This window comes from Lontra canadensis, unplaced genomic scaffold (genome assembly GCF_010015895.1).
Source record: "Lontra canadensis isolate GAN:19392208 unplaced genomic scaffold, GSC_riverotter_1.0 scaffold64, whole genome shotgun sequence".
NCBI lineage: Eukaryota > Metazoa > Chordata > Mammalia > Carnivora > Mustelidae > Lontra > Lontra canadensis.
The window spans coordinates 10,155,084-10,298,775 of record NW_022631058.1 but is presented as its reverse complement, the minus strand read 5'-3'; the positions used below and the strand labels follow the sequence as shown (position 1 = coordinate 10,298,775).

Genomic DNA, 143,692 nt, shown 5'->3' with positions numbered 1-143,692 from the left:
TGTCTCTCTGCCTAATTGTGATCTCTGTCTGTCAAATAAATAAATAAAATCTTTTTTTTTTAAAGAAATACTTCTGTTTTTGAAGATTTTATTTATTTATTTATGAGAGAGGGGGAGATCGAGGGAGGCAGAGGGAAAGTGAGTGAGAAGCTGCCTCTCTGCTGAGCAGAGAGCCTGACATGGGACTCAATCCCTGGGATCATGACCTGAGCCAAAGGCAGATGTTCAACCAACTGAGCCACCTGGGGGCCCTTAAATAAGTACTTCTTACCCAAGGATTTGAAAGTAAAATAAGTTCATAGGAATGTAGTAATAGCTACATCTCCTACATAAGGAGCAGGGTATTTGTGAAAGAAAACTCAAAGCAAAACATTTACTTTGTAGGATGTGGTAAATGTATATGCAGTGGAATATTACTCAGCCATCAAAAAATGAAATTGTGTCATTTGCAACAACATGGATTTAGCTAGAGTGTATTATGCTAAATGAAGTAAGTCAGTCAAAGACAAATACCATATGATTTCAATCATATTTGGAGTTTTTTTGTTTGTTTTTAATTTTTTATTTTTTATAAACATATAATACATTTTTATCTCCAGGAGTACAGGTCTGTGAATCACCAGGGTTACACACTTCACAGCACTCACCATAGCACATACCCTCCCCAATGTCCATAACCTCCCCCCCAACCCCCCTCCCCCCAGCAACCCTCAGTTTGTTTTGTGAGATTAAGAGTCATTTATGGTTTGTCTCCCTCCCAATCCCATCTTGTTTCATTTATTCTTCTCCTACCCCCTTAACCCCCCATGTTGCATCTCCACTTCCTCCTATCAGGGAGATCATATGATAGTTGTCTTTCTTCGATTGACTTATTTCTCTTCATATGTGGAATTTAAGAAAGAAAACAGATGAACATATGGGAAGGGGGAAAAGAAAAAAAGGAGACAGGGAAACAAGCCATACAAGACTCTTAACTATAGAGAACAAGCTGAGGGTTGATGGAGGGACGTGGATGGGGGATGGGCTAGATGGGTGATGGGGATTAAGGAAGGTATTTGTTGGGACGGGCACTGGAGATTGTATGTAAGTGATGAATCACTGAATTCTTTTTTTTTTTTTCCTTTTTTAAAGATTCCATTTGTTTACTTAAGAGAAACAGAGAGAGAGCACAAGCAGGAGAGGGGGGAGGAGAGGCAAAGGGAGAAGCAGATTCCCTTCTGATGAGGGAACCTGATTGCTGGGATCAAAGCCCACGCTGGGCTCCCTGCTCACCCAGGAGTCTGCTTCTCCCTCTCGCTCTGCCTTTGTCTGGGATCGTGATCTCAGGGTCCTGGGATCAAGTCCCACATCAGGCTCTCTGCTCAGCAGGGAGTGTGTTTCTCCCTCTCCCTTTGCCTCTTTCTCTGCCTCTCTATTTGATTATTTCTTATACTCACACCCTTCTAGGCATCAGAAATACAGCAGATGATAATAAATAGCTCTTGCCTTCATGAAGCTTACACTCTTGAGAAAATGACTCTTGGTGCGGGAGTTGGGGGTGGGGGGAAGAAAGAATAAGAGTGTTGGTTTGATGATTTTTACAAAGTATCCAGTCTAAATTCATTCACTGCATGTACCTATAGTCAGTGCTGCCTTCATGGATGGATTATTCAGTTAGAAGATTTTCCTCAAGAAATTTGTAATGCCAGACTGAAGCCCCCTGAGCTATCTCACAGGAAAGAAGTCTTGTCCTTCCCTCTTCACTGTCCCCAGCTCCCTCCTTCTCCACCCCATAATACTTTAATGATTATCTACTATTTGGGATTCTCTGCCTCACTAATCATCTCCCTGAGCAGGAACAGATTATTGCTGTTTGTGTGTGGATTTACATTTCATTAAATGTCATACGGGATTACTGTTATAAAATGTTTACTATCGCTACCAACAAACAAAATACCTCCTTATTTTTCCATTTTAAACTTTGCCATTATGGCATTTGGGGGGTATGATCTTTCATGACTGGCTCTTAAGATAAAGAATAAAGGGAGAATTCTAGCATTACACTGAAATTTTAAAACATGTGACCATCAGAACACAATAAGCAGGTGTTAGACCAAACCCTTGTACCAGGAGAAAAACATGATCGATTTTAGCACGTGTTGATTTTGTGTCCCATAATTTTGAGTGAATCATAACTAGACTAAATGCCCTGTGGTATGTTCCAGCCTGCAGTGTTCACCAGTATATTTAGTTAATGGTCTAAAGTGCAATATTTCCAAGCAACACCATCCACCTTGCATGTTTGCCCCCTTTTTTTTTTTTTTTTTTAAAGGCTTTCCTTTGTAGAGGAGAGGACATCTTGCCCTCCTTGCACAGGGCTGGTGCTTGTTTTGCTAGTAGCTGTGGTGATGGATTTGCACTCTTCCCTCTCTGGCCTGTTCCACCCTTGTGACCAAGGTCATGAATATGCAACACAGCAAGTTGGGGTCAGGGATAGAGAACAGAGCAAAATAATTGGCCATTAATAAGTCTGGACCCATGACTTGGGCTTCATTAGCTCTGTGCTTTCCCCCACTGAGCTCTTAAGTCACAGGCAGCCAATGGTTGTACAGACTTAGGGAACAAGTATGTGAATTCAGATTCTAAAATGCCCAATGGGATAAGATCACAGCATTTTGTGCTTTAGTTGTTTACACCAAATTCAACCAGGTTTTGCTTTTTTGGGTTTTGTTTTTTGTTTGTTTGTTTTGTTTTTTTGGTAAATGCAGCTGACCCACTAAGAAGCATATTCTTTACGTCATTTTATTTTGGAAATTCTTAAGTCACCATTTTCCCTATTAATCCCAAAGGCAAGTGCACAAGTCACTTTAATCAACGTCCAAACATCCAACAACTTCTCATTACTCCTATGTGTGCGAGAGTGGGGGACGAACCAGAGAACTGGTCTAAGACATCCTTACAAAAATAGACATTTAGCAGCTTTTAAATGACAACTATTCAGCTGACGGATATGTGGTCACACCACGGTAAGCCGGAATAGCATGTTTTGGGGTGACTTAGTTTGCCTGAAGAGCAGAGCCAGTGATTGGCACAAATGGGTACTTTAATTACGGTCTTGATATGGAGAAAACTGACCACAGTGATTAATCAGATAAATTGACGCTGATTGTGGATTATAGCAAAGAATGGGCCTCACCAAGTCCATCAGAGGGAAGGTCTAGTCTGGCAACTATGTGGTTTGGTTTTGAATCATAACAGATTGTCTTGGTCCTGTGTTCTGGAGCCATACTCTCCAACACAGTGGCCACTAGCCATATGTGCTATATATCAAAATTATATATCAAAATTAATTGAAATAAAAAATTCAGTTCCTCAGTGTCGTTGGCCACATTTCAACTACTCAATAGGCCCATATGCTGGTGGTTGTCATATTACACAGCATAGGACATTTCTGGCCTCACAAAAATTCTATTTGGACAGCATCATTCTAAAGATTTTTTTTTTAAGGGAAGAAACATCCACATTTGTCTGGATCAAGAATGTTGAGGACCCCCAAATTTTTGATACCCTAGCCATGATTCTTTGTTCATCTCAGTGAGCTTGTCTCTTTCTGAATGAGGCAGTGTGTGGCTACCAGGTTAGTTTCATTGTGTCACTTCTCTACTCCAGAACCTTCAGTGGCTCCTTAATGCCCACAGGAGAGAAAATGCTAAGTCCTCAGGCCTAGCATTCAAAGCCCATCAACAGTTTGTTGATCTACTTTTTCAGAGTTACTTTTGTTATTCTATAAAAACAAATTCTCTGCTTCAGACAAATTGGTTTATTCTCTGTTCCCTGAATAAACATTGTGCCCTCCCAACTCAATGCCCTTTCCATGCCATTCCCAGGGTCAGATGTCTGTCCATATCCTCACCACCTGTCTGAACCCTCTGGGTTCTTCATGCTCAGTTTAAATCCCACACCTTTCCAACTTTGTTGATTCTTATAGCTCCAAATGAACTTCTTCTCTCCCAAATTCCATATCTCTTACCCATTTCTACCTGATATTATCTTTTCATTATCTTATCTCCTCATTCAGATAATAGCAAAAGCTCCAAGTTATCCTCTTTGATTTTGTTTTTGTTCTTTGTTCTTTTTTTTTTTTTTAAGATTTTATTTATTTATTTGACAGACAGAGATCACAAGTAGGCAAAGAGTCAAGCAGAGAGAGAGAGAGAGGGAGGAGGAAGCAGGTTCCCTGCTGAGCAGAGAGCCCAATGTGGGACTTGATCCCAGGACCCTGAGATCATGACCTGAGCTGAAGCCAGAGGCTTTAACCCACTGAGCCACCCAGGTGCCCCGTGTTTTTTTTCTTTTAAAGATTTCACCTATTCATTTGTCAGAGAGAATGGAAGAGCACAAGGAGGGGGAGTGGCAGGCAGAAGGAGAAGCAGTCTCCCTGCTGAGCAAGGAGCCCAATGCGGGACTCCATCCCAGGACCCCAGGACCCATCCCCGCAAAAGGCAAGATGGCCAACTGACTGAGCCACCCAGGAGTCCCCATGCTACACTCTTTGAACTCAACATAGTACCTCAGTCAATAAATATCAATACATTATTTAATTGGTTAGTGTTGACCTTAGTTCACTCCTAGAACTAGGGAAGATATTAGACATGAATTTTCCAAGGTAGAGAGAAAAGGAAAAGGAAATCTTTGCTTTAACACTGAAATACCGCCTGAAACCAGTCTTCCTAGATTTGGTAGCAGGCCACATCTCCTCAGGGACGTGCTGCACTGTTCCTACCTTGCTCCCGACCTGTACAAGCACATCCATCCCGTCTTCTGCAATTCTCTCCCCGATTTCACATAACTGGATCCATTCCCGGCTTCCTGTGGTGGAGAAAATATGGCCCAAGGCAAGTTGTACTTGAATGGGAAAACTGAACTACCTATGCCCAAGCCCAGTGAAGATGCTTCTTGAGTCTTATTCATTCTAAGTAGAGACTCTGAGTCATTGGCTAATAAACCAACTCTCAGCATCACAACAAGATGAGTGGACCATTCGGTCACTGAAAAGATTTTGCCTTCAAGAAAGTTTGCAAGTTGTATCAATAAATGAGTATTGGTATTGGTACTCACCCCTCCCGGCCCCTTCTCCCAACACTCCTCCATAAAACAAGATGACAGAAATAAATTTTGTCATACTTCAGTGAAAGTTTATTCCAGGTTTTATTTCCATTAACCTTGACCAAGCAAACAGCTGTTTCCCGGAAGAGGACAGCATTGTGAAATACCATTTGCTAGGTTAAACAGCTGCTTCCTTGGCTCCTCAGCCACACCGACTCAGCTATCTCACCTGTAAAATGGCTACATAATCATAACATACCTCAAGGGCTCTTGTGAGGGGGAGAAAAAAATGAGAAAACGAAAGAAAAAAATGTCAGATTAGTTTGTACACAATAAAACCCTAGACAAATGTAAGGTGTAGTCATCTATAATAGCTAAAATACGTGTCAGCTAAATGCGGCAAAGGTCAGGTCAGAAGTCAGTTCAGGACCAGTCAGGGAATCTGAAGCAGTCATTCTAAGGCTCGGCAGTGGGAAGATCCGAAAGGTCTCCCATCGCCCCCAACAGGCTGCTTCCCCGGGGCAACAAGCCCTCTGGCCTCCCTCCCTCCACCAGGCCAGTGGAATGCTGCTGAGTCATCACCGTCTTACAGAGCAGCCCGAGAGATTTGTGACTCAGAAAACTGATGGATCGTGTCATGTTTCACTGCCCCAGCGCTTCCCTGCCACACAGATTTTCATAGTTGCACCTGTTTCACATCGAGTTGGAAACCAAAGAAGTGACCACCCAAATCGGGTAGCAGCAAAATAGATAAGCCATATTTTGAGCGGCCCACCAACAAATGATTCAGAGGGAGGTATTTCTGGTTTTCAAATCCCAGAGGAAGGTGAGAACCCATTAAAGCTGTTTGGTGCTTTGTACCTGTGGGAGCTTTGTATTTTGGGATACTTTGAGGTTTGAGCACCATTTCAGCCTGTATTTTGTGCAGAGGCTCACACCGGGCTATTCTTTCTCAACTCTTTTTTGCTTGTGAGCATTGGCCAGACAGCGAGCTAGATGAGGGGGTTAGGTGTTTCAGGAGCCAAGAAACGAGTCTCTTTTTCTGTGAAAGAGTGCCATGCTCAAAACAAGTCCAGTTATACCTGTTTTCATCAGCTGAAGGGGAGAACCAGATTTTAGGAAGCAACCTAAAAGTTGCATCGTGATGGGGCACCTGGGTGGCTCAGTCATTAAGTGTCTGCCTTCAGCTTAGGTCACGATCCTGGGGACCTGGGATCGAGCCCTGCGTTGGGGTTCCCTGCTCAGTGCAGAGTCTGTTTCTCCCTCTCACACTCCTCCTGCTCATGCTCGTGTTCCCTCTCTCGCTGTGTCCTTCTCTGTCAAATAATCAAAAAAATCTAAAAATAAATAAGTAAAAAATGAAAGTTGCATAATGAGAAATGAAGATAAAACCACAATGATGATTCTTTATTAGCACTTTGCAATCCCTCCCCAAATACTTCAGAACCTCATGAAAGAATTGCAATTGTATAGCTACATTCCTTTTCACTTGTTGGTGAGCTTCTCTGAACTCTTCTGGGAAGAAGAAAGGGAAACACTGCTAGCCTGAAGAAGACAAAAGTAAAGAATTGATACAGCTTAACAACGTGGAAAGTCTCAGCAATTTAAACGAAGGTCAAAGATTTTAAACCAGCTGTATAGATAAGACCAAACACAGAGAACAATTCAGGACAGCCAATCCCTAAATGGAATAACAAAGTCCAAAGCAAAGTCATCTCAAGATTTTCCAGTTGCTGGGAGGCCTTGTGGATGATAACATTCCTCTGCTCCCCTTATTACAATTAATCTTTGATTAAAGTGTTTTCAAAGGTCAAAGGAAAGATCAGCCTAGTAAGGATCCTAAAGCCCACGCTGGCCCTAACTATTCACTTCTCAGAACTTAGTTTTCTTTTCTGTAAAATGGGAAAGGGGGACCAGATGGCCTTTCTGTGATTCCTCCCAGATTTAGAATTTAATGATTCTAAATATTTTGCTCGTGAATTTTGTGAAAGATTTGTGCAGAATTCCATTAGTAACTGGGAGACCCCTGGAGATGTGGATATAAATAAAACTAAGGTCATAAGGGACTTGACTCAAGAGTTACATCTTTTTATAAACAGTAAAAATTAAGATCATGATAGATTTCCTACTTTGTTGAATGATAGTAGTTGATGAGAATACTCAGAACAGACTAGGCTATGCCTATTCAAACTGATTCATTGGGGCCCCTGAGTGGCTCAGGTGGTTAAGCATCTGCCTTTGGCTCAGGTCATGATTTTGGAGTCCTGAGATTGAGCCCCATATCAGGCTCCCCACTTAGAGAGGAGTCTGCTTCTCCCTTTCCCTCTGCCTCTCCCCCTGCTCTCTCTCAAGTAAATAAATAAAATCTTAAAGAAAAACAAAGCAAAACAACTGACTGATCAGTTGTGACACAATTGATTGTGTCACAATCAATTACAAAATTACAAATTACCAAAAAAAATCAAAAGCTGGAAAAAGGACATTATCTCCTTTTTTTTTTTTAAAGGTTTTTATTTATTTATTTGACAGACAGAGATCACAAGTAGGCAGAGAGAGACGGGGAAGCAGGCAGAGAGGCTGATGCAGGGCTCAATCCCAGGACCCTGGGATCATGACCTGAGCCGAAGGCAGAGGACTTAACCCACTGAGCCACCCAGGCACCCCAGGACATTATCTCCTTATAAAGACCAGAAGAATAACAGTAGAAAGGAAAAGTGAGTGATTTTGTTTGAGTGAATCTGATTTTTTAAATTATCTTCTTATAAATCTGTGTATTGTTCAAAGAATCTAATAGAATACACACAAAGGAAAGTTTGGAAGTAAACCTTGATATCTAAGAAGACATTAATAATTTCCCACAATGATAATATTTCCTTAATTTAAATATAAAAAGTGGAAACAAATGGAGAAAAAAAATTGCGGTGTTAAAAAAAAAAAAGCAGCCTACCATCTACATTATAGACTATAAGTAAGTACTGGTTGATTGATTTTCTTGGAACTCAAAATACACATTTACATCTGGATTCTTCTACCACTGTCCCAATTCTTTTAATCTTTATTGAGCTCCTGTAAAGTGAAATTTGCTAAGCACAGAGATTATAAAGATGAATTAGAAAGGCCCTATCCTTAGAGAGCTCATGATTAGCAAGCTAATTGCTGACCACCAAGAAGCAGCAGGTTTGGTATGTACTAGGATTGAAGTAATAGGCCCAGAGGAATATTTTGTAGCACACTGATTCACATTTACACAATCTTGGGACCAACTTTATAGTAAACCCAACTTCTTACGCAATGGGGACTCTCCTTCCAGAAGTATTGCAAAGATTAAATGTGAAAATAAATGTAAAAGTAACTTTAAAAGCCTAAAGCACTGTACATAGAAGCAGATAAGCCTAAATATGACATAATAAGTTGTGGTCTAACTTCTTCACAGCAGAATAAAATAACAGAGCTGTAAGAAAACCTGGAGATCATCTAATCCTATCCTCTCATTCTATAGAACAGAAAACTGAGGTCCCAAGATCAGAGGGCCTTATGCAGGAATTCCCAATTTGTTAGTGGCACAGTCCAATCTCTTTTCTGGCATCATGATCTGACTTAACACAAAGAAGTCATGGTATATATTTCCTATAACATATATATTGCAAAAGAAATGTGACGTATTGTTTCTTTGGGAAGGTATCTTTATGATGAGCTGCTCATTTGGAAGTTCAGAGGTTTGCTCACTTGGCAAGCATCTTTGGGGATGACTACTACCCGCCTACAGAAAGAAAACCACAGCTTTTCTCCTTTTTGAACAATGCTTTGAATAAAGGTTTGAGAAGCAGCAATAAACTGTTACTGGCAACTATAGCCTTAGATCAAAGAACAACCTTTACATGGGTACAGCAGAAACCCCACTACTGGTTGTAAAACCTCAGGAAACACCATTAACAGCATAACCTTAGAAACAGGATGTGAGTAGAGAATAGTTCAATCACACACAAAAAAATCATTAGATCACCAAAGCCATATTGCATCAAAGTCACAGATAGAGGATGTTAAAGGAAATGGCAGTTCTAAGAAATCTTTATTTCAACAAGGCTTTCTCAGCTAGATTAAGAGTACTGAAAATAAGCATGTAACAGTTCTTCTCTGTAGGACACTGAAAATTATGTTCAGAGAAACGCCTTCCCTTAGTCCCCACACCTTCTGCCCGTTGCACAGTCAAGTTCCCCAAATGCTCGAACCATCTCACACCTACAGCGTCAGCTCTAGAAAGTGGGGTATTTACGGGAGCAAAAAACCCCAGGCTTGGGAGACAGACAACTTAGGCTGTGTTCCATGCTTTGCTACTCAATTGCTCTGTGACTGTAGGCGTGTCGACTGACCTTCCTGGGTCTTAGATTTTTCACTTGCACAACCAGTGCTTAGAGGTTCCACCAGCGCTAGACAGACTGTGGTACCAGATCTGGCCCAGCTGTTCCACTGAACCCGGTCCTCCGTCTAGGAGGGCCTTTCCACCAGAAGTCACAGGGGGCTTTCCGTGGGGGAGGTCGCTAGAAGCTTCCCCCTCGGTCTCCCGAGGAGCTCAGCAGCGGCCAGCCCCGCGGCTCCGCGGCCGCCGCCTGTTCCTCTAAGCCCGATGGTCGGCCCGCGGCCTCCAGCCGGGTCCTGGCCGCGTCCCCGGCTGTCCCTTTCGGCTCAGACCGGGCTCAAAACCCGGCCGGCGGGAGGAGATAAGAAACCACAGAGGGGAAATGGAAACGGGCCCTTCTGAAACAAAAGAGCCCACGAGGGTGCTTCTCGGGCGCCCGGGCCGCCCTGTAAACAGGAAGGGTCGGCTCCGCGGCAGTTTGAGTCGAGGTTTCGAGATAAAGGCAGCTTTTCTTATTTCTCCGGAGGCACTGTGTTCACAAAGCGTGCCGGTAAACGGCAACGCGCTCGGCCTCCCTGAGCAAGGGGTCAGGGCGGCAGTGGTTGGAGATCGCCCCTCGCAAGGCCACCGGCCACGGCCATGGCATTTAGCATCTTTTTTAACGCAGCTATTAGTCTCGAGTCTCTCCGAGGGGGAACGAAAAACCAAGCATCGCGCCTAAGCCTTTCAAGAGCGCGCGGGCGGGCGGGGCGGGGCGGGGCGCGGGCGAGGGCACTATATCTCCCGGCGGAGGAGCACACGACAGGCGGACAACACACGCTCTAAAATGCGCTCTGTTGCCGGTTGCTTAGTTGGCGCTGCTGAGCCTTCTTTCCTCGTTCAGTTTGACAAGGACGCTGTGATAGGCCAGCGCGACCCTGCAGTGGTTGGCCGGAAAGAGTCGAGCCGCCTGATTGGCCGCGCCGCACCTGCAATGCGTCAAGAGGCGGCGGGCGTGGAGGGCTCCGCGTGAATGGTCGTGGCTGGCGGGGCAGCTGGCGGCTTTCGGGAGGGAGCGGCTCCGCCTATGGCCGCCATCTTTACTAGTGGCAGCGCGGACGGCCCCGGAGTCTGGCCGGTAGAGAAAGGCTCTGTGACCGAAGTTTCCTTTAGGGTTTCTTTTTCCCTTTTTACTTTACGGAGGGTGGTTTTGTGTTGGCTCCGGTCCCGGGGATGTGGTGGGGGTAGAGTTCGAGGGGGGGGCTCCGGCGAGAGTTTTCGCCGCCGCCTCAGGAAAACCGCTTGCTTTTGCGTTCTCTCGGCGTGCGCGGTTCCTCTCGTTTTCTAGAAGCGAAAAGGAGATTTGCTTTCTGGGCCTGTTGCTCGAGCTGGAAAGCCGTTCTGGAAAGCTCTCCCGAATACGTCATGGTTCTCGCTCATGCTGCGCGCGGTCCCGCCCGCACGGTCTGCGTTTGTTTTTTTGGAACTGTAAATCAGACAGCCGTCTTGGGAACAGTGTCCCGGCTCCAGAGACAGTGCCCTGCAGGGGCAAAACGGAGCTTGCCTGACAGGGCACGAGACGTCGGCTGAAAATTACTTTGATCATATCAGTTTGCCTTTTTAGGCAGCTGCTGTGTTTGTGTGTGCATCCGGTTCTGATCCGTCTCTGATGTCCACCCCCGCACAAAGGGAAAAGGAAGAAAAGCCCTCTTTGCGTCCAAAGTGGTCGTTGTTTGGGACTCATCCCCCATTCCGTGGATGTGGGTGAAAAGAAGGAATATGTTCCCTGGATGAGTTAGAGAGATGGGGAGACGGAAAAGGCCAGGGTTGTGCTGTTTAGCGGGAGGGGATGTCTTTGTTGGTTTTATTTGAGCTGCGCAGGTGCAAATTCGGTGGAGTGTGGCTATCCAAAGGTGAACCCTGGAGCTGCCTGGGTGTGGGTGTTGCCATGGCTACGGGGAGAGGTGGCTGGGGAATTGCGGGGCCAATAAACCCAGCACGGCCAGGCCTCTTCCATGTATGAAGTCCTCCATTCCCGTCTCTGTCCACGATTCCCGAATTGATCTATACAGGCACACCTGGGCGTGTCAGTCTGTGTATCGGCTGATACAGGTGCGTTCACTGCCTTCTGTGGATTTTCTGATTAGATGCTGCATATAGCAGAGTGGTTTGGGTACCGTTTGCGACACGTTTTGATTTGCAGGTTGTTGCCACTCCTACCTAGTAGCTATAACCAATTCGGAACATTTAATTATCGGCTTTTATGCCTTTTTCCATAGGTAAACCATCACTTTACCTTAGGGTGCCTTCCCTCTAAAGAGAACACCCCCCTTTGCCGTGTCTCAGTATACTGCCAGAGCACTGAGTTCATGGACATTGCAAAAGAAAGAAAATTGCAGCTTTGCATAATCTCCATATAGCAACAACCACTTGGGCCTCTGTGGAACACTCAGTAATTCAGTGTTCTTTGGCAGCTGCAGTGTGAGGAGCAGCCACTTTGCTTGCTGTGTGAAGTACAGCAAAGGACTAAATCTTCCAGAACGGTGGCTTCTGCTGTAGTATGAAGAGAATCGAGTCTATCTCACAGAGTCCTTGTGAGTTTTGCATGAGATGTGACTGTGCCAGCACTGTAAATTACAGAACTACTGATAATGATATGCTGTTACTAAAGCATTTATTGAAGACCCATAACTGTCTGACCTTATGAGAGAGAGATTTTCCTTCAAGATTTTCTACTTTGTGGGAAGAACAACAGATGGAGAAACTCAGATCCAAAATCTTAAATGGCATAATTTTTTTCCTTAATTGAAGGCATAGTATTAATATAGCCTTATTAGCATACACTGCCAGATTTGAGGACTCTTGGGGTGACTGGCTTACCGGTTTGCCTAGGACTTTCTTGGCTTTAGCATCAAAGGCCCATGTCCTAGAGAGCCCCTCTTGTCCCAGGCAAACCAGGACATTTGGGCACCGCTGGACTGTCTGCAGTGTACAAGATGGGAGGATGAACAGAATGGGAAATGAAGATTCCTGCCGTATAGAGGCGATTAGGTGTCCCTGCAGCTGAAGGCCACTGGTTACAAGAAATAAGATAAGCGTGTGCTGACACCCGAAGCTCATCCAAAGTCAAACTGATACTCCCATCGATCTTTATTCTTCCTTCTCTCTGTCCCCACACATGTTTTTGTTGTCATTGTATTTAATTCAAATCTTTATCTCTGGTAAAGTCTTTATTGAGCTTTTAGTCACTTCAGAGTGATTGAGTTGTTTTTTATGCCATGGAGCCCTTTGCCAGCCCAGTGAAGCCTACTGGCTGCTATGGTTTGTTGCCCATATTCATAATTGGAGACAAACTACATTTCACTTTGAGGTTGGTGAAAATAAAGATGTTCTGCTTTTCCACCCAAGTTCATGTACCCTGTGAATTGCCTGCATGGAGAGTCCTTGCTCCTGCATTGCCCCATTGCAGCTTTCTCTCTACTCTGTCCCCTTTTACGTTCTTTCACCTTGACATTCCTGCTGCCACCACCATAGGTCAAGGCACTGCTGCTGTTCCCTAACTCTCACAAATACCTTCATTGGTTTCCCACGCTTAGTTCCATCTTCTGCCCAGCCGATGGAGTGGTTTTACTAAAGCACACATCTGATTATGTAATTTCCTCCTCAGACTTGCTTTGGCTTCCTGTGGCCTCGAGGATTAAGTCCAGATTCCTTAGGAGTTCCTTCAGGGTCCTTCGTAAGCTGGCCTTTTCATTCCTGATAACCTACTACCCTTTGCGTCTCCTAGATTTGAGCCATGTGAATTGTTATTCAATATTTGTGCTTTCCCCCTCCATCCTTTATTCACATGTTTCTCTTGGCCTAGAATTCTGATTTCCATCATCTCTACCTCACAAAGAAGGCTTACTTCAAATGCAGAGTTAATGGAAATAACCTCTTCCTCCCCTGAGCTCCCTTAGCACTTTATTTCACCCTCTTCTGTACCACATTCTACTTTTATTGAGTATTTGATTATTCATTCCATAAATATTTATCAAGTACCTGTTGTTAATTTTGGACCTGTACTAGAGGCAATGGGGATATGAAGTGAAACTGATTTGTACCTTCGTTTTGTTTTTGTTTTGGTTTTCATTTGCAGAACAGATTTATTTTAATGTTAATTTTGGTTGAATTTAGGGTACCTGGTGATTATGTGGGGCTTCCTAAAACCACCCCAAGTCACCAATCTCACAGCTGCTTTCCTTTTATTTCTCCCTCTCACCTTTTAAAACTGATCTTCATGGACTACCTTATCATACTTCTAGACTGTCCTCCAGTGTCCACTCTGTGTGGCATTAAATATTTATTTCTGAAACTTGCCTCTCTAAGCTGGTTTTCCTTAGACAATTGTATTTCTTCTTTTTAAAATTCCAGTGTCATTAACGTACAGTGTTATATTAGCTTCAGGTGTACAATAGAGTGATTCAACAATTCCATATATTACTTAGTGCTGCCCAAGATAAGTGTACTCTTAATCCCCTTCATCTATTTCACCAGACCCCCTCCCTGCTCCCCTTTGTTTGTTCTCCATAGTTGAGAGTCAGGTTTTTGGTTTGTCTCTTTTTCTTTTCCCTTTGTTCATTTGTTTTATTTCTTAAATTCCACCTGTGAGTGAGATGATATGAAATTTGTCTTTCTCTGACTGGCATATTTCACATAGCATTGTACTCTCTAGATCCATCGATGTCATTGCAAAAGACAGCATTTTACTCTTTTTTTTTTTTTTCTTAAAGATCCTGTTTATTTATTTGACGACAGAGATCACAAGCAGGCTCCCCGCTGAGCAGAGAGCCCGATGTGGGGCTCCATCCCAGGACCCTGAGATCATGACCTGAACCGAAAGCAGAGGCTTTAACCCACTGAGCCACCCAGGCGCCCCCATTTTACTCTTTTTTATGACTGAGTAATGTTCTGTTGTATATATATGCCACATCTTCTCCATCCATTCCTCAGTCGTTGGACACTTGGGCCGCTCACATAGTTTGGCTGTTGTAAACAGTGCTGTAATAAATACAGGGGTGCATATATCCTTTTGAATTAGTGTTTTCATATTCTTTGGATAAATATCCAATAGTGCAATTACTGGATCATAGAGTAGTTCTATTTTTAATTTTTTGATACTGTCTTCTGGAGTGGCTGCACCAGTTTGCTTTCCCACTAATAGCGCACCAGGGTTTTTTTTCTCCACATGCGTGCCAGCACTTGTTTCTTGTGTTTTTGATTTTAGCCATTCTGACAGATGTGACATGATAGTTCATTGTGGTTTCAATTTGCATTTCCCTGATGATGAGTGATGTGGAGTGTCTGTTAGCCATCTGTATGTCTTCTTTGGAGAAATGTATGTTCATGTCTTCTGCCCATTTTTTACATTGGATTATTATTATTATTTTTTAGTGTTGAGTTGTAGAAGTTCTTTATATGTTTTGGATACTAACCCTTTATCAAATATGTCATTTGCATGCATCTTCTCCCATTCCGTAGGCTGTCTTTTAGTTTTGTTGGTTGTTTCTTTTGGTGTGCAGAAGCTTTTTATTTTGATGTAGACCCAACAGTTTATTTGTCCACTAGTTTTAAAGGACTTACATTTCAGTTTGGGAGATAATGCAAATCTAAGAAATGTGTTTTCAAGGTAGAAGAAAACAACCAAGTATTTCAGAAGTGCAAAGGGAAAACTCATTTTACTAAACAGATCACAAAAAAACTTTGTGGAGGAAGTGGCCTTCAAGCCTATATGGGAAGGCATTCCATGCAGAGGGAATACCAGGAACAAAGCAAGGAGGCGGAAAAGAGCAGCCTGTGTTGGGGAAGGGGAAGTTTAATCTGTTATTAAGGGGCCTCAGGAGAGATCAGGCTGGTGTCAGGTTGGTTAAGGGTTGACGGAGAATAGCAACATGCCCCAGGCAAGAAGATAAGACTATCCTGTATGCATGGAATCCTTTGAAGAGTTTTGACAAGAGACTGACAAAAATCAAAGGTGATTCAAGAATAATTAGGTGGGGGCACCTGGGTGGCTCAGTGGGTTAAGCCGCTGCCTTCGGCTCAGGTCATGATCTTAGGGTCCTGGGATCGAGCCCCGCATTGGGCTCTCTGCCCAGCAGGGAGCCTGCTTCCCTTCCTCTCTCTCTGCCTGCCTCTCTGCCTGCTTGTGATCTCTGTCTGTCAAATAAATAAATAAAATCTTTAAAAAAAAAAAAAAGAATAATTAGGTGGCACCATAGTGGGAGGTGAATTTTATAGAGAGTGACTGAAGAGGGGAGACTTATAAAGGCAATAGCAATGAGAATAATGGCAAATATTTATTGAGCACTTAAAAAAATGCTGTGCAGTATCTTTATTTGTAGTATCTTGTCTATTGCTCACAAAAACCCCATTATTCACTCCTTTTCACAAATAAGGAAGTCTAAGCTTAGAATAAATAACTTGTCCAGGTTCACCCATGGTGACAGAGCTGGAAGTTGAACCATAACTGCCTGCAGTAGTTGGTCCATGAGTTAACTATAATATGAAAATGTTAGCAGTAGAATTAGAGATGATCCAAGAAATGATGCTCTTTTCAAGTAGTAGTATTTTTTTACTTTATGTTTGAAGTGAAAAATGAAAAAGCAACAAATATCACCAAGGTTGGGCTAAATTCCTGGACTGTCTTCTTCTTTTTTTTTTTTTTTTTTAAGGATTTTATTTCTTTGTCAGAGAGAGAGAGACAGTGAGAGTGCGCGCTCTAAGCAGGGGAAGCAGCAGGCAGAGCAGGCAAGGGAGAAACAGGCTCCCGGCTGAGCAAGGAGTACCATGAGGGACTCGATCCCAGAATCCTGGGATCATGACCTGAGCCAAAGGCAGACATCCAACCACTGAGCCACCCGGGCATCCCCCAAGACTGTCTTCTTAAATATTGATCTCACTATGTATCTCCTGCATATTTTCCTATAGTGAAGAAATAAGACACCAGTAAGCAAAATACAGTTGCTGCAGTTTTGCCTCAGTTTATAAAAACTCATAATACCAAAATGGGGAAAGGGTTTAGATGCTAGTTGGCCTTGGCCTTCTACTTGGACTCCTCAGAAACCTCACAGAAGAAAGGAGCAAAAGCACTGTCTTGGAGGTTTACCAAGTTATGCTACCAAATAGACCTAGTGGGGATGTCTCCTGAATGTGAACTAGAACTTTTCAAAGTATTTGCCTTGGGTGAAAGATTTCTTGGGCTAGCATCTGTTTAAAGATGTTTAATGGATTCAGGGCACTGGAGGAATGGTTTTTCCTATGCTCTTGGTCAAGTCTGCGACCCCCACCCACTTTGCCTTCCTAAGAAAAAAAGCGGTAAGGAGAAAGAGCTAGTGACTGTGCCTTGAGGAACCACTGGATTGTTTGCTTCCCCTTGGTACTATCTTCCCAATCATTGAAGATTATAAAAAGAGGAGCGGGAGTGGCAAGCAGGGGGAGTGGCAGGCAAAGGGAGAGGGAGAAGCAGACTCCCCACTGAGCAAAGAGCCTACAAACAGCCTGATGTAGGACTCAATCCCAGGACCCCAGGATCATGACCTGAGCTGAATGCAGACGCTTAACCAACTGAGCCATCCAGGCATCCATGCTTGGTTGTTTTTTTAATCTTAAGACGGTCTAAAGCAAAAATGGTCATCTTTCTACTACTAGAATTTGGAAGATGAAACATCATAGCACCATTATTCATTAAGGTAAACATTCTAATTCATCACTGATAAAAACATTTTTCAAATAATAATAGTCATGTTGGTAGACCTAATCTTTGAAACTTTGAGGTTCTAGTCTCTTTTATTTTAAATTTTGTGCCACCCGAAATGTGTATGATTCAACTGAAAAACAAGATACGTGAGATTTTTCATAGCACATTTTCCCATAATATTTAGTACAATTGATGTTTTCAATCAATGTTCATTTATTATCTTGAAGAGTAGTGACTGCATGAGTTATTTTCAGAATGGTTTCCCAGTGGGTTTTTTGTATTCTCTTGTGTTCCTCTTCCTAATTAATGTCAGTATTTGCTAAATTTATTACAGAAAGGCTGATAAAGAGGAAACCTGTCATAATCTATAAATTTGTGTAGAACTTGTATGTTTAAAAGGTGCAGAGAGGGAACAAAACCTGCCATTTGAGAATTTCTTCTCTGTGAATAATTTATGATGGGATAATTGGACACTGAACAAAATTTACAAACATCTACAACTCTTTATCTCCGCCTGGAAACTTGTTGCAGTGATAGTTATTTCAGTAAGACAAGGCTGCTGAGATTCCCAAAAAGGATGAGATTCTAACTGGCTTTTAGGAATCCAGTATTATGGATTTCCTTGGAACTGAATGAAGTCTATTTTACTCATTTATTACAGTTTAATTAACCCTACACTCAATGTGGGGCTCAAACACACGCCCTGCTAGAAGATTCTTTATGCTGTATGCAGATCATCTTGCCACTTAAAATGGACTTCACCGGGGCGCCTGGCTGGCTTAGTTGGAAGAGCATATGACTCTTGATCTCAGGGTTGTGAGTTCAAGTCCCACAATGGGTATAAAGATTACTTAAAAATAAAATCTTTAAGGAGTGCCTGAGTGGCTCAGTTGGTTGAGTGTCTGGTTCTTGATTTCAGCTCAGGTCGTGATCTTGGGGTCCTGGGATCAAGCCCTGCCTTGGGTTCCATACTCCGTGGGGAGACTGCTTCTCTCCTTCTCCCTCTCCCTCTGCACCCCCCACCCCGCTCTCTCTCTCTCTAAAAATAATAAGATCTTTAAAAATAATAAGATCTTAAAAATCTATCAATGAAAAGATCTGTAAATGTTGCAAACAACATCATCAGTGAACCGTATTGAAGGTCTCACATGGGCAAGGCTCTATGGGAGGTACCAGGCTTGCAAAGAATTACACATAGCTCTGCCCTTTAGGTGCTCACAACTAGACTATCATCTGCCTGCAGGCAAAGACCATGTTTTTATTAATGTTGGTTTTGTAATGTTTATATATTGGCTTATACCCTCAGTATACAACCATGTCTGACATGTGGTAGTTGTTAAATATATGTTGAACATTTGAATCAACAGCTATTAAAATAGTTGGAGAGAGAGAGTTAAATAAAAGGAAAGCTGCTATTCTGTAATATAGCTTTTAAAAAGGAAAATATTACATTATGTTCTTTTAAAACACCTTTAGAAATATTGAACATACACAAAATAATATATATAGTAAATGTAAATTAGTAAGTTTAACCCACCACCTATTCAAATAACTAGAAAGTTACCAATACTATGGGAACTAACTTCCAAATGTCATCCTCACACCTCCCCACCAGCCCAAACTGCACTCTTGATTCAGGAGTGTTGTTTTTTTTGTTTTTAAAGATTTTATTTATTTGTCAGAGAGAGAGAGAGTACACGCAAGCAGGCAGAGAGGCAGGCAGAGAGAGAGGAGGAAGCAGGCTCCCTGCCAAGCAAGGAGCCCGATGTGGGACTAGATCCCAGGACCCCGGGACCCCGGGACCCCAGGACCAAGACCTGAGCTGAAGGCAGCGGCTTAACCCACTGAGCCACCCAGGCATCCCGATTGAGGAGTGTTTTAACTTTGAAATGTATAAATCAGAAACGAGGATTTACAGAAGGCAAATCTATGTAATTCTTTATCAGGAATTACACATTTGTGGGACGCCTGGGTGGCTTAGTTGGTTAAGCGTCAGACTTTTGATTTTGATTTCGGCTCAGGTCATGATCTCAGGGTTGTGAGATTGAGCCCCGAGTCGGGCTCCACAAGTGGGGAGTCTGCTTCTCTCCCTCCCTTTCCCTCTGACCCTTCCTCCTCTCAGGTGTGCTCTTTCTGTAAAATGAATAAATCTTTTTTTTTTTTAATTGTAATGTGTGAAAGATTCCTTAAAGAAAAAATTACACATTCAGGAAGCAATTGAAAAACAAATACATTTAATAATAGTCATGTGGAAGGTCATTTATTACAGGCCCTTTGAATATCATCAGAAAATAGTAAGCAAGGTTACTTCTATGTGCGAAATCCTGGGGGACATCAGCACAATCTGCCACAAACACAGAGAAGGCAGATACTAGAGTTCATTTTCTAGTGTCTTGTTTTGCCTTGCCTTCCCTCTTGTAAAATGATTTTTTTTTAAGATTTTATTCATTTATTTGACAGAGATCACAAGTAGGCAGAGAGAGAGAGAGAGAGAGAGAGAGATAGAGAGAGAGGAGGAAGCAGGCTCCCCGCCGAGCAGGGAGCCTGATGCGGGGCTAGATTCCGGGACCCTGAGATCACGGCCTGAGCCAAAGGCAGAGGCTTTAACTCACCGAGCCACCCAGGCACCCCGTAAAATGATTTTTGAAACGTCATTTTTTTTTTTTGAGATTTGCTTTAAGTGGCTTTTTAATTTGTCTTAACGTGTTTTCTATTTCACAGTCTCAACACTGTCTTTCATGATTTGGGGTATGTTTTTACATGGATGCTGAGGGCAACTCTTTGAGTTGTCGGTGAAGAGATTTTAAGTTCTAATACTAGTTATAAGTCAAGATTTACTGAAGCAGAGCATAAAAATAAAGACAAGACTAACAGAATGGCATTATAGCAACATTTATCGTCTCAAACAAGAGTTGTTACACCAGTGTTGACTAGGAGCATGCCTTCGGACGATATGCAGTATAGCATATCATGTCTAGTAGCATAAACTTGAATTCCAAAGAATTATTATAAATGAAGAGGGTTCCTTTCCAGGACAGTTTTACCCTTCCTGTTAATCTTTGTACATCTAGTTTCCATTGCTGTTCTATATGCAGCCATTCAAACAAACTGTCTTCCTTGTTTCTTTCAGTTTTTTATTTTTTGACATAATTTCAGAGTTACAGAAAAGTTACAAGAATGGGGCGCCTGGGTGTCTCAGTTAGTTAAGCTTCTGGCTTTGGTTCAGGTCATGGTCCCAGAATCCTGGGATTGAGCACCGCGTCTGGCTCCCTGCTCAGTGGGGAGTCTGCTTCTCTGTCTCCCTCTGCCCTTCCCCCTGCTCATGCTCACTCTCTCTCTCTCTCAAAAAAAAAAAAAGTTACAAGAGTAGTACAAAGGATTCTCGTGTACCCTTCCCGTTTTTCCTAAGTGTTAACATTTACACATTGGCACATTTGCACATGTTTTCTTGTGCTCGCTGTCTTGTGGCAGACATATGCCTCTTTGTCCCTAAGTAGATCAATGTATAACTCAGACGGCCATTGTCTCACATAACTATAGTACAGTTACCAAAATCAGGAAAAGGACGTAATACCATTGTTTATTATTGTCTAATCTATAGTCAAAATTTGTTGTCCTAATACTGTTCTTTACAGCAAAAGAAAATTCCACATCATGCATTGCATTCAGGTGTCATATCTCTAGTCTCATTTAATGTGGAATCCTTCATTTTGTCTTTGTTTTTCACAGCATTGACTAATTTACTGATTTTTAACCAAGCAATATGCTGAGAATTTTTAGGGAACTAAGTATATTCCAAGAAACTGAATTAATCACTGTCAAGACCTACAGGAAAAGGTTTAGGTGCTGATTATCTTATCTTACATTCATTAAAAAATAACACCCAAAGAAATGGTAGAGCAAAGGATGAGAAAAAGCAATTTAGAATTCTAGACATTTCCACCCCCATAGCGACACAATCCACTGTTAAGAGAAAATAGAAAACAGACTAAGACAGGTTAGATAATTAATTGATCAGAAGCCCTCCAGATCTCCTGCTTCCTGGATCCCTGTACTTTGGTTTTTAGCATATATGCCTAATGGAAAAAGTCATTATAAAAACCTGAAAGTAGTACATTGGTTTATTTTTATTAATTTCATCTACTGTGTTTGCTTTGCCCATAGAATTCTGCCTACTGGTGATCTCTATCTGGTGGTGTTCGGCCATCTATAATAGCTATATAATAGTTGATATTTGATTTATATTATAATGTTTTTAATGTAATGTTTGTCTTATATAGACTTTGATTTTATCTTGGGATCATGTACACAGGGTTTAGACAGCCGTGTGAAAATTTGTCTAGGACACAAGTGTAACGTGACCAAATTGATGTGCTTTACAGTAGACAAGGTGGGCTCCAATGGAGAGGAAACTTATAACCAGGTGCTGTTCTGACCTTTCCACTAAAGTATCCCAACAGGATAGGGGTCCGAGGGTGTGTCCTACTGCGGGCTTGAGGGTCTAGACTGAGCTGGTCTACCCAAAGCAACACACCTCTTTGAAACTTCATGTATTTCGTATTTAAAATTCATACACATTTTATGTTTCTTTTAATTAAAAAGATGTTGTCGTCCTCCCTGAGCCCCGATCATCTAGGAGGATTTATTCTTCTTACAGCTTCAAATACCACTGTACATCAGCACACCCCAGTTTGAGAAACATGGACAGACCCGGGAGGAGAGTTGCAGAATTCCAGGCTCAGGGTAACTCATGAGTGATGGCCTGACAGGTGAAAGGCAGTGAAATGCAAAGTGGGGCTCCGTGAAGAGTAGTCATGTGGACTTTGATGCCACCATGAGGAGTTGGAGAAATACAGTGAACAAGAGCACTGCTGCGGATTTAGAAGGAAGGAAACCAGGATCCTGGGTGTCTCTCTGCTACCCCCTTTGTCTTGGGCAAAGCACTTCTGAAATCTGGACTCAGGTTTCCTTATCCGGAGAAAGGCAATACCAGAATAAGCGACCGTAAGTTTCCTTTTGGCTGTAGTGTTTTGTGATTCATATTGAACTAATGAAGGCATTAGCTTGTTAATGGTCCCCATGTTTCATAATTTACAAATTTAATCTGGAAGGTGCTCTTAATATGTTATTACTAGCCACCTGCTGCTGATAATACACAGTATCTATTTCAAGGCATTGAGTATATTTATGCTTGTAAGAATATCATGGGGGCGGGGGCGGGGGGAAGGAAAAGAATAACACTGTGAAATCTAGGCCTGTCATCTTATGGATCCTGAATGGTACTACCGAAATACAGGGTCTGTTGGGAGATGATTTTTGCACACATCAAGTGAATACTTGCTTACGTGTGTGTAGCTCATTTCCAAAGGAGTTTGTACAGTATCTTGAAATCAATTTTCTTTGATAATTCTTAGTTTTAACCCTCTAGTAAAGAATTGAAGTAAATCTAAGAAAGCTACCTCCAATTTTAGTTCTTTATCGATCCCAATAATTATTTTCCAGGGAACCTTTCATTTTCTAAATGGCTATCTTTTGCTTTTGAAATTGCTTGGGACAAAAGAATGTTCTTTGAAATGATGGTGCAGAAGCGCTGGTGTACATATTTTGTGAAAGCTGTGATCAGCCATGATTGTGAAATGTAACAGTCTTCTTTTTTTCTTTCATATGGCTGAGAAATGAGAATAGATGGTTTTCCACTGCAACTAGGATGAGCATTTGTGGAACTTACTCCTTCCATCGCCTGCTGACACACCATAGCATTTGTCTTTTGTCATGTAAAAAAATTCACAACACGCAACTTTTGTTCACAGTGAACATGGGGTAGTTAGACAGTAGCATACATTTTTCAACTCTTTCGAAACTGTGACTCTAAAATATTGCAAAGAAAAGACCAAGGATAGAAAGACTCCATCCCAAGTAAATGATGGAATTTGTCTCTGGTTACACTTTGCTTTGTCCAAAACAGATCCAAATAAAATCGTTCATCCGCCCTTCCCAATAATATAATTTGAGACACTGAAATATCCTGAAGGTCACTTCTAACGGGTATTCTAAAATTTTCTCTGGGGCAAAAACAGTAATGTACCTCTTTAAGGTTGCTGATTTCACGAAGCTTTTTAAACTGTGTTCTACTTCCCACCAGTTTTCAATTTATTTTCAGTATGCTTCAGTATTTGTGGTGGTTTTAGTCCCTTTCAAGTTGAAACGCGATTATTATAGTACAGTAGAAGGCAGCTCTTGGACGTGGCTGACAGTGCAGGTACCACTTGCTGCAACTAATTTTCACCAGTATGGATCCTTCTATCTGAATCCGACATCAGCAGCTGGTATCATTCATGGAGAACTGTAGCAGAGCATCCATTTCAGCTTCTCAGGGCTCCCATTTTGTTAACTACGGACGTTGGCTGAGATTACATTCTTCCTACTGCCTCCTGAAAGGTGAATGCTTTTCTAATCATCTCATGATTTAATTAATCAGATCCCCTTTCTTTAGATTCTTTTCTCTTCTTGGTTTGACTGTCCCTGTTGACTTTCAGGAAACAATGCAAAGTGTTATGTCCACGTTCAGCCCAATCAAAGTCTGTGACATCCACGTTTTCTCATTTATTTTGGTTATGTATTTTAAGATTTTTACAAATATTTAGAATATTTTAAAACCCTATTCCAAGTTAAAAGTATTCTTTTGTAGTCTGGCTCTAATAGTTTACTTAAAACATTTGAGGAAGCGTTTGGTTTTACTTCCAGTTGCTCAGTTGAGGTTTCAAAATTTCTAAATCTACATTTGTTTTTACTATTAAAATATGCTGTCATAGGGGCACCTGGGTGGCTCAGTGGGTTAAAGCCTCTGCCTTTGGCTCATGTCATGATCTCAGGGTCCTGGGATCGAGCCCCCGAGTCGGGCTCTCTGCTCAGCGGGGAGCCTGCTTCCTCCTCCTTCTCTGCCTGCCTCTCTGCCTACTTGTGATCTCTGTCTGTCAAATAAATAAAATCTTTTTAAAAAAATATGCTGTCATATAATAAAATCAAACGACTATACCAAGTGCCAACAATAGGTCTTATAGAAATAAAATTATTCACAAAAATACATTACTGTAGGAAGGATACCTCACAAGTAAATGTTTTGTGAGATTCAAGTTTCACTAAAGAATGTAAAACTTGAGGGAGCAGCTGGGTGGCTCAGTTGGTTGAGTGTCTGCCTTCGGCTCAGGTTGTGATCCCCGGATCCTGGGATCAAGCCCCACATCAGGATCCCTGCTTGGTGGGAAGCCTGCTTCTTCCCCTCCCCCTGCTTGTGTTCCCTCTCTCTCTCTGTGCCTCTCTGTCAAATAAATAAAATCTTTAAAAAAAAAAAAAAAGGTAAAACTTGAAACAGTTCTACTGCTTAAACCTAGTTTTGGTAAGGAATGCACATGTGTAATTTACATGTTGAAACAGGTGTATGGCTATCTGTTAAATTTTAAAATTTAGTTTACTTTCTCTCCTGCCACAGGAATATTCCTGTGTCCATAAATCTAAAGATAAAATTATTGCTAAGCCTTTCACTTAAATATGCAATTACTATTTTTTATTTGGGGGATACCTGGGCAGTTCAGTCGTTAAGGGTCTGCCTTAGGCTCAGGTCATAATATCAGGGTTCTGGGATCGAGCCCTGCCACAAGCTCCCTGCTCGGTGGGAAGCCTGCTTCTCCTTCTTCCACTCCCCCTGCTTGTGTTCCCTCTCTCGCTGTGTCTCTCTCTGTCAAATAGATAAAATCTTTTTTAAAAAAATATTTTTATTTGGGCAATTATTTTTGGAAGAATAAGATACCAGTGTAAAATTTAAATTGAGCCACCCGGTTTTATAGAGTTCCGTGTCGTAAGATAATATTTGAAAAGCTTAAGTGGTATTGCTTTATAATGGAATAAGTTGGCTAAAACGGAAGTAAACTAGATCATTGTTTATGAAAGCTCAAGCCTAAGTGTGGGGGTCATTGCTGGAGACTTTATAGAACATATTTTTTCACTGGAGGGGGGTTGGGCCAGATTTTCTCAGCGATTCCTTCTAACTCTGAAAGTCTAAGATTTTGGTAAACTTTAGACTAATACTTTATGGAATTTACCATAACAATATCAGAATGGGAGGTATTTTGGGGGTGTTTAATCATTATTCTGGAACAATATCCTGAGTTGGAGCAATGGAGGAAAAATCCCTTTTCATTATCATTAAAGGCGTGTTGACAGTAGAGGGGAAGAAATGAGCTCCTGTAGCTCTGGTAGTGCTTTAATAAAGCAGTTATGGATAAAAACAGTTATCCATTTCCATTTTCTCTTCTGTGTCTGCTGATCTTCAAGTCCTTTTTGAATAGAATGTGAGGACCACTTCTGTCATTACTGGGTCATGGAGTTTGACCTTCCCCCCAAAATGACTGTCCTGTGATAAGTGGCCACATGTGGTGGCCAGTACCCTGTAGGCTCTGGATCAGGATCAATGGTGAAGCTTTTTCCATATTAATTCCAGAAGAAAAACCTTGTGATCAGAACCCTTTGGGTGGGAGCCAGCCGCACAGCTTCCCACTGTCCCCCAACATCCATCTGGCTGAAGAGGACATCATTGCTTCCCTGGCTGCCGGTGTCTGCCAAAGGTCCATGAAGCAAGTTAGATGTCCAGAAAGGGGTCTCGTTGACCCTAGATAGGTTGTGATCTGATGGATTGTTCCTGATCAGCGAAAGGTGACCCTCAGTAAAGCTATGACGTAAGAAAGGTTATTTTTTTTATACCGTTCACCCTGGTTCCCACATTTTTTCGTCCCTGGTCACTGAGGGACAGCTTCCATCTCTAGACTTTCAGAGTCTTGATTTAGTATTCTTCACAACACACCCTCTCCTCCAGCTTGCTCTCTGGAAAAGATGTGTTATTAATATGCTAATGCAAATTTAGGTTAATGTCTAATCTCTCCCAGGGCTATATGCATTTCAGAGCTTTCTTCTGGTGCAATGACAGCATCAGCGGACAGCAGAGGTATTCGGGGGTCCTTGTGGAAAGTTTGTCACATTAAACTATCTCCCGGCCTGCCTTCTCTTAAGGTCTTCACCACCTGTAGTCTCCTCTCCAGCATGCCCCTCATACCTCTTTTTCTCATTCATTTATTCAATATATTTGCTACATTTACTCAGTATAGCAAATATCTGTGGAGCGCCAGTGTGTGTCCTGTACTAGGCCAGGCCCAGGGCATACCACAGTGAGCTAAAGAAGGCACAGTCCCTATGGTAAGGGACTTTGAGTCTACTGAGAGGGTGGGACACTCAAATAATTGCATAAATAAATGTCAAGTCATAACTGTGGTAAATGCTACGAAGGAGACGGGGGAACAGAGTGCTGTGTATATATAATAGGGGATTCGACCGGGCCGGGAGATCCTGGACACCCTCCCTGAGAAAGTTTGGCTGAGGGGGAGTTAATGAGACAAAAAGAATGGCAGGATATCTTGGTTGCCCAGGATAGCCATAATAACATACCAAACTTTGGGTTGCTGAAAACTTCACAAATGTATGGTCTCACAGTTCTGGGCCTAGAAGTCCAAAATCAAGATGTCAGGAAGGCCATGCTCTCTGATGGTTCCAGGAGAGAATCCTTCCTTGCCTCTTCTTCCTTCTGGTATTTGCTGGCCATTCTCAGTGTCCCTTGGCCTGTAGACGTGCCACTCAAGGTTGTCTTCTCCCTTTGTGCCTTCACATCATCTTCCCTCTTCATGTGTCTATCTTTGTGCCAAACCGCTGCTTTTGAAAAAGAACATGAGTCATGTGGGATCAGGACCCACCCTAATGACCTCATTTCAATTTGATTACTTCTGCCGAGACCCTGTCTTCAATGAGGTCACATCCTGGGGTACTGGGGGTTGAACTTTAGCCTCTCTGGGAGCCCCAGTTCAACCCATAACCGGGTAAAGAGTAGAGAGTAGAGTATTCTAGGCAAGGGAGACAGAACACATTAAGGTCCTTTGGCGGGAGGGAGCATGGCCTGCATGGTGTGGAGAATGGGTGGGAAGTGTGGTATGAGAAGAAGCTGGAAAGGACGTGAGATGAGTTGTTAGGCCTACATTAGGGATCTTGGTCATAATGTAAAAGCATCAGTCCATAATGTTACTGGGGGATTTCAGCAGGAATAGGCATGATCAGATTTGCGGTTTGCAAAAATTCACTCTGGCTACAATGTGCAGAATGGGTTAGTGAAGCAGGAACGGATGCAGACGTAGCAGTGAAGAAGCTATGCAGTAGGGCGGGCGAGAGGAAGAGGTGTGAAGGGCAGTGGTCATAGAAAGTCAAATCAGTGAGCCTTCATGCTAGATCAGACGTGGCATGGAAGGGGAAATGGTCAGGGACGATTCATTCCTAGATTTCCAACTCCTTTGCTGGATGCATATTGGGGGACACTGAGGAAGAGCGTGGTTAGGGGGCAAAATTGCAAGATGTTTGTGGACATGCTGGGCTTAGAGTATACTGAGTACAGCTGTGAAATAGGCATCTTAGGTCTGCAGCTTAGAGGAAAGGTCCTAGCTGAAGATGAAAGTCCAAGTCATTGGCATGTAGGTGATATTGAAGGTTTTTTTTTTTTCTTTTTTTCTTTTTTAATGGAGCGCCTTCAGCTGCTGAGAGTGGCAGCTGAGGGGGAAAGTTCGAACATTTGAGCCAGAGAAAGGTCATCGGATGCTTACAGCAGGAGAAGACAGAAAAGGTGGCCCTAGGTGGAAGAGGAGATATTTCCTTACTTAGACTCTCTAGGATTTTCCCCTCCCTGGCTTTCCTGTGTGACAAAGCTAAGTGGACTTTCCCTCCTGTCACAGATAGTCCTCAGCCCCGGGCTGATGCTACAGGCTGGGACAGGTGTTCTCTACTCATGTGTTTGATAGAGTCTAATCTGACAGCTGCTATAAATACAAGAGGAACTGAAGGCCACGTCTTGAGTAATTCAGTTTTGGTCATCTACCAGTAAATCACAAGATATGTCATGGTATCAAAATAGATGATCATTTCCACTTTTAAAACTAGAACTTTGGATTTTTGGTCACTTCAAAGCACACCTTTTCTATTTTTCTTCTGGGGTTGTAAAACAAAGTTATATAACTTTTTTTTAATGCCATGGTATAGCCAAGTCCAACCCAGAACAAAGTCCATCTAGTCCTCTCTCTCTCCATCTGGGTGATGTTTCATTTTGTTCTATTCATCCTTCCTAGCTCCTTTTTTTTTTTTTTTTAATTCTGTACTCTCTTGGTCCTTAATATAAAGCTTTCTGGGCTGCCTCTATGCTTTCTTGTTCTTATGTATCCCATTCTGCATTTCCTGTATGAAACGCCATGTCCCAGGTATGCATTCGTGGGCTGGCCTTCAGCTGCACCTGCCTGGGCGTGTTGAAATTACTGATAAGAAAGACTGAGCCATTTGGCAACTCTGGAACACTCTAGTTCATACTGGTGTAAGTGGGCTTAGGATTTCCATGAAAATCTTCCTTTTTTGTATTTTTACTTTTATCTCAAAAAAATGGCATAAACGTTTCCTGAAGATATTCTTGTTGTAAAGGATTTTTTAAAGTACAGAAGTATTTAAAGCAAGCTGTAAAAAAATTATCTGCTATCCCTTTTCCCAACATTCTCCCTATTAATTCCATTTGCTACTTCCCAAGTGGGATTTGCATCTCTAATATGTTTTTTTGCCATCTTTCTCCTGCCCCTCTTCCCTCCCTCTTATTCTTTTTAATCACTGCAGAGGACGCCATAATATAGGTTTATCATTATGTAATCAATTTTGTACTCTTTTTTTTTTTTCTGTAATTTATAATGTTATAGCAGACAGTGTTACCCATAGATTTTTCTCCATATGTGAATGTACTTCTTTAGGTTAGATTCAGAGAAGCAGTATCCTGGGCAAATGCATTTAAATTTTTGGAAAATGTCTTCCGGCGCCCTTTCTCCCCACCCCCACCCACCTCTAACCATGTTGCTCTAGAACTCCCTGTTCTGGTTTGACTAGTCTTCCTAGCTTCAGGAATGAGGTGCCCAGGGTGCTGGGGGTTGGGTGGGCAATTTGGCAACCACTGCTGATATATTCCCGTTCCCTCTGAGAACCAAGAAACCTCGAAAATGTGGCAAAAGCAAAGGATCTCAGGAAAAGCACCAACACCTGTGTTCTAGAGAGCAGAAATCTAAAATTCTGGTCTTTGAAGGAGGACACAACACCTGCTGTACCCGCTCAGTTTCTTTAAATGGAAATTAACTTATAAGGCTTTACCCAAGTGATTTAAATTTTATATATTCTAGAGTTGGCCTTGATTTTTCTAAACCTGACACCAAAACTAGAAACAACAAAACATAATGAACTGATTTGACTAAAAGGAAATTTATAAAAACTTTCTAAAAACTTTCTGAAGGCAAGAGAAACCAACATAAACAAAAATTTAAGGTTAAAAAAGAAAAACCTGAGACAATATATTTAATATATTTATGTAATATACAATAGGCCTATGTAAGATCCCATATATGTACATATAAAGAATTCTTACAATCAGAAAAAGACAAACACTCCAATAAGAACATGGGCAAGAGGTCATGGTTAAGCAATTTACCAAAGAGGAAAATACGAAGAACTCTAAGTATTTAAATAATAAATTGGTATAATATTTCTGGAGCTCATCAGCTTTAGGTAATAAACCACGTATATTAAAAATGTTTTTACTCCCTTATGATGTAGGAAAACGTTGGAGTTTCAAGCTGATGGCCAAGAAAGAATTCTTGAAGTGTTTTTGGTGCAAACATGTGGTTTTATTAAACCCCGGGGACAGAACCGGTGGGCAGACAGAGCTGCACTGCGGTCATGAGGAGTGGCCCATTATATACTTTCAAGTTGGCAGTGGTTAGGGGGTAGCCTGAGTCTCTAAGGAATTTTGGAAGCAAGGTTTCCAGGACCTTGAGGGGGCTAGCTATTGTTGGGAAAAGGTCATTTAGTACTGCCTAATAAAACCTGAGTCATGAGACCCTTCAGATGTGTATCGGTGGGTCATATGCTTGGGGGATGATTGCCAATACGTACCTTGGGTTTAGAGATGAAGTTTCCAAAGGAATTAAAAAAAAATTTTTTTTTTATAAACATATAATGTATTATTAGCCCCAGGGGTCCAAAGGAATTTTTATATGTTAAATTAGACTTAAAGGATCCTGGGAGGCAGGGAGGGAGGTTTCTGGGCTAGGATTGCCTTTTGCCCTTAACAAAGTGTCAACATCTTGGCAGTTGAATCCAGAGAGGAATGTCCCTCTGCCTGTTTCAAGGACTTGTCAATGGACTGTAGGTAGTAAGGAAATTTAATAATTTTTCTTCTGCCTTTGTTTCCCACATCACCTTTGACCCAGAAATTCTACTTCTTAGAATTTATCCTAAGGAAATACTGATGGATTTGCACAATGGTTTAATTTATAGATATTAATTTCAGGCTTATTTATAATATTTTAAAAGTGGGATAAATTCTTTTTTTTTTTATTTTTAAGATTTTATTTATTTATTTGACAGACAGAGATCACAAGTAGGCAGAGAAAGATAGGAGGAAACAGACTCTCTGATGAGCAGAGAGCCTGATGCGGGGCTCGATCCCAGGACCTGGGATCATGACCTGAGCTGAAGGCAGAGGCTTTAACCCACTGAGCCACCCAGGCGCCCCAAAGTGGGATAAATTCTACCAGAGAGAAGTGATCCATGAATCATGGTACAAGAAGATCATTGTAATGTCATTGTCAATGTAATGTAATGTCATTGATGTTGTAGAAAGGATAAGCAGGCAAAGATCTCATGCTATACTGTTAAATGAAAAAAAAAAAATCAAATTCTGAAGCATCACACATGTTGTGATGCCCCCTACTTTTTTGCTTATTTGTGGTGGAAAAGGCCAAAACCTTAATAGCAGTTATCTGGTTTGGGGGGATTATGACTGATTTTATTATTTTTGCTTGTCTTTAGTTTTTAAATATTTCATGTATTATGAAAATTTATTTTTGAGTAATTTCATATTTTTTCATGTACCATTCTTTTTTTTTTTTTAAGATTTTTAAAATTTATTTGAGAGAGAGCACAAGCAGGGGGAGGGGCAGAGGGAGAGTGAGAAGCAGACTCCTTGCTGAGCAGGGAGCCTGAAGCAGGACTTGATCCCAGGACCCCGGGATTATGACTCAAGCTGAAGACAGATGGTTAACTCACTGAGCTACCCAAGTGCCTCTCATGCAGTGTATTTTTAATTCATTTGATTTTTAGTTCACCTTATTTTACTCAAAATTTTTTCTGCCAATTAAAGTGGAATGCTCCTTTGGTAACAGTATTACTCAGATACACTGAACATGATGATTTGCTTCATGCCTGATTCTCATCTTTGATCACAGCTGCAGAACATGGTTTCCAGTGAAGAAACCATGGATTTGCCTAATCATGTCTTCCAAAGAAGAAGTGCTGTACCCATGTAGATGAACAGTCTGTTTAAATTAGTTTATCACCTTGAGCTTGGTGAAACTAGTGGATATTTCAGCTAACTAAGCACAGGTTGGATATTGACTTATTCCTTCATTCAACAAGATTTTACTTATTATTTTTTAGATTTTTATTTTTATTTTAGAGGATGCTTGAGCATGCGGGGTGGGGTGTGATGGGGAGGGACGGAGGGAGAGGGAGAGAGAGTCTTAAGCAGACTCCATGCTGACCATGGAGCCCCATGTGCGACTCAGTCCCATGACCCTGCTATCATGATCTGGGCATAAACCAAGAGTGAGAGTCTTAACTGACTGGGCCACCCAGGTACCCCCAACAAGCTTCTATATTGTGCCTACCGTGTGCCAGGCTCCATGCGGCTGCCCGTCCCCATTCCTTTCTTTCTTCATGCCTACCGTGTGCTGAGCACCGTGTAGACTGACAAGATAACCTGGAGAGAGGCAAACTTGTCGGCCCCACAGGCCTTGCAGCAGGCAGAGACAAAGATGTGCGTATAGCTGCATGGGAGAAGTTATGCTGGAGAACAGTGGAGGGGAAAAGAATATAATCAGAAGCGGCTTAGAGAGGGGAGGAGTCTCGCTGAGTCATGAAAGGTCAGGAAGTGCATCGTATAAGGGAATTCATCGCTCTGGCAGCAACATGGGAGACAGAAGCTCTGGACTGCGGTGGGGGGACCATGGGAGTGACAGATGATAGGGCCCTAGACGAAGGGAATAGCAGTGAAGGAAGAGAGACAAGAACAGACATAATATGTAAGAAAGAGAGAAATACACTCTTGATGCCTGGCTCTGAGATCCAAAAGAAAAGGGGCAAGGGAGACTCCTGAGTCAGGAGGCCTTGAAAGTCACGTGGAAGGGTGGGTACAGGCACTGTCCCTGGCCACAGGACAGGCTTGGGAGGGATGAACAAACAGCCGAAGGCACCTGCAAGCCCCTGGCTGAGTGTATACAGGGCTGAGGGCTGGAGAGGGGTAGGGGGTTGTCAACCAGAAATCAGTGTGAGAGTCAACTGCATCTAAGAGGCACACTTAAATGACAGCCAGAAAAAAAGCCCGTTTTAGACCCTTAGATGCTCATTTTAATAAATTAGCATATTGACAGAGCTACTTTCTTTCCCATTATTTCAGATTATTTATCCCATAAAGGGACATCGCCCACAGCAGATAATCACAGTGCTGCAACTTTGAGTTCTATCTCTGGGGGAGTTTGAAAGTGTAGAGTCCTGGTTCCCACCCCTGGGGGGGCTGATTCAATAGGTAGGTGAGCCAGAGACTTGTAATGCTCTCCAGATAGCCACTTCTTAGCCCTTGGCGGTAGCAGGGGAGGGCTATCTTGTGACAGCTTCTGGGCAATAGCACTGTGAATAGATGGGCTAGGCGTCACCTTGACTGTCTTCTCCACCTGCCACATCACCAGTGAGAGGCCTCGTCTCCCCGGTGGAGACACAGGAGAGAAACAGGCTGCCTTCCTGAACCCCTGCTTCGCATGTGTTTCCCTGGAGGACACTCAGAACCACAGTGGACTTGGCATGAGTGAGAAGTAAACCTTTCAAGGTTAAATCATTGAGCTTTTTGGGTGTGTCTGTTACCATAGCCTAGCCAATCCTGACCAATACAGCCTGCCCTTCCGTGGGACCCAGAAGCCAGTTTTATAAACATATACCATCGCTGATCTTGCTGCCATGGGTGACCACATTTTGTGATCAGTGACCAGAAGGACCTTTTGTGATAGCCTAGGTCTGGTAGATACCTTAGAATTTTAACGTTAGCCCTTCCCTGAAGGCTGCTTGGCAAGCAAATGGTGTGCCCTGTGTTCAGAAATGTTAACAGCCTATGTCACTGAAGGAGGCATGATTCATCGGTATAATTAATGTGTTGATAATGGTTCGTTGAGCATTTCCTATGTGCCAGGCACAGTATTCATTGTTTCACCCTTGCAGGGTAGATAACGATTATGCACAGGTAGGAAGTGGTAGCACTTTGATTCCTATACTTTCATTTGCAAATTTTACTCCCCTAATCTTTTAGAGCTGGGGTCCTACAGCTAAGGGTGACCTTAGTGTCCCCACCAGAATGACTTGCAAAGGTGGTGGTCATACTGAAGGTTGTGTGATATTAAACAGTAAAAAATTTCTTGAACTTACTCTACAATTTTCAGCTAAGTATTTTCAGGCTTCGAGGACAGCTATCTAGCATACTTCCAATTATCCTAGCAATAAGTAAAGATTTTCACTTTCTAAGGGCCGTGAAGGAAGTTTGGTTTAGAGTTATGATTCCGTCTCTGGGGATCCTAGACTCTAATGCATTTGCATATCAATACACCAAACTGATAGCACAAATTACGTGTAATAAAATCCTTTGCAAACTTCTGTGCATTGACCATATGTCAAAAACTCTACAAAATAATCTCTACAGAGAAAAACAAATATCGTATGATCTTACATCTATGTGGTTTCTAAAAATGCCACAGTCCTGCAAATGGAAAGTAGATAGTACAGGTTGCTGAGAGTTGGGAGGGTGAGGGTGGGGGAAAGGAGATGTAGGTCAAAGGGTACAAACTTTCGGTTGTAAGATGAATAGATCCTGGGTATCTATTGTATAGCGAGGTGACTGTAGTTTATAGTTACAGTAGCGTATTGTATACTCAAAAGTTGCTAAGAGAGTGGATCTTAAATGTTCTCACCACACACCTCTAAAAAAGGTAATTATGTGGGGTGATAAACCCTGGTGCGGTAAACATTTCACAGTATGTACATGTATCAAGTCATCTCGCTCTACACCTTAAATGTAATACCGTGTTATGTGTCAGTTACCTTTCAGTAAAGCAAAAAAAAAAAAGGAAAAAGTCTGCAGATCCACAGTCTGAGTAGTACATCCTCTCTTGATTCTCAGCATCTCAGTGTTCTTGGACAGGTCGGACGCAGAGAGAACAGGTGTGACCCGCTCAAGACCAGAGCTCAGCTAATCAGTGGATGGCAACGCAGGGCACGGGAATGTTTAACAACAGAGCCACTGATAACAGTAACAAAAATGCTTCAAACTTCTCAGTAAAACAAACTGTTGTCCCAGCAGACCATGGATGGGTTGGGGTTTTTTGTTGTTGTTTTAAATATTTTATTTATTTATTTTTGAGAGAGAGTTAGAGAGACTGTGAGCACGAGTGGGGGGGAGGCAGAGGGAGACGCAGACTCCCTGCTGAGCAGGGAGCCCGATGAGCAGAGGCTCGATCCCAGGACCCCGTGATGATGACCTGAGCAGCAGGCAGACGCTCAACCAGCTGACCCGCCCAGGTGCCGCCTCGGTGTGCTTCTGTTAAATGTCTAACCGTGAGGTAGAGTCAGATGTTGACATGCATTCAAAAAGGCTTTTTCTTACCAAATAGAAAACCTTGTTGCAAAACCTTATCTACAGTCTACAACAGTTAGTAATCTTGTTAGAAACCTTAACGAAAACGTTGTCTGGGCCGATTTTCCCCTTTCACTTCCCTTCAGAAATGGGTAGCATGGAGGGAGACGTTACCCTGGGATCCCATGACTGGGAAAGTGATCTGTCCCACTATGGCCAAAAAGGTTGGTTGGTTGGCTGATAGAATTTAGTGGCAAGTCTCAGACACTTGAAAATTAGAGTGATTACAGGCAAGCTCACGAGATCTCTCCAAGCGTGATTTGCTCAGGTCCCATTTTCAAAGGAGCCTGGAAGAAAAATGTCCCTGCGGTTCCAAAGTCCCCCCCCATCCAAGAACTCAATGCCTTGCCTGCCGTGGGGAGCCACAGAGGAAGGAATTTACCCTGGGTGGAAAGTTCACTGAACATACTGCGCTATTTGAAAATTCCTTGTTCCAAAAGCCCTTCAGAAACCAGTAATCCTATTAGTTTGGCTTCTCGAACAGTTACCTACCTGCAGCAAAAAGTAATTACAACTGGCAGCCAGCAAATAATTGCTCCAGTGTCTAAATGAATGGGGAATCTTCTCTGGAAGGAATGATTGTTCCTAAATGAGTCAGCTCAGCCTTCGTCTCTGCTTTGGTTGCTGACAAACTGGGCCATCTGCCTATACCAGGAAGGAAAGGTGAAGGGGGTGAGGGAGCTTTAATTGGTGGAAATGGGCAGCTGAGGGACTACGCAAAGCTTATCACCTGAAGGGCTCTTCTGAGCGTGTGAAGCCTTTTTTGAAGACATAGACACCCTAGGCAGGGTTCAGGTCCAAGGATCTGGCCACTGGCTGCATCATAAAACCTCAGAAGCTCCAACATTTTCCTCCCCTTCTTCACCTCTGCTAAGTATATAAGGGTGTCCATTAGAGAGGAGTCCCTGTGCCCACAACTGGGTAATAATGTCAAGAGTTGTCACAATAGACCTTTTGCAAAGGAATGAATGGGAAGGGTTGGCAAGGGCAGGGAGTCTGTAAAGAGAAAAAAAATCCAGTAAATTGGAACAAGGCCTTTCCAACAAGTCAAAGGCCCCAGTACTGACTCCTAAAGGACCCCACTTTCATCTCCTGAAAAGCCAGACCTACTTTGGTTGGAATCCTACCCCCCGCCAACTAACAGCTGGAAGAAATGGGAAACAGCAGAGCCTCCCTTGGACTGGGAGAAGACGGGGGTTCTGGCCCAGCCGTGTCCTGAGCCAGCTGCACCGTTTGGGGTCAGCTCTTGGAGTTTTCAGGCCCCCATGGTGTCATGTGTGAAATGAAAGGAGAGGTTACTGTCACAGGCTCTCTAGCTTGGAAATCCTCGTGTAGGTTTGGGGCACAATTGAGCCGCGTGGTCTGAACATGGGGAGAATGCTGCAAGCAGACCCCTTGAGGGATGAGGGTTTTGAGGAACTCTCAGGAGCTTAACTGAAAGGTTTTTTTGTTTTAAAGATTTTATTCATTTATTTGACTCAGAGATCACAAGTAGGTGGAGAGGCAGGCAGAGAGAGAGGAGGAAGCAGGCTCCCCGCTGAGCAGAGAGCCCGATGTGGGGCTCGATCCCAGGGTCCTGGGATCATGACCTGAGCCGAAGGCAGAGGCTTTAACTCACTGAGCCACCCAGGCGCCCCAAGTGAAAGGTTTTTAAAAGACTCCTGTGTGCGGAGGACCAAAGGGCATGGTTAAGCCCTGTGGGAACTTAAAATGAGTTGCTGCCAGTTCAGGAGGGAGGACGTTGTCAGGTGGGGCGACCGGCTCCTTGGTGACTCTGTGCCTACAGGCTGGGACCTTGTGCTAGTGACCAAACTTGCCTGACCTTGACATTATCCATTATCCTCTGCAAAAGAAGATCAAGTGGGAGCAGTAGATTTTTGAGCACTGTTGTCAGGAGGGAGGAGCCCCGCTTGCTGAGCCCCTGGCTTCCTGCCTGGTCTTCCATCTCAGTAACCTGTAATGTGGCATCCCCCGCTGCCTGCAGAAATCACAGACCATTGTGTGCTTAACTCGCTGTGCACCAGCCTGGCTTTTAGTCTCTCTTTAGCTCCAAGTCAAATATTAATACTGACTCATACTATTAAACACCTAACTTACCTGCGGACACATTTACGTCTTAGAGACCAACGCTAATCTGTTTAGAATGTATTGCTAAGAGGACGTGAATTCTTCCCTAAATAATTATGCCCGGGGTTAGTTACACAAGTAACAGTAACTGAGCAAATACCAGAGATAATTATTTGCTGATTATTAATTCAGTGTATTTTCTCTCTCCACCTTAGATTTACTTTACTATCATGTGTTTGAAACATGTTAATGAAAGATATATTTAACACGCATTAAAGAGGTCATTTGACTTCTAGTGCATTGCTTAAAACTTATCAACTATAATGTTTTTATAAATAATTTTTGTTGCAAAGATCAGGGAAAGAATTCACCTGCTTTTTGTATAGAGCATTTTGTTCAAAATATTTTGCCGGCAAGTTCTGACCACATAATCTCCCACCCGCTTAGATAGGTTTTGTTTTGAACGTCCTACTCCACATTCATTCTGTAGGCATTCCAGAGCTGCTCTTTGCTGAGCCTTGGAGCTATAGCAATTGAGGGTAAGCACTTGAATCTTTTCTGTTTTTATTTCTCCTTGGAGAGTTCATCTTTTTTCAAGATTTCTAGGCAGGCAACTCTCCAGTTGACATTTCCAGCCCCGTAGACCTCCAGGCCCACATTCCCACTCGGGTATTCTGCCATCTAAAACCGAACTCTTCCTCTGGTCTGGTCTTAGTCTGGGAGGCATCTTCTGCGGGGCCTGAAGTGTGTTGGGGGAGAGGGTGGGGGAGGTGTGTATTCTAGGTTGGAGAGCGGCGGAGAATTGGGAATAAAAGTGGTGTGGAGGCGCCACCGCCAGGCTCCTCTGGGTACTGCAGGCGGGAGGAGAAAGAACCAAAGCAGTTAAGCCTCGGTGGGGGGAGGGGAGGAGGATGAAACACCGCGATGACGTCAGTGTGCAGAATGGCCTGGAAGGAGACTGGAAGTAGGGGAATCAGCGGGGAGGTTGCTTTAATGTTGCAAGTATAGTGTAACGATAGTATTGGTTAAAATGACAGACCATTTAGATCCTTTTGGAGGAGAGGGTCATGGACCCTTTCAGGATAGAACCAAAGCTATGGGTCTTCTCCCCAGAAAACTAAGCGCACGAGCACCAAGTATTATGTGTTATTTTGGGGGCGGTTCATGGGTCGCAGTGGGTGATGAGACAGGTGGATTTGGGATCTGCAAAGGAAATAGGAATAACACAGTGTAGCTGGTGGAAGTCAGTAGGGAGACTTGGAAAAGGAAGTAGTTTACAGAAGAAGAGAACAACAGGACGTGTGGAAATGTGGAGATGTGCTTTGGGTAGCGCACTTGTGTCTGGAGCTGTGTGAGAAGTGGCCCAGCAGTGTGGCTGGAGGGGGAGACCTGAGTCATTTGATCTGATTGCATGAGTTTTCCTTTTAAAGGGGGCCTGGCTGACTCAGTCAGTGGAGCATATGACTCTTGATTTCGGGGTTGTAAGACTAAGCCCCACGTTGGGTGTGGAGGTTACTTAAAAAAATCTTTAAGAAAAAACAGACTTTTCCTTTTGAAAGTAAGTGAGCTCCCTGAGTTAACAAAACAGCAGAAGGCATTCAAGTATTTCCCAATAGAAATAATGGGAGCCATAAATATGCCAGTAATATTCCTAGAGCAGTTTGGGATTGCTCTCATAAAAAAATTAAAAATTAAAAATTAAAAAAAAACCCATACATGAAGAAACAGACACTAGATAAATTCCCAAGTAAATCGTTTCATTAATATTCATTATAAAACTTTTAAAAATTAAGCGTAAGTTGTAAGAATCAAGATCAGGAGAGAAGCTGACCATTTAAAATTATAGTTATTAAAGTAAGCTTCAGATGGACGGACACAACAAGATGTCTAGACTTTTCAAAATCGTTTTCCTGGTGTCTGTATGCTGCACTGGGAGCAGTGTGAGTCAAAACACCACATCCCTCCTGTTCCAAGTTCTCTGCCAACATCACCCAGAGATGGTGGCTGATGCAAAGGCACTTTTGACCCCATAAGCTGCACTCGAATGGAAGCTCTTTGGGGTCTGATCTCCTAGGAGCAGATGTGTAGAAGTAGAGCGCTCTCCCAGAAGAGATAAGAGGAAACCAGACGGTTAGTTTCCAGAACATCCAGGGCTTTGGTCCTGCTATACAGGAAGTCATCACTCTGACATTTGGGTTTGGGGAATTCACCAGTTCTCCTGACTGGGGCCAAAATAACACACCTATTCCAGAGACCAAGGTGGGGCCCAGCCCTGAATCTTCCCTCAGTCACCCTTCCCAAAGGGGTCTGGTGACCATTGGACAAGCCACATGGAGCCTTGTGCGGGTCCAGGCTGGGACCGGCCACCCAGTACCCATGAGGCACCATGGAAGTGAGCGCTGGTCATGAATTCTTCAGAACCTACACCCTCTATCCCCTCTAACCTGTGCTACGTCTCTGCATCCAGCCTCTTCAGATAACGGGAAAACCGATGCTGTACAATGAATGATCGGACTATTTCTAGAGACAGTGATGGATTTATCAAGGTAATTGTCTGTGTAGTTTTAGAGACCCCAGATAAACTTGACTTCCCAGGGGCTACAAGCTTGGCATCTACTTGGAAGGTATGGTATAACATGCAGCCTGAGAGACCTCCACTCCCCGAACTTGCAGCAACGGCCATCTGTTGCTTATTTATTTTCATGGCACTTGTCTCCTATTGGAAAACATTAAATGACAGAAGAGGGGACTCGAGCCAAGGATCCCAGTGTCGGGTCCTATTAGCTGATGAACCATATTGTTGGGCGAACTGTGACCCTGTGTAGCCTTCCCTGATGTTGGGGAGATACACACCATCTCTCGTCGTTGAGGTGGGGTTAGACAATAAATCCACGAGGTCTTTAGAAGTGTTATTTATAATAAAAGCTGAAGAAAAAGCAGATTTTTCCCCCTGGGCCCCCCCAAACCAGATTTCTCCGGAAATGCCTTAGTCTGTTCAACTAGAGGAACCAGGGCTGGCTTGGTGGGGACTTGTCCTGGGTGAGGGGCTCCTAGGGAGGCTTAGCGAAGGGATGGGTTTAAGTCAAGGAAGAATCATGAAAATAGGGTTAAGAGCCAGAGAAGCCATCCTGAGCATCAGGTCAGAGGGTTAGGAAGGCTGTAAACAGGAAACAGTTCGGTGAATAAGAAGTGAGAGGTCAGGTCAGAGAGATGCTTTGTATGACAGGTGAGTGAAGTGGGACCAGCCCTGTGACCCAGGAGGCAATGGTGTTGGGGGGGGACCTGTTTTAACTGGTGGTGACCATGGGGGTGAGGGCAGATTGGCCAACTAAGATATGCCAGAACAGACTAACCAGGAAAACTCTAGAAAACTGGGGTTCTGTGATATTTTCCGTACAGAAATCAAATCCCTAAAATTAAAGAAGTCTCATGCTGTGAGTATTTTGTATAACTTTGCAAAAGACCAATAAGTGCTTATGAGTTACATAGCTGCCCCCACCATCCCCAGCACAGGCTTCCTTCTGTGCTCTATATGGTCTGATCTCAAGTGGCCTGAGTAGCCGAGGGGATACCCAGCCTCTGGGTCGTTGGCAGTGCAGTGTCCTGTCCTCAGGCCGATTTTTTTCTGCGAAGATAACAAGCATTTCCTTCTTGCCTTCATTCTTACCTTTGAAAGGTAAATCCCTTGTGCCGGACAAAAATTTCCCTCTCTGTTGGCACATCTGAGATATCTGTCGATTTTGGGTCACAGGGCAGAAGGAGTTGAGTTAGCAGCGAGATACCTGCCCCCCAGCCCCGTGGTTGTGTGGTCGCCGGGCCAGCCCCCTTGCTGGTGCTTAGTCTGGGCTCCCACCAAGCCTATCAGCTGCTTCTGTCGCCTTGCCCACAGCTTCCCCTCACTCCCCGCTGCTCTTCTCGGCCTTCTGTGATCGTGGGAGCCCTTGAGCGAGGCCCCCTCTACACTTTCTTCCCCTCAGCTTCACCTCCCTGTAAGTGTTCCATCAGGGACTGTGTTCTGCGTGGAATGTCCCTCCTGGAAATGACAGTGTTTCTAGCAGATTCAGAAAACCCCGAGGGACGGTGCCAGGCATCTTGTTACAGCTTACCAAAAGAAACATGGAAAGAAATCAGACGCATGGACACCTTTAAGCCTTGGTGCAAAGCATAACCGTCACTTCTGGCAGTTCTAAAAGTTTGTAGGATGATAGGATGTGGCAGTATTTCAAATCCCAGCTGCTTCTTGCTAAGATGCTGAATCCTAGAGATTCTTGTTTTGAGCTCTGTGGACAAAGATGGCTCACTATGACTTTGACGGTTACTCAGGGGTGGAGGTGGGATTTTCCTTAGCATTCTGACTCTGAAAGATTCACTTCTGGAAGGTTTTTACAAGCCTACCAGCCTGGCATCCAGTGTCTCTGGCTGGCCTGATAGAGTTGCTGATTTAGCCTTCTCTCTTTATGACATGATCCTGTTTAAAAGCAAAACTCCCCAGTACTGTTCATATGATTGCTTAACGTCTCATGCCGTGTTACATAAAGTTTCACTGTAATTGAAAAACTAATGAATAGCACCCCAGGCAGTAAATAAATCACAAAGTTCATTAATTCAAAGCACCGAACATCAATTTGTAGAACACTACAGCACAGTGTAAAATAACATTACCTACAGTGTTAAGAATGGGAAAGCGAGAATTAATTTTATTTTAATTTTTAATGCACTTTTGACGGCTTGAAAAAGATGTTAAACATTAACAGAATTTAATATATACACTGGCCTTTATTAAACCACTGATTCATGAACAAATTAAGCACTGCGTGTTTTTTAAGTATTAAAGATTCAGTAGTGATAATTAACTTGCATGTCACAGAGGAAACCATTCTTAGCATATTTTGCAGGACCCTCCCATAGAGTCTGCAACCCCCATGCTGAAGGTCGCGGAAGATTGCGATCAGCTGCTTGGTTATCTGAAAAGAGGTGGAAAGACATTCTGCTTTTGTTTGTTCTGATCATCAGTTCACTAGACATGCGGGAACTGTGAGAAATCAGGTGATGAATTTGCACCCTCGACGCCACAATCCAGTCTCCCGGGAAAACGTTCTGTTTCTCAGGTTGAGGCACATCCAGCAGCATTTCGAAGGTTCCATCTATGGCATGAGCATTACTGATGATGCAGAATCAGGAACGGTCCTGGGCGTGTTGCTCCGTCTGAACCACCATCACTGACACGTGACCTTTCACCCCTGAGGTCTTAGAATTTGAGGGATCTGACTTGAATTTTGATTCTTTCAACACAAAGCCTAACTCAAAATAAGCAGCAAGCTGGGGTGATTTTTCACTAAAAGGAATGAGTTGTCACTCTAGGGGCCGAATTCATTGATAAACCAATCAAGACTGAAAGCAACATACTCTAGACTGTTGTGTTGGGTTTTTTCCCCCCAGCTGTAAAAGTGGATTTAGCTGAGGGATTCCATTCGGCTGACATTGAAATTACGCACATGATTCCAAGTTGCTAGAAAAAGAATTTATTATCTTTGAAATTGGTCAGTGTATTTGTTTACTCTAAGGGCCTTTTGGCTTAAATGATCTATTTAATCTTACACTGATCAAATTGAGAAAGGATTGCCAAGTATCCATAAATTCTATCGGGTAATCACTATTTACTTGGGTTCATAATTTCCCTGCAAATGAATAACTTCTGGTCAAGACTGTAACCTGCCTCACATCCGTGGCCTCTTTGCCGCCATACTCTGTAGAGACACTTCGGCTTATAGGCTGCAATTATTTATGCAAGAAATTAATAATCAAAAATCAAAATGTATTTCAATGATCCTCAAAGACATAAATTTGGGGCTGAAGTGTCCTTTGGGAAATGACTTTTCTCACACTTACCAGGAGGAGCGCTGAATAGGTATAGAATTGTCAAGTCCCTATGTCATGCACCTGAAACTAACATAACATTGTACGTCCACTACAATAACAACATTTTTTTTTAAAAGGCAATAATTTTTTTCTTCATTCTACAAAGGTAAACAGATTCATTATGTATTATTCATAAAAATATAAAGCTGAATGTGTGTATTCCCCCCCAACTCCACTACTCAGAGGTTATTTTGTTTACATTGAGATGCCTGAACTTTGTTTTTCAAATATGCATATGTATCTGGTCACAATAGCCTATTATTTTAAAGCCTTTTAAGAAACATGTCATGTATGGGCCGGCTGGGTGGCTCAGTCGGTTGGGCGTCTGACTCTTGGTTTTCGCTCAAGTCATGTTCTCATGGTTGTGAGATCAAGCCCTCAAGTCGGGCTCGGTGCTCAGCAGGGAGTCTGCCTGGGATTCTCTCTCTCCCTCTTCCTCTCTTCCTCCCTCTATTCACATACCCATGTGCGTGCTCCCCCCATTAAAATAAATAAATCTTGAAAAACAGAAGCATGTCATGTATCATGACAGCTTTCCATGTTAACACATACCAATCAATTTTATCACTTTTAAGGCTGCATAATATTGTACTATACGGACCTTCCGGTTGTTTCCAATTTTTCATTATTCGTTATGGGCCAAATTCTGTTTTCCCAAAATTCATACATTGAAGCTTTAATTCTCAAGGTGACTATGTGGAGATGGGGCCTTGAAAGAGGTAACGAAGGGTAAATGAGGTCATGAGGGTGCGGCCTTGATTCAGAATGACTGGTGTCCTCATATGAGAGGAAGAAACGCGGGAGCAAAGGTCACGTGAGGACCCAGGAGAAGACAGCCATCCACAAGCCAAGGAGGGAGGCCTGGGGAGAAACCGACCCTGCCAGCGCCTTGATCTTGGACTTCTAGCCTCCAGAGCTGTGAGAAAATAAACTTCTGTTATTTCAGCCACTGGTCTGCTGCATTCTGACTGAGCAGCCTGAGCGGACTGTTACAAAGGCAAGAGATGCACATTTAAGGTAAATTCCTAGAAAAGGACTAGCTAGTTCAAAAGTACCCCTTTCAACTCCCAGCTCCCAGAACTGCCTGTGTTTCTGTTTTCTCCTTTGACGTTTTTACACATATTACCCAGTTCCCACCCAGAAGATTTCCACCCAGGTATCTTCCCACCATCACTGTATAATGTCTGCTTTCTGCACACACTGGTAGTTTCCATCTTTTAAATCTTCACTATCCTTTATTGTGGTAAAATTTGCATTTCTTTGACTATTAGAGCATTTTTCCACATGACTATTTGCATGTCTTTTTTTTTTTTTTTTTTGGTGAAATGAGTTTTCATCTCATTTCTCCATTTTATGGGGGAGAGTCATGTTTTTCTTATTTATGTATAAGAGCTTTTAAAATCTACCTAAAGGATATTAGTTCAGATGATCTAGTTTTTTTTTTTTTAAGATTTAATTTTTTTTTTAAGATTTTATGTATTTATTTGACAGAGGTCACAAGTAGGCAGAGAGGCAGGCAGAGAGAGTCGGGGAGGCAGGCTCCCTGCTGAGCAGGGATGCCGATGGGGGGCTCGATCCCAGGACCCTGGGATCGTGACCTGAGCCGAAAGCAGAAGCTTTAACCCACTGAGCCACCCAGGTGTCCCAAGATTTAATTTTTTAAAGTAATCTTGATATCCAATGTGGGGCTCAAATTTACAACTCTGAGATCAAGAGTCCCATGCTCTACTAGCGGAGCCAACCAGGTGCCCCTAGATGATGTAGTTTTTTCAAAAAAAATTGTTGCTTTGTGTTTTATATTTGTTTTTGAGAGTTGTCTATAGTTCAGAAGTTTTAAATTTTAGTTTAGTAAAGTCTGCCATATTTAAAAAAGATTTTTTCATTTATTTGAGAGAGGGAGAGAGCCAGAGAGAAAGCACAAGCAGAGGGAAGCAGCAGAGGGAGAAGCAGACTCCCGGATAAACAGGGAGCCCGCTGTGGGACTCTATCCCAGGATCCTGGGATCATGACCTGAGCTGAAGGCAGCTGCTTAATCAACTGAGCCATCCAGGTGCCCCTCTATCAATATTTTTAAGGAATTGAAGCTCTAATTCTCAAGGTGACTATTTGGAGATGGGGCCTTTAAAGAGGTAACAAAGGGTAAATGAGGTCATTTTAGTTTAGAAGGATATTTGCCTAAAGATTTTTTAAAAACTTACATTTTAGGGGCGCCTGGGTGGCTCAGTGGGTTAAAGCCTCTGCCTTCAGCTCAGGTCATGACCCCAAGGCCCTAGGATCAAGCCCCGAATTGGGCTCCCTGCTTGCTGGGGAGCCTGCTTCCCTTCCTCTCTCTCTGCCTGTCTCTCTGCCTACTTGTGACCTCTGTCTGTCAAATAAATAAAATCTTTTAAATAAATAAATAAAATACTTATATTTTCTTCTCAGCGTTGCATGATTTTTAACTATTTAATTTTTGATCCAACTATAGTTTATTTGATATTAAGGAGAACTAGGGATATAATTTTTCTTCCAAATTAAAGTTTATTTCAAGATCATTTATTGAATAATCTGTATTCCATTCACTGATTTGAAATTCTATGCTTATGAGAGACCAGATTCTGTTTCTATAATCTCCCTTGTGTTTTATTATGTCCACCAAGTTCTAAACCAGTGATATGCTCTTCAAATTACTATGGATTATTAAATCAACGTGTTTCACATCTGGTAAGGCAAATTTACTTGACTGATTTAATTTTAATGGTTCTCAAGTCTTACAAGGTTATACACCAGTTTGACTGTGAAGGAGGGTGTCGCTACTACTGATTGAGTCTTTACTTTCATCTCTGCTGCACCCGAACCGAGAAAACCTCTCTTTCACTGTCCCTTCCTATCATCTTATGAATGTTACCTGCTAATGTGTGTTTCCCCTTCTGGATCATGAGGTCCTTGCAGGCGTCTTAGGTGAGATTTATGTCACTTGGAGATGACATTTCACCACCCGTGGAGAGCACAGCACTTAGCATGCATTTGGAAGGTGTTAATGCCTTTTTTTTTTTTAAGATTTTATTTATTTATTTGACAGAGATCACAAGTAGGCAGAGAGGCAGGCAGAGAGAGAGGAGAAAGCAGGCTCCCTGCTGAGCAGAGAGCCCGATGTGGAGCTCGATCCCACAACTCTGGGATCATGACCTGAGCCGAAGGCAGAGGCTTTAACCCACTGAGCCACCAGGCGCCCCCCCCCTTTTTTAATAAAAAATGAGGAGCTACTTTTTTTTCTCCATCTTTTTATGTATGTATGTATTTTAAAGATTTTATTTATTTGTCCGAGAGAGAGAGCACAAGCAGTAGGAGCAGCAGACAGAGGGAGAAGCAGGCTCGGGGCTGAGCGAGGAGCACGAGGCCAGAGTCGGTCCCAGGACCCTGGGATCATTATCATGACCTGAGCCGAAAGCAGATGCTTAACCGACTGAGCCACCCAATTGTCCCCTCCATCTTTTTAAAAATAGATTTAATTTGTTTATTAGAGAGAGCATGCATACATAAGTTGGGTCAGGGACACAGGGAGAGGGAGAAGCAGAGTCCCCACTGAGTGCAGAGCCCAACACAGGACTCTATCCCAGGCCCCCGAGATCATGACCTGAGCCAAAGTCAGACGCTTAACCGACGGAGCCACCCAGGTGCCCCGTTCTCCAATTGTTTGGTATCTTTTTCATTTATTTTAGTTGATTAATTTTTTTTTTTTTGCATTGGTGCATCATTTCAGCACCAACCCCCAATTCTTGGATTAATTAATCCAAAATTCTTATGAGTTGTTTGTAACACAAACATCTGTTTGTAAATTGTTTGTAAAATTCTCATTTAAATTAGACCATCTTGGGGCACCTGGCTGCCTCATTCGGTGCAGCATGTTGACTCTTGGTCTCAGGATCTTGAGTTCAAGCCCCATGTTGGGCATGGAGCCTAGTTAAAACAAAACAAAACAAACAAAAAAAAATAAATAGGGCCACCTGGGTGGCTCAGTTGGTTAAGTATCTGCTTTCGGCTCAGGTCATGATCCCAGGGCCCTGGGATGGAGACCTGCATCAGGCTCCTTGCTCTAGTGGGGAACCTGCTTCTCCCTCTTCCTCTGCTGTTCCCTTTGCTTGGGCTCTCTCGCTCTCTTTTTCTCAAATAAATAAAATTTTTAAAAACGTAAAAAAAACCTGGAAAAATAAATACAACAAACAAACCAACCTCGATCCTTCTACCTAATTCAAGAGAGTGGTTAACTCTGGGGAGAGGGCAGATGGGCAGTGAGTTTGGATTTGGGGAGAGAGCCATGGGGACCTCAATTTTATCTACAGCATTGTATTTCTTTGAATAAGGGTTTTTCAGCCTGGGGACTATTGACATTTGGGGCCAGATACTTCTTTGTTGTGGGGGGCTGCCCTGATCTTTGTAGGATGTTTAACAACACCCTTGGCTTTTATCCATGAGATGCCCATCGCCCTCCCTAGTTGTGACAACGGAAAACACCTTCAGACATTGCCAGATGTCCCCTGGGGAGAAGAGTTGCCCCTCCTCCCCACCTCGAGAGCCACTGATTTATAATAAAACAAATAAGCCTAAATAGAGCAACTTAAGAAATGGAAAGAAAATGTGACCACGTGCTAAGTTAGAGGTGGGGGTTAGCACGTGATCATTTGCTATATTATTCTGTATCTTTAAACTCTTCTGGGAGACTCAAAAGGAAAATTTATCTTTTTCTTCTTCTCCTCCTCCTCCTCCTTCTTTTTTTTGTAAGATCCAAATCTTTTAGCTTGCTGATGATTGAAAGTGATGTTTCCCATCAATGGCTATGTCTGTCTCACCATAGGCTGGATACACCCTCACGAAACCAAGCCCCCGGGGATGCTGCTCTTTGATTCGCAACTTCACAGGCTTGTCTTACAGAGATCTTAGGTAATTCATCCTCAGTATTGATTGCTGTGTGCTGGCTTAGTTAATTGCTCCTTCCTTTTTTTTTTTTTTTTTTAAGATTTTATTTATTTGACACACACACACAGAGAATACAACAGGGGAGAGGGAGAGGGAGAAGGAAGCAGAAAGCCGGACGCCACGGGGCTCGATTCCAAGACTTTGGGAACCAAAGGCAGAGGCTTCACCCACTGAGCCTCCCAGGCACCCCTTAATTGATCCTTTCTGATTTCCAGTGATCCCTAACACCCTCTTTCATACTCTTCCCCCATCTAATCCATTCTTCACTCTGCTACAGAATGGGTTTTTCTTTCCCCCTAAGACACAAATATTTGACATTCCCTTGCTTAAAATCTTTCAAAATAAGGTTGAAATTCCTTAGCACGGTGCAATCCTGAGATGTGATTCCTATGCAAATCACCTGCAGCTAGCACAGACGCAGGGGGTAAGGCTCTGTCCCTAATAAGACTGCTCTCACCTTCCATGAGTCACAAGTTTAGGGCTGCCTAGGTGAACCAGCACTCCTGAAAAAATGGCTCAAAATTCAGGGGGTCCCTCAGCCACCTAAGGTATGATAATTTGCTACAACAGAACTCTCAGGAAAGTGCTATAGTTATGATTATCATTTTATTATAAAGGATAGAAATCAGGACTAGCCAAATGAAGAAATGCATAGGTGAGTTCTGGGAGCATCCTGCCTGTAGAGCTTCTGGGCACTTTCTTCATAGTGTCACCTTCCCAGCTCATCGATGTGTTCATCAAGCAGGAAATCCATTGGAGAATTGGTATCTGGAGTTTTACTGGGGTTTCATTATGTGGTCATGATTGGTGGCATTATTGGCCATGTGACTGAACTCAGCCTCTAACCCTATCCTCTCCCTGGAGGTCCCCTGGCTCAAAACCCCAATCCTCCAATCACATGGTTGGTCTCACGAGTGATCAACAGCCTGAGTCATCTTGTTAGCATAGACCCAGGTGTGGTCAGGGGCTCGTTGTGAAGAACAAAGAGTCACTTGGTAAATTCCAAAGATGTGGTGTTTGCCTCTGAGGAAGGACCAGGGACAAGGACGAAATTTTTTACTGTACCTCACATGGCACCCTTTGTGAGGAACTGACCACAGCTTCTCTCCCTTCACAGCAACCATATAGCCCCAGTTGAGGGTTCTCAGATACACCTGGCTGTTTTCTCATTTGGACTCCTGCCCTTGTTATTTCCCCTGCCTACCTTGGTTTGTCCTTGGTCTATTCGGTGAACTCCACCATTTGTCAAGACCCAGGTGAGCAGCTTTACTTCTGTGGAGCCAGACAGAGTTAATCCCCACCTCCCCAGTGTCGCTAGTGTCCCTTGTTCATTTATAGATTATCTTCGCACTTACTCTTCAGGCCGGAATTATTTGCTGGTGAGTCTGTATGTACTATTGGCAAGTAGTATTGTGACTTTGTGGAATAAGTGTTTTGTGGAGCTTTCTCTTTATTATTTGAAGTTATATTTGTCTTTCTAGAAAGTGTCCTCATGTTCGCCACCATTTTGCCACCCCACTCCTCATGCCCCAGCAGTGGGCGTCATCATGAACACCGCTCTTGAGTAACTCCTGGGTGGTTCAGTTGGTTCAGCCTCTGGCCCTTGATTTCAGCTCAGGTCATGGTTTCAGGGTTGTGAGATTGAGCCCTGTGCTGAGCCCTGCTTCGCAGAGTCTGCTTGACATTCTCCCTCTCGCTCTGCCCCTCCTCCACTCATGGGTGCTCTCTTTCTCTCTCTGTCTAAAATAAATACACCTTAAAACAAATAAAAACACCAAACCAACCCATCCCCTCCTGGCCACTGGTGGATAATCTACCATTTGCAGTCTTGTGACTCACAATCCCATCTGGCCATTCATGTTTTGGAAAACTCATGGATAAAGTCAGGAGTACCTGGGTGGCTGGCTTAGTGGGTTAAAGCCTCTGCCTTCAGCTCAGGTCATGATCCCAGGGTCCTGGAATCAATCCCTGTATGGGGCTCTCTGCTCAGCAGGGAGCCTGCTTCCCTTCCTTTCTCTCTGCCTGCCTCTCAGCCTACTTGTGATCTCTGTCTGTCAAACAAATAAATAAAATATTTTAAAAAACCCCTCATGGATAAAGTCAATGAGATAACATGTTGGAGGTTTGTTAAATATCTAGAAATAGGAACGGTTAAGTATATTGTGATTCCATTCATTGGATAAAAATATTATACATCTAATATATCTTTATGGCATTTGTATAAAACAGAGAGATGCTTACATTAGGAGGAAAAGTAATCACAACTATGATGAAAAAATATACCCATGAACGAAGATACCAGAAAAGCAGAAGAGAAAGAAAGAAAAGGCCTGTGTAGAAATACTCTGAAATAGTATTTGTCCTTGGGCATTGGAAATATGGGTGATTATTCTGCATTTTCTTCCTATGTCCCTGCACTTAAAACTTTTTCTGTATCAAGCATGTATTGAATGCTTAAAATGGGAAAGATACTTCTATCTGCATTCCTACACAGATGGGCGAAAGGTGAAACCAATTTAATTTAGATACTTTCACCGGAACTGGAAATTTTATAAGGGGAAAAAAAATCCACACTTTTGTTCCTTTGGGGTGTGACAAGAGGCGGTGAAAAGAGAGGTGTAGATGGGAAGTGAAGGGAGAGGTGTTACACAGGCCACTCCTGCCTCACACTTAAAAGATATGCGACCACAGGCCAGAGAGACAAAAGTCAACAAGATAAAGTAGTTTTTAAATGGAGACTGAGGCCAAACAAGTTCTTAAAATGTCACTTTTCTAGTCAAAGAAAGGCAGCCTAAATAGTGGAGATTTAACTCCGCTTATTTAAAAATTATTTAAAAAAAGAAAGTTTATTGTTGACTTCTTTCATTATCAATGGAATTATAAAGCATATGTCATTTTCTGGAAGAATTCTTATGACAACAAAAGCTGAAAATCCTTTCAGGCCATTTGGGGAGATGTGCTAGTTTGAGAGTTCGCTATCTGGGGTGCCTTGGTGAAGCAATCCGTTAAGCATCTGACTCTTGATTTCGGCTCAAGTCACGATCTTGGGGTCTTAAGATCGAGCCCTGCATCCTCCTTCTCCCTCCGCCCTTCCCCCCAGCTCAAGTGCGCGCGCTCTCTCTCTCTCTCTCTCTCTCTCTCTCGCTCTTTCTCAAAACCATTTTTTGTTGATTGTAAGAAATCCCTGCCATAGACCCTGGAAATACCCAAAGTCAGTAACAACAATAATAATAACAACAGTTAAAGTGAGCTCTTTCCATGCACTCTGGAGTGGGTTTTCCTATGGAGAAAAGACTAGTTGAAAGTTTACTTTTACTTTTGTTTTATGATAGAGTTTGCAAGGATCCAGCGAACTATGGCCATGGGTCAAATTGACCCACTCCTGATTTGTATATATCCCATGGGTTAAGAATAGTTTTTACCTTTATAAAGGTTGGAAGAAACAGAGAGAATACTTTGTGACATGTGAAAACTGTATGAAATTCAAGTTTCAATGTAGTTGCCACAGAGATGATTATGTCCTGCTAAGTCTAAAATATTTACTTTGTGACTCTTTTTAGAAAAAGTTTGCGGACCAACAGTTTAAAAGGTTAGTGTTTAACTTATTCAAACAACAAATTCAAAACCTTGGCGTGTTCTTAAGCTTTTAAAAAACCAGGTGGTAGTTAACACTTCTCTGAAATCTCCACCAACACAATCAAGATACAGAATATTTCTATTACTCCCAAGAGATTCTGCATCCCTCCCTCTGCTCCCACAGCTCTAGGCAACCGCTGATCTGCTTTTATTACTATATATTAATTTGGATTTCCTAGAATTTTATGTAAATAGAACCATATACTAAGTACTCTTGTGTCTGCCTCTTTTTATCCAGCCTACAGATTTTGAGATTCATTCATATTGTTGTGAGTATTAGTAGTTTGTTCCCTTTTATTGTTATGCCTTTTAAAAAAGTAAACTTTTGGGGGCGCCTGGGTGACTCAGTCATTAAGCATCTGCCTTCGGCTCTGGTCATGATCCCTGGGTCCTGGGATCGAGCCCCACATCTGGCTTCCTGTTTGGTGGGAAGCGTACTTCTCCCTTTCCCATTCCCCCTGCTTGTGTTGACTCTCTTGGTATCTCTCTGTCAATTAAATAAATGAATAAAATCTTTAAAAAATAATAAAAATTAAGGTTTTTAATTTTTAGTTTAAAAATTCTGTGTTATAGAATATTTCTATATTTCAGCAAAAAAGGACAAAATAGTACATGTACACATTATTTCTTTTAGAGGTACTTCAATTACCTGTCAAGTATTAATTTTTATAAAGATAAACAATTCTGACACATATAATAAACTTTAAATTCTCTTAGATGTTCTGAAACTCAGCCTAAATTACATGAGATTTCAACTTAAAATCAGAGGTTTATATCAGTTACTCAATTATCTGTTTTATTTTATTTTTTTTAAAAAAATTATTAATTTGATAGAGGGAGAGAGAGAGAGGGAACAAGATGGGGGAGGGCGGAAGGGAGAGGGAGAAGCAGACTAAGCACTGAGCAGGGAGCCTGATGTGGGGCTCTGATCCCAGGACCCTGGGATCATGACCTGAGCCGGAGGCAGATGCTTAACCAACTGAGCCACCCAGGTGCCCCATTTTTATTTTTAAAAAGTTATTTATTTATTTATTTTAGTAATCTCCACACCCATTGTGGGGCTCAAACTCATGACTCTGAGATCAAGAGTAGCAAGTTCTTCCTACTGAGTCAACCAGGCACCCCTTGAGTACACTTTAAAATTTTTCTTAAAAGGAGGGTCTCTTAAGCCAAATTCTCTCACACATTTGTAGCACAGAAAATATCTAACATGCCCAGATTTCCTTTTTTTTTTTTTAAAGATTTTTATTCATTTATTTGACAGAGAGAGATCACAAGCAGGCAGAGAGGCAGGCATAGAGAGAGGAAGGGAAACAGGCTCCCCGCTGAGCAGAGAGCCGGATGCGGGGCTCGATCCCAGGACCCCGGGACCATGACCCGAGCCAAAGGCAGAGGCCTAAACCACTGAGCCACCCAGGCGCCCCCCAGATTTCCTTTTGATTACAGAACCAATTCTGTGATTTTTAAAAAAGATTTTATTTATTTATTTTACAGAGATCACAAGTAAGCAGAGAGCCAGGCAGAGAGGGGGAAGCAGGCTCCCCACTGAGCAGAAAGCAGGACCCCAAGATCACGTCCCCAGCCAAAGGTGGAGGCCCAATCCACTGAGCCACCCAGGCACCCCTCTGTGATGCTTTTGATTCTCCCACGTGTTCCATATTATTTTTCTGGAGTAGAAAAATATGAAGCATTGAAGACTGTCATCATTCCAGCTATGCAAAGTGATCGGCTAAGGAGGCAGATGTTGCCCCAACTAACTGGAGTAACTTAGAGCCAGAGATTTTGGTAGAACCTGAGTTTCCTTAAGTTGCAGACAGGAAAAGTTTTACTACCCCTACCATTATACCCCTCCTTTTTAAAAATACTATGCCCAGTATTCTTCAAAGCATGAAGGGTACTCATTTTGGATTCACACGAGGTCTGTAGCTTTCTCAAGTCCAGCCGTTCCTTGATTAGATTTGTAACTATTTATACTATATCTATATGTATATATATGTACACATATATATATACATACACATATATGCATATATTTGAGACTTTATTAGATAGAGCACAAGCAGGGGGAGCAGGAGTGGGAGAGGGAGAGGGAGAAGCAGGCCCCCCGCTGAGCAGGGAGCCAGAGTTGGGCACCATCCCAGGGTCCTGGGGTCATGTCCTGAGCTGAAGGCAAAGGCTTAACCCACTGAAGCACCCAGGCGCCGGGTGGTAACGTGAATTCGGTCATCTCACATGGGTTTGAGATGGATCTGCAGTCACAACTCATATAATAGCTAACTTATCAAGTGCTTCTGTGGTCCAGGCACAATCACAACTAAGTACCTTAACTTACAATGCTCACTTAATCTTAGGAACATTTTGCAGAAGAGGAAACAAGCTTACGGAGTCTGATTACTTTAACCCAATAGTGATAGTGTGAGTTCAGGAGTCGAACTAGGATCCAGCTCCTGCTACTTTCAGCTTCGAAAGATTCTACTTCGGGGTCTCTGCATCTTCCCGGTTCTCACAGATGTCTTCAGGTGTCAATTTCAGGGAAGTGGCTCCGCCCCGCCCCGTCCTGGGTAGAGGACGAGTTAAAAAAAAAAAAAAAACAAAAAAAAAACCACACTTCCCAGAGTGCACCGCGAGCGCGAAGGACTCACTATCGGCGTCCGCTCTCCGGCGCCATTTCTGTAGAGGGGAACGGCAGTGTGGCCTGTAATCATGGCGCTGTTCCCAGCCTTTGCTGGCATTGGTGAGGCTCCCAGTAGCGGCAGCGCCAGGAAAGGTAAGCATACAGAAGGGATGAAGAAGGCACTTGGCGGGCATACAGCGGAGTTTCTCAGTCCTAGGCCCTTGCCTTGGATTTGTTTATCCACCTCTATCCCAGAGTTCTCCGCGGCGCTGCGAGGACTTCTGGGAAGGGAAGCCTCCTCGCTCCGTCCTGGCCTCGGCTTTGAGTTGCACAGCAACAGACGGAGAAAGAGAGAAGGAGGAGAGGCCCTGGGGCTGGGGCTTCGATGTTGTCATGCTCTTGGACCCCATTCTTGCTTTGAGCCTCAGTTACTTCACCTGTGAAACGGAGATAATAGTACTCTACATCTCAAGGAGATTTCTGATGCAAATGCTGGGTGTTCTTATTACATCTTTCTTCCTTTCCCGTTTTACTTATTTCTGAACTTCTTAGTGGGTTCATAGCTTTTTGTCGACCTAGAGCTAGGGATTAGGATCCAAAGCCTAATCGAACGCAGTTTTTCTCCAGAGGGGCACAGAATCTGGGAATCAGAACTGTTTATTGAGGGTCCCCAGGTGATGGCATTCCATATTCTATTTAGCATTAAACATTCCCAGGCCATCTGCATTATTAAAGATTGCGATAGGGGATTGTCATTTGAAGTAATTAATCCTTGGGTGCCTGGGTAGCTCAGTGGGTTGAGCCTCTGCCTTTAGCTCAGGTCATGATCTCAGGGTCCTGGGATCAAGCCCCGCATTGAGCTCTCTGCTCAGCAGGGAGCCTGCTTCCCCCTCTTTCTCTGCCTGCCTCTCTGCCTACTTGTGATCTCTCTTTCTGTCAAATAAATAAATAAAATCTTTAAAAAAAATAATTAGTCCTAGATCATGCACTTACGTGGCAGAGTCCAATTGTGTCTCATACCTCTTTTATATCCTCTCATGGTTCCTTCACTTCTTTTTTGGTAATGCTGTTCATAATTTTGAGTAATTTCTTATATAATTAGTATAAGTTTTGGCTGTCTTTTACTGGATTGTAACCTCCATGTGGTCAGGGATAGTGTCTAACATTGTAACATACTTTGATCTGAGCATAAGTCTAGAATATAGTAGGTGTTCAACAAATGGTTGCTGAATATACAAACCAGTAATAGGTGATGTGGGAAACAAAGGCAGGAGAAACATTATTAAATTTTCTTACTACCTACAGCCCATTGACAAGTTCTTAAAATAAGTAGAGTGCTCTTCCTCTAGGAACTCCGCTGCCTCAATGTCTATACTTTGCTAAGGTCAAAAGGCCCTGGAACCCTTGCTTCCAAAATTCGTTAGTGACTCAGGCTATCCCTAACCCTCTCCCAGCTTGAAAGTATATAGTGGGCCACTCATTGTGACCCCAGTGCAGCTCTTTCTGCCCAAGGGTCCTGTCCCCTTGCTTTAATAAAGCTAGCTTTTTGCATCAAGGAGTCTCATGAATTCTTTCTTGGCCCTCATCTTCGAACCCTAACTTCTTCCCTACATCAATGTTTATTTTTAAAAAGTAACAGAAAAGGTCAGATGTAACAGATGTCACAGGTGAACTACAGGAATACTGACTTCTGAGAGGAGGTTCAAAGAAGGTTTATTTAGGAGATAACTTTGGCGATGGGTCTTCATGAAGGTAGGATTTGGACAGATGGAGATAGTGGAAGGACATTCCAGTTCCTTCAAAGAGATGCAGGAAGAAAACTGTGTGACCTATGCAGAAAATTACTAATAGCCCAGTTTGTTTGAAAATACAGAGGCATAAAGGGGAATCCTTTTGGGAAATGTGGTTGGGTCTGGTGGTGAGGGAGGGTAGTGACTTGAGTAACAGGTGAGAGGTTTATCCTTTATTTGGGGACGGTGAAATGGGAAGTTTACAGGGGAGTGTCACCCTTGTCATTTATCTTTTTTTTTCTTTTTAAAGTTTTTTTTTTTTTTTAAGATTTTATTTATTTAGTTGACAGAGAGAGATCACAAGCAGACACAGAGGCAGGCAGAGAGAGAGAGAGAGGGAAGCAAATTCCCCGCTGAGCAGAGAGCCCGATGCGGGACTCGATCCCAGGACCCCGAGATCATGACCTGAGCCGAAGGCAGCGGCTTAACCCACTGAGCCACCCAGGCGCCCCCCTTGTCATTTATCTTAACCAGTATTTATTGGACATGTTCAGGTAGTCAATGGCAGTATAATGTTTGTAGGAGAGCTTTTTATGCAGCCCTGTATTTTTAAAAAATTTGAATATTATCACTTGATGAAATTAACTGTAATTCTTTAATATCATCTGATTTCCAATCAGTTTTCATATTTCCCAAGTTGTCTCAAAAATGGCCTCTTAATGCTACTTCAAGACAGGATCCCCAAAGGATACAACACTGTATTTTGTGGATATATCTCTTAGGTGCTTTTAAAATATGAAACGGTTTCTCCTTTTCCTCCATTTTCCCTTGTGATATATTTGTTGAGGAAAATGGGTCATTTGTCCTTTAGACATTTCCCACCAGATCCTTCTGGTGATATTTAGCATGCTTCTCTATCCCAGTATTTCCTGTGAGCTGGCAATTAGATCTAGAGAGTTAATTAGATTCAGATATAATTTTCTAAATTGAAAATACCTGGTCGGGGTATTCGCTGTTGACTCTGGTCGGGAGGATGGGCTTTCGAGTTTTCTTTCAGAAATGTTAAGCTTGATCAGTGATTTCTTGGTCCATCCTGACTGAGGCATTATGGGGCTGCCCATCAGTCTTTCACCTAGTGATCTTTGCAGCCTTTTATAATTATTGCTTAGAGGCATTATTTCATTGGGGTCACAAAATGGTTATTTTCTAATTTTAAATTTTCCTCCTATATTAACATCAATTATTCTATAAACTTCCTGTCAACACTACTGCGATACCTTGAAATAGAATTCAGGCAGGAAAGACAGGATGAATGGTTGATTCATTTCCTTTGTCAGGGTTCAGAAAATGAGTTGGGGTCCCTGCAGCTTTTAGAGGTCTCAGATCCTCTTCATTATGAACTCTTGAATTTTTAACACTTGTATTTTAATCCATTGCACATACTGTTTTTCTTATGCTCGAATTATCCCATCTGTGGCTACTGGGAGCCTAATTAAGTTTGGTGTGTGTCTTTTTGACATGACCCAGATGTCTTAATTGCTTCCTTGCTTTCTGGCCTAAAAGATGCCCAGAGCTCATCACTTACATGTTTTGTTAGGGCCTGGAATTGGCTGTCTCTCTAAAAAACATGGTTTCTTTTAGTGGAAAATGATATGGGAAGGTTAAAACCACAGGTTGGTGTTTGGAGTACCAGTTGCGCTGGGTTGTCATTACTTCTAGACATTTTGGTCAAAACCAGGAAGAGAGAAGTATATCATGAATTCACCTTGGTATTTCCAGGCCTAATTTAAGATTGTGAGATTTTTTCTTTATTTCTTTTTATAATTTAATTTGTGATTTATACATACATTTGTAATTTAATGTTTATTTTTCTTTCCTTTGATGCTGAAAATCTTAGTTCCTGGGGCACCTGGCTGGCTTGGTGGGTGGAGTGTATGACTCTTGATCTTGGGGTTGTGAGTTTGAGTCCCATGTTGGGTGTGGAGATAAAAAATAACATCTGTTAAAAAAAAAGTCGGGGTGCCTGGGTGGCTCAGTTGGTTAAGCAACTGCCTTTAGCTCAGGTCATGATCCTGGAGTCCTGGGATCAAGTCCCACATCGGGCTCCCAGCTCCATGGGGAGCCTACTTCTCTCTCTGACCTTCTCCCTCTCATGCTCTCTCTCATTCTCTCTCTCTCTCAAATAAATAAAAATAAAATCTTAAAAAAAGTCGTAGTTCCTAATGCCACCAGTACAACTGTGTATATGTTCAAAATAACAGTAGTAATATGATTAATATAAATAGTTTAATATTTCATTGTGGTTCTTTTTGTCCTTAGGATGTATCCTGCAGCAGATGTGTGGTCAAATGGCCGTGTTTTAAAATCACTTGAAATAATTCTCTGCGTGGTTTTGTCACCAGTTTGACATATAGTTAGGTATAGTTGTTTTTAATTTTTAGGGATTGCTTTTTTTTCTTGTTTTTGAATTGATCCTGTTTTATAGTGTTCTGAAACATTTGCATGGTCCTGAGGTTGAAAATGTAAACCAGGTATATTCAGAGAAAAAAAAGGCTTTCATTTCTGTTCCTCCAGCCTGCTACTTTCTTTTTTCTGTGGGTTAGAATTTTAGTCAGTCAATGATATCCTTCCATTTTTTTCTCAATATGAGTAACTACATTTCTTTCTCTACCTTAAATGCAGGCTATTCTACATTTTATTTCTTTCTCTCTCTTTTTTTTTTTTTTTTAAAGATTCACTTCTTGGGGCGTCTGGGTGACTCAGTTGTTAAGTGTCTGCCTTCAGCTCAGGTCGTGATCCCAGGGTCCTGGGATCGAGCCCCACATCCCGCTCCCTGCTCAGCAGGAAGCCTCCTTCTCCCTCTTCCACTCCCCCTGCTTGTCTTCCCTCTCTTGCTGTGTCTCTGTGTCAAATAAATAAAATCCTTAAAAAAATAAATATTTACTTCTTTATTTTAGAATGAGAGAGAGCTCCAGCAAGCAGAGGGAGGGGCAGAGGGAGAGAATCCTGAAGCAGCCTCCCTGCTGAGCACAGGGCGTGATGCGGGGCTTAATCTCAGGACCCTGAGACCATGACCTGACCTGAAATCAAGAGTCAGACACTTAACCAGCTGAGCCACCCAGGCACCCCACTGTTATGCATTTTTTAATTTTTAATTTTTTAAAAAGATTTATTTTAGACAGCACAAGATTGGAGGGGCCAGAGGGAGAATCCTTTTTTTTTTTTTTTTTAAGATTTTATTAGAGAGAGAGAGAATGAGCAGGGGAGGGGCAGAGGACAAGCAGACTTCCCATTACGTGATGAGCTGGATGTTGGGCTCAGTCCTAAGACCCTGAGGTCTTGACCTGAGCTGAAGTCAGATGCTTAACCCACTGAGCCACCCAGGCGCCCCGTAGAGAGAGACTCTTAAGCAGATACCCTGCTGAGTGCAGAGCCAGACAGGGCTTGATCTCATGACCCAGAGATCACAACCTGAGCTAAAATTAAAAATGCCCTGCCTCTTTTGCATTTTAGCTGAAATCCCAGAGATAACTCTACAGTCTGTGCCCTCTACAGTATGAGATCTTCCTCATTTCTTTTGATTGATAGAACTCCATCGTGTGATGCCATATGGTTTAATCAGACAGATTCCTATTAAGAACATTTAGACTGTTTCCGTTCTTCTGCTGTTATAAATAGAAGCACTGTACTGTTTTTTTTAACACATGATGTTACATTAGTTGCAGGTGTACAACATAGTGATTCCCCCACTTTATACCTTATCACTGCAAGTGTGGCCGTCACATCACCACCCACCGCTGTTACAGTATCATTGACTCAGTTCCCTACCCTCTGCCTCTTATTCCTGTGATTTATTCATTACATCACTGGAAGCCTGTATCTACCACTCCCCTTCACCCATTTTGCCCATCCCCCGGCAACCTCTCAGTTCTTCATATTTATAAACAATTCTGCTTTTTGTTTATGCAGTGTATTGTAGATTCTATATATAAGTGAAATCATGTGGTATTTTTGTTTCTAAGATTTCACTTAGCATCATACCCTTTTAGGTCCATTTATGTTATCGCAAATGGCAAGATCTCATCCTTTTTTATGGCTGAGTAGAAATTCCTTATTATTTTTATTTTTATATACAAATCACATTTTTTTTTACTGATTTGTCTATTGAAGAACACTTGGGCTGCTTCCATATCTTGGCTATTGTAAATAATGCTGCAGGAAACATAAGGGTGCATATGTCTTTTTGATTTCTTTGGGTAAATACTGAGGAGTAGAATTATTGGATTGTATGGTATTTGTGTTTTTAATTTTTTGAGGAATCTCCATACTGTTTTCCATATTGGTTGTACCAGTTAGCTTCCCATTAACAGTACACAAATGTTCCTTTTTTCCACATCCTTGCCAGCACTTGTTATTTCTTGCCTTTTTTTAAATTTTAGCCATTCTGACAGGTGTGAGGTGGTTTTCTTGGGTTTTGATTCGCCTTTCCCTGATGAGGAGTGATGGTGAGCATCTTTCCATGTGTCTGGTGGCCACTTGGATGTCTTCTTTGGAAAATTGTCTATTCATGTCCTTGCCCATTTTTTTGTACTTCTTGCCTTACACTGTAACATGTTCTAAAAATGTAAGATCATTGGGGCACCTGAGTGGCTCAGTTGGTTAGGGGTCTGCCTTTAGCTTCGGTCATGATCCCAAGGTCCTGGGATCAAGCCCTGCATTGGGCTGCTGCTCAGCAGGGAAGTCGTCTTCTCCCTCTTGCTCTACTCCTGCTTGTGTTCTCTCTCTCTCTCTCTTTCTCTCTCCCCCTCTCACTCACTCTCTCAAATAAATAAATAAAATCTTTTTAAAAATGTAAGATCATTAATAGTAGTGCAGAGTTTTAATTAAAAAAAAAAAAAACTTAACTGCTGGACAGAACAGACAGGCAGTACCCAAGTGAGTGACAGCAGCTCTGCTCCTCACTCTGGAGGTAACTGTTAAGTGTTAGGACAGGATTTAAGTAGGCATCGTTCAGTAAGAGGTTTGAGGGGGGAAATAGAGCAACATTCATTCTTTCAACAAACAGGTATATAGTACCTCCATTGTGTTAGGAGCAGCAGAGAGCCTCCAGTGTCTGACCCCTCCAATTCTCAAGTTTTCCTTCTGTGCCCTCAGACAATTTATTAGGATTTTATACTCTAAAGCACTGTTGCTTGGGTGTTGAATATTTGGACAGAGTTAGGAAAGATGTCCGTTCATTTAATCCTCATAACAATATATGAAGCAGGTATATTATCCATATTGGGGAAGGAAACTAAACTCACTTTTTTTTTTCTTTAAAACCTACTCTTCTTCCTGTTTCCGCATATCGGAAAATGGCACCACCATTCCCCCCAAGCCAGAACTGAGACCCATACTTTGACTTCTCCTCCTCCCCTCACCCCCATTCAGTTCTTCATCCCATCCTTCCAAATAACTCTTTTCCCAACCCTGAAGTTTGTACCTCTTAATCCCTTCCATGTATTTTGCCCATCCACTCGCCCTGTTCCCCTCTGGTAGCTCTCAGTTTGTGCTCTGCATTTATAGGTCTGATTTTCTTTTGTTTGTTCGTTTATTTTTTAGATTCTACATCTAAGTGAAATTGCAGTATTTGTCTTTCTCTGACTTATTTAATGTAATACCTTCTAGGTTCATCTATGTTGTTGCAAATGGCAAAATCTCACTTTTTTATGGCCTAGTGATATTCCCTAGAGAGAGAGAAAGAGAGAGGGAGAGGGAGTGTGTGTGTGTGTGTGTGTGTGTGCATGTGTGCACATATACACATACTACATCTCTTTTTTTAAGATTTAACTTATTTATTTGACAGAGAGAGAGCATTAGCAGGGAGGAGAGGGAGAAGCAGGTTCCCTGCCTAGCAGGGAGCTTGATGTGGGGCTCGATCCCAGGACCCTGGGATCATGACCTGAGCTTAAGGCAGACACTTCACCAACTGAGACACCCAGATGCCCTACACACTACATCTTTATCTACTCATCTGTTGATGGATGTTTAAGTGCTTTCATCTCTTGGCTACTGTAAATAATGATGCAGTGAATGTAGAGGTGCGTATGTCTTTTTGCATTAGGTTTTTTTTCCTTAGGATAAATACCCAGAAGTGGGATTGCTGACTCCTATGGTATTTATAGTTTTAAGTTTTTGAGGAACCTCCATACTGTTTTCCACAGTGGCTACACCAGTTTGCATTCCTACCAACAGTGCGTAAGGGTTATTTTTTTCCTGCACATCCTTGCCAACGCTTATTTCTTGTCTTTTATTTTAGCCATTCCAACAGGCATGAGGTGGTGGCTCATTGTGGTTTTGATTTGCATTTCCCGGATGCTGAGTGGTGTTGAGTGTCTTCGTGTGTCTGTTGGCCATCCAGATGTCTTTGTTGGAAAAATGTCTATTCACGTCCTCTGCCCATTTTTTTTTTTTTAAAGATTTTATTTATTTATTTGACAGAGAAATCACAAGTAGGCAGAGAGAGAGGGGAAAGCAGGCTCCCCGCCAAGCAGAGAGCTTGATGCAGGGTTCCATCCCAGGACCCCAAGACCATGACCTAAGCCGAAGGCAGTGGCTTAACCCTCTGAGCCACCCAGGCGCCCCCTCTGCCCATTTTTTGATTAGATTGTTTAATGGGTATTGAGTTGAATGAGTTCTTTATATATTTTGGTTATTAACACCTTATTAAATATGTCATTTGCAAATATCTTCTCCCATTCCGTAGGTTGTCTTTTTGGTTTTTTGAGTTTCCTTTGCAGTGCAAAAGGTTTTTAGTTTGATAGAGCGCCGATTGTTTATTTTTGCTTTTGTTGCCCTTGCCTGACATGACAGGTCCAAAAAAATGTTGCTAAGACTAATGTCCAAGAGCTTAGTACCAATGTGTTCTTTTAGGAACTTTATGGTTTCAGTTCTTACATTTAAGTGTTTTACTCATTTTGAATTTATTTTTGTGTATGGTATAAGATAGTTGCCCAGTTTCGTGCTTTTGCATGTAGCTATCCGTTTTCCCAACGCTGTTTATTGAAGAGACTGTCTTTTCCTCATTGAATTTTCTTGGCTCCTTTGTTGTAGATTAAATGACCACATAAGTGCGGATTTATTTTACGCTCTTTATTCTGTCTCATTGATCTGTGTCTGTTTTTGTGCCAGTACCATACTATTTTTATTATTACAGCTTTGAAGTGTAATTTAAAATCTGGGGTGTGATACTTCCATCTTTCTTTTTCTTTCTCAAGATTTCTTTAGGCTATTCAAGGGCTTTTGTGGTTTCATACAAACCTTAGGATTATTTTGTTCTAGTTTTGTGAAAAATGCCATTGTTATTTTGATAGGGATTGCCTTGGAGCTTGTAGATTGCTTTGGGTAGTATGGACATTTTAATTCTAGACATGAGCGTAGTGTATCTTTTATACCATTTGTGTCATCTTCAGTTTCTTTCATCGGTGTATTACAGTTTTTGGAGCACTGGTCTTTCACTTCCTTGGTTAAATTTATTCCTGGGCATCTTATTCTTTCTGATGCAGTTGTAGATAGGATTGTTTTTTTATTTTCCTTTCTGATAGTTTATAATTAGTGTATAGATACACATCAGGTTTCTGTATATCAATTTTGTATCCTGCAACTTTACTGAATTCATTTATTCTAAAAGTTTTCTTGTGGAGTCATTAGGGTTTTCTGTATATAGTTTCATGTCCTCTCCAAACAGTGATGGTTTTACTTCTTCCTTACTAATTTGGATGCCTTTTATTTCTTGTCTGGTTGCTGTGGCTGGGAGTTCTAGTGCTGTGTTAAATGAAAGTGGCAAGAGCGGGCATCCTTGGCTTACTCCTGATCTTAGAGAAAGGGCTTTCAGTTTTTCACCATTGAGTATAATGCTGGCTGTGCGTTTGTCCTGTATGGCCCTTATTACGTGGAGATATATTTATACCCTCTTGGCTGGGAGTTTTGATCATGAAAGGCTATTGAGCTTTGTTCAATGCTTTTTCTGCATCCATTGAGGTGGTATGGTTTTTATCCTTTATTTTGTTCTTGTGTATTATGCTGATTGATTTGTGGATTGTGAACCAAACCTGGAATAAATCTCACCTGATCATGGTGTAGGATCCTTTCAATGTACTGTTGAATTCAGTTTGCTAACTTTCTCCTGAGCCAGGTAACTCTTCGGTTCACTAGCTTACCCCTATTCTCACTGCCACTTCCCAGTTCTGTCTGTCCTCACCCCCTGGAGTGACGACAGCCTCCTAACAGTCTCCCTGTCTCCAGTCCCACCTTCCCTCCCTGAACCACTCTCCATACTGTAGGCGGAATGTTAAAGTGCATTTATTTAAAAACACCATGTGCCATTCGCTGGTATGAACGCTTTATAAATATTAACTCACTTGAGTCATGACCCTATGAAGCTGGTACTATTCTCTGGGTTTTTAAGGAGGAGGAAGTGGAGTCACAGAGCCCATGAGTAACCCGTCTGCGGGCAGGTGCCTGGCAGCCGCAGAACTAGGATCTGAGCTCCGTCAGCCCAGCTACGAACTTGCACTCTCGCAGACTGCTTGTTCGCCGCTGCCCTTCAGAATCCTGGATCTGACTTTGTCCCTCTGGTGCAGAGCTCTTGAGTGTCTGTCCCTTGCTTTTAGGATAAGCCCAAACTCTGACATGTTTGTAAGGCCCCCAGCCTCTCCAGCTTCATTGTGCCCCCACTTGCTCTCCCTCCCAATGGTCCAGATGTAACAGCCTCCTGCTGGTTTCCAGAGCCCCGCTTTTCCGCTTTCAAGCCTTTGTACTGCCACTTCTTCTACCTAGACTCTCCCTAGGAGCAGGTTAGCCTCACTTCTCCTACTGGTCTTGCTGAGCTGTTCTCCCGGGCAGCTTCTTCTGACCCATACCTAGTCCGGATCATGTGCTCCCATTAGACCCTCGGTGTTTTCTTTGTCTTGACATTTGTCACTTTGCATGTAAGTGACTGCAAGTGTGTCAGTGCCCTAGGGTCAGGATGCGTTTGTCTTGTTTGCTGTGTGTACCTAGCTCCTAGAACAGTGCCTGGCTTTCAGTAAGGAAAAAAAACCAACCTGAGTGAAAAAAAAAGAGTCCAAGATTAAGTATTTTGTTAAGAGTTGCACTACCAGTAAACAGTAAAGCCAGTATCTGAACACAGGTCCTTCTAGTTTAGACACTTGCATTATAAATCACACTGTGATATTAGAATGTTGGGGTTTGGACTCTTTAAACATTACTTTTGGGATTCCCGGGTCTCTTCAAATTGCAGGTTAACTCCGGAGAAGGGCTGACTTTGGCTGGGTACTCTGTAATCACCATCTTTTTTTTTTTTTTTTTAAGATTTTATTTATTTATTTGACAGACAGAGATCACAAGTAGGCAGAGAGGCAGGCAGAGAGAGGGGAGGAAGCAGGCTCCCCGCTGAGCAGAGAGCCCAATGCGGGTCTCGATCCCAGGACCCTGGGATCATGACCTGAGCCGAAGGCAGAGGCTTTAACCCACTGAGCCACCCAGGCGCCCCTGTAATCACCATCTTAAAAGCAGTTTTTAGCCACGTTTGCTGGTGCTTTGTGTACAGATGTTTGCGTGCTCGGTTTCCTTGTCCGAAAAGAAGGATTTTGATCAAAATGAAGAGCTTGGCTCGCTCTTATTGAAGGAAGAGTCCCCTTCCCTAGTATATATGCTAACTGATTACCCTCAACCTTGGAAGTGTCTTCTGAATTATTCCTGGAGGCGTGGTGCTCACTGGAGTTCACAGAAACCAGTAATCAGTGCTGTTTTGTTATAATAGAATGGGCAAGGGGTGAACTGGGATGTTTTATCCGGTTGTGATTCAAAAATTTTTTTTTAATTTAAAATGATTCATGGTGATTTCATCATCCCTCCATCCAGTGGAATTGAATTAGAGCATTTTCACTAGCAATGGGGAAGTAGCATGCTGTTTATCATAAATTTATCATGAACTTATCATAAAACGCGTGTCAACTTAGGGATGTTCATTATATAATTTTCTGTAAAATTATACATGCGTAGTTCTTCCAGCTACCTGCCTGATTTTTGTTAGGCAATGGTTCTAAAGTGGTTTTCTGCCTGATGCTTCTACCCTTCTTTTCCTAGGGCTGTGTGTGTGTGTGTGTTTGTGTGTTTGTGTATCACAGAGTGCTGATTTCCAGACAGGTTCAACCTGTGCTTATTTACTAACCTGCAGGGATAAAAGGTTTGTCAGCCAGTCAGCTTCTCTATCTAAACCCTAAGCATGCTGTATCCTGCTCGTCCTTCTGTAATATGTTATGTCCTGGTTGGTATTGACACAATGATCTAAATACGTATTTGATGTCTATCACAGGAACTTGTAAATTGTGTGAGGATGTAGGTAAATATAGAAAAAACCCTTTGCAATCTGATTAATAAATTATCTTTTAATGTCAAATAACTTCTTCCAGGATACCATGTAATCAGAATTTAATTTAATAATCTACATGTATTCCATGAACAGTTAAGTTTATCATTAAGTATAAATCCCACATGAGCAGAGACCTGGCCTGCCTTATTCCCACTGTACCCCCAAAGCCTGGGATGTGCCTGGGCACATAAGCGGTATTCAGTACTTCATTCTTTAATGAGTAAATCTCCATTTACAGTGAAGACTGGAAGAATTAAAATAGTTGTATTTATACCTAGATAATGGCATGCTTTTGATGATTTCAGATTCCTTGAGTGCAGTCAGTTAGGTGCTGGGGATACAGAGATATGAAGATCTGGCTCAGGTCCCCAGTCTTTTTATTGACTCAACAAATATTTATTGGTTCCAGTTATTTTGTGCCAAGGTGCTGTGCTAGGGGTTTAGGAATACAGGAGTGAGTAGTCATGACCTCTGCCCTCCTGTTGCATTTAGTTTAGAAAGAAAGGAATGGGAGGAGGGTAGGCGAGCTGGAAACTTGGATGCAAGCACTGGAAACCAGTTTGCTGGATTTGTTCAGCTGGCAAAATGTTTTTGTCTTTTTCTTTTTTCCATTCTCACTCCCTACAGTGTCACAGTGATCATTACTAACCTGGTCCCTGTAAGGATTTGAGTTGTTTTGCCTTTTGCCCTAGCATAAAATAGGAAGATTGCCATGCAGATAATGAGATTGTAATGTGAAAATTGCCACGAGATCCTCATGTATCTGTTGCCGGGAGACTTCAGGAAAACCAGCTCCTTAGTTGAGGGAAGGAAGAGTAGCACCCTGGTGTGGTGGGGAGACCGGGTGGAGGAGTGCAGATCCGGATCAGGTGTGTGCCCTTGGCCCTGTGACTGAACTTCTTTGGGCCCCCTGCTGTTGATTGTAAGTGAGGGGTTGGTGTCCCATCTGTGCCGCAAAGAGCCTTCTCAGAGCCTCCTCCCCCTCCCTCCGGACCCCCAGGAGCAGCCCTACTTCTGCTGTTCTGCCTATTGGGCTTCTCTGAAACGTTTTGTTTGAGCATGTTTTCTTTGGCTAAAAAGAGTTTTAAAATCTCTGGACTAGATGATCTCCAAAATTCCTGCATGCCTGGCATCCAGTGATGATTACTTCTGACATTCCACGTTCACTGCTCCTGTGATCCCAGGAAGAAAAAAAGGCAGCAGCCGCTTCTTGTCAGGTGCAAATACCCTTTGTTCTGACAAAAGGTCATTTGAGTGAGATGAAGGTCATGGAGAAGTTCAGTGATGATTTGGGTTAGAACCGTGAGAGTTTTTAGTTTTTTAGTATACTCTTTTTTAGTATACTACTCTTTTTCCACAGTGGTCTTCTATGGCAGAGTCTTAATTGCTCCCTTAAAAACTCCTTTTCTTGTACTTTCTGAAGGATTGAGAGTCACATACTTTATGTTGTTTTGACATCTGGGTTTCTTTACGTTTTCTCCAAGCTATCCTCATTATCTACAATATTTATGGAAAAATATACTGGAATCGTTTGAGAGCATCTCTCCTAGCATATTGTTTGCTCTATCTTTTCTCACTTTTTCCTTGTTCATGGGAAAATCCAGTTATTGTGGAAATAATCATGATCTCTGAGCAACAGGAACTATTTTGACATACCTCTTGCCAGGAATTAGACCCAAAGGAAGGGAATTAATGTCAGAAAGAAAAAGACAATAGAAGAGCGATTGCCTGAGTGGTTGGTTGGTCAGCAGTCGCTGGGTATGACCTTACACATCACTTATGTGCTTGGAACCTTAGTCTCCTGTACAGTGGAAACCGTAATACCTTCTGTAGGGAGTTGTTTTGGTACTTAAGGATGGAAAGTCCTTTACCTGGTGTTTGGCCTGCAGTAGGCAATTAATAAGTTAGAATCCCTCTCTTCTTCCCCTACTGTTTTTTTAAAAGATTTTATTTATTTGAGACAGAGAAAGCACGCGAGTGAGGCAGCTGGTGGAGGGGGAGAGGGAGAGAGAGAGAGAGGATGTCAAGTGGACTCCCTGCGGAGCTCTGAGAGTCTCTGAGAGTCTCATGACTCGAGATCATGAGATGAGCCAAAATCAAGAATTGGATGCTCAGGGGGCACCTGGATGGCTCAGTCATTAAGCGTCTGCCTTCAGCTCAGGTCATAATCCCAAGGTCCTGGGATTGAGCCCCACATGGGGCTCTCTGCTCAGCGGGAAGCCTGCTTCTGTTCCCTCTCTCATTGTGTCGCTCTCTGTCAAATAAATAAAATCTTTTTTTTTTAATTTTATTTTTTATAAACATATAATATATTTTTTTCCCCAGAGGTACAGGTCTGTGAATCGCCAGGTTTACACACTTCACAGCACTCACCATAACACATACCCTCCCCAATGTCCATAACCCCACCACCCTCTCCCAACCCCCCTCCCCCCAGCAACCCTCAGTTTGTTTTGTGAGATTAAGAGTCACTTATGGTTTGTCTAAATAAATACAATCTTTAAAAAAAGAAAAAGAATTGGACGCTTAACTGACTGAACCACCCTGACGCCCCTCCCTTTTCTTTTGATGTACCTTTCTTCTTTAGGAATGTTCCTTCCTGCCTGCCTCCCTCCCCTCTTTCCCACACGTTTATTAAACTCCTCCTGACGCCTGCCAGGCATTGCTCATGGATACAACAGTGAGTCAGACAAAGTACCTGTCATCACAGAGCACATGTTTCATCATCTCCTCACTAGGATGTGGGAATCATCGGGGACTAGCAGACAGAACATAGAAAGTTCTCTTCCAGCGCAATCCTAAAAAGGCAACCCAATTAAAAAATTGCAAAGGATTTGACTATCACTGTTCAAATGTGAATGGTCAATAAACACATGAAAAGAAGCTTTCCATCAGTCACCAGGGAAACGGAAACCAAAAGCACAATGAGAAAAGGCTTCACAGCCAGTAGGATATAGGATAGCTGTAATCTCAAACACCGCCAGTAACAAATTGCTGAGGATTTGGAGAAATCAGAATCCTTACACACTGTTACTGGGGCTGTAAAGTGGTGCAGCCAATTTGGAAACCAGTCTGGCATTTCCTTAAAACGCTCATCATGAGTTACCACATGACCCAGCATTCCTCCTGGATATTCAGCCAACAGCAATGAAAACACATGTCCGTAGAAAAGCTTACATACTTGAGTGTTCACAGCAGCATTGTTCACGATCACCAAAACGACGTCCAGGTGTCCATCAGCCAATGAATGAACAAAATGTGGGCTGTCCATAAAATGGAATATTATTTGGCAATAAAAAGGAATAGAGCGTGGATATATGCCACAGCATGGATAAGCCTTAAACACACTATGCTGAGTAAAAGAAACCAGTTACAAAAGACTGTATGGTGTGATCTCATTTACGTTCAGCGTCCCAAACCAGCAGATCTGTAGAGAAGGATTAGTGGTTGCCTGGCACGGGAGAGCGGGAGATGATTACTGGTAACTGGTAATACGTATGGGGTTTCTTTTTGGGATGATGAAAATGCTCTAAAATTATTTTATGGTGGTAGTTGAACAAGTCTGATGTGGTTTTTTTGTTTGTTTTTAAAGTAAATTCTATGCCCAACACGGGGCTTGAACTCATGACTCCAAGATTAAGAGTCGCATGCTCCGCTGATGGAGCCAGCAAGGTGCCTTGTGAAAGATTCTAAATATACCAAAGACCACAGGTTATACATTTTAAATGGCTGAACCTTGTGTGTAGATTATATCCCAGGATGACTGTTAAGTGCAGTTCCCCTTCTATCTCCTAACTTGATGCATGTCACGGGTGCTCTGGCCTCATCCTAGAACAAAACAGGTCAACCTCCAGACCCCTCCTGGGGCCCCCTTGCCACCACCGTCCACCATCCCCTGGCTTTTTCCTTTCCTTTACAGTTAAGACCCCTAAAAGGTTAGGAAATAAATAACTTAGAAAGACTTCATTCCAGAGGAGTTGGAAATTAGTGGATAAGCAGAAAGAGGAAAAATTTTGGACATTTAATCTCACCACCCAGAGATAATCATTATGAACACTTTATGTCATTTTAGCGTTAGCAAAGATGACATCTTGTGTTTTTATTTTCAAAGAGGAATACTGTTATAAGGAAAGGCCTATGTTAAGTTACCAAGAACAGAATCTTTTTTGAAGAGAAATGTCTTAATCTTCTGTAACGATATTAAACATGGAGGGTTTTGTGCATGATTTGATTTTGAAGCTTTTCGGGATTGTCTGCTTCAGATTTGAGGTCATTCAGTCTTAATGCTTTGGAAACATCCCTGCTCCTTAGTGTGTGGATGGAATCTGTGAAGCCCTCCTGCTTTTTAAGCCACACTTGTTACATGGCTTTTGCTTACGCTGCAGCCTGATCGCACAAGAGAATTTCAGTCTTAAACACTTTCGGGTGTGTGAAAGCCCCACGTCCCAGTGAAATGAAAATTTCATGACTTCCCTTCGGCCTCTGCGGACTGTCTGGCCGACACTGGCTGGGAATGAGGATGGCAGTTGGTGAGATGGATTTCCTGCTTTCGAAATCACATTGAGCTAATTTCATTGATCTTTTCTCCCCCTTTTGCCTGCGCAGAATTAGATTGGCTGAGCAACCCGAGCTTTTGTGTTGGAGCCGTACCCTCTCTGAGCCAACAGCCTGAGGAGGCCACCGCCCTGGTTTCTGAAGGGTCATCGCCGACGAGGTAGTTTTTCTGAAAGATGAATTTTTCATTTTTGTCTGCGTGTTGTCTGTTGCTGGGTTCGAAAAACGCTCCTTAGGAAACCCTGTGATAAAAGAGCGAATTACAACTCTTTTTTTTACTCAAACTAATGAGGTGCCCTTTGTTTTCCCTCTCCTCACTCATAGATTATTTATTCCTCTTTCCCTGCTTTGCCTTTTGTAGTGGCAAGTGTGTGACACGGCGCCAGTAACAAGGCCACAAGGGAAACGGCACCATTGTGACTATTGAGTAACTTTACTGACCTCACTAGTAATCTTTAGAATATTGTAACTCCAGTGTTCCCTCAGTTGCATTTTCACCATTTTGGGAAAAATGGAAGAAGCTGGTGTGATACAACATCAGATAAAATCTCATGAAAACTTGGGGACAGCAGAAGGGCACACATCTGCACCAGGCTTTGAAAGAAGTTGTGGTAGAGCATCGAATTGAGAAGTGAGCCCTTTCGCAAATATGGACTAGATGGTCTCATTAAGATGAGGAGCCCCCAGGGGCACTTGGGTGGCTCAGTAGGTTAAGCCTCTGCCTTCAGCTCAGGTCATGGTCTCATGGTACTGGGATCGAACCCCACATCAGGCTCTCTGCTCAGCAGGGAGCCTGCTTCCCCCACTCTCTCTGCCTGCCTTTCTGCCTACCTGTGATCTCTGTCAAATAAATAAAATCTTAAAAAAAAAAAAATGATAAGGAGCCCCGGGAAGGCAGTCCTTCAAAAGTGCAAGAAACCTTTAGAAATGGACACTAGTTGGTGCCAGAGGGAGAGTTGTCCATAGACATTTCTATAATGTGGAAGGGTTCACATAACCTTTAAAAACAAGACCAGAATTAAACCTTTTTTAGGACATGCTGCCCTAATGTGTAGGACTGAAAATAAACCCTTTATAACATTGCTTCAGAAAATACTGTATTTGATAAAGTAACTAGTAGCTTATTTTCATTTAAAAATGTACAGATGTGGGATGCCTGGGTGGCTCAGTTGGTTAAGAGGCTGCCTTTGGCTCAGGTCACGATCCCAGGATCCTGGAATCGAGTCCTTCATCAGGCTTCTTTCCCAGTGGGGGGCCTGCTTCTCTCTCTGCCTCTGCCTGCCACTCTGCCTGCTTGTGCTCTCTCTCTCTGACAAAAAAATAAATAAAATCTTCTAAAAAAAATGTACAGGTGTGAAAGTCCAGGTTTAGAAGCTATTAAAATTAGAATTTCTTCACCTACTGTTGGTTTAGGGCCAACTCTTTTTTTTTTTCCCCCTGGGGTCGGGGTGGTGTCCAACTCTTAAATCCTTAAGGGGAGTCGTGATCTGGGAAGGCACTATTTAAGTATGTGGGCGAATAGTAAGCCCCTGTGGGCATTTCTGGAGTTCTCTTTTACACATTTGTTTGCTTATTTACATAGTCTTCTCCCTACTTCTCATCTGAAAATAATTCCAATGTTGATTTTCCCAAAACAGGAGTCCCCTGAAATCGGAGCCTTCAGATGAAAGTGACGCTAACAGAAAGCCCAGACAAACAAGCAGGAAAAAGAAGAAAGAGAAGAAGAAGAAGAGGAAGCATCACCACAAGAAAACCAAGAGAAAACGTGGGCAGGCCAGTAGCAGTGGCTCCGAGCTGGATAGTGAGCCCGAAAAGGACAAAACTTCCAGAAGCACTGGAGACAGTAGAAGGGAATCCGAGAAGCCAAGGTGGGTTTTCTGTTCTCAAATACCTGTGACTTTTCAAAGTTTGTATTTTTTCCCTTCAGTTGCCACAAAGGAGACATGTGAATGACTATTTAGCCACTCAGTCAAACGGAGTCCAAAACACACCCAAATAGAGCTGTACCATGAGGTCACATTTAAAAAAAAAGAAAGAAAATTTTCATTAAAAAAATCAGGGCTGTGATTTTGAGAAATGTTATTTAGACACAGTAATGATCATGTCAAAATCTGATGCGGACGAAAGGTCTTTGGGATTTTGAAAGATGGCCGATGTGCCATGCCGTGGGAATCTGGGCCAGTTCGCTACGTAGTTGAGGCTCTGTCTGTGAGGGTCAGAGTAAGAGGAACGTCTTACTTCTCTTCCATAGTGTCTCTCTTCCCTCGGACCACTCGCATCAGCCACCCCAGACCCACACTCTTTGGTCGAGGGCCGTGTAATAGGATCATCGTTGCTCTTGTCCTTTTCCCAGGTCACGTTACTTTCCAGCACGATGTGGAAAGTGTGGACCGGCCCATGACCACAGTGTTTCCTCTCCTGGGGGCTTTGCTTTTCCCCACATTTTGCTCCGTCTCCCTTGAGCCTGTTGCTCCCCTCGTGCTGCAGTGAGGGCTGCACAGGCGCTCACCGGTAGCTCCCCTCTGCTCCCCTCTACCTCTCCCTCTGCTCCCCCATGGGGGGTCCTTCTCCCATGCCCACGACAGGCTGCATGGGGTGGAATTGAGTTATTTCTTCACTTTTTTCTTTTCTTTGTTTGTATGGGCTAGAGGAGAGAAGATTGAAGTCCCTGTCCAAGGCATACTTAAAAAATTTAGTGCTATTAAGACTTTTTTGACTCTTCAGGGATTATTCGCTTAGATGTCCCAGCGACGTCAGTGAGAGCTCTGTGGTGCCATGAGTCTGGAATCTGACCCATAGGGTCTGCATCAGACAGGTGGATGCTGAGTCCTCCTGTGGATCCTTCTGCCACCAGACCTGTGGAGAGCCTCGCAGGCCACTATGGCTCAGGGCGTCCTGATTCAGCCATCTCTATGCCTCCAGGCTCTGTCTGTAACCCAGGCTTGCTCTAGGAGGGGAGAATAAGAAGGTTCTGACTTTGAGTTTCTGTGGGCAGGAATCACTCCCGTCTGGCTTGCCCTTGTACCCTCTCAGCAGCTGGCCTGGGAAAAAGTACATTTCTGTTGTGTGAATGAATGGATATGTTATTGATGTTTTTGCTTCTCAGTATGTCTTCAGAGCAACATATATTAATCATTGTTTCTTCTGAAAACTCAGTATTAGCTACTTGTCTTTTTTTTTTTTTAAAGAATTGAGGAAAATGAGTTTTAAAGGATTTTCTGAACCCACACAGGAACTGCCATTAGAACCTGGAAGGTAATTAATTCCAGCCTGTGCGTAATCAATCAGGGGTGAGCTTTAGAGCCTCTTGATGGGTATGTGATCCAGATGGCATTTTTAAGTTCATTGATATTTTTCAGAATAACCCCATTAAGATCAAAATCGACTGTTCTTATCTTCTCGCTTACTTTCTTACTGTGGACTTCTGTAGTCTTTTCCTGGGAAGATGACCTGGAGACGAGGACTAAGATGTTTGTGAGTTGTGAGAGTATTTCCATGATGTCAGGAAAGTGGGTTCCTGGGGGTATCGGGCACCATATAGGAGCTCTGTTTTAGGGTGGGGGAGGGACGACGTCTCCTGGGGCTTCTCAGGGACCTCTGTCTCCTAAGGTGAGCTCTTCATCTCCGGGTGGGGGCATATTCTAGCGCACAGCCCAGACCACAGCCTGCTTCCTACCTCAGTACCCAATAGGAGAGGATCAGAGCTCGTTTACCCCCCAGGGGTGGTCTGCTCCCTCCTCCCTCCCCCGTAGGCTTTCCATTTCTTTCTGGAATGCATCCATCTCATTCCTTCCCTTGGCTGCCCCTTGCAGTGTTTGTGGACAGAAAACCCTCCACAGGTGTTCTGAGGGAGAACTTGTTAAAAATCACCATGTATTTTAACCTATTCAGCAAACGCCCACTGCAAGCTACTTTGTGTCCCCAAAATGCCATTCCTCTGTATTCCCAGCCCAGGATGACTTAGAAGCTTTCAGAATCTTTATTTCTATCTGGGCAGAGTCAAAAAGCTGCGATGGAACAAGGTTAAGGGCTGTTTTGACTACTTTGGCAGCTTCTTGTGTCAGAGCATGACACGCTGCTTCTCTTCAGAGGAGGGAAGATACTAGATGCCAGAACAACTTTCCCTCCCTCTTGCCTTTGACTCCTAGGGAAGCCATTTCATTTATGTCTCAGCTGGAAGTCTGCCGACTCTCAGGTTGGCTCAGAGGAATAAGGAAGGGTCTTGGCTCACAGTGGGCTCTCTCTGGCCTTGGTATAGGAGGGGGGCAGCCCACAGAGCCTGGGCTATAAAAACGACATTGAGGGGCGCCTGGGAGGCTCAGTGGGTTAAGCGTCTGCCTTCGGCTCAGGTCATGGTCCCAGGGTCCTGGGATTGAGCCCCACATTGGGCTCTCTGCTCAGTGGGGAGCGGGAGCCTGCTCCCCCCAACCCCGACCTCTGCCTGCCTCTCTGCCTACTTGTGATCTCTGTCCGTCAAATAAATAAATAAAATCTTGAGGCGCCTGGGTGGCTCAGTGGGTTAAAGCCTCTGCCTTCACCTCAGGTCACGATCCCAGGGTCCTGGGATCAAGCAAAGCATCGGGCTCTCTGCTCAGCAGGGAGCCTGCTTCCCTTCCTCTCTGTCTGCCTGCCTCTCTGCCTGCTTATGATCTCTATCTGTCAAATAAATAAAATCTTTAAAAATAAATAAATAAAAAGAACTTCTAGGGGTGCTTGGGTGACTCAGTCAGTTAAGCATCTGACTCTTGATTTTGGCTCAGGTTGTGCTCTCAGGGCCGTTGGGATCGAACTCTGGGCTCCATGCTCTGTGGGGAGTTGAAGTCTCCTCTCCCTCTCCCTTCTCGCCCTCCCTGCGTGCTGCATCTCTCTCCCTGTCTCCAATGTAAATAAGTAAATCTTTAAAAAAATAAAAACTCTTGTGTCAGGTTAATTTCTGAGATAAGGTGACTTGGTGAAGTGCCACTTAGCGTTGACAGTTCTTGCTTGCTATCTTAAAGCTTTTTCCACAGCAGGCGTCCTCTTCGTCTGTGGCACGTACGCACGTTACATACTTGAGTGTGTTTGATGCTATGTGTGCATCAGTGTGGAAATATTTGACTTTCACTTTTCTGAAAAGGTGGACGATGTAGCTAGAAGGTTCCAAATTGTTTCTCCCTCTTTGTTCCTCACTCCTGTGTACCACAGGCAAGAAGGTCATGCTGCTGATGATGTTGGGTATCGCTTTGTTTGGCTTGAGGATGTGCAGGCTCTGACAGGAGAAACCTTCAGAACAGACAAGAAACCGGATCCGGCCAACTGGGAGTATAAGTCTCTCTACCGAGGAGACATAGCAAGGTACGCGTCACCATGTCTTTCCTGATTTTCACTGGTGGGAAGTGACTTCTTTCTCCCTCGAGCCCTCTGTGTGCAGTCTCTGTCTGCCCCCCTCCCTTCTGGATTCCGGGGGGTGGGTGTCCCCCATCGCTGGGCTGTTAGGGCATGTGTCTTTTTTTTTTTTCTTTTTCTTTATAATTTTTTTTTTTTTTTTTTTTTTTTTTTAAAGATTTTATTTATTTATGAGAGAGAGAGAGAGAGAGAGCGAGCACAGGCAGACAGAATGGCAGGCAGAGGCAGAGGGAGAAGCAGGCTCCCTGCAGAGCAAGGAGCCCGATGTGGGACTCGATCCCAGGACGCTGGGATCATGACCTGAGCCGAAGGCAGCTGCTTAACCAACTGAGCCACCCAGGTGTCCCTAGGGCATGTGTCTTATCTCACACTCTGAAGTGAAAGCTCAAACCTTGTAGTCAGGATCCAGGTCTGAGTCATTAATCCGTGGTGCCTGGCACTGTGCTGGGCGTAGTAGGTTTTTAGTAAATTGTTGAATGAGGGAATCTAAAAATACCTTGAAATAAATAATTGTGACAAACTATCTGGAAATCATTTGGTCTGATCTGTATGCCATTTTAAAAAGTCACGAGCACTTTTTATTCATCCATCCCCCAAGTAAGCCATTTTAAAAGTGACATTAAGTGGTAATGACTTTTTCAAAATGCTCCCAGTATATGTCACCAGAGAAAAAAAGAGGCGATGGTATTCACTTCAGTAATTAGTTTATTAAACTCTTCTCCTCCACCCTGTCAATCAAAAATATTTAAGTACTTATTGGGGCACCTGGGTGGCTCAGTGGGTTAAGCCTCTGCCTTCAGCTCAGGTCATGATCTCAGGGTCCTGGGATCAAGCCTTGCATCAGGCTCTCTGCTCAGCAGGGAGCCTGCTCCCCCCTCTCTTTCTGCCTGCCTCTCTGCCTACTTGTGATCTCTCTGTGTCAAATAAATAAAATATTTTTAAAAATATTAAGTACTTATTAAATCCCTTAGGCACTGAATAGTTTATAAGACACTGCTGGGAACACAAAGCAGTCATACACAATCTCTCTTCCCAGACAGCTTACAGGTAATGAAAATTGAAGGTAGAGAATATTGGAATGTAAAGCCAAGAGGAGGCCAATATCATTCTTTATAGGCTAATTACTTTTTAAAATAAATTTCGGTTTCCATTACATAGCTGCACCTCCAAATTTTGTCATTAGTCACAACATTATAGCTTACCACATAGGCAGTTCCTATTGGATTTCCTTTATGATATGTTTATATCTGTGATTTCTCCGTGGATATTTGTATCTACATGCTGTCTCCTAAAACCTTATGGCTGAGTGAATGACTATTAAAATGTTTTCGTACATTTTTGAATAATTTTGATACTCCTTGAAGTCTTGTTCGGTTCCCCATGGCCCCGTGATGTGGGGCCACAGACGTGGTAGGACCCAGGAAAAGGGGAGGCGAGCAAATGCTGACTGTGAGCCTGTGCTTGTTAGCCTGTGTGATCCTCACAGCTGCTCTGCGAGGAGGGCCACACTCGTATTTTAGGAACGAGGAAAGGGAACCTCAGAGAGGGTCAGTGGCCTCTCAGGATCACGCTGCCAAGAAGCAGCTTTCTTGGGGAATCTGTGTTCCTCTAACCTTGAATGTTCTTTTCCGGGCCACAAATGGAGATGAGCTGGGTTGTGTGGTAGGCTGCTTTCTAGATTGGGAAACGGAGAACTCTGGTTCTCATTCTCACTTGGCCACTGACTCATAATGTAATCCCGCTTGAGTCTCTAATCCTGTCTGAACCTCTCTTTCCTCATTTATTAACTCCTGCTGTGCCTCACACTCGGATATCAGACATCATCTATAGGATTGAAAAATTAGTTTGCAAAGATAAAGGGTTATTACTTCTTAATAGATGAAAAAGCAGAAATATTCACCATGAGCAGCTCTTAAATCTCTGCAAATGAGAGGCCCAGGCCTTAGGAGGAGACTAATGAGGGAAGTTTACTAATGTAAATTGTGAGGATGCTGCTGGAAGGGCATGGGGCATTGGTGTGATTTCCCAGTAGATTCCGAAGCTTAGCTGAGCTAAGTCTTACCCGGATTAATAGCTGTACCACTGTTAGTGTCCAGATCTAGGGCAGTATTGGTCCCGTGGCACTGTGAGTTGGTCAGAGGACAGGGGACATGTTTTGTCAAGTTAAGAATTTTCACACTTCACGCGGGGCACTGACAAACCAGGAGCATTGGGAGGACTCGCCTGGCACCGTCCTGTGAGGACCAGATGAGGCCTTGTGGGTCCTGGGCCTGTGACCGCAATATGGTCCATGTCTTTTAAGCTTTGCTGGACCACCTTCTAGAAGGTGGATTGGCAGTGTTCAGTGTAACTCGGGAAGGCAGAACCAGGATCAATGAGTGGAAGTTCTAGAAAGTGAGATCTGACTCAGTATCAAAGCAAATTTTCTAGTAGTATGAGCCTACCAGCAGTGACCTGGTATGCATTTGTGTATTGTGGTGAGCAGGGCTTAGAGTTCATGGGATTCCAAATTACCTTTGGAAAATTCCTTAGGGCTAATATACTAGCTCTCAGAGAACGTCAGCTCTGCTTTTTCTCCATGTATGGAGTGGACCGTTGTTTAGTTCTACACCAGGTGAAATAGTGGGCATATGTTTAGGAGCCAAGTTTTATGAAATAATAACCTTAACTTGTCTAGTGCTTACTGTATGGCTAAGGACTTGAAATATATAAACTTTTTGATCATCCCTGGTGTTCTGTGATATGGGTAACATTATTATCCCCATGTCTCAGATGAGGAAACTGAGGCACAGACAGGTTTTGGGGGGGTTTTGGTTTAAATAATTTGGTCAGAGTCAACTGGTTAGTAAATGATGGGGTTGGAATTTGGACCCGGGTAGACGACCACCATGAGAGCCTGTGTGGATTAAAGTCACCGAAGGAGAGGCACATTTATCACTGCCCAGCTCACTCTGGGGCTCAGAGCTGCCACGCGGATCCCGGGCAGAAGTGTGTGCTCGATTTAAATACGTTCGTTTCCCATGCCCTGCCCCTCTTTCTTCCTTTTCTTTCCTCTCTTCCCATCCCTTCCCTTTTCCTGCAGCTGAATTAATTAAAGTAAATATCAGTATGATATCATTCGCTGAACCTCCAAAGTGGGGTTCCCTCCTTCTGGAATTGCTCCATGTAAGTCCAGCTGACCATTTGATAAGGATTTTACCAAAAACAAAAACAAAACAAAACAAAAAAACCCAAACCTTCATTTGGGGGAAGAGTGCATTAAATTACAGCCTAGGTTCTTCCCAGTTAAGATTCTATGATAAATGATAAATTAGATAAAACCCAGATGTCCAACAGCAGAGAGATGTTTCTAGATGAGGGCTTACCCCTCCACCGGACTGATTCAAAGCCAATAAAAACGGTATTTTCTAAAGCAAATGGTTCAGGGAAATGCACAAAAGTAGGGAGGAAAGCCCGAAGCTGTGTATCAGCTATTTTTTTTAAAAAGGTATATGTACACATACAAACACATAAACGCATATCTGAAAGTAGGCGTTTAATAATACAGTTCAGTAAGACTCTTTTTTCCCTTTATCATTTTTATCTGTTATAAAATGCAACTATTAAAATCAGTTTTACAAAATGTACTTTTTTAAAAAAAAGATTTTATTTATTCATTTGACAGAGATCACAAGTAGGCAGAGAGGCAGGCAGAGAGAGAGGGGGAAGCAGGCTCCCTGCTGAGCAGAGAGCTCAATGCGGGGCTCGATCCCAGGACCCTGGGATCACGACCTGAGCCAAAGGCAGAGGCTTTAACCCACTGAGCCACCCAGGTGCCCCCAAAATGCACTTTTAAAGTCAGAAAACTCTAAACATTTTTTAAGAGGTAATGTGAATGTTGAAATACTGTTGATTTTTAGTAAAAATAAAATAGTACTTATGGGGAGAACTAGTTCTACTTAGAGTTTGTTCCTTACAGAATGATGGACGTGTTTAGAGCTCCTGAAGCACTATTTTATCTCCTCACCTGTCGTTAAAGTTGTTCTGACTCTAAATGGACTGGGGACAGTTGTTTTGAGTTAACCTAGGAGGGCCTGGGGGAGAGGATGGAGAGGAAGGGTTTGTGTGCATGTGAAAGCTGGGAAGGCAACTTCTCAGGCCTCTGTTGACTGTGGGGAAGCAAAGGAGGTGCTGGGCCTAGACCAGGGGGAGGTGGACGCAGAACTTTCTGGAAGATGACAAAAGATGGCGACTACTCTCTCCTTTTTTTCCCCTGACAGCGTGATAGTGTGGAAATTTTTAAAAAATACAGTGTCAGTTGAAAGAATTTTGCAGTGAATGCTCCTAATCCCACCCTTTACATTCTACCATGAATAGTTCACTGTGCCTGCCTTGTCACATGTCCGTCTGTTCATCTGTCCTTCAATCCAGCCTGTTTGGTGCCAGCCTCAGTATACTGCTCCCTGAATATTTCAGCATGCGTGTCATTAACTGCAGTTCAGGTTCGTTTAGCTTTTTCCTTTGGACTTAAAATTTACATACAGTGTAACATAGATCTTCATTTGCTGAGTTTGGACACGTGCATACACCTGTGTAAGCCAGCCCTCAATGAACATCACCGTGACCCCCACTCCCCCCAAATTTCCTCCTGCTCTCTTCCACTCAGTCCACACCCCACCTCCCCAGGGACAGTTACCGTTCTAATTTTTTCCATACTCAATACTGTCTCTTCTAGAATTCCACGTAACTGGAGTCCTATAGTACGCACGCTTTGGGTCTGGCTTCTTTCGCTCAGTGTGACGTTTTTGACATCCAGCCCCATTGGGTCATTTGTCAGTAGTGGCTTCTCACTGCTGGTGGTGCTCTGTCCTGTGGCCACACCACTGCTCATTCGTCTGTTCTTCTGCTGATAAATGCCCGGACCCTTTGCAGCACTTGGCTGTTAGGAACACGACTGCTGAGAGTGTCTGTGCACACATCTGTGTGTAGAAATGCAGTTTCCTTTTTTCCTGGGGGAATGCCTAAAATAGAATTGCTGGGCCCCAGGGTAAGTCTAAGTTTAGTTTTTTCAGGAAACTGCCAGACCTTTCCCCAAAGTGACTGTACCAGTTTCCATTCTCACTAAGAGCATGTGAGAGACCCGGTTCCCCGGCAGATTACTCGCTGGTGGTCATTATTGTCGGTGTTTAATTTTAGTGGTTCTGGCGGGTTTGTGGCATAGCTCCTTGTGGTTTTAATTTGCATTTCCTCACGATTCATGACATTGAGCAGTTACGCATGCGCTGATTGGCCCTTCATGTTGTCTTTGGTGAATTCCGTTCACATCCTTTGCTGTTCTTTGTTGGTTTGTGTAACACACGGAAGAATGCATGGTTTCCCACAGCCTTCCTGCACATATTCCGTAGTCATGGTGTGATTACGGGGGCACCTGTACGCTCTATACAGGCCTTTTAGAGCCCAGCCTCTCTTCCTCTAGAGTAGAAGACAGCCAAGTGTAATCTTATTTTGTTTCAGGCTTAAAAATACAATCTTAGCCCTCCCTGTTTTCTTCTTACGAGGGAACACAGGACTATACAGGAAAAAGGACCAGTGTAGGAGACAGGTGACTCACTGTCACCCAAGGTTCTGGTGTCCTTAAGGATAGTGTAAAGGAGGGGATGAGGATTTCCACCTTGTCTGTTAATATGATTGTGATGATCCATGAGGTAATGTATGGGACAGACTTTACAAAACTCTAGGAAAATAGAAACTACTAGAAATTACTAGAGTCTGGAAGACAGGCCTGATCTGAAATTCATGTGATGTTAATAAGGATTTGAAGTATTTAGAGGAATAAGTTGAACACAGAAAAAGTTGATTGCTAATTGTCGTATTTCTCTGAATAGAAACTGTCAGAAGGTAAGGTGAATTTGAAAACGTGCAGTTAAGTTGCCTCACGAGAGCTCAGGTCCACTGAGCTGAGCCTCGATGGCAGTGCACCTCTTGCCTCAGTAACTTTCTTTCTTTTTCAAATACAAGATACAAGAGGAAAGGAGACTCCTGCCTTGGCATTAACCCTAAGAAGCAGTGTATATCCTGGGAGGGGGCATCCACAGAAAAGAAGCATTCGCACAAGCATGTTGAGCGCTATTTTACAAAGAAGAGCGTGGGATTGATGAACATTGACGGAGTTGCCGTTGGCAGCAAAACCGAACCTCCGTCGTCTGAGCCGCTCTCCTTTATCCCCGTGAAGGGCCCAGATGATGCGCTTCCTCCCGTTACGACCTGGTTGAACCCTCTGGGCATTTACGATCAGTCCACCACGCAGTGGTTACAAGGACAGGGTCCTTCAGAGCAAGAATCAAAGCAGCCAGACTCACAGACGGACAGAGAGAGCGCGCTGCTCAAGGCCAAGGTGGAGGAGTTCAACCGGAGAGTGCGCGAGAGTCCTCGCGACGTGCAGCTGTGGATGGCCTTTGTTGCTTTTCAGGTAAGTAACGCCATCCCGCTTCTCTTACTCGGAATGACTGTGCTAGTTTGGGGCAAACCCACGTGCTCTCCTGCCATTCTGGAGCCCCTGGAAGGTGCCCTGGCCCTGGGCATTTGGAGATTATGACATGTAGCCCTTGCCCTGAGCTTGCTCCAAGCCCCCGAGGAAGCCTGATGTGTGAAGGGCAAGGGCTTTCATGTGTAATTTGGGGCTGGCATGTGGGGGTGACCTGCCTCGAGGGAGCACGAAAGGGCGGCTAAAAGAAGGCGAAATTTAAACAGGATCTGGGAATAAGCGCCCTTGTTCACTGGGGTGCGGGGTGCAGGATGTGCAGAACTGGGAGAAAGAAGGCGCTGCTTCTCCAGTGACCCGACCGGGGCTCTAGGCTCCCTTTCTGAAGCACGCGGCTTTGTCTTCGTCCTACTTACTTGCCTTTGAATCGTGTATACGGTTGTGTCTCGCCCCACATTCGGCTGTGTCACGGGTGAAGTTGGCTCTTGGGAAGCTGCATGCTCGCTCTTGTTATGTGACCGCCCACGCCCCGTGACAGAGCAGCTGGGTGAGGTAAACACCGTCAAATGTAGAGGTGACAGAGGCACCCCAGGAACAGAGTTTCTGCTCAGAAAAAATCGTGGCTAGCCCGTGGTGACGTCCAAAGGACGATTGGTCTGCGAGGCGTTAGAGCGGGGCTTGCGGGGAGCTCAGTGGCTGTTGCGGGACTTTGAGGCTCCCCTATTTCCATTAGTAAAATGATGTTTCTGTCTCAAGGATGAGGTCATGAAAAGCCCCGGCCTGTACACCCTCGAGGAGGGAGAGCCGGAGAAGCGGAAGAGGTCTCGGAAGCTGGTGCTGGACAGGAAGCTGGCCATCCTGGAGCGGGCCATCGAGAGCAACCAGAGCTCCGTGGAGCTGCAGCTGGCCAAGCTGGAGCTGTGTGCCGAGTTCTGGGAGCCCTCCGCACTGCTCAGGGAGTGGCAGAAGCTGATATTCGTGCACCCCAACAAGACAGCCCTGTGGCAGAAGTACCTTTTATTTTGCCAAAGCCAGTTCAGCACCTTCACCGTCACCAAGATCCACGGTCTCTATGGCAAGTGCTTGAGCACGCTGTCCGCGGTGCTGGACGGCAGCATCCTGTCGCACCCCGCGCTGCCCGGCACGGAGGAGGCGGTGTTCGGTAAGAGCTGAGCGCCAGAGCCGTGGGGGTCGGGCACTTGCACTGGCTTCTGGCTGTAGTAAAAAATGAAGATGTGTTTTTGGTTTATTTTAGAAATGACAGAATTGATACAATGGATTTAAACAGAAAGTATTAGGACTGCTTTGGACTAGAACAGATTTTCCCTTCTCTGCCTTCTTGGTGGGGCTGAGGAGTGGGCATGAGAGCCCGTCAGGTTGGTAGGGGAACCGTGGACTAGAAGGTCCAGGTTTCCTGCTTTTAGCCAAGGACACGTAGTCAAGTCTCGACTGTCGTGGCTGTCCGTGGGGATCCCTGTTGAGATGTCTGTCTGCTCATCTCACCCCTTCTGGGGCCTCGCAGTCAGTTGAGCACAGATCTTTACTTTCTGATGAAAATCTACACCATCCCTTTTCCTAGAATTTTTCTTGTAATAATGAGCTTTGAGTATTTGATAACTGTCCAGAACAACTTCCTGCCTTAACTTTTATGCAGCATATATAGTTTTTGTTAATATTTGTATTCCCCAGTGGCTTCATATAAAAATGGGAATAAATGTGCTTTGATTATAGTTCTGTGGTGAGTCCTTTTAACAAGGACATGTATTATTACAGCCTTGAAACAATCACAATAACTAATTTCGGAGAAAAGATGTTCTTGGTGTTGAAATGCACGTTTTTAGAAGTTGTGTTCTTTCCTTTGAAAGGTGTTAACCAGGACTCCCTCCTTGCTGTCCCTGCTTTCAGCTCTCTTTCTTCAGCACTGCCACTTCCTGCGGCAGGCTGGCCACTCGGAGAAGGCCGTCGCTCTGTTCCAGGCCATGGTGGACTTCACCTTCTTCAAACCTGACAGCGTGAAAGACCTGCCTACCAAAGGACAGGTGCGGGTCCTTGTGAGACTGGCCTCTCCCCCTCCCTCCTTCCCCCTCCCTTCCTCCCCCTCCTTTCCTCCCTCCCCCTCTCTTTCTCCCTCTCTCTCTTCTGGGGGGAAAGTGTGGATAATGGGAACTGGTGGTAGTATTTTTAAAATCCTATCCTCCTCTGTATCAGCCCTGCTGAGAACTGTTGATCAGAATATGCTGGTGATCCAAGGAAAATTCCATAACGAAGATAGTGAAAGTTGGAGAGATGAAAGATCCACTTCCCCCATTACAAACTCAACTATGTCCCCCCCCCTTTTTTTTCTTACTTATGGGCCTCGTTTCAGTGCTAATTATCCCCGTCAGGGAGAGAAACCATAGTCATAGAGCCATAGAGCACGATGTCTCACTGTCTCCTCCCTCTGTGCATTCCAAGCCCGGTCTTAGGTCATTTTCCTAGTTAGCATTTCCACTACGTAAGATCTTTGCAGGAATTGCAAACCATAGTGAGATAGTGCGTGTTGACAGTTTGTCAACGCTGATCCTTACTGGGGAGGTGTTGTCATTTAGATGACAAGTGGACAGTTCCCATATTTGTGATGGTAGAAGCAATAAAAAAAATCTCATCATAAAGCTACCCATATAAGAAAGCCGCCTTCTCGCTTTTTTCTTGAAAGAAATCTCCATTTCCTACTTTGCATAGGGGGTCTGGTGGAAGATGGATAGGATATCTGAATTTAGAGTGAATTTACAGAAGCCTCGGGAGGCCAAGATCTCCATCTTGTGGAATATTCCTGAATTGCCCTTAAAGACTATTTTTATCATCCTTATTTTTATCTATTTTTTTCCTAGATGAAATTGGGTTAAAGAATATTGGTTAATATTAGTATACCTGATTAGTCGTATAATGAGCCAGTTAACAAAATTATTTTAAGACATGGTGTGCTGTTTTAAGACTATGCCATGCTATGGAAATGAACCTTGGCGGACCGCAGGGGCCCTGGGTGTGTGGTTGCCGGGTCAGGATCAGAATGGACCTCATCCCAGCCCTTTGCTGATGTTCACAGACTGTGATGAGAACAGTTCCTCTCGGGGAGGGCGGAGCCCGGGACTGTGAAGCAGGGAGCCACGCCCCTCAAGTGTCCGCAGAGCCTGCTGCGTGCTCTTAAGGCTTTTCGTACTGATAGCACCTGGAGTTCCAAAGCATTTACCAGACAACTTTGAAATAAAACTTTATCTTTGAGGACATTCTATATCTTTAAAACGAGAGACATTGTTAAAAGACACAGTAGTATAGCATGAAAGAAGCAGAGTCTGGTCTGTGTTTCTTTTTTTCTTTTTCTTTTTCTTTCTTTCTTTCTTTCTTTTTTTTTTTTTTTTTTGACATTTGACAGAGTGCATGAGAAGGGGGATCTGCAGGCAGAGGCAGAGGGAGAAGCAGGTTCCCCTCAGAGCAGAGAGCCCAACGTGGGGCTCAATCCCAGGACCTTGGGATCATGACCTGAGCCAAAGGCAGACGCTTAACGACTGAGCCACCCAGGTGCCCCCCGTCTGTGTTTCTATGGAAAAAGTAAATTGATTGTAACTTTTACACTTTGAAAAAAAACACCCTTCTTTTTCTGGAGTGTCCTTTCTTCTCTCCCTCTTGTAAGAGCAAGACTGCGAAGAGGGAGTGTGGTCTTTCTAGCTCCTCTTCCTGAGGTGGCTGCCAGGCACTTGGTATGGGGCCCGTGCCAGGCCCATTGCCCAGCCCTGCCCTTCCGGAGCTGTCCTGGACACAGCCCTCTTGCAGGCATGCGTGGCACTGCCCCAGGCTCAGGCTGGACCGTCCTGCGGCTCCTGGCCCACAGCATGCCCCTGGAAGCCTCGTCCTCTTCTAAATGTTTCTTATAGAAGCTTTCCTTAAGCAAGTGGTTAGCTCACTTTTAAAGTCCTTTTTGTTGAGGTGCCTGGCTGGGTTGCTTAAGTTCCTGCCTTCAGCTCAGGTCATGATCTCAGTGTCCTGGGATTGAGCCCCGTGTCAGGCTCCTTGCTCAGCAGGGAGCCTGCTTCTCCCTCTCCTTCTGCTCCCCCTGCCTGTTGCTCCCCTGCTTGTGTGTTTGCTCACTCTCTCTTTCTCTCAAATAAATATATTCTTAAAAAAAGAATTTAAACAGCTAAAAAAAATAAAGTCCTTATCAGTTGATTACACAATTGCTTTCCTGCTCATTGCTGGGTTCACAGTCCACTTGGTCGGGAATTACTGCACTGAACCAGTCACCGCACACAGCAGACCTGATGCCCAAATGCAGGAGAGCAGACGTGTGATCACGGGTCTGGCTTTAACACGCAGACCTTTTTATTCACTGGGTGCCTGCCACACACAGCGCTGGGCCCGCAAGTGTTTACTGAGCCCCCACTAGGTACTGGGCACTGTGCCAGGTTTTAGGAACACAGAGTTGAGATGTCACGCCCTCAACAGCCCCGGCCTGTCCTGTGGACACTTTGAATCCCCTTCTCCTTGGAAGTCTTGGAAGCAACATGATTTCAGGCATTCAGGGATCCAGTGGCTTTAGGGCAATGGGCTGTTTTCCTGTCCTCAGTGAGACCGGCCTCCCAGGGTCAGAGCTGGGAAACCGTTCCTCTCCTACCCGCTGGAGGCCCTTTCTGTAGACCGTGGCCGGTCTTTCTGTAACAGACTCTGAGAAGTGGTGGCCCGTCACTCTGCTGTGTCTGATTGCTACAGGTCACAAGGCCCAGCCCACACTCAGGGGTAGGGTCACAGGGGGCTGTCTTGGAGGCCGCTTACCATACTAGCTCCTTTTTCTTTTTTCTGTTTTGGGGTGTATCCTAAATCAACTGGAAACAGGGCAAGCAAGGTTTCAGCCACGAGCCGCTCTTGTGCTGATGAGAACACACTTGGCTCAGTGGCGCAGTGGTTTTGTCCAAGCTGGGCTCACCTCCATATTTTAAACCCGAACAGGTGGAGTTCTTTGAGCCCTTCTGGGACAGCGGGGAGCCCCGGGCTGGGGAGAAGGGCGCCCGTGGCTGGAGAGCGTGGATGCAGCAGCAGGAGCGAGGCGGCTGGGTGGTCATCAGTCCAGGTGAGGTCCCTCTCGGCTTGGATGCGCACGCTTGGCCTTTGTCTTCTGGAATGTGTTTTCACGTCTTCCTGATTATTTGTTTATATGTATAAGCTCTTCTGTCAGTTCTTAAGAACATTGTAGAAACATCAAAATATCAAACATATGCTAAGTGGAAGCGTTGGGAGAATATAGACCGTCTGTCGTCCTTACGGTCTTTCAGTCAATGCCCCGTCTGTGGAGGGTTTGAGTTTCCTTCCAGAGGAAGGAAGTTTCATTTGTCTTTTCAAAAAGTTATTCCTCAAGAAGTAATCTTGTTATGAATCCCCCTCACCCCACCCCCATTTAGTGTGTTCTAAGGACAGTCTTTCTGTTTTCTTGGCAGTGTACAGACCATCAGGTCCTTTGAAGCACCCTTCCCTACTTAGGAATACTATAAAATAATTGTTAACTAGCATTTATGTGACTGTCATCCTAAATGACCCCAAACTACTTTCTGGATTTACATCCTAAGACAGTGCTGTCCAGTAGAAACATAATTCAAGCCACCAAAGTAACTTCACATTTTCTAGTCACCACATTAAAAAAGTAAAATGGTGAAATTAACATTGAGGATATATTTTGTTTGACCCAGTATGTTAAAACCTTAATATTTCAATGTGTGACTGTTAAAAAAAATGAGGTATTTTGCTTTTTTTTTTTTTTTTTTTAATATGAACTCTTTGAAATCTGGAGCCTATTTTACACTTTACAGCATGTTTCGTTCAGACTAGCTGCTTTCAAGAGCTCCATAGCCACGTGGGCGTGGCTGCCATCTTGGTCAGCACTGCACCCGGCTCTTCAGGAATTGCTCCTCCCCCTGGTTTTGTTGAAAGTGAGAGGAAAAGCGAGGCCCAGGCCTGACTGGCTTCTTCTCACAGATGTTACCTTCCTGGGCCTTGGTTTCTTCAAGAAATGAAAACTTGGGATTAGCCCTGGTTCCAGGCCAGGTGGCATCTCTGGCCCTTTGAGTGTTGGGAGTTGTTTTTCTCTGTGTGGCACTAGCAGGGATGGTCAGTCCTCCCTTAGCTCGGCTACTTTCCTGGAGTGTTCCCTCCCAGAAAGAACCGGAATCACTCTCAGGCTAACCAGTGGTTTCATATATGAGGAAAAATAAGTTGCAAGGCAAAGTGGAAGTAGATATTACCCTTTTAGCTACTGCTAAAGTCCGCAAGACCACATGAATGACCCAAAAATAGAAGTCTTTTTTCTTTAAGAGAGAGAGTGGGTGGTGGGAGGACGGGAGGAGGGAGGGCCAGAGGGAGAGACTCTCAGGCAGACTCCATGCTAAGCCTTGAGTCGGACACCAGGCTCAGTTCCACAACCCCAAGGTCACAATCCGAGCTGAAATCAAGGGTCAGACACTCAACCAACTGAGCCACCCAAACTCCCCGAGAAGTCTTTTTAGTAGTGACTTTTGAGTACCAGCTCAGGGTAGTTCTCTGTTTTTAGGTTTTTGTTTTTTGGGCTTTTGTTTTGTTTTGTTTCAATGAGCACGTCTCCTAGAATGCACAGAATTTGTGTTCTAAGGTCCATCATTCTGCATTTCTATGAGACTGAAGTAGAATTCTCACAGCAGTGTCCCGGGAACACTGTTTCCAGAAAACTAGTTGATAACTATTCTTTGTTTTTCCTTTATTTTTTAGTTTTCTTTGTCCCATCTTGATGAGGTTGGCATTTAGAGAGTAGTTGGCATTTATCATTGACTCTGAGGCATTTTTTCATGTATCACTACTTATTTCCTTTCTCTCACCCTCATTTTCTCTTGGTCTATATTGTTATATATTTATAATGTGTCTTTCCAAAATCATGTAATCTTTGGAATTTCTAATGTAATAAATTCAGATATCTAAGCTAGATGTGTGACTCACAGGATAATTTCTCTTAGGGTGAGAATTTTTTTCAGTGTGATTAAAGGATTACCTTGCATGTACGTCTTTAGAGAAAGGTGATAAATGGTTAAATTTTAGTTTTCTTTGAGAATTCAGAAGAGCGTTTAGATAGAATATTGAATTTAAAAAGTTAATATATACTTAACACATTTAAATTCTGTGGAGTTTTTGTTATTTATTTATTTTTTAAAAGATTTTATTTATTCACTTGAGAACGAGTACGTGCACATGCACAATCGGTGGGGTGGGGGGTTGTGGCGAGAAGGCCTCTCAGAAGGATCTCAGAAGTCCTGAGATCGAGTCCTGAGTTGGGCCACCTGTTCAGCGGGGAGCCTGCTTCTCCTTCTCCCTGCTCTGCCTGCTGCTCCCCCTGCTTCTCCCTCTTCCTCTGCCTCTCCCTGCCCGTGCTTTCTCTCTCTGACAAATAAATAAAATCTTTTTTTTTTTTTTTAAATAAAATCTTTAAAAAAAAAAGAGAAAACCTTTAAGGAGCTGCCAGACTATTCATAGGACTGCGCTATTTTGCATTCCCACCATTGGTGCACAAGGGTTTCAGTTTCTCCATATTCTCACCAACACAGGTTTTCTGTGTAACGTACTATGATTGGCTTTTTTCCACTTAGCATCACCCCCGAGATCTGTCCGAATTGCTTCACGCATCTGTAGTTTCTCAGGCTGATTTACTGTGAGTAATGGTCCATGGTGTAGATGTCAAATTTCCCTGTTAATCTACTGTGGGACGCTGGGAGTGTTTCCAGAGATTGGCTGTTGAGAATAACGCTGCTGTGGGTATTAGTGTTCAGGTGTTTGTGTGTACGTAGGTTTTCATTTTTCTGGGATCAGCATCCAAGAGTGCAGTTGCCAGGTCTTGTAGTAAATGCATGTTTAATTATATAAGAAACTGCCCACTTGTTTTCTGGGGTACCCATACCATTTTCTATACCCTATTTATTTATTTATTTATTTATTTATTTTAAAGATTTTATTTATTTATTTGACAAAGATCATAAGTAGGCAGAGAGGCAGGCAGAGAGAGAGAGGAAGGGAAGCAGGCTCCCTGCTGAGCAGAGAGCCTGATGTGGGGCTCGATCCCAGGACCCTGAGACCATGACCTGAGCTGAAGGCAGAGGCTTAACCCACTGAGCCACCCAGGAGCCCCACCCTATTTATTTTTAAATATTAAATTTTATAGAAGACTGAAAACTTTCCTCCTCTCACGTTTTGCATGTTCAGAGTTAGGAAACAAAGTGAAAGTACAGGGTATCTTGAATTGACTTTTTTGGAGAAGTGAACACAAGTTGTGATCATAAGGCCACTGGCTGAAAATCCCGATGGCTTTAGGAAATCTAAACCAGTGCTATTACTAAGTGTCGTGTAGCTTTCTGGAACGGTGTCGTCCAGTACATTAGGCATTAACCGTACGTGGCCGTTTTAATTAAATTAAGATGAAATAAAGTAAAAAATTGAGTTGTGCTGCCAGCTACATTTCAGGTGCCCGCTAAGTCACATGTGGCTGGTTGCTACCATAGTGGACACATAAGGTATATAGTATGTCATCATCGTAGAAAGTTCCAGTAGTCTTGTGCTAGAATATGTGTGTTCCCATTTTAATTGCTGTGATAACATTAAAAATCATCTGATTCCATTGGCTAACTGCCAGGGTTTTTTGGGAACCTGACTGGTGATAGGAGAGTCCCTCAGTGCCTCTGAGTCCCTGAATGTTCCAGAAGGCTGGGCCTGGGTCTTACTCATCTTGGCACTCCAGAGACCCACCACAGGAGGTGGCATCACAGACCGGTGGAATGTAAGTGGTGGTTTTATTTGCTGGTGAGGTGAGCTAAAAGTTTTGTTCTCATCTAGATGATGATGATGATGAGCCAGAAGACGAGGACCAGGAAATACGAGATAAGAGTCTGCCCAGGTGGCAGATCTGGCTTGCCACTGAGCGGTCCCGAGACCAGAGGCACTGGCGGCCGTGGCGCCCTGATAAGACCAGGAAACAAACCGAGGAAGACTGTGAGGACCCAGAGAGACAGGCGAGTGTCCCGCCCCGGGTGGGAGGCCAGCCACCGGGTTCTTCCCTTCTGCCCATTCCCACGGGCTTTGCTTGCCTACAGGAAGCTTGCCAGGTGCTCGGGGCACTAGCCTGGCTTGGGAGAGGTTAGCTTGCTCCTGACCTCTTGTTCCTGTTTCTGGAAACCTCACTGCCCACTGGTGATGTGGGAGCGTGGAGGAACCTGACCGGAGAGTTCCCATTCCCAAGTAGGAGGGAAGGCCTCTCCGGAGACGGTCTTCCAGTTATCCGGCTAGTTTTTCACGTGGAAGCCTGAGGACTCGGGGTTTTCAAGACGTGGAATCGCTGTCCTAGGTTATGAAGCTCTGTCCACGTTCCCCATCGCACTCTTGTATCCTCAGAGAGGTGGTGGATAGGTTTGACTCGGGAGGCCGAGCTGGGACAGTCGCTACATGGCTGATGCTGCTGGGGAAGCAGCCCCTGTTCCCGGAGCCGCTGTGGTGCACCAGGCACTTACGCTGTCTGGTTTACTGCTGTGGAACAACGTGACCCGTGCTGCCCTGGTGGCCGGCAGCTCTGAAAGTTTTATGTTACAATAAAGGAAGAGCTTTTACTTGGAGCCTGAAAAGGACCCAGTTTCCTAAGACCCGGCCGTACTGCTTGCCATGCGACGTGCTCTAGGCACAGACCAGCAGGTGTTTGCGGTCGCGAGGCTCATGAGCTCTGGCCTGGTCTGTTGTCTGCGACCCTCCTTGCGATTTACGTGCTGCCAGGGTGGGGATTTTTGCCCGTTTCCTCCCTGCGGGATCACCGGTGCACGGCCCGTGCCTTTCCTGTGCTGACTGCTCAGTTGACGTTCCTGGATGTCGAATGACTATTCGATGCCGGGTCTTCTGCTCCAGGCACAGCGACCAACATGAGTGCCCGGAATGTTTGAGGAGTGGCGGATATGGGAACTGGGAAGCTCTGGGTGGGAAGGAGGGGCCGATGCCAGGGAAGCCGCCGCTCAGCTCCGCGATGCCGCACGCGTGGCCTGCGGCGAGTGTGCACAGGGCGTCCCTTTCCTGGCTGGCGCTGCGCGTCAGGAAGAGCAAGGCGTGCGGTGGTCGACGGTTTTCTAGCGTTCAGGGTCACCTGGCCAGAAGTTAGTCTGAGGCTCATTGCCAGTGGTTTTCTGGAAGCTTGTTTCTGGAACAAACTTCCACTCTGAGCAGTTCCTTGTCCCTTAGCTTTTTTTCTAACCAGAACCTGGAGGAGAGAAGCTTTCCGATGAATTGACAGTTCTGAGGAGGCCGACCCCGGGGAGTCCAATTTTTCTGTGCTCACGCTTTGGCTTCCTCTCTGCTGGGAGCCTTGGAGACCAAGCAGGTCAGCTGTGCCCTGAGACAGAGGCCAGCCTCCGAGGCCTCACACTTTAAAGTGTCGGCATGAAATCAGCCGCGGACGGGTCCAGTTAGCATTTGGCCTTGAATTGTGCTTGCCACAGCCCATGGCTGCTGGAGTTTTCTTCCTGCCTTGCTGCTGTTTATCTACCTTTTAGCATATTTTTCATTTCTGAAAGCAATTTTGTATGAAGAAGCCACCAAAGAATAGAATTCTTTTTTTTTTAAGATTTATTATTTTTATTTATGTTTTTTAATTTTTTTTTTGAAGATTTTATTTATTTATTTGACAGAGATCACAAGTAGGCAGAGAGGCAGGTAGAGAGAGAGGAGGAAGCAGGTTCCCTGCTGAGCAGAGAGCCCAATGCGGGACTCGATCCCAGGACCCTGGGATCATGACCTGAGCTGAAGGCAGAGGCTTAACCCACTGAGCCACCCAGGCGCCCAAGATTTATTATTTTTAGAGAAGGGGGCAGGGATGGAGAGGGAGAGAGGATCTGAAGCAGACTGTGCTGAGCGCAGAGCTTGACGCAGGGCTCGATCTCACAACCGAGATCAGGACCTGAGCCTAAACCAAGGGTCTGATTCTCAACCCACTGTGCCACCCAGGTGCCCCCAAATAATAAAATTCTTATTTTCTATCTTAATAAACAGTTTTGGTGATTGTAATTTATCAGAGTAACTACAAAAGCAGTTATGTGTGCTTTCAGGAGTGAGTACGATCCTAGATTTTCTATGAATTCGTTAGGCTCCTTTGGAAGGTTTTGGCTTAAGCCCGTTTCTGGTATTGCCTCCTCCTGAGGGTGCCTGGGCAACGTGACAATGCCGCCAGCCCCCCGCCAGCTCCCCTCCATCTCTCCGGTGCCTGGTGAGGCCTCTAGCTTTTTTGCATCTTGCAGGAAACCTAGCTCTCGTCTGTTTAAAGTTTAATAAGAATAATGTTGAATCATCAGCACACCCACATGAAAGGGCCCCAGGAAAAGTCGCGAAGCCTTGTCTCTGGTCTGTGCCCCCTGGGCGGGCTGCCTCACCGCGTGTCTGTTACAGGTGCTGTTCGATGACATCGCACAGTCTCTGATCCAGCTCTCCAGCCCGGATCTTCAGTTCCAGCTGGTCACGGCCTTTCTGCAGTTCCTGGGTGTGCCTTGTGGCTTCAGCACCCCGGCCTCCTGCGTCTACTTGGCTGTGGATGAGGACAGCATCTTTGATAACGGGCTTCATGATGAAAAGCCACTGACTTTCCTCAACCTGTCCTTCAATGGCATCAGCTGTGTTGGCTGCTCAGACGCCCTGGGCTGCCGTCGCTGGACCTGCGGTCACAGTCGAGAGGGCGAGGAGTTCATCCGCAACGTCTTTCACCTTGTGATGCCTCTGTTTTCAGGCCAGGAGCGGTCCCAGCTCTGCTTCTCCTGGCTACGGTACGAGATGGCGAAGGTAACTCCGGCCTCCCCTGCTCCGTGCGGGGGCTTCAGAAACGATCTCGGGGCTCCTGGTGTTCCTCAGCACTGGGCTTTGGCCCCTTCTTGTTCACAGTCCCCCCAGGCTCCAGTATGTGGCTGCCCCTGCCGAGCGGTGTGGGAGGGGCCCTGTGTATGCTGCTCGCCGGCGACTGGAGCTGTTTGTTGTGTTCACCCTTTGCCAGATGTCTGGGATTATACAAGCAGTTACTGTGAAGACCCAAGCTTAGGCGGGGGCGAGGGGGTTTCCGGGTTTATTAAAAGATAAAACAAGCTACTTACTTACCTTGCTCTTCATCGCGATTAGGTATTCTTCTAGGATGGACTCTTCTGCCCTCTGCTGGCCACCGGTTAGTACTGACTCTTAACGCCCAGAGCTCTGGCGCTTAAACTACACGGATTGCACACATGGGGACATGTTCTGAAAATAGTGTGCGAGAAAATTTGGTGGCCTCCTGTCACTGGAGAAGGATACTTGGACAAGATGAGCCATGTTTACCGAGGTTTCCAGTGGAAGCCTGGGTGCGGTCATTTGGGGGCGCCCGTAGCCTTGGTTCAATCCTGATTTGTTGTCCAGCTCAGGGATCCCACGTGATTGGCAACCCTGTGATGCAGGAAGGAAGTGTAGACGCCCGTGTGGCTTTCTGAAGTGGACAGGACAAAGGGGTTGCTTGAAAATCACAGAGCACACAGGAGTCCTTTTCTTTTTACTTCCAGGTCATTTGGTGTCTGCACACTAAAAACAAGAAGAGGTTAAAGTCACAAGGAAAGAACTGCAAAAAACTCGCCAAAAATCTCCTTAAGGAGCCAGAAAACCGCAACGATTTCTGCCTCTGGAAGCAGTATGCACATCTGGAGTGGTTGCTTGGCAACACGGAGGACGCCAGGAAGGTGTTCGACTCGGCGCTCAGCCTGGCGGGTGGTGGGGAACTGAGGGGGTCCGAGCTCTGGGAGCTCAGCCTCCTCTACGCGCAGCTGGAGCTGGAGCTGGAGCTCTCAGCTGAGGCGAGGGGGGCCGCCGCGGCCCGGGCCGTGCACATACTGACCAGACTGACGGAGAATGGGCCCTATGGGCCCTACTCGGGGCCGGTCTCGGCTGTTCATGTCCTGAAAGCCCGGAAGGCTTATGAGCACGCGCTACAGGACTGCCTAGGGCAGAGCTGCGGCTCCGCTCCAGCTCCCGCCGGCCCCGCTCACCGCCTCGCGAGCCTGGCCAAGTGCTTCCTGCTCTTCCAGTATGTGACTGTAGGCATCGAGGCCGCCGTGCGGCTCTACGAGCAGGTGTGTGCGGGGCTGCGGGGCTCGGTGTGCCCGGGCGGCGCTCTCGAGGCTGTCACGCTGCTGCACACGGCCCTGCTCCGGTTCCACACCAGGGTCCACGTTTACCCCCTGGCTCCCCTGCGCCAGGTGCTCTCAGAGGCGATACAGCTATACCCAGACAACCAGCTTCTCTGGAGGGCCTACGTACAGGTTCAGAGCAAGTCCCACGCAGCCAGTAAGACCAGAAGGTTCTTCAATGCTGTTACCAGGTCCACCAAAGCCTTGGAGCCTTGGTTGTTTGCGATTGAAGCTGAGAAAATGAGGAAGAGGCTGGTGGAGACCGTTCAGAGGTAGGTTCGACAGTCTTGTCCGCATATCCACAAGCCTTTGTGCTGTGTTTGCTGTGACCCCGCTGCCCTGCGAGGCCTCTGGGATCCAGAAGCAAATATGGGCCAGTGCCCAGAGCGCTGCTGTGGGTGTCCTGGTGACGTAGGATGACCTATTGGAAAAGGACTGCAGTGGCTTTGTCAGGGGCTCTCATGGCTGTCTGCCTGGACCATGCGTTTTGGGCTTCTGAACGTTGCTGATGGCATGTGGTGGGGCCCGTCAGGCATTCTGCTATCTGAGCAGCGGCGGGGATAGCACGACAGGCAAGAGCAGGGGCTCCGGAGTCGGACTGTGGATTCAGATCCCAGCTCTTCCACATCCCAGCTGTGTGGCCTTGGGCAAGTCCCATCCCTCAAATAGTAGCCTCCTGCAAGGACTGCTCAGAGGGGCCAGGCAGGGAGGGGGTGAGCAAGAGGGAGTGTGAGAGAGTTACGGGCCTCTGTTGTTATCACTGGCGATGACGGCATTGCGTTCTACATGTGGTCTCTGGATCCGGTGAGGGTGTGTCTGAAGGTTAAGTGACTATCACGGTGGCTTCGCTCTGACCTCTTATCAGCCGATGACTCAGTGTTGCCTCTGAAGAGTGTGTCCCTTTGTTTTTTATTTTTTCCATTGGGATTTTATTCATTCCATGTCCCCTAAGTCGAAAGGACTTTCCTCCCATCAGGTGGCGTTCGCATTCTGCTGAGTAGAGGGTGGGCTTGGCTCTAGAGAGCGGAGATGCAGGGAGATCGTGTGTGAGTTCTAGGTGGACTCTGGCATAGAGAAAACAGAAGCCTGGGCACTGCCTTCCTCTGGCCTTGGAGGGGCCCCATCATGTCTGCAGCCTGCGCCCCCAGGACCCCCACACCGGGGGATGGCACTGTACCTGGCACACTGATCCTGCCGGAGTGGACATTGGCAGTCACTAACGCTCCTCTTCCGCCAGCGCCAGTGGTGGGGGGCACGAAAACTGGTCTTGGAGTCACGTGAGCCTTTGTCTTGCAGGGTGGATGGCAGAGAGGTCCATGCCACGATTCCTGAGACCGGCTTGGCTCATCGGATCAGAGCCCTGTTTGAAAGCGCGTTGCAGAGTGACCATGGCCGCCTGTGCCCCTTGCTGTGGAGAATGTATTTGAACTTTTTGGTAAGAAAATGTTTAGTGTTTTTGTTTTTCTGTAGAGTTCCGTTGCTTCCTCCGTGTAGGGGAGAACGGGCAGGTGTCCAGTGACCACCGGCCAGGAAAGCTGGCAGGGGCCTCCTTTTCCCCCACACCTTGTCAGCCTCGATGAACCCTTCTGAGGACCCTAGTGGAGTCATGTCAGGTCGCTCTGGACGTGGGAGGGGGACGCAGGCTGCATCGCTCCCGGGGGCTTTGGCAGAGTGATGGGAATCATCGCTGGGCGGTTCGCAGCGGAACCTCGTGGGGCTCTCTCAGGGTTGACTTCCTCGAGTAACAACTTGGAAGTGGCCTAAGAGCTTTCATTAGAAAGAGACCTTCATTCTCTGTCATCTCTTCATAAGAATTCCCAGGTTCTGATTCTGCTCTGTCGTTAAAGTAAGATTCACCCTAGAATGTAATGTTGACAATGGGTCTTTCTCTCCTCTTGACAAAGGAGCTTTGTTTTCGCTCAAAAATACCATAGTTGGTGACTGAAGACACAGAGATGCCGTTTGATCGTGTTACTCTGCGTGTGGAGGCTGGAAGGCGCTTCCTGGGCCTCGTGGAGTCTGTGGGTTGACTTTGCCTTTCGTTACTGGCGTTGGGATGGGCCTCATTTCCTGGAATTTATCTGCCAAGTCGCGTGGTGTTTTGGAAATGTAGTCTCCTAGGCCACTCGAGTGTTTCAACTTAAGGCTACTGAATCCCATGCAAGGGATCGCTAATGAAGGCTGTACTTTTCAGAAGCCAGGAGCGACCTTCCTTGCCTCTCTGCTTATTTCCACTGGATAAATTCTCAAGGCAGTCAAAGTATTTCAACTTTTCCAATAGAAACATGACAGAGTTGGGTATAAAGGGATGTGGAGAAAGTAAGCTATGGTTTAGGAGCGCTTTGGGCCTTCCCCATCTTAGACTTCAGACTTCGGCTTGGTGGGCTTCCTCTGAGTGGCAAGGAGGACACGGGATGTCAGGACAGCAGCTTGCTGGCACACTGAGGACAAGGAGGCACAACCTTGCTGGCCGAAGTCAGTATCGAGTTGAACTAACCCAAAAGTCTGTGTGGTTTTTGCTTTTTTAATATGTAAGATTTAATTTATTTATTTGTCAGAGAACAAGCAGGGGGAGCGGCAGGCAGAGGGAGAGAAGCAGGTTCCTGGCTGAGCAGAGAGCCTGATGGGGGGCTCGATCCCCGTACCCTGGGATCACGACCCGAACTGAAGGAAGATGCTTAACCGACTTAGCCACCCAAGCGCCCTGGAAGTTTGTGTGTGTGGTTTTTTCCCCCTAACATTTATTCATCAGACCCAAAGGCTTAGGTTTTAGGTTTTGGCGTCCATGTGTGAAACAGAAACCTTCGGAAGTCCAGATGCTGCTGTGGTCACAGCACACCGTGGTTACCGCCTGTTAATCGGTGTAGGGGAGGGCAGCTTGATGGAGAGCGGTCAGGAGAACCGGCCTCCTGCTGCATTACCGCCGCTCCTGTGCTGGGGCCACCCAGCCGAAGGAGCAGGTGCTCCCTAAAATTCCCAGTGCTGATATCGTGTGAGTCTTTCTAGCAAGTGCAAGATCTTGAAATGTGAAAAGGGAGGGCTTGCAGACTTTCCCGTTTAACTCCCTCTGTGGTTGTCAGTAGAGACGGGTAGGGGAAAGATGGACTTGCGATTACAAGGAATCTTCCAAGAGCCAGATTTGGTTGGATCATAGAAAAATTCTCCCTGACTTGGGAGAAAAGATTGGGGCCCTTAAGGAATTTCTGTCTTTCTGGAAAGGTTAGCATTGGAGCGAGGACAAGTTTGAGCAGGACTTCCTCTCGCAGCTCCTGAAGCATCTGGGTTGGCCACCAAGGCCTTGATGACCCTGTGAAAAGCTCCAGTTAGGGCCAGAATGCAAGGTGAGGAGAGAGCCGAAGGGAGCTGGCTCCGCGGAGGAGAGCTGGTGCTTTCTGTGCGTGTGTGCGCACACATGCAGATCTACACACACTTGAGCCTTTTTCCACATTTGCTTTTTCTCCTGCAAAAGTGATGGACGGGATTGGAGCTGCTCATTGGCCACGGAGGACATGGGAGAAGGAAGGGATTGGCAGCCGGCGGGTCAGCCTGTCTGGAAAGGCCAGCACTCAGAAGAGCCGCTGGGAGGGCGAAGAGTCGTCTTCAGTTTACCATGCTGGTTGTGGGGTGGGGGTCGTAAGCTTCCACAGGACTGTCCTCTCCTCCCTGGAGCATTCAGGGTGTCGTGGAAACATGGCTTTTTGTTTGGGTTGGGTTATCAGTTGGGTCAAATTACTTTATTTTTTAAAGTGTTTTATTTATCTGACAAAGACACAGTGAGAGAGGGAACACAAGCAGCAGGAGTGGGAGAGGGAGAAGCAGGCTTCCTGCTGAGCAGGGAGCCCGATGCGGGGCTCGATCCCAGGACCCAAGAATCATGACCTGAGCCGAAGGCAGAGGCTTAACCCACTGAGCCACCCAGAGGCCCCCGGGTCAAATTACTTTAAAAAAGTTGTATTCACTAAAGCCGCTTGCTCAGGTGGGTCTACAGTCAGATAGAAAAGAGAATCAAATCATACCAAAGCCCAAAGGCCCTCATTTTCCCTTTGCCACTGATGCTACCTCTGCCGGGTGGTGGCGGCTGGCACCAGGTAAGAGGGGACCCAGGGGCCCAGACAGGCGGTCACTGGGCGCCAGCCGCGTCTCTGAACGGGGCGCTCTCACACTTGGTCATGTGGGGGCAGCGGCACCCCCCACACGGCTGTGTTGCTCTCTGGGCTCGGGTCCGGGTGGCGGGCCCACAGTGCCAGACCTTTGCAAGGACTTGCGTCCTCTGCTCACCAGGGTCATGTTGGCCGAGCCCTTCCTGGGGCAGGGGGTGTGAGGCCCCCTTCCTGACCAGAGCGGCGTCTGCGTGCAACCCGGGCTCCTGCTTCCCTTTGCAGACCAGTTGTGCTCGCGTGGAGAGCGGCCCCTTCAGTTCTTTGTTCGATTCCTGTCCTAATGCTGGGGGTCGCCCATCTCTCTTGTTTCAGCCTGGGCTTAGGGATCTATGAGAAGTCACGGTTGGTCAAGACGAGGAAACCTAGAGCGTGAGGCAGGACGCAGGCAGCCAGGGCGGCTTGTGTTCCTGGGGAGGCTCTGCGCTCGTGAGAGGGAGCGGATGGCTACAAGGCTGGGTCTTAGAATAGGAGATCCTGTGTGGAGACAACCAGGGGTCACCACCGAGCTGTCGCCTGCCATCAAACCCTCCCGAACCTGAGAGCCTAGGCCTTCTCCAGTGGCTGATGGAGGGAACCGTGGGAGTGGTTTGCATTCGAGTCCCGCTGACCGATGTAGTTGAATTTGCTGGGTTCCGGGGCTATCAGTGAGCCCCACAGATACAGTGCCTAAGAATGGACAGTCGTGCAATTTTTCCTTCTTTCAAGAACAAGAAAACAGTGTCCTAAGTTTATGCGAGGATATTGAAGTATTCTGGCGTGTGAAGGAAGGCCAGCTGGTGCTGGTTCCTTGCGTGTGAATTCAGAGAAGTCCAGCTTCGGGAGGCCTGGAGGGGAGGGAAGGCAGGAGTCCCTGGGCTCGGCGGCTGGCTCTGGGGGTGGCGAAGGCCTGTTGTCCCAGGAGCTGGCTGTGGCCCGTGAGTCTGTTTCTGCGGGGGTTAACCTGAGGGAACTGAAAAGCAAGGGCAGCCGTCCCCAGCGGACGGAGAGCCTGAGCCACAGTCTCGAGATGCGTCCCGCAGGTTCTGCGAGTCAGTCCGGTACCAGAGGCCATGCACCGGCCACCTGGTAGGAAGAGCCAGCGGCACCTAGAAGGCTCTCCCTATAGGAATGGGAGCCTGGAGGAGGTGGGTGGGGAGAAAGCCCAGGATCAGACTTGAGCTCCATGAGCCTGGCTGGGGCCCGCCAGCCAGGGGGACGGCCCTTCGGGGCTGTGGTGCCTTCGAGGAGCTACTGAGCGACAGATCCCTTCCTGGGACCAGGACACGCCCAGGGAAGGGGATGGTGGGGACAGGTGTGTTCTTTCCATGCCCACTGGAAACTGGAGCATGTGTCTAGGGGCTGGACTAAGGATTTTACTAAGGAAGAGAACATGCTGAGTGCTTGCAGGCGGTCAGACTGAAATTCCTGACCAGGAGTTTATTTTTATTAGTTAGGTGCTGACTCGGTGATGCTGGTTGTCTCGTTCCTCTAAGGTTTTAGAAAACGGCAAGTGTTGTGGCAGACATTGTGTGTGTGTAAAGTTATCAGCCTCGTCTCACACACACGGCCTCGCTCTAGGCACTGTTCTGACACAAGACACCGTGGTCCCCAGTGGAGGAGGAGGTAGACTGGTCAGAAGTCAGAGGGCCCAGTCTCCTCTGGGTCCATCAGTGCAGGGGAAACACCACACAGCAGTGGCCCCGAGTGTGCCCTGTGGCACCTGGACCCCTGCCCAGCAGCCACCGTGACGGTGCCAGCTGCCCCCCTCCATGGGCTGGCTGGCCACCGCTGAGCCCCCATGCAGATCAGGACAGGGTGGTTTCCGTGGCCTTAGGCTCTCTACCTCAGTGAATCCTTTTTGTAATTCTCCTCTCTGCCTCAGGTTTCCTTGGGAAACAAAGAAAGGAGCAAAGGCGTGTTCTACAAAGCACTTCAGAATTGTCCTTGGGCAAAGGTAAGTCCCAGAGACCATGAGACCTGCACATGCCCAGTGCCTCGGGGCCCACCCATCCGCATCCCTAGGGACAGGGCCCATCCTGGACCACGTCATAGGGAACCTGTCCCCAGTGGAGGCTCGGCTGAGGGGCACGTGTGCACGCCCTGTGCCGGGGCTGGTGTTTCACGGGAGCCTAGCTGTAGGCGGGGGGTTTCCATCATCCGGCGGGGTTCAGCCCAGCTGCTCAGCGTGGGGGCCCGTGGCCCAGGCCTGCCTTGCCGAGCCCAGTCAGGAGGCATATGGGGACTGTCCCGTCCACCAAGTCCTGCCCCACTTTAGAGAAAGAAGGCCTCGCTCGGGTCCCCTTACTTCCAGCCCCAACCTTGGGAGTTCCGTGTCCTTCTGGAACCCGGTACCCAGGTGCCGCCAAGTCCAGACGGCGACGGGGAGGGCAGGCTGGCTAGCGCGGACTCCTGCCCTAGGCGCTGTACCTGGATGCCGTGGAGCACTTCCCCGAAGGGATGCAGGAGGTCCTGGACCTGATGACGGAGAAGGAGCTCCGGGTGCGCCTGCCGCTGGAGGAGCTGGCGCTTCTGCTGGAGGACTAGAGACCGGGAGGGAACGGGCCCCGCCTCCCAGGCCTCGTGGCCTGCCCCGCCGGAGCTGGGATGCACGAGACTGGGGACGCCTGGTGCGTGTGTTCCGGGAACTCTGCTTTTGAGTCTAGCTTTCTTAGTACTTTGTGCCTGGGCCATCGGTTTCTTATCTCTTGCACATTTTTTTGGACGTGCAAAACGACACAGAAGCTGTTTTTTACACATTATATGTGTGAATATGTAGATAAGAATCACGCTTAGTGAGAAGGAAACCTCTCGTGGGTGGCGTGTGCGAGTTTGTGCTCTTCCTCTGCTCCCCGCCCAGCCCCCTGCGAGCGTGTGCGCCCCGTTGGTTGGCGTTCTTGGGGGTCCTGCCAGGGTTTCTGGGTCTCGCAGTCAGGACACGAAAGGTCTGGTGACTCTAGAACCTCTTCCCCAGGCTGGTTAGCAGGAGAGCGGATTTTGCCCTTCTCTTCAGGCCAGTCAGTGGAGTCATTTAAAACTCAGTGTTCTGGCCTATATCAAGTGCATTAAGTTCCTCAGGGTCCCTAAGCTCTTCTTGACGCCTCCCAGCTGTGGACCAGCAGCACCACCTGGGCGCCTGGCAGAGATGCAGCCTTGCGGGCCCACCTCAGCCCTTCTGAGTCCGGCTGCACTTGGACGGGACCCCTGGAGACTTCCGAGCACCCAAGTGTGGAAGGAACCCCTGCTGCAGGAAGCACGCGGGCAGCCATGTGAGCGGACTGCAGAATGGAGCCTGCGGCTTCCTACCAGACCACCCCCTGCCCCTGCCCGCGAGATGGTTGTGGCAGCCTTCATCCGGGTGCAGACAGAGGCCAGTAGGTGTCTGAGGATTAGGAATGGAATGAAATGGACATCACTACGTTCAGACCACTTTCTTCTGCAAGGGACATGCCAGCAGTTATTAACTGTTAATATTTAACTGGGAGGAAACTGCTTTATCTTCTCTGAGCCCCTGCTCTTAAAAAAACCAAAACCCTGATGCCTAGAATTGCTGAAGTTGTCATTCCTTGTCATCCCATCCAGAAAAACCAGTGTTGTGGAACAGAAATTTGGGCTAGAAAGAGCTGGAAAAGAAGGGTGACAAGTCAGAGCCCCTGAGGGAGGTGGCTGGCCAGCCAGCCAAGTGGACACTTACCTTGCCAGGCTTGGACACACGCGTTTGGACATGGACCTGCTCTGAAAGGAGAGAAGGGCAAGACAGACAGGGAAGGGGAAGCTTTGATATGGTTTTGTGCATACTAGAGAGAGATGAGGTTTCCGAACCGAAGAACAAGGCCCTCCCACTAGCTGCTGTCCAACTCTGCCACCGGCTCTGGGCACGTGAGGCAGGGCCAGAGGTGCTGAAAGCCCCCCTACTGCCCAGGTCCCCCTGCTTATTGCTGCTGAGTGCCAGATGTGGAGGTTCCAGAAACGAGTGTGAGAAGGAGCACGCTTTATTGGAGACAGAGCACTGCACGGGACCAACAGGTGAAGGCAGCCTGGGGGGCATCGTACACGCTCAAAAAAGTACACAAGGAGGTTTTGCTAGTAAGAAAGATCAACTGGAACATGGGTTCCTCTGGGCAACTTCCCCAACCTCATCCCTTCAAGGGGTCAGAACAACCCCGACCACTTCCTTGAAGGCAGCTGTGGTCTGCTAGAGATATAGTCCCTCAGGGGTGCCTTCTTGTTTTTTATAAAGAACATTTTCTTTAGATTTCTTGAAGTCTTCATTTGTTACTTTCATTCTGCGTTCTCTCAAGGCCATCAGACCAGCTTCTGTACAGATTGCCTGTAAGAACGAACAGTATGTTCAGAAAGGGAAATACTTCTTTCTTGTGCTCTGTCAATTCGGGAGCTACTCTGAAATCAGGTGTAAGACCCTTAGACTAAAGAAACTGCTTAAACTGTTTGGGAAAAGAGTAGATCTTTTCAATGTTTTACACATTCTAATTACTTTCTCAGGATCTGGGGTGGCTTTGAGGAGGAGGCCTGGCTCGGGTTCTGACTGGCGGGGTAGCCCGATAGGGAAGTTCTCTGCTCCACTCGATACAGGAGCCACGTTCCTTCCTGGGCACCAGATGCAATTACACCAGGACACTAGCAGCAACAGAGCATCCATCCAGCTCATTTACCCACAGTCAGAAGAGAACACGTATCACGTATTCTGGCTAGCTGTCTCAGGACAGCATTTACTGTGATTTATTTCCTCAGTCATCACTTGCCAAAAGCAAAACAAAAACCCATTCAACATGATGTGACAGAAACACAATCCTGGCATTGACGTTTTTATCTGGTTATGGCCCTCAGGATATTTCAGATGGTTCAGCAGAAAAGACAGTGTATTTGTGAACAAAAGATAAAGCATAGCAGTAAAACGGTAACACTAGGTAAATCAAGGTGATGGGTATACCAGTACTTACTACTGTTGCGACTTTTCTGAAGACTTCAAATTTTTCAAAATACAAAGTTGGTACAAAATTTTAAAATAATTTCCATTTTAAAAAGAGCCTTTTATTCACCAACACAGACACTAACCTAGTTCTTTAGAGACCAAGGATACGCAGCTCGGTGCGGGCAGCAGTGTGAAAAGGCCCCACATGTGCCGTCCTGCCCTGACCATGGTACCTAGACCTGACAAAAACCCAGGTCCTCACCTAAAGAGCAGGCTGGACCCAGATCTGATGCTGCCAGCCTCCCCCCACCCCCGCCCCATGAAACTGAGAGGTACAACCCAGCCCAGGTTCTCACCTTGATATCAGCACCCGAGAGGTCATCTTTAGCCATGATCAAGTCGTCCAAGGTCACATCATCAGCCAGCGTCATCCTGCTTGTGTGGATTTGAAAGATGCGCTTCTTAGTCTTCTCGTCGGGCAGGGGGAACTCAATCTTCCTGTCGATGCGACCTGTGGGTAGAAAAGGTTTCCAGTCACAGCGCTGTGCAGCCCCCAGGTGTGGCTCGAGCTCAGGAAGAGTCTGAGCCCGTGTCCTCACTCACGCTATTTCAGTCAGACAGCACCCTGTGTGTATGTGGGGGTGGGTGTCCAAATCCCAAAAGGTGAACATCCCTCTTGTAGTCATAAATGTCGGCATTTGAATTCATCCAACCTGAAAGAGATCGGCTCTGCTGGGGTACCCTTAGAAATAAAGGAAGGGCTCCTGAATGGCCTACGTAGTGAAAAAGGACAGACTGTGTTAAAAACATTACAAAAGCATAAACAAATTAGCCACTGCTGCATCCTGGTGCGACCTGAATGTAAAAAAATGAACCTGAGTTAACATATGAATTATTCCTTCAGAAAAAAGAATATCCATTATGGGAAAGAAAAGATCACAATTTATGATTAGAATTAAAAGGGCTACACCCACTGCATCACGTCCTTCCTTAACCACGACCTCAGGGGATGCGGGCTTTAGTAAGTTACTCTGCATTTCAGTCACGTGTTTGCCTTGATACATATCATTTTTCTTTTAAAGGTTTTATTTATTTGACAGATCACAAGTAGGCAGAGAGGCAGGCGGGGGGGGGGGGGGGGGGGGGGGGGGAGAAGCAGGCTCCCCACTGAGCAGAGAGCCTGACGCAGGGCCTCATCCCAGGACCCTGAGACCATCACCTGAACTGAAGGCAGAGGCTCAAACCACTGAGCAACCCAGGCGCCCTGATAACACATTGTTCTTAAATCCCCTGCCCACGCACTTAAAACAGGGTCATGCACAGACACGACAGCTGTCCCTGGTAGAACAAGCAAACTGACCTGGTCTGATAAGAGCTGGATCCAAAGTCTCTATTCGGTTTGTGGCCATGATAACTTTCACGTCACCCCTCGAATCAAATCCATCCAACTGGTTCAGCAGCTCCAGCATTGTTCGCTGAATTTCTCTCTCACCACCAGAATTTGAGTCATACCTTTGAAAAAGAAGAGAAGGCGTGAAAACCTAACTGATGTGCTGAAGGATAACTCAGACGCCCTCAATTCTAGCAACAAAATCACGCCCTCCCATCATGTTGTTTAAATTGTAGAAGTTTTCATGCCTGACATTATATCATTAATTCAGTCTCCGTGTTTGCTATCTGAGCTGCCAACCCGACCGGGAGCTCCTCGAGGGCAGAGGCTTGCATACGGTGGCTGTGTGCCTGAAGTCCAGATGATGCTTGGCTCAGAGCAGATGCTCGGGACACTGCTCCGGACTAATCTCCAGGCAGTCACAACTCCTGTGTGATTGTTACCTGGCACCTGGGAGAGCAGAACCTAAAGCATCCAGAGTACACGGTAGGAACTGTGGCAAACCCACGGGCAGGCCATCCGGGGGGTACGTAATGATCGTTCTCAGAGAAGGGCTCTGGGGCTTTTATCTCTGCTCAACACAAAGAGAGAAATGTACCTTTTTGTTCCAATGGCATCAATTTCATCAATAAACACGATGGATGGTGCGTGTTCTTCTGCAACTCGAAACAATTCCCGAACGAGTTTGGGCCCGTCACCTAGGTACTTCTGTATAAGTTCCGAGCCAACCACTCTCAAGAAAGTGGCTGAGGTTTGGTTTGCTACTGCTTTGGCTAATAAGGTTTTACCTATTTTAGATTTAAAAAGAAAAAGAGAAAGGAAAAAAACCCATTAATTGCTATTTTAACTTAAAAACTCTGTCACTTAAATGGGCAGCAGATCTCTAAAAGGTATGCCCCCATTCCAGGGTCTTAACATTCTGCTCTCCGAGGCAGGTAAGAGGAAATTGAGAAAAACATAAATAATGTTTTGATTATTTTTAACTATCTTCCTCATTCTTCATTACAATGTCAGAAAGTACATTTTACTGGGTTATACAAAGGTGTATAGATTATTAGCCTAACTCATGCAACCAGGGTTGGAGATCCAAACTCAACTCCTATAAAGCTATTTGTGATGAGAAATGGCCTGCGAACCCTAGGTCTGACCTAAGGAACCTGACCTGGAGCACCAGGCCTGCAATCCCTGGGGCTGTGCTGGGTGGGCCTACCCAGGGCTCAGCTGAGATAGGACCAGCTCCCGGGGAAGCCCATGACAGAGAACTGCTAAAAGCTCTAGAGACTTCTCAGTCTCTGGTATGCCCTTGTGAGGATCGTTCCTCTCAGGGACAATCTCAAACATTTCCAATTCTCCATTCCTTGATTTTTTTTTTTTTTAAAGATTTTATTTATTTGTCAGAGAGCGAGTGAGCACACAAGCAGGCAGAGGCGGAGAGAGAAGCAGGCTCCCTGCCAAGCTAGAAGCCCGACTCAGGACTTGATCCCAGGACCCTGGGATCATGACCTGAGTCCAGGGCAGTGGCTTAACCTACTGAGCCACCCAGGTGTCCCGTTCCTTGATATTTCTATTTCAGGTCAAAAACAATAGCTGTGGCAGCCACCCTGTGAACTTTAGGGCTGGAAGACCACTTGGCCCCTTTGATGGTGAGGACATGGGCACAGGGCCAAGCTGTGGTGTCAGGACACTGGCAGCTAGAGGCTGAGCCAGTAAAGGACTAAGCTTAGGCCTGCAGAGGGGCAGGGGGAGGCTGCTGGTAAGTGACACAGACTTAGTTCAAGTGGGAAGGGGGACAAGGCACTAAGCTTGAGAATAAGACGTGGTGACAACGTCTTTTTGGCCAGACAGGCGGAGGGGCAGGTGTGAGGGCTTAGAAGCATGGACTTCTCCCTGAGAGTACCAGTGAAGGATGGTGAATGGAAGACAAAAAGGACCACCTAAGCAGATGGCCTCTGACCCTCCAGAGGTAGCCTCGGCCAGCTGCTGGGTCCCTTCGGTGGCCAGCAGGATAACCAAGCCAGGCCCTTCCCCTCCTGATGGCCTGCCACCCTGTGCTCCAGCCCAGCCCCTCACGTCGGCCCCCGGCGGTGCATGTGCACCGAAGGCAGCGCACAGCTGCAGGGCGGGCGGCCTGCCTTCCAGCTCCAGCCCCGCCACCTGTTCAGCTCCCAGGGCTTCCGCGGCCCCGGGCTAGTCACCGCCTCTCTGAGTTTCCTGCGCTGTAAGATGATGAGCCGCAACAGTTCCACGCCTCTGAGCTCAGTTCCTCCGGCTCCTCCACTGTGGGCAGCCCTCAGTGACCCCTTCAAAGAACTGTGCTTCCTCTGCAACTTCCAGAGCACTGCTAATTGCTGAACTGCTAATTGCTGGACTGTACAACTCAGGCCGGCTAGTTGCATAATGAACCACATACATTTCTGTATACGCATCTATTCTTCCAATATTCTATTCACTCAGTACAGTGGACCAGAGAGTGAACCCAATCTGCACCGCACAGAACAGCTTTTAAATCTGTGGTTTCCCACCATGGCTCTGATACCTGGCCACACTCCAGATGAACAGGTCAGAATTTTCAGGGATGGGACCATCAGTATTTTTTAAAGCTCCAGGGTGATTCCAACGTACAGCCAAGCTTAAGCATCCCAGTTTATTTTGTTTTATAAACTTTTTAAAAAAAGATTTTATTTATTTATTTGACAGACAGTGATCACAAGTAGGCAGAGAGGCAGGCAGAGAGGGGGAAGCAGGCTCCCCGCTGAGCAGAGAGCCCGATGCAGGGCTTGATCCCAGGACCCTGAGATCATGACCTGAGCCAAAGACAGAGGCTTAACCCACTGAGCCACCCAGGCGTCCCTTATAAACTCTTTTTAATAGATTCACATTACTCTTAGAATACTTTAAAGTTTTATGTTTTACAGCACATAAATCTAATATATTTGAGTGCAGAGAGGAGTTGTAAGAAACCGTAAACGCATTCACACTGAGCAGGCATTTTTGGAGGGGAGGGTTTCCCCACCGTGCTTATTTTTGTTGCAATTCCTCCTGTTGTTTTTAATACATTAAATCTGTTAAGTCTACAATTTTAAGTCCAAGGTAATTCAGTTTTTTAGCATCAACTATACAGATAAAAATACTTTCATGTAATATGTATATTTCTGTATTTACTCAGAAAATGGACAGAATGTTTAGAAAACCTTGTTTCAAACTAAGGAGTTGTGGCATCCTTACTCAAGAATTAAATAATTACGACAAACTAATGCTACAGCTCAAGAGATTGGCTCAGTGTGCTGAAGTGTCCAGCCCAGAGCGTACATACCTGTGCCAGGTGGGCCATACAGAATGACGCCCTTCGGGGGCTTTATGCCCATCTCTTCATAATACTCAGGATGAGTGAGAGGAAGCTCCACAGATTCCTATAGAAAACAAATACTTGGTAAAGATGAAATGTTTTCTCACTGAAATTACCAGATCCACGAATTGGCATTTGGGATATATCTCACTTTCAACAATAAGCTAAAATGTCACTTAGTCTTGTTAGAGACAGTGTGCCTGACTTTTGTCTAGCAGCAGGGACAGATGGAAGATGACACCTGTCCTCGCTGAGTTCCCCTTCCTACTGCCTCCAGTTTCCCTCTCACTTTCTCATAGAAGTCAACCTGGAGCAACATTCAAGCTCTTCCAGAGCGAAAGGAACTTAAAGTGAAAATACACTGTTTTCAATTAAACCATAGACGAGATTTTCTGGCAAGATTTTCTGATTCCTGGGCGCCTGGGTGGCTCAGTGGGTTAAGCCGCTGCCTTCGGCTCAGGTCATGATCTCAGGGTCCTGGGATCGAGTCCCGCATCGGGCTCTCTGCTCAGCGGGGAGCCTGCTTCTTCCTCTCTCTCTGCCTGCCTCTCTGCATACTTGTGATCTCTCTCTGTCAAATAAATAAATAAAATCTTTAAAAAAAAACCAAGATTTTCTGATTCCTGTTATACCAATGGACATAATGGCTACTTCCCAGCCATCTCCGAGGTCACCGGCTGTGAATGGTGACAGCTGTACACGACCCCCTGCAGAGGAGATGGCTGGCTCCCAGCCAACCGGAACGACCACTTCCCTTCACCCCACTCACACTAGCCCACACATCACTGGAGGTTTCCAGACCGCCGCAGCCGAAGCCAACACAAATGGAACCATTAGCTTCCCACCCAGACAACCGTGGCACATCGCATGTAAGCAGGATGAAGCTGCAGCCGCTGCAGGCACAATCACACAACTTGTTGTTCCTGTTCCTGACTCAGGATTAACAAATAAATCACTCCACGACTGGCAAGCTTTGAGTCACACTGGTTTGATCACTAAGGAAAACACAAAACATGCACAATAACTCTACCCTAAATGAGGTAGTTAAATAAATCGAAAATCTAGAAACCCAGAGCTGATTCTTAGACTTACCTTAATTTCCTGGATTTGGTTGTCCAACCCCCCAATATCAGCATAGGTTTCCTGGGGCGCCTTTTCTACCTTCATCACTGTGACCAAGGGATCTGTGTCATCCATAAGTACCCCTATGACGGCATGCACCTGAGAGAGAACATTAAGTTAATGCAGAAACGTGAGGTTCACATAATCCCCTCCCAGCAAAGCAACGCCGACCACAGAGCAACACCAATGGACAGATCTGAGAGGAAGGAGAAAGCACTCCTGGGGCTTAGAGACCATCAACTTGCCTTGTGGTTGAGCAGGACGGAGCAGCCCGGTTCCAGCAGGTCCTTGTCTACAAAGGAAAGAATGCTGACGTAGTGTTCGGAGCCCACAGATGTAGACACGATGGCGTGATTGTCATCAATGATCTCTTCCAAGGTTCCTACTGACATTGGGGTCCCTCTCAGGTCATCCACCTTAGACCTTTCCTCCTGTGTAAGAGTACGCCATGAAGGAAAAGCAGATTAGACCTAAAAAGCAGACAAGGCTGATAGTTTTACTAGATTTACTAAATTTTACTACATTTACAAAGCAGGTGATGCTTTTAAAAGGCAGCCAGTCTAAATGGGTCAACTACTTGAATTTCATTTATTCACTGAATTCTAGTTAGTACCAAAACACTTAATTTGTAAAACAAAAGTTACAGTAATTTCTGAATTACCTCTTGCTTTTCTTCTAAAGGCTTCATTTGTTCCTGATTTCTAATGAATTCTTCCTCCATGAGAAGATAGTCTTTAATTCTCTCTAACTTCAATAATTTTAACCGGCACTGAGTATGGGGTGTCACTGTAATTACAAAGAAAAGTTTTATTCTATTTGGAGCTTGAAGTTAGCAATTAATTAAGTTCATTCTTAAGGAAAAAATGTTAAGACTTAAAATAAGCTTATTTTTGTTGAACAGGCTGAAAAATTCAAGTTCCGGTGACCCTAAGTAAGCAGGTGCCTAGATGCTAAAGGAAAAGGGACTTTGGCAGTTGTAAGCAAGCAGGTAAAAACAGGGATGAGGTCTGAATGACATCTGCTACATGAACTCAAGAAGAAAGAACTCAACAACCTCAAAGATCATTTACTTTGGTTTTTTATTCTCCATCTGTGTTTATGAAAATAGGTACGTGTGCTGTCCAGTCAGAATACATTGCTGCAGGCGAGCTAAGGAATCCCCCCCCAGTAGAAGAACCGTGAAATATTAGTGATATTAACATATGTGGCAAGCATTTTTTCCTTATTCTTTTGCATTGTTTCTTTTGGCTTAAAGTCTCATGCTACATAGGATTTTAGCATATATAGACAAAAATGTCAACTTTTTCCTTTGTGGTTTCTGGGTTTGTTCAAGATGTCTCTCCTTCCCTAAGGTTAAATATATTCCTGATTTTTCATTTATGTACTTATTTTCGTATCTATAATCCATCTGGCAAAAAAGCGAGGGGGTCTAATTTCATTTTCTCTCAATAGCAAATAAAGATGCCAGCCATTCCGTTAAACAACTCACTCTCTCCCCACAGAACTCAGTCACCTTTACCATATAGTCATTATCCATGTAACTTGACTGTTTTTGGACTCCTATGCTCTTCTGGCCATCTGATGATCTATTCTTTACCAATACCATATTGATTCATTATGGTAGACCAATGGCATGTTTTATACTGTCTGGCTCCCTTAATTCTTAACCAAGCAATATTTTAAAAATTATTTCATCTAAGCAGGAAGAGACTTGTTTAGATGGGGGTAGGGGAGGTATGTGAACCGCAGTGTAAGAAGGAGCCAGCCTTGGGAAAGACTGGGGGAAGAACTTTTTTTTTAAAGATTTATTTATTTTTAGAGAGAGAGCATAGGGGAGGGGGAAGAGGGAGGAGAAGGGCAGAGGGAAAGAGAGCAAACAGACTCCCTGCTGAGTGCAGAGCCCAACATGGGGCTTGATCCCATGACCCTGAGATCATGACCTGACCTGAAATCAAGAGTTGGATGCTTAACCGAATGAACCACCCAGGTGCCCCAAGGGAAGAATATTTTTAAGCAAAAGACAAAAGTCCTAATGTGTGGGTTACCTGGAGTGGCTCAATCGCTTAAGCATCCAACTCTTGATTTTGGCTCAGGTCATCTCAGGGTCATGAGACCAAGCCCCACATTGGGCTCTGCAATGGGCATGGAGCCTGTCTGATTCTCTCTCTCTCTGTCCCTCTGCTCCACCCCACCCTGCTTCCACATCCCCACCTGTGCGCGTGTGCGCGCTCTCGCTCTCTCTCTCTCAAAAAAAAAAAAAAAAAAAGTTATAATGTGCGTAGGAGTCAAAGAACACAAAGCAGGGCTATGTGAACAATAAGCAAGGAGAACGGTAGGGGCTGAGAATGGAGAGGCGGCCTGCGTCGGGTCACCTGGTCTGAAGCTTAGTCTGTGTTCAGTGCCGACACTAAAACAGCTTGTTCATGCGTCACAAGATGTGAAATCCAACATGTCGGCATTCCATTTCTTCAAGAACAAAATACATTTCTAAGTTATTCAGGCTCAACCTGAGTTTTCTAACTCAAAACTGCACTTTTCATACATTAGAGGAGCTACAATAAAGGAAATTAGTGGAGTTTCTTAAAGTGAGACACAGCTGTACACTGTTTGTACACAACTCTGCCACACATAAGAACCAGAGCTTCAGCTCCATTTCCTGCCTCCAGATTCAGACCCCTAAAGTACACACACAGACGGTTCCCAGTGGAATCAAGAGACAGCAAGGAGGGACCATGTCATTACCCAGTGGCAGCTTGCTGGCAGCATCTGGTCCCTTTGTTTTCTTCTTCTTTTTCCCCACCCGAGTTGGTACAGGAGGTTCATATTTCTTTTTCTTGTCCTTGAATTTTTAGAACAGGAAAAACAAAAACCACACAAATCATATCAAAACACAAACTTCTTTCTTTTGTACCATCATCTATTTCTAGTGGCTGTAATTTTCCTTATCTTTCAGAATGCTATTAAAAACTGTCCTTTTAGAGGTGCCTGGGTGGCTCAGTGGGTTAAGCCGCTGTCTTCGGCTCAGGTCACGATCCCGGGGTCCTGGGATCGAGTCCCGCATCGGGCTCCTTGCTCAGCAGGGAGCCTGCCTCTCTCTCCGCCTCTGCCCACCTCTCTGCCTGCTTGTGTGCTTTCTCTCTCTTTCTGACAAATAAATAAATAAAATCTTTAAAAAAAACAAAAAACAAAAAAAAAACCTGTCCTTTTAAAAATAAAGCTAGTTGGGTGGCTCAGTCAGTTAAGCATCTGACTCTTGGTTTTGGCTCAGGATCACGAGACAGAGCCCCACTTCGGGCTCCGTGCTCAGCGGGGAGTGTTTCTCTCTCTCCCTCTGCCCCTCCCCCTGCTCTCTCCCTCAAGTAACTAAAATCTTTAAAAAACAAACTAGGTATTACATTTGTGCAATTTTAATTGGTGAACATAATTCATCTTTCTTTTTACAATACACAGTGATGAGTTATTCAGTAAGGACTAAAGGTCAGAATTCAGAATTATATGCCAGAAGTTTGGGCTGAAATAATTTGAGACAATTCTTCACATCTGAAGATATTAAACACTAAAATTACAGGCAATTTAAACTCTGTAATGTTATACTATACACTTAAAAACCATTAATGCATAACTACTTACTTGACAGGTCAATAATCTTCTCTAAAACATGGAAGAGAGCACTGAATCTGTAGGCCAGGTGGGTAATAACTACAGTATCACTTATTTTGCATTTTCAAAGTTATGAATCCCCAAAGAACTTCTCAGCTGAGATCAAGGATATGTTCCATGATCTACTTGTATCATAGACCTATCTGGCTTACTTACCTTGTCATCCTTCTTGCCACCTCCAGGGCCATGACCACCACTCTGACTCTGACCCTGAAAAAAGAAATCAGAAGTATATATTCAGAACATGATCACTTCAAAAGAACATTCTTTTTATTTTCCTGTGATTCTAAGACACCAAGACTTGCCCCTCATTTTAACATTTCTGAACTTTAAGGTGTACACCCTGTAGTCAACACATACATTTAGCATGGTAGAATTTTTTTTTTTTCCTGAAAAGCTGTTAGTTGCACCTTGCAACTGACTGCATCTTACATCAAGGACAATTCTATTAAGAAACTCATGTAACTTCTGTATCACGATGAGGCTGGGATTCTAAGACCGCCCCTTTTTGAGGGGAAAATAGAGAGTTTAACATTATTATAAAACTACTTGACTGAGTATATTTCATGAAATTAGGCCATCATAGTCAACAATCATTTATCAATCACTTACTCCTTACTAAGATCACACCGAGACCCAGGAGGTTTTCCTTTCAGTAGCAACTTATATACCTCCCATCTCTAAAGCCTGGGGCTCTTGGGCAGGTCTTTCTTGCCAACCTGAAAAGCTGAATCACTTTAAGGTATCAAGAATTCAGTGTATTAATAAGCTCATGGGATTCTGGACTTTAAAACAGACCACTCAGTTACAGGGCAATGCTTAACACAGAACAGTATCTCAAAAATAATGGCATTTTAAGTAATAATGAACTTACTTGAATAGAAGGACCCTCTCCCCTCAAACTACTTCCACATAAGCACCTCTAAATACATCATGGTTACCTAAAAGAGTTAGGGTCAGATGTATTTCCCTGCATGCAGGACTCTTAAAATTTTGTGCTTTATTCTGAAGTTATTTAAGGGCTCTAAGAAATTCTGGTTAACAGAATTAGTTATACTGCAAAAGGTGCCCCAAGTAATAGGTCTTTAACACTTACTTCTACCTCCTAAAGAAATTTGCTATTGGCCAGGGCAGCTAATGTTTGTGGGTTTCCTACTATGTGATTAAGTCTATACTAGACATTTTCCTTCACTATATCATTAATTTCAAACCATCGTCCAAGGTAGGTTCATTATTCCCATTTTCTAGATCAGGAACTGTAACAAGCCTAAGAACATGGGCTATGAGTTAGATGCATCCAGGTTTCAATGCTGACTCCAGCACTAATAGGCTATGTGACCTCAGGTAAGTCAGGTCACCTCCCTGAGCCTTGGCGCCCTTAACTGGAAAGTGGGGATGATACTAGCTCCTGTTACTGAAAATGAGGCAATGCACATAAACCACTCCCCATGTGCATGACTCAAAGTAACTACTAGCAATACGATATTCTTGGTGAAAAAGAAATGTTAGGATCAGGATTTTAATTATCAATCTGGTTACAAAATCTGGGCTCTGAAACCCATCTGGTTTAGTTCATCACCCTCTCTTGTTGATCCCATCTCTGTTTTTTGGTTTTTTTTTTAAAGATTTTATTTATTTGACAGAGATCACAAGTAGGCAGAGAGACAGGCAGAGAGAGAGAGAGAGGAGGAAGCAGGCTCCCTGCCGAGCAGAGAGCCCAATGTGGGGCTCAATCCCAGAACCCTGGGACCATGACCCCAGCCAAAGGCAGAGGCTTTAACCCATTGAGCCACCCAGGCGCCCCTCCATCTCTGTTTCTATCTAGTACTCTAGCCAGCCTCCCAACTGAGATTCCCATGACAGTTTCTCTCCTCACCAATCCAGCTGTTACCGTCTAAAACAAAGAGCTGTTCCTTTCATTCTGCTCAAAAACCTTCAACTGTTCTCTAGCATTTATGGTGTAACAACCAAACTTTTTACAGTGGCATACCTGGTCCTTGCCAAACTGGCTTCGACTGACCCTTCCCACATTCATCTACCTCATTGGTGATCCTGCAAGTCTGGCCCCACAGGAGGACATTTTCCTGAAAGGGTCCTAAACTTATTCAGGTGTGGGGCATTTTACATGATATTTCTCAGTCTCCAATAACAATAAGAAATATACTCATTATTAAGGCCTTATTGTATGGTAAACAGTGTACATTCTCAGAATATCATCTCATTTAATTCTTAGAGACACCATGATGTTGGTACTATCATTACCTCTAGTTTATGGATAAGGAAACCAAGGCCCAGAGATGTTAAGTGATTTGCCCATTACCACAGAGCTTGTCAGAGATGTGGCTGGGAAACACTCAGGTGTACTGGACCCCAATATCTGTGTTTCTCTACTACATGTCCTCTAGAAAACACTAACAGGGTTTGTGTTATAGCAAAGCCACTTACTGTGTCTCAGTTTCCTCTTTGGTAAAGTGAAGATAATAATTACTACGGGGACTGCTGTGAGAATAAGAAAATGCTGGAAAATACCCTTGTGTTTATTGCAGCACTATTTACAGTAGCCAAGATACGGAAGCAACGTAAGTGTCCACTGATACAATGAAAGGATAAAGATGTGTGTAAATGCACACCAGCACACCAACACATGGATATTACTCAGCCATTAAAAAAAAAAAAAAAAGATCTCGGGGTACCTGGATGGCTCAGTGGATCAAGGTTTTGTCTTTGGCTCAGGTCATGATCTCAGGGTTCTGGGATCGAGCTCTGCATCAGCCTCTCTGCTCAGTGGGGAGCCTGCTTCTCCCTCTCCCTCTCCCTCTGCCTGCCTCTCTGCCTACTTGTGATCTCCCTCTCTCTGTCAAATAAATAAATAAATAAAATCTTTGAAAAAAGAAAAAACAGATCTCACCATTTGTTACATTAATGGACACAGAGGGTATTAAGCTAATTGAAATTAGACGGAGAAAGACAAATACCATATGATTTCACTTATATGTGGAATCAAAAACATAAAAAAAGCAGAAACAGACCCATGAACGCAGAGAACTGGTGGCCACCAGACAAAAGGGGGTGGGGGATGGGCAAAACGGGTGAAGGGGAGTGGAAGGTGCAGGCTTCCAGGTATAAAATGTACTAGTCACGGGATAAAAGGTACAAAGGTACAGCACATACAGGGAATATCGTCAATAATACTGTGATAGCACTGAAGAGTGTCAGATGGTAGCTACCCTTGGGAGCACGGCATAGTAGACTTGTCCAGTCACTGTGCTGTCCACCTGAAACTAGCGGAACGCTGCGTGTCAGCTATACTTCAGTAATAATGCTGGAAAAGTACCTGGCACATGCTTAGAACAGTACCCCAAAGTCCTTATGAGACCTATCCCACTATGTGCTCAGGCGTTTCTGATGTTCAGGATACAGGCTCAACACATTCCCACCTCCCTCCGGCCCTTTGCGCTTACTATCCCTTCCGCCCGGACCACGTTTCCCTCAGATGTTTGCGTGGGCTACTCTCTCATTCTGCTTAGGCTTCTGCTGCTCAAATGTCACCTCCTCGGAGGAACTTTTGCGGACAGCCACCGCTCCCATCAATGGCCATCCCACTCATCTCTATCCCGCTCCACGTCATATTACATGTCTCTTTTTCGTTTTTTTTTTTGTCGGCCTTGTCTAGAATGTAAGTTCCATTTAGACAGAGACTTCACCAGTTACACTCACCCCTTGTGCGCTCAGTGCCTAGAGCAGAGCCTGCCGCCCCCTCCCCCAATTTGCAGATGCTCCATGAATACCAGTTTGGTGGACTAACGAATAAATGCCGTTTTTATTATTCTTAACGCACCACAGCAGCGTCCCCTCCGAGCTCCACCTGTCACAAAAGCGTCAGTCTTCAACGCTTCCTCCAAATGCCCCCACTCCGAGCGCTCCTCCATGACTGCGCTCTCCCCTCCGCAGCTGGAACGAATCCCTCCCTCTCCTCCAGTCGCGCAGCCCTTCACCTGAGCGGCTCCCAAAGCACTCGCCCCAGGTGCTTCGGGAGAAACTCCCCGCGCCGGTCAGCGGGCCAGGTCGGCGGAGGTGCAAAGCCGGGCGCCCTAACCCGCTCTGCCGCCCCACCGGTCAGCCCGGGAGACCCTTAGCGCCGAGTCCTCTCGTCCGCCCCGGGCCATGGCGGACCCAAGCACTGTCTCCAGGAGCCTTCGCCCCGCGAGAAGACCCGGTCGGTGGGCAGGAGAGCGGGCGGACCGAGTGCCTCGGGCAGCCGCCTCGTCCTCTCGTCTCGGGCCGCTCCGACCCTGTCGCGCCGCGACCACCCGCTGAAACCCTTAGTCACTCACCATCTTGCTTCGGCACCTCGAACCACCGCTGCCGGAAGTGCATCCGCCAAGGCGGCCGCCAGAAGCGGAAGTTGCCGCGGGACGCGACGGAAGCCGACGGGAACCAAATCCCTCTTTGCGGGAGTCGCGCTCCCAGGGCTCCTGTCGGTGCGGTACCGATAGAACTTACAAGCAAAATGTGAATCTTGTGAATATCTCACTTGGAAAAAAAAATTAAGTAGAAGTTATTCGTCTATTGTCAACAATTAGAGACAAGGACCTAGACTTAAAAAGAGCTAAGACAATTGTGAAAGTATAAAGTATTTAAAATATGCAGAAATCATAACTGAGAACTTCACTTACTGTTCCAAGAACTGGAATGGGATTTGAAACTGCAAAGTTGACAATTACTTTTGGACCAACATTTAAGCTATAATTTGGTCTCTGGAATAAACGTGATCATCTGAGAGTATTTCCTTGTCTAATGAGTTAACAAGATGTTTTCTTTTTTCCTTTGATGATTTGTGACTTGTGATGACGCCAAATGTTGTCTCAAAATAACTAATCTTGCACCTAGTTGGTAAAGTTCATCATTTACTACATCCACCAGGACATTAGAAAGACAGCAAGCATCCCTTTAGCCTCTGGAAACTTCTATAACAGGTACTCGAAATGCTGCATGTTGCTGAACTGGAGAGATGAATTCATTTTTGTTTTTTGTTTGTTTGTTGTTTTCCCTACTCCTAATTAATCTAGGGGTTTTAGTTGTGAAATGCAAAAAATATTTCACTAATTCACAAAATTATTAAATTAAAATTTTATTAAATTAAGATTTAATATTTTAAAAATTTTAATAATTTAAAAATCATTAAATTAAAATTATTAAATTAGATTAATTAAAATTTAAATTAAAATATTTCACTACTCATTTGTATCCAACAGGTACAAAATATGGGAAATTACTCTTCTTTTTCATCAGCATTAAAATACTGTTATAGGGGCGCCTGGGTGGCTCAGTGGGTTAAACCTCTGCCTTCGGCTCAGGTCATGATACCAGGGTCCTGGGATCGAGCTCCACGTCGGGCTCTCTGCTCAGCAGGGAACCTGCTTCCCTTCCTCTCTCTCTGCCTGCCTCTTTGCCTACTTGTGATCTCTGTCTGTCAAATAAATAAAATCTAAATAAAGTAAAATACTATTATAGAAAGACTTGACGCTGTTGACCTCCACTAGCAAATGTGGTGTCTACATGATACATGAAATGGTATGACAGGTGGCGGGCAGGACAGCTCTCCCTCACAAATGCTGAGAGAAATGCCAGAGCTGGATGGAATGTCTAAGCCAACTGTGGATACCTGAAGAAGTGGAGAGTTCCTGAGGTGGTGTCACATTCAAACAAACACAGGCTGATAATCAATATGGAAGAAAACCAAAATTCTGAAGGACCTGCATTGAGAACGGCCTTAATGCACAACAAACGCATTCATCTCTTTTCTCCCTGTCACTGGCCCTGTCAATACTCTCCACCCCATTGACAGCCAGCTTTGCAACCCCTACTTTTGCAGCTTCCAACCTCCTCAAGCACCAAGTACTCCAAACAACCTTTCCATCTCCTTCCTGCTTCCTCTTAGCTACTCATTATGTAGATGAACTAAACTTCTCTACTCTCCTTAGTTTCAGCTATGGTTTACCAATTTTTTGGATTTATCGCAGAAAAGGGGCAGAAGAACTGGGCCCAATCAGGGAATATCCTTTTGCCCTAGAAAAAAAGGGTGGACCTGGGAAGGTCATATGGAATGGCCAAATCCCTCAGAAAATTGTGAAGAGTCATATTAGTTACTTTTGTCTTGCTTACATGTAGAAGTAATATTTTATAAATAGACTAGGCTGTGTTTAGAATATCCAGGAATTTAAACACAATATTGAATTTCATAGTGTATATAGTTGCATATGTATTTATACTTTTACTTGTATTTGAGTATGTGTATATATCTATTCCCTTCTCTATCTCTGTACACCCACAAACACACACATGCATTGATGCCCTACAAGTTATCCCAAATCAAACTTAGCATCTTCCTCTAGGACCTGCTCACCCTTCCTGTGTTCTATCCTGGCTAATGACACCATTCAGAGACCTAGGCCAGAAGCCTCCCCTTCCCCCTGTCCCAGCCCCAGCCAGCTCAGTGGTCAAGTCTTGCTGCTTTGACTCTGTCATGTTTCATCATCTCACCTCTCTTCCCATCACTACCTAGTTCCTACCTCATCATCCTATCTCACAATTCATTCAGCAAATCACTTCTGAGCACACCATGTGCCAGGCTCTCCTCCAGGGTCTGAGGATACTGTGGCGAACAGACAGAAATCCTTTTCCTAATGACTTTTACAATAAACAAGTTAATAAGCATGCTACGTGATGATAAATGCTTTGGGGAAAATTAATTAGGGAGGAAGAATAGAGATTGTGCAGCAATGTGGTAGGTACTTCTGACTTGAAATAGGATGACATCTGAACAAAGACTCAAGGAATTAGAGAATAAGCTATTCAGAAATCTAGAGGGAAAACTTTCCAGGCAGAGGGAACAGCCAGTGCAAAAGCCCTGAGGTGAGAGCTGCTGGGGATGGAGACTGGAGACACCATGTGGTGAAGTGAAAAACAGACATATAACTACCAATGGAGGCTCAGGGAAGGATTAGAGTAGAAGCAATGTAACCGGATAGGGAGGAGAGCCGCAGATTTGGGGATCAGAACTTTCGGGTCTGAATCTAGGCTCCATCACTTACTGCTGTCTTGGTTTTCTAGTGCTGTTGTAAGAAATGACCACAAACTTAGTGTAGTCTTTTCTGAAAACTCTAGGGAGAATCCATTCTCTTGCCTTTTCCAGCTTTAAGAGGTCACCTACAGTCCCTGGCTTGTAGTCCTTCTCCGTCTTAAAGCTAGCAACATTGGCCTTGTTTCTGTCCTCACATCTCTCTCTGACTCCACTTCTGCCTCCCTCTTTTACTTTTAAAAAATTAATTTATTTATTGAAAGAGGGAGATCGGGGTGGGCTAGGAGGAGCAGAGGGAGAGGGACAAGCAGACTCCATGCTGAGCCTGGAGTCCCAGGTGGGGCTTGATCCCAAGACCCTGAGATCATGATCTGAGCTGAAATCAAGAATAGGACACTCTACCGACTGAGCCACCCAGGTACCCCCTCCCTCTTTCACTTTTAAGGACTCTGGTAATCACATGAGGTCCACCCAGATAATCTAACCTAATCTCCCTATCTTTAAGTCAATTGACTGGTACCCGTAATTCCATCTGTGACCTTAGTCCCCCTTACCCTGTAACCTACCACACTCACAGTTTACAGAGATTAGGACATGAACATCTTTCAGAATCCTTACTCTGCAGAACACACCAGCTATTTGGACACTGGCGTGTCACCTCCCGTTCTCTGCCTCAGTTTCCCCATATGTTCAAGAGGATAATAATGGTACCTCTGATCCATTGCTTGCCCTCTCCAGGCCACTGTATCAGTGGGTTAGGTTAAAGAGCAGCTCTGATGAGAAAATGGAGGCGGGAGATGGAGGAAGCAGGAGCATTTCTCCCTGCCTTTCGGCCTCCATGCTTGGGTTAGCAGCTGCATAGCCACTGTGGCTCTGGTGCTCACTGGTCAGGACGAACATGGCTCCAGCTCCCACAGAATGACAGGCCTGGGGTCTCAAACCTCCCTTTGTCCATCCACCCCAGGGGAGACAGGGACTTCCCATTGCTGTGAATCTCCAAGCTGCCTCCTGCTCTGTGTCAGCTTCTCAGACCTGCATTAAGTCTCTGTTGCAAGTGCTTGGAGTGGTGTCTGATGTCCTGGCTGGGCGCTGGCCGATGCAGTGTCCCTGATCAGGCAGGGGTCCGACCCTAGAATCACAGCCTTCAGCGTTGGAAGCGGCTCCAGAGGTCTTTAAGCTGGGCACACGTTAGGAGCTCCTGAAGTTTTGGTTGAATGGAGCAGACAGGCATGCCTCCCCTGACATCGTCTGTCCGTGGATGACGATGACATTGATAGAACGAGGAAGGGTTCCCTCATCAATCCTATTTCTTATCTGTCATTTCTGTAGGTGTTTGGGCTGAGAACTCTTGTTCACATAAATGGGATAAGAAAAAATTTAGTAACGAAAATGTCACTCAAGTCTTCTAAGTCCTTTTGTGTCATATACCAAAGATCACATAATGACCCATTAGCAAAAGCGATTATTAGTGGTAGCTTGTGTTCAGTCTTTCTTCCAGGCGGTTGCAAAGAAAACATGGCACGTACGAAAGGATCTGTTACCCAGTCATGAAATTCACTCGCCTTCTCAGTTTCTGGGAAAAGCGCCCAAAATGCTTTACCAAAACATATCAAAACATGATTCATTATCTCTGCTACCCCTTCATGCAGGGGCTCCTGATTTACTTATTTTTTAAAAAGATCTTATTTATTTATCTGAGAGAGAGAGTGAGAGAGAGTAGGAGAGCAGCAGGGAGAGGCAGAGAGAGAAGCAGATTCCCTGCTGAGCAAGAAGCCTGATGCAGGACTCGATCCCAGGACCCTGAGCTCCTGACCTGAGCCGAAGGCAGATGCTTAACCGCTGGAGCCAGCAGGTGCCCCCAACTACATGAACTTCTTAATATGTAATGCAAAGGGTATTGTTTTTAAAACTCCTAAGAAATAAATTACAGAATAGATCTGGTAAGAATGATCAAAGACAGTTAAGATAAAATGGGAAGAATTAATGTGTCTGTTTTATAACCGTTTATCTTGTTTCAAAACAAGATAAATTAATCTTTGTTTCTCTTTCATTAATTTTTAATAATGCAGTGTAACATAGCTAAAAATGGAAGTTCCCTGTGAAGCAAGGATTATGATAAAAGGTATGGCACTCCTTTGGTAAATGTGTGTATGTGTGAATTTTTGAAATTTTCTGGCACGTATAATTTCAGAAATGGGAAGTAGAAAATATAAAACATTTTAAAAGAAAAATAAGATGAAGATTGACTCTAGTTGGAATCAATATTTCGTATGACTAGGTGAGCAGGTTTCAACAACCTCATAGAAGAGCATATATTGAATCTGAAAGAAACCATGTTAAAATTTGATCTGTGGGTTTTTATTTTACCTAAAGCATCTTGCAATATCGAGTAGCCCCAGAAAACAGTGTAATTATACTGAAAAGAGTGTCATAAACTAATATGACTCTGGCTGCGCTAAGTTATGTTTCATCCTGAGGACAAGTATGGAGAGTAGCTGAAAAAATTGCTAATATTTAGACAACACTTTAAAAATCTATTTTCAACTTTAGGATCTCTTACCAATGTTCGCTTGCTTTACTCTCCAGGGACACTCCATCAACAGTGATGAATTTTATGTGTATGTGTTTTATGAAAGAAGACAGGCTACCAAACGAGAATTGCCATCCCTCCCATGTTGCCGCTGTCCCCGGTATCTGAATTCAGAACACCCCCACATGGGCTGTGATGCCTCCCTACCAATGCTTCACCCCTGCAGAAATACGGACAGGATGGGAAAACACTAGGTTCTGAGCACATACGTACCTTGATTTTAGTCATCAAAGGAGCTTTCCCAAAGCCACATTCCCAGTCATTTCTGGGTGAGACCCTGTGCCCAAGATAGAGCGAGACATGGGTGGGTGAATGGGGTGGCTTTCTTCTGTTAGGTGGGAGAGCTTCCAGTGAAGTATGTTCGGTCTTGGACAGAGCAAATTTTAGGACAGAGAACACATGGTGACTGCAGAACAAGAAACAGATTTCCAGCCCCCAGCGGTTTGCATACCTCAATTTGATAACCTCTTTGGAAGTATGGGCATATGGTAGAGAAATACATTGGTGGGGATTGGTTGACATAAATAAATAAGTAAATATACAAATGGGGCTTGATGCTCAACTCTTTTTAAAAAAATCATTACTGGGACTCCTGGGTGGCTCAGTGGGTTAAGCCGCTGCCTTTGGCTCAGGTCATGATCCCAGGGTCCTGGGATCGAGTCCCGCATCGCGCTCCTTGCTTGGCAGGGAGCCTGTTTCTCTCTCTGCCTCTGCCTGCCTCTCTACCTGCTTGTGTGCTCTCTCTCTCTCTCTCTGACAAATAAATAAATAAATAAATTCTTTTAAAAATAAATAAATAAATTTAAATTTATTAAATAAATAAATAAATAAATAAATAAATGATGGCTGAGCCATCAAAGAAGGTTGGAGAGATGGTCTGAAGAATAGAGGACGTGGGCACAGCAGCTAAGGCAGTACACCACGTGCACCCACCCCTCCTCTTCCCTCGGGGCTCCTTGGCCCCCATCTCCTGCCCTCTGCCGTCTCCTTTCTTCCACGGCTGCATTCACCGAGCACCTCCGGCACTGTGCTAGGCACTAGGGCTGCAAGCATGCATAAGGTGCCTTTTGTTCAGGGTTCCCTCTGGCTGAAGTTGGCCTCCTAGAGATACCAGAGAACACCTCTCAGCCATAGGGGTTGGCCCTGTTCTCTGTTCCCCGGGTTCCCCCTCTAGGGGGCATGGTGGGCTAACAGTCTGTAAATGCTAACCATCTCTAGTTTTGGTGTCCCAGGGTCCAGCATCCCCTTTTATCTTTTGTCCTCTCCCGAATCCAGCTGGCTTTCCAGGACTCACCGCTGCAGGAAAGGATGGAGAGAGATTGGCACAAAATGGAGAGAAAGGAGCTCCACTGGTTCTTGAGTTTCACGAGCAAGCTTCCGGGAGTCAGGAAGGATCTCGGGACATAGAAAGTCGATTTGGTGATGGAGAGAGCAAGATGGAGTCACTCATCAGGCAGTCCTGTAAGCAGCCCAGGCTGCTGCCCCTAAGAGCACATGTCCAGAGCATCTCTGTAACTGCCAGTGTTCTTGTGTTTGCTCCGTTATCCCGAACAGGGAGCGGCCAGTCTACAGCAGAGAGATGTTTTTTTCGCAGAAACCTGTCCTAATCTTTTGAATCTCCGCACAAGTACATTCTCTGTACATTCTCTGTCTTGTGATACTTCTACAGGTTATCCTTGCTGTGATTTAATTGAACACTCCTCCTGGGGCCCCTGGGTGGCTCAGTCGGTTGAGCATCTGACTCTTGGTTTTGGCTCAGGTCATGATCTCAGGGTTGGGGGATCAAGCCCTGTGTAGGGCTCCACACTCAACAGGGAGTCTACTTGAGACTGTCTCCCTCTGCCCCTCCCTGGCTCACCCACAACATTCGTGCTCACTCTCTACCTCTAAGATAAAAGAAATAAATCTTTTTAAAAAATTAACACTCTTCCTCGTAATTATAGGTCTACTTTGATAATCCCTCCCCCTCATCCTCCCCCATCATAGTTTCCTGGGTCCTCAGGATGAGTGGTCCCAAGGGTGTTTTGTCTTTTAAAGCATTCATTTTCTCTTCCTTATTATTTCATTAGTGATGGAATCCTATCTTTGCCCCTTTGTTGGTCCTGGTCTGTCTTCAAAATGGTTTTCACTGGTATGAAGGGAAGCGTGGCAGGAGGTGCTCAGGACAATAAGGGCTTTACATTTTTAGGATCCTTCAGATCCGTGGTTACATCTCCCAGGGTCCTGGTAGTGAGCTACTTTCTGACTAGTAACTCTGTGGGTACCACGGGTCTTCTACACTGAATATGGTGTCCTGTCTCTTGGCCCGTCCCACATTTATTGGTTGGTTTGTTTTGAGAGAGAGCAGGGAGGGGCAGAGGGAGAAGGAGAGAGAATCTTAAGCCGGATCCATGAGTGGAGCCCCGTGCAGGGCTCAATCTTACGACCCTGAGATCATGACCTGACTGAAATCAAGAGTCGGATGATTAACTGACCGAGCGACCCAGACGCCCCTCTTCCCACCTTTTTAAGGCATTTGCCGAGTGCCCACATTTTTCTTCCATTTTTGTACCCTAGCAGCTGCTATATAGAATTTCCCACTTATACCTGGGATACGTATACATATTTTCCCATCTTTCTGCCAAGGTATAGATTATTTTGGTCACTAGTGGCATATATTTTTGCCATGTTTCCAAATGGTTTGATGTTTCTTTTTTAAAAGATTTTATTTATTTTCTGGAGAGAGAGCCAGAGAGAGAGAGAGTGTGTGTGTGCATGAGCAGGGGGCAGGCGGGCAGAGGGAGAAGCAGGCTCCCCACTGAGCAGGGAGCCCTAGGCCGGGCTCCATCCCAGGACTCGGAGATCATGACCTGAGCCAAAGGCAATGCTTAACCAACTGAGCCACCCAGGTGCTCCTGGTTTGATTTTTCTTAACCCTCCAAGTGCCTTCCTAAAATGGTCTCCCTTGGGTTTGGCTTTGGCTAGTTCCGCCCCAGGCTCTGCTTGCACAGGGGTGAGCCCCGCAATGAGCTTCCACTGCCAACTGTGCCCTGCACGGAACCAGTTTTGGTTTCACCTGCCTTTGCTGATACCTTAGGATCTTACCCCAAGTGAGATGCTTGGAAAGTCTGTATTCACATGAATCTATGCCCCAATTTATTACTTTTAATTCTGCTATAGTCAGTTCAAGCAAGGTTCTAGGAGTCTCTTCCGATTCTTACAAATTGTCTAACATGCCGTGAGTTCATGAGACGGAATCCTGCGGACCGTGGCAGCTGTTACAAGCACACTATGAAGGCACGCGCATGAGCATGTCTTTCTGCAATGTCGACTTGATTTGATCCTCAAGCAAGGTTAACCTGATTGTAAAGCAGGGTCCAGATTCCAAGTTCAAGGGCATTTCATGACACGTTTAATTTGGCTTCATACATGTCACACAAAGCAATGCACAAGACAAAGTCACCCAGCAAATGTGATACAACAAGAGGTAAGAAGTTAACGAGCCAAATGCGAAGTCAGTCTGTGAACGTGCAGCTGGGGTGAAGGGCACACAGTTGGGGCGCTGGTTCTGGGTATCTCTTGGTGCCTGCTGCTTGAATGTCTAGCAATGGAGGGTCTCTGTTATGTTCAGAGATCAAGGGGGCAGTTGTCTTTTTGATGGGAAAGGTCAGCATCTGGCGAGTCTGACAGTTTGCTGCAAAGTCCTCTCTTTAAAAGGGGTTTCATCACTCCGGGGGCTTTGCAGGTCTTCTCTGGTTCTACTGGTTATCAGATCTGGATGTCATCAGCCTGGGCTGGTTTCAGCAATACCTGGTCTTAGTGGCAACACCGTTGGCTGCTTGCATCACTGCTTGACAGGAGCCACTGTTTGACGTGAGTGACTCCATCTTGTTCTCTACGGTAGTGTGATGGTTAAGAGCACAGACTGACGTCAGGTTGCCTGGATTTGACCCCAGCTCGCCACTCACATAGCATATCAGTGTGTGGCCCCAGGCATGAGTTTTCCTATTTATAAAATGGGTGCACTAAAGAGCCTACCCACAGAACTACTTGGAATGACAAATTAGGTGACATTTGTAAAGTATTTAAAATAGTACCTGGCATGGAATAAGCACGACATATGTTTGTTAAATACTTTTTAAATGAAGTGTTTGTGTAAAATGAATTGATGGTTGATAATCTGTCACCAAAAATTACCCCCAGCTTTAGCTCCCAGGCTGCTTGTTATTGGGGGGGTGTCTTCTGTGCTTGGTGACTTGAAGGAGGAATGAACGGAGGCCGGTTTTCTGGGTGGCCAACAGGTGCATGCAATTCAGACACTCGCCAGAAGAGGGCGCCATGCAACCAAATACTGCGCGGTGGCCTGTTTCTCCTCACCAGTTAAGTTCTCTTCCTGGAAACCTATAAATTTCTAAAACTGAATCAGGAAGAAATTGACAACCTGAATAGACCAATATCTAGTAAGGAGATTGAGGCAGTGATCAAAAACCTCCCAAAAAACAAGAGCCCGGGACCTGACGGATTCCTTGGGGAATTCTACCAAACATTCAAAGAAGAAATAACACCTATCATCCTGAAGCTGTTTCAAAAAATTGAAGCAGAAGGAAAACTTCCAGACTCTTCTTATGAAGCCAGCATTACCCTGATCCCCAAACCAGGCAAAGACCACACCAAAAAAGAGAATTTCAGAACAATATCCCTGAAGAATATGGATGCCAACATTCTCAACAAGATCCTAGCTAATAGGATCCAACAGCACATTAAAAAGATTATCCACCATGTCCAGGTGGGATTATCCGTGGGATGCAAGGGTGGTTCAACATTTGCAAATAAATCAATGTGATAGAACAAATCAATAAGAAGAGAGAAGAACCACACTGTCCTCTCAATTGATGCGGAAAAAGCATTTGACAAGATACAGCATCCGTTCCTGATTAAAATGCTTCAAAGTATAGGGATAGAGGGAAGATTCCTCAACTTCATCAAATCTACCTATGAAAAACCCACAGTGAATGTCATCCTCAGTGGGGAAAAGCTGACAGCCCTCCCTTTGAGATCAGGAACATGACAAGGATGCCCACTCTCACCACTGTTGTTCAACATAGTACTAGAAGTCCTAGCAACAGCAATCAGACAACAAATAGAAATAAAAGGTATTCAAATGAGCAAAGAAGAAGTCAAATTCTCTTTCTTTGCAGATGACATGATACTTTATATAGAAAACCCAAAAGACTCCACCCCAAAATACTAGAACTCGTACAGCAATTCAGTAATGTAGCAGGATACAAAATCAATGTACAGAAATCAGTTGCTTTCTTATACACTAACTCTGAAAACAGAAAGGGAAATTAGAGAATTGATTCCCTTTACTACGGCATCAAGAACCATAAGATACCTGGGAATAAACCTAACCAAAGAGGTAAAGGATCCGTACTCAAAGAACTACAGAACACTCATGATAGAAATTGAAGAAGACACAAAAAGATGGAAGACCATTCCATGCTCATGGATCGGAAGAATAAACATTATGAAAATGTCTATACTTCTAGAGCAATCTATACTTTCAATACCATTCCGATCAAAATTCCACTGGCATTTTTCAAAAAGCTGGAGCAAACAATCCTAAAATTTGTATGGAACCAGAAGAGACCCGGAATTGCTAAGGAAATGTTGAAAAAGAAAAACAAAACTGGGGGTATCATGTTGCCTGATTTCAAGCTTCACTACAAAGCTGTGATCACCAAGACAGCATGGTAGTGGCATAAAAATAGACACATAGACCAGAGGAACAGAGTAGAGAGCCCAGATATGGACCCTCAAGTTTATGGTCAAATAATCTTCGACAAAGCAGGAAAAAATATACAGTGGAAAAAAGACAGTATTTTTAATAAATGGTGCTGGGAAAATTGGACAGATATGTGTAGAAGAATGAAACTTGACCATTCTCTTACATCATACACAAAGATAAATTCGAAGTGGATAAAAGACCTCAAAATGAGGCAGGAATCCATCAGAATCCTAGAGGAGAACATAAGCAGTAACCTCTTCGACATCGGCCACAGCAACATCTTTCAAGATATGTCTCCAGAGGCAAAGGAAACAAAAGCAAAAATGAACTTTTGGGACTTCATCAAGATCAAAAGCTTCTGCACAGCAAAGCAAACAGTCAACAAAACAATAAGGCAACCCATGGAATGAGAGAAGATACTCGCAAATGACAGTACAGACAAAGGGCTGATATCCAAGATCTATAAAGAACTCCTCAAACTCAACACACACAAAACAGATAATCATGTCAAAAAATGGACAGAAGACATGAACAGACACTTCTCCAAAGAAGACATATAAATGGCTAACAGACACACACACAAAATGTTCATCATCATTAGCAGTCAGGGAGATTCAAATCAAAACCACACTGAGATACCACATTACACCAGTTAGAATGGCCAAAATCAACAAGACGGTAAACAATGTGTGTTGGAGAGGATGTGGAGAATTTCCACTGTTAGATCCCACAGTTGCATTCCCACTGTTGGTGGGACTGCAAGTTGGTGCAGCCACTTTGGAAAACAGTGTGGAGATTCCTTAAGAAATTAAAAATAGAGCTTCCCTATGAGCCTGTAATTGCACTGCTAGGTATTAACCCCAAAGATACAGATGCAGTGAAAAGAAGGAACATCTGTACCCCAATGTTTATAGCAGCAATGGCCACAGTCGCCAAACTGTGGAAAGAACCGAGATACCCTTCAACAGAAAAATGGATAAGGAAGATGTGGTCCATATACACTATGGAGTATTATGCCTCCATCAGAAAGGATGAATACCCAACTTTTGTATCAACATGGATGGGACTGGAAGAGTTTATGCTGAGTGAAATAAGTCAAGCAGAGAGAGTCAATTATCATATGGTTTCGCTTATTTGTGGAGAATAAGGAATAACACGGAGGACATGGGGAGATGGAGGGGAGAAGTGAATTGGGGAAATTGGAGGGGGAGACAAACCATGAGAGACTGCGGACTCTGAGAAACTAACTGACAGTTTTGGAGGGGAGGTGGTTGGGAGGTTAGGTGAGCCTGGTGGTGGGTATTATGGAGGGCACGTATTACATGGAGCACTGGGTGTGGTGCATGAACAATGAATTCTGGAACACCAAAAAGAAATTAAAAAAAAAAAACAACTAACAGGAAGAAGTACAGAAAGAAAAATACCATTGTCTTCAATAAATTCTGTTAAAAAAAAAAAAAAGAAGAAAAAGAAGAAGTTCCCTTCCCAGCTGGTATTGGGTGCTAGACTCTCAAACTGCCTAGGTTCTCTCCCTGGGCACCCTGTGCTGACACACTCCCCAGGCCTGGCCCGTCCTCTTTCTCACAAAGACCCTTCTGTCCATGAAGTCTTTTATTTGGCTTCTATTAGGCTCAAACCATGGCCCCCTGAAGAGGAGCAGAATTTGTCATCCCAAAACATGCTTCTCGGGCATAAGGATGATTTTAAGCTGGTTATTTTTAAGAACCTGTAGACAGAGGCACCTGGGTGGCCTTGTCTGCCCCTGGCTCAGGTCATGATCCCAGGGTCTGGGGTTGAGTCCCACATCAGGCTCCCTGCTCCTCAGGGAGCCTGCTTCTCCCTCTTTCATTCTCCCTGCTTATATTCCCTCTCTCGCTCTCTCTCTCTCTGTCAAATAAATAAATAAAATCTTAAAACAAAACAAAACAAAACCTATAGACATAGGAGCAGCTCCAAAAACCTAGAAGTTACCCTTTTGTATGAGACACTGACAAGGGTAGGTAAATCTCCGTCTGTAAGGATGGCTCCCTCATTGTACCAGGAAGAGGGGCATGAACCAAATCTCTGGAAACTCTTGTCAAAGGAGAAGGCAATGACTTACGTCTGTATAACTACCAATCCTTTGTTTTCTGTGCTTTCCTGGTGACCTCCCATTTTGTCATTAGCTGAAGATGATCTTCTAGGGAATGGCTCAGGCCACTTCTGAGAGCTACTCAGTTCGCCTGGGTCTCTCCCAGGTGTATAGGAGGTACATGTGTTATTAAACTTTTGTTGATTTTTCTCCAGTTCATCAGTTTCTCTGTTACAGGGGTGTCTCCGCTAAGAACCTAGGAGGGTGGAGGGAAAATTATTTTCTCTCCCCCACACCCTTCAGGCATGGCTTCTGGAATCTGCTCTCTGGTATCACTGTGGCCACCTTCCATCCCTCTGTTCAGGCTCCACCTGGCTGGCCACCCACACTGGAGGAAGATCTGACTGAGCCCCTCTTGGTGCTAGAACCAGGTCACTCCCAGTCCCACCCCCACTCCCCTTCCTCTTTGTTTCTGCCTTGAGCTCTGGATCTCCAGAGATGAACTAAAGCTGAAGACTTTCGTTTATTTTATTTAATTAATTATTTTTTTTAGACATAGTGAGAGAGCACACAAGCAGGGGGAGAGGCAGAGGGAGAAGCAGGTTCCCTGCTGAGCAAGGAGCCTGATGTGGGACTTGATCCCAGAACCCTGGGATCATGACCTGAGCTGAAGGCAGATGCTTAACCAACTGAGCCACCCAGGCGACCTGGAGCTGAAGACTTCAGATTCCCCCTGCACTGTTACTGAGTGCCCAGCGGCTACCATCTCAGCCATGTGCCCAGATGCTGTACAACAATGCTTTGCCTCCTGTGTGTTACTGAAAGAGGACACAGTCGCTGCCTGAACTACCTCCATGTTGACCCCAGTCTGTACTTTCTGACCAATTAAGTTCTTCTCCCCAGTTCACCTCTTAACTCGGACAGAAGACCAGGCAGGCAAAGCATCCCATGGTGGGAACTGAAACTGCTCCCTCTAGCAGTAAGGACTGCCCTGACACCAGCAGGACCCGCGTGACTGACCCCAAGACAATGACCGACCTGACCTCTGCTGTCCAGCTTCGTGTACCCATTGGCCTTCATCCCACCATTTTCTTATAGAGCCCTGTGAGTATTTCCAGCACTTTGGAGACAGCCTTGCCTTTGGGACAGTAGTCTGCTGTCTTCCCAGTGCTGGCCTCACTGACATGAGTCCCTTTCTTGCTTCAGCCCAGCTTGTCTCTCTGCCTCTGGATTTTGCCAGTGGGGAGTGGCTGAACCCTGTCTGTTTGGGCCCCCCTAAAAACATTGCACTCTGTTGTGCAAAATGTTACCACTGGGGGAAGCTGGTAAATGATACGCATGACCTCTCTGTATGATTTCTAACAACTGCGTATGAATCCATAATTGTCTCAAAATTAAAAGTCTAATTTTTAGAGATGTGGGTCACTACCATTGATCGAATAATTACTAGGTGAACCCCGCTGGCACACTTTTAGCTCATTTAGTCCTCACTAAGATCTGAGAAAGTGATGTTGTCACCCCTATTTTATGAGGAGCTGGGCTTCGGAGAGGTTGTGGGGACTTGGCTTGGAAGTGATGTGGGTCAAGATTTGAATTACTCAAAAGCCCAAGCACCTCATTAGGTGAGTTCAATGGGCAGAAGAAAGAATCAGTGTTATTTCAAGAAAGAGGAATAGAAATTAACAATCTACAGGACAGGAGAAAGTGAAAACAACAACAACAACAAACAAACAGGGCCTCAGAGGTCTGGGACGGTAGCTAGTGTTGTAACACACATGTACAGGCAGTCCCAGAAGGAAGGGGAATATAAAAGGCAAAGACAAAAAAAAAATTGTGAAAAATGAATTGCTGAGAACACCTCAAGGTAGGTGAAAAAAATATTCACTCACAGATCCAAGAAGTTCAACGCACTCCAGGTAAGACAATCACAAGACAGGGCTGAAGGTAGAGAAGCAGCTGTGGACAGGGTTTTCACAGAGGGGCTGGCGCAGCCACAGGGCTCTCCAAGGCGGGGGACGTGGAGGAAGGGGCCAGTTGTGTTGGCCCAGGGCTGACTCTAGGGAATGGGTTTCATCAGACCGGAGTCAGAGGGGCATGGAGGGGCAGTGAGAGGGTGAGATGGGAGTCCTGGCTCCGTAGGTGTCAAGGAAGAGATGGAAAGAGGGTTCTCAAGGAGATTAGGGGTGTCAGGTGCACAGAGCAGCGTCGGGGCATCAGGACAGGGAACCGAAAGGCCAGAGGATACGCGCCTTAAGGAGATCTCCAGGGCACATTCCACCAATGCCCTCGGACTCTAAATGAGAGTGAGATCTCCCTCTGGCACGTTTTGGCAATATGTCAGTGCTCTACAAATTCGAACCTTGACCCACCTCATTCCAATGCTAGGAGTTTATCCTGCAAAAATTACTAAGCGTGGGCACATGGATTTCTGTTCATTTGTTGTGATAATAATGACAGCTGACTTGTGTGAAGTGATTACCATGTGCTGGGTGCTTGGCCTGCATTATCTCATCTACCCCAGTGAGGGAAATGCTATTTTTATACCCATTTTACAGATAAGGAAACAGAGGCATAAAGAGGTGGTATAACTTATCAAAGGCACATAAGACGCAGGAAAGCTCAGATCTTTTTGACACAGAGCCCCTGCTCTCAAATGTAAAAGCAGCATAAATATCAAAAAATACAGGCTTGTATATACTACGACACATCCAACAACCAAAACATCACATTATTGTCTGTCTCTTTCCTTCCCAGAGTTCAGTGCCAAGAGGCCAGGGACCTCCTCTGAGGTGCCTAAAATAGTGCTTGGCACATTGTAGACTTTCAATAAACATTTGTCAAATGAAGGAAATAAACCTATGTAATAGAATATTATAGATTATTAAAATTCATTTTTTAAAAGATTTTATTTATTCATTTGACAGACAGAGATCACAAGTAGGCAGAGAGGCAGGCAGAGAGAGAGGAAGGGAAGCAGACTCCCTGCTGAGCAGAGAGCCCGATGTGGGGCTCGATCCCAGGAGCCTGAGATCATGACCTGAGCCGAAGGCAGAGGCTTTAACCCACTGAGCCACCCAGGCGCCCCTTAAAATTCATTTCTTTCAAGGAATAGTTAATGACATGAGAAACATATTCATGATAAATGAGTATGTTTTAAGTAAAAAAGGGAAAATGTGACACTAAATACATAGTATGGTCCCAACTTTGCTTACGTGCTTATTATACGTTAAAAAAAAAAAAAAGCTTAAGGAAACACACCAAATTATTAGCTGGGTTTGTATTTCCCTGAGTAGTGAAACAATTTCTTTTAAAAAGATTTATTTATTTTAGAGAGAGAGAAAGCATGCACAGGGGAGGCAGCAGAAGGAGAAGGAGAGAGAGCATCCCAGGCTGACTCCCTACTGAACATGGACCCTGACTTGGGGCTTGATCCCAGGGCCCTGAGATCATAACCTGAGCCAAAATCAAGAATGAGTTGCTCAGCAGATGGAGCCACCCCAGGTGCCCCATTAATACTTTTTTCTGTACTTATTAATGGACGTGTCGCACCCAGAGTTAGAAAAAAATTAATGTTCTGTTTGAGGAGCAGGGTTGGGAGAAAGAAGGGCATGGAGCTCGAAGTAGGACAGCAGGGTTAGCAGGAATAGAGTGTGGGAACACAGAGTCAGGCCCCCGCAGTCCCGTAGCAGAAAGGAGGAGAACTGCACAGGAACAGAAAGGGAAGCTGGGTCCGATGAGGCTTTTTCAAGGTCATGGGGATCCTGGGAATCTATTGGAAAATAAGATGGAAAGAAGTCTGAAGAGCCAAGTTTGAAAACCGTGGAGGGGAGTGGAGGTGATTTCAGTTTAAATGTCTCTGTTCGTGGCCAGACACCGTGGAGAACAGCTGAGCAGGACACCCCCATTCCTTCAACCAGTAAACAGGCAGGCCCCACCAGGTGCCTGGGGCAGGGACAGAGTGGGTGAGCAGGAGATGTGGCATCCAAAAGACAGTGTCTGGGCATTATAAACCTTTGTCCCCAGTAATGATCACCTAACTCTTGTGGGGTAAGTGCTCAGAGAGTAGCGTGGGGAGATATGGCCAGGGGTAGAGATCAGATGTGAGGGTCAGGGACAAGAGGTCCTGGGGTGGACGCTATTGTGGGAGAGGAAGATCTTTGCCTCTACCCTCTTAGATTCAGTCAATGGGGACATGCAAATTAAACTGACAAGAGACATATTAACAGGAGGAAAAAAAAGGCTTATTTGTATGCATAACAAAAGGAGCTAACGGAAAGAGAGAGACTTATAACTTGGATATAACATAATATGGATAAAGTTAGAGACTTATATACTTAAGCTTAGTAGAAGAAAGTGGGGTGAGAGGCTTCTATGGGAAGAGCAAATAGGTTTCTTTAGGGAAGACCGATGGATTTTTAGGAAAACAAAAGGGAGATAGAAAGTTTGTGATGATGTTTGTCTATATACAAATGTGTAGCCTTTCCATCTTCTTCAGGACCATGAAAGTCCCCATGAAAGAGGAGATTTACTGTAGGCTTACCTTTGGTCTCTCTCCTGGAAGTAGACTTGTCCCAAAGAGGGCATTCATGGAAGCCTCATTTCCTAGAAGTTGCTGCTGTTAGTTAGAAAAGGGAGGCTCTGAGAAGGCTTCTTTCTGCATCTGTTGACTTTCAAATTTTTTCAGCTTAAAGTAATCTTCACACCAACTCTGGGGTTCTGAGTGGATCCCCAGAGTGTATAAGATGAGATCTGAAAGGAGGGGGAAGAGAGGCAGAGATGTCCCCAAGCAAAGGTCATGGGGTCCCCAGCAGTTAGCAGAGGCACAGAACAAGCTGGATGGGAAGTTGTAGAATGTGAATTTAGGATGCATCCCAGTCTGAGAACTCTCTGGATTTTCTAGAGACAAAAAGGCAAAGAAAATACAGGTGGGGAGCCAGAATGTCTAAGTTAGACCTGACTGCCGATCAGCTGTATGGTCTTTATGTCTCAGAGCGCCAATTTCTCATCTGCAAAGCGGGGGTAATTTACCAAAGACCAAGAGCACCTGGCTCTGGGGCCCCGAATGGACTGGGTTTGGCCACTTGTCCTAGTAAATCCAGAAGCAGAGAGAGAGCAGTGGCGAAATGAGAAAGGGATTCATTTCAGTGAGGCCAGCACAGGGAAGACAGCAGACTAGTATCCCAAAGGCTGTCTCTGAAGTGCTGAAAACACCTGTAGGGCTCTATAGGAAAATGGTGGAACAAAGGTCAGTGGGTGCACGAAGCTGGGCAGCAGAGTTCAGGTCGGTCATCGTCTTGGGGTCAGTCACGCGGGTCCTGCTGGAATCAGGAGAGTCCTGACTGCTGGAGGAGGTAGTTTCAGTTCCCACTACGGGATGCTTTGCCTGCCTGGTCTTCTGCCCAAGTTGAGAGATGAACTGGGGAGAAGAACTTAATCAGTCAGAAAGTACAGACTGGGGTCAACATGGAGGTAGTTCAGGCAACAGTGCGGTCCCATTTACAGCCACACTCATTTTGCTTCCCACCCCCCAAGCTCCAGCAACCATGAATCTGTTCTGATTACCATACTTTTGTCTTTTCAAGCATGCTAAATAAATAGAATCATACAGATTGTAACCTTTGGGATTTTTTTTTCCACTCAGCGTATGCATTAGTTTTCTAGGTCTATTGTCGTAACCAAGTATACCACAAACGGGGTGCCTTAGAATGACAGAAATGTATTGTCTCGGGATTCTGAAGGGGAGAAGTCCAAAATCGAGGCGTTGGAGGGGCCGTGCTCTCTGGAAGGCTTTGGGAGAAGCTGTTCTACGTCCTTCCCTTAACCTCTGACATCCCTTAGCTTGTGGCCACACAGCTTCTGTCTCTGTCTTCCCGAGGCCATCTTGTTAGAAGGACACCAGTTGTAGAGGGGTTGAGGCCCACCCTCGTCCGACATGAGCTCATCTTAACTTAATTATATCTGCAATGATTCTACTTCCAAATAATCCCACATCCTGAGGTATTGGGAGTTAAGACTTAAATACACCTTTTGGGGAAGGGAACACAGTTCAACCTATAACAATGTCACTCCCTAGGGACTCACTATTCACTTTTCTCACAAACACAACTCAACACTATATATGGAATTATCTGTTCACGCACTTCTTTCTCCTCACAGATTGAGAGCTATAGGTCTTTTCTGCCTCTGTGCCCAGCATCACTTCCGACATTCAGGAGGCACACTGAGTGAGGCCTCCCCAGACCCATCATGTCTCAGTCCCGCCCACCAAGCTGGGGAATGCCCCTCACCAGCTGCCGTTCCCAGTGTCGCTGCTGGGGGGCAGCACTGTGGATGTGTGCAGCCCAGAGCTCCTTTGTCCCTCCCTCCTCCTTTCCATTTTCCCTGCAGACTTCTCCCTGGCCTCTGTTTTCTCTCTCCCTCCCCAATCTAACCAGTCTCTGAAAGCAAGGGCTGGAATGGAATAGAAAGTAGAAAGAGAGAAAAAATATGGATGAAGATCAATTTGATATAAAATCAATGCACAGAAATCAGTTACATTCCTATACACCAACAACAAGAGAGAAGAAAGAGAAATTAAGGAGTCAATCCCATTTGCAATTGCACCCAAAACCATAAGATACCTAGGAATAAACCTAACCAAAGGGGCAAAGAGCCTGTACTCAGAAAATTATAAAGTACTCATGAAAGAAATTGAGGAAGACACAAAGAAATGGAAAAATGTTCTATGCTCATGGACTGGAAGAACAAATATTGAAGAAAGAAATATTGTGAAAATGTCTATGCTACCTAGAGCAATCTACACCTTAATGTGAGATAGGAATCCATCAAAGTCCTTGAAGAGAACACAGGCAACAACCTCTTTGACCTCAGCTGCAGCAAATTCTTCCTAGAAACATTGCCAAAGGCAAGGGAAGCAAGGGCAAAAATGAACTACTGGGACTTCATCCAGATAAAAAGCTTTTGCACAGCAAAGGAAACAGTCAACAAAACCAAAAGACAACTGACAGAATGGGAGAAGATATGTGCAAATGGCATATCAGATAAAGAGCTAGTATCCAAAATCTATAAAGAATTTATCAAACTCAACACCCAAAAAACAAATAATCCAATCAAGAAATGGGCAGGAGGCATGAACAGACATTTCTGCAAAGAAGACATCCACATGGTCAACAGACACATGAAAAACTGCTCCACATCACTTGGCATCAGGGAAATACAAATCAAAACCACAGCGAGATACCACCTCACACCAGTCAGAATGGCTAAAATTAATAAGTCAGGAAATGACAGGTGTTGGCAAGGATGTGGAGAAAAGGGAACCCTCCTACACTGTTGGTGGGAATGCAAGCTGGTGCAACCACTCTGGAAAACAGTATGGAGGTTCCTCAAAAAGTTGAAAATAGAGCTACCCTACAACCCAGCAATTGCACTACTGGGTATTTAACCTAAAGATACAAATGTAGTGATCCAAAGGGGCAGATGAACCCGAATGTTTATAGCAGCAATGTCCACAACAGCCAAACGATGGAAAGAACCTAGATGTCCATCAACAGATGAATGGATAAAGAAGTTGTGGTATACACACACGCGCGCGCGCACGCACACACACACACACACACACACACACAGGAATACTATGCAGCCATCAAAATCCCCCAAATCTTGCCATTTGCAACAATGTGGATGGAACTAAAGAGTACTATGTTGAGTAAAACAAGGCAATTAGAGAAAGACAATTATCACATGATCTCTCTGATATGAGGAATTTGAGAGGCAGTATGGGGGGTCATGGGGGAAGGGAGGGGAAAAATGAAACAAGATGGGACTGGGGAGGGGACAAACCATATGAGACTCTTAATCTCAGGAAACAAACTGAGGGTTGCTGGAGTGGAGGGGTTTGGGAGGATTGGGGTGGCTGTGATAGACATTGGGGAGAGTATGTGTTATGGTGAGTGCTGTGAATTGTGTAAGACTGATGATTCACAGACCTGTACCCCTGAAGCAAGTAATACATCATATGTTAATTAAAAAAATAGAAGGAATAAGAGTGCCTGGGTGGCTCAGTTGGTTGATCATCTGACTCTTGATTTTGGCTTGGGTTATGATCTCAGGGTCATGAGATCGAGCCCCTGCACTGGGCTCTGTGCTCAGTGGGGAGTTAGCTTGAGGATTCTCTCCTTCTCTCCCTCTGCCCCTCCTGCTAGTGCTTGCTCTCTCTCTCAATCAATCAATCAATAAAATCTTCATAAAAAATAGAACGAATATGGGGCACCTGGGTGGCTCAGTGGGTTGAGCCTCTGCCTTCGGCTTGGGTCATGATCCCAGGGTCCTGGGATCGAGCCCCGTATCAGGCTCTCTGCTCTGCGGGGAGCCTTCTTCCCACCCCCCTCTGCCTGCCTCTCTGCCTACTTGTGATCTCTGTCAAATAAATAAATAAAATCTTAAAAAAATAGAACAGATAATTATAAAAATAACAAAGAAATTTAGGGTATATGGCATTCTGCATTCACTTTACAAGTGAACAAAGCATGAATCTGATGCAGATTGTAGGGTGATTACTGTGAGTGGCTATATGAGAGTTTGATCCCAAGTTTTTCACTTCCGGGTTGGTTTTCATGGTACCATCAGGTTGTTTTCGTCAAAGCCCTCATCCTGGGGTGTTAGCTGGCCTGCCCTCACCACATCTTCTGGGGCCAGACATTTGCCCAAGGTATGAGCAGCTATCACCACTGTCACGGAGTTCCCGAAGTCCTGCATATTGTTGGCATCATTTGTAGTTCTATTTGTGCTTCTGGATCGCACCTGACAATCACACATCAGCAAGAGACTGAGGAGAGATTTACTGACCTGACCTACTGGGAAGAGGCTACAGAGGGACGGTGACTGGGTGGGGACTGGTTTCATAGGGGCTGAACTCATTGGTAAAATGGTAGCGAGACTTCCCACAGCCTGGGACTGGTGGATGCTGGGTATCAGTCACTGGTATACGAGGACCCCTCTTTGCTCCTCCTCAGGGCTTCATGATCCGGCTGCTGGCAGGATGGATCTGCCAGGAACTTCCTGTCATCAGAGCAGGGGTTCAGAACGTGGCATTCCTGAGATCTCCTTGGTTCACGGCCGAGCTTCTTGACCTCTCAGCCGGGTGACCTTGGGCAAGTCACCTGACCTCTTTGGGCCTCAATATCCTTCCCCATAAAATTCGGTTGTAACTGAGAGGATGCACTGGAAGCCCATCCTGTAGAGCTTAGCGCATAAAAATCACTTACTATATATATTCCAGGATTCTAGCTGACTCATTTGTTCTCATCCACTCCACATACAACATGATTTTTGGGCTCAGAGATTTACTTACAGTTTCCCAAAGAACTGTGTTTATTCATTCATTTGTAAAAGGAAGTGGAAAAAGGCATTGGTGGCTGTTTCAGAAGTTAGGGGAAACCCCAAAATGGAGAACATACACGTTCTTCCACCTTCTGGGAGAGATACACCACACAGTGCTCAAACCTATCAACTCCCACCAGCAGCCATAATGGCCCCTTTCACGGAAGACTAGACACTGGGGACAGTAGGGCACACATGCAAGCAGAAAGCACTCCATACTTTCCCTTCCCCCACTCAAGTCAAGTGAACAAAACCCAAGTAGTTAGAGATGGTCCCGGGTTGGTGGGGGGTGGCGGTTCCCATAACAACAGGGACTGGCGGCTTGCTCCCTGGCTGGAGTGGGCTAAATTGCAGATGTGTCTAGTCACCAGTTTGCAGCCTGGGAGGGAGTAATTTGCTGGGAATTTACATGTGTGCCTGGAGTTGGGGGACCCACTTGGGAGCATGACTGGGGCAGCTCGCGGTGGCAGCTGGCATGAGAGGACAGTCACAGACAACCTGTATGTCTGTTGGGAACAAGTGGACACCACCAAAAGCAGCTGGCTTGAACCTTCGTGCACCCCGACCAAGATGCTGTCCACCAACAGGAGGAAACCCTGGCAGGGAGAGAGTCTTTGTGATAGCCTCCCGGGGGGAAGGAGCTGAGGGTCATGAGAGGTCAGGTGGAGAATGCCAAGCCAAAGTCAGGGGGCAGGGCCCGGGGGGGTATCTGCAGGGAGCCTTGACAGATCCCCGGTGTGCTTCATGAAAGCATGACATGCGTGTGCTGACATGTGGCCCTGCGGATGTCAGCCAAAAGAAAATGACAAATAGCCCCAGCTAAGACTCAAGTCCCAAAATGAGATAATATCACTCCCTAGGGCAGCGTCTGTAAGCGTGAGGGGGTGTATTTTGTTGTCACGATGATGGCAGGGGTGGGGGGCTGTCCTGGCATGCAGTGGGCAGGGATGCTGACAGCTTTGATGCATGAAACAGTCCAGCTTACAGAAGAATGGCCCTTGCAAAATGCAACATACTTGGGGCACCTGGGTGGCTCAGTGGGTTAAGCCTCTGCCTTCGGCTCAGGTCATGATCTCAGGGTCCTGGGATCCAGCCCTGCATCGGGCTCTCTGCTCGGCAGGGAGCCTGCTTCCTCCTCTCTCTCTGCCTGCCTCTCTGCCTACTTATGATCTGTCAAATAATAAATAAAATCTCTAAAAAAAATGCAACATACCCTGGAACCACAAAAGATAACAAGTAGCCAAAGCAATCATGAGAAAGAGGAACAAAGCTGGGGGTATCACTCTTCCTGATTTCAAAATATATTACAAAGCAATAGTACTAAAAAACAGTATGATACCAGGATAAAAGCAGACACACGGATCAACAGAACAGAATAGAAAGCCCAGAAATAAACCCACACATATACGTTCAATTAATTTAGCTCCATCAAAGCAGTCAGGAATACACAATAAGGAAAGGACGGTCTCTTCAATAAATGGTACTGAGAAAACTGGACAGACACATGCAAATAAGGAAACTGGACCACTTATCTTATACCATACACAGCAATTAACTCAAGACAGATTAAAGATTTGAATGCAAAAATAAAGGATTTGAATATAAAACCCCAAACCTAAAACTCCTAGAAGAAACGATAGGTGGTGAGTTCCTTGGCGTTAGTCTTGGTAATGATTACTTGGACTTGACACCAAAAACAAAGGACACAAAAGCAAAACCAAGCAATCAATAGAACTACAGAAAAAGTTTCTGCCCAGTGAGGAAAACCCTCAGCAGAATGAAAAGGCGGTCTACCGAATGGCAGAAAATATTTACAAACAATGTCTGATAAAAGGTTAGTATCTAAAATGTATATAGAACTTATACAACTCAGTATCAAAAAAACAAACCATCAGATGAAGAATGGGCAAATTAGCTGAATAGACATTTTCCCAAAGAAGACATACAGAGGACCGACAGGTGCATGAACAGTTACTCCATGTCACTCATCATCACCAAAACCACAATGAGTTATCATCACGTGTTTGCTAGAAGGGCCAGTATCAAAAAGATGACAGATTACAAATGCTGGGAGAGGATGTGAAAAGGGAAGCCTTGTGCATTGCGGTGGGAACGCAAACTGGTGCAGCCACTGCAGAGAACAGTACAGAGGTTCCTCAAAAATTAAAAAAGAGAACTACCCTATGATCTGGCAATTCCACCTCTGGGTATTTGTCTGAAGGG

At 44.9% G+C, this 143,692-nt stretch overlaps 2 protein-coding genes across 2 annotated transcripts; one reads left to right on the top strand and one right to left on the bottom strand.

Annotated features, from left to right (window-relative positions):
- The first annotated feature begins 54,265 nt into the window (after positions 1 to 54,265).
- Positions 54,266 to 102,704, top strand: NRDE2 (NRDE-2, necessary for RNA interference, domain containing). The gene is made up of 14 exons (XM_032878624.1): positions 54,266 to 54,400; positions 70,997 to 71,105; positions 72,583 to 72,813; positions 76,130 to 76,279; positions 82,328 to 82,778; positions 83,547 to 83,952; positions 84,696 to 84,829; positions 87,771 to 87,891; positions 91,662 to 91,837; positions 94,245 to 94,631; positions 95,372 to 96,264; positions 97,289 to 97,427; positions 102,014 to 102,085; positions 102,550 to 102,704. The coding sequence occupies exons 1-14, from the start codon at positions 54,337 to 54,339 to the stop codon at positions 102,673 to 102,675; spliced, it is 3,459 nt and encodes a 1,152-aa protein (XP_032734515.1). The 5' UTR covers positions 54,266 to 54,336; the 3' UTR covers positions 102,676 to 102,704.
- A 1,398-nt stretch (positions 102,705 to 104,102) lies between these two features.
- PSMC1 (proteasome 26S subunit, ATPase 1) lies at positions 104,103 to 118,971 on the bottom strand. The gene is made up of 11 exons (XM_032878622.1): positions 118,914 to 118,971; positions 114,736 to 114,789; positions 113,662 to 113,758; positions 111,581 to 111,705; positions 111,165 to 111,350; positions 110,890 to 111,018; positions 109,765 to 109,861; positions 107,050 to 107,239; positions 106,422 to 106,573; positions 105,418 to 105,572; positions 104,103 to 104,458 (listed from the first exon to the last, which is right to left on the bottom strand). Exons 1-11 carry the CDS (start codon positions 118,914 to 118,916, stop codon positions 104,324 to 104,326), a joined length of 1,323 nt encoding a protein of 440 aa, XP_032734513.1. The 5' UTR covers positions 118,917 to 118,971; the 3' UTR covers positions 104,103 to 104,323.
- Between the last annotated feature and the right edge of the window lie 24,721 nt (positions 118,972 to 143,692).

Excerpts from the sequence above, each read along its gene's own strand:
- PSMC1 (XM_032878622.1), bottom strand. Across the intron at positions 111,706-113,661 it reads TGCCAGCAAGCTGCCACTGG|TGACACCCCATACTCAGTGC; the intron begins GTAATGACATGG and ends TTGTAATTACAG. Across the intron at positions 107,240-109,764 it reads GTATGGCCCACCTGGCACAG|GTAAAACCTTATTAGCCAAA; the intron begins GTATGTACGCTC and ends AATCTAAAATAG.
- NRDE2 (XM_032878624.1), top strand. The coding sequence starts at position 54,337 with ATGGCGCTGTTCCCAGCCTTTGCTGGCATTGGTGAGGCTCCCAGTAGC. Across the intron at positions 82,779-83,546 it reads TGGCCTTTGTTGCTTTTCAG|GATGAGGTCATGAAAAGCCC; the intron begins GTAAGTAACGCC and ends TTCTGTCTCAAG. Across the intron at positions 91,838-94,244 it reads GTGAGGACCCAGAGAGACAG|GTGCTGTTCGATGACATCGC; the intron begins GCGAGTGTCCCG and ends TGTCTGTTACAG.